General features: G+C 47.1%; 1 protein-coding gene across 1 annotated transcript; it reads right to left on the bottom strand.

Annotated features, from left to right (window-relative positions):
• Positions 1 to 60,551: 60,551 nt before the first annotated feature.
• Positions 60,552 to 118,318, bottom strand: C21H14orf132 (chromosome 21 C14orf132 homolog). The gene is made up of 4 exons (XM_061394172.1): positions 118,234 to 118,318; positions 116,058 to 116,132; positions 114,977 to 115,611; positions 60,552 to 68,958 (listed from the first exon to the last, which is right to left on the bottom strand). Exons 1-4 carry the CDS (start codon positions 118,316 to 118,318, stop codon positions 68,734 to 68,736), a joined length of 1,020 nt encoding a protein of 339 aa, XP_061250156.1. The 3' UTR covers positions 60,552 to 68,733.
• Between the last annotated feature and the right edge of the window lie 25,861 nt (positions 118,319 to 144,179).

Genomic DNA, 144,179 nt, shown 5'->3' with positions numbered 1-144,179 from the left:
GTAGCATCCCCTCCTATTTTTTAACCTTTAGGAGGTTTTCTGTGCATGTGTAGTCAGGGAGACCTCCTTGACCTTAAGAATGAGGAATATGTGGTCTCTTAGGAGGTTTTCTGTGTGTGTGTAGTCAGGGAGACCTCCTTGACCTTAAGAATGAGGAATATGTGGTCTCTTTATCTCTTTCCTGGGCAGAGCTCAGCTCCTCCTCACTCCTGTTCCCCTACCGGGGTCAAACTCCAGCTGCTCAGCACGGGGCCCATCCATCTCCTGCCTCACTCTAACAAAAAAGGCATTTAGATACGTGTATTTCTATCCATCTCTTTGGCACTCTGAGGTTTTTACAACCCAAGGGTCACCTGGAAAGAAAAGCACAATCTAAAGATTGAGCATTCTGCTTTATTTGGCAGACAAAACTGAGGATGTTAGCCTAGTTTTGTTAGCCCTCAGATAGCTCTGAGGGACCATTTGGAAGAGGTAAAGGAAGAGCTGGGATACACAGGAATTCTTGCAACAAAGACCAGGTGGTTGGAATCTCAAAAGATAATTGTTAATTAAAGAAAACCGGATATCTCAAATTAAGGAGTTTAGCACATTGCAGTATGAGGGAAGATGCAAGAATCTGAGCTCATTGAAATCATTCCTTTGACTGACTATGAGATGAGGAGGCATCCTGTTTCCACCCCGAGTTTCCTCTGGGCTCACTGTGAGGGCGACCATAAAGTGACCGCTTGATGGCTGCGACATCCTTTGTTTACGATACGGCAGGCAACGATTTTTCATTGACACAAGGAATTTACTGCAGAAAAAGGGCGAGAGGTCTGCCTGCCCTGTGAGGTGGGAGAAGGTGGGAGGAGAGAGGAGGACGCTGCCTGCTTCTTGGACTGCACGCTGGGTTCTGGGGCAGATGGGCTTCAGCAGAGTCAACCAGAAATGGAGGGTCTGCAGCATCATTCCCATAAATGAGACGTGTCTCAATATCCCTTGGGTGAGTCTTCCTGTGCCCCGAGGGGCGTGCATAGCCCTATTTGAAGACCATTGTCTAGACTGTCCTGGAGAAACGAGGAGAGGCGCCCTGGAGCTCCATAACCCCACCCACAGAAGTACCCTGTGGTGTCCTGGATCCAGTCTGTCAAATTCTAGACTACCATACTTTGGGCTACATTTTTTCAGTTTCCAAAACACTGCTTCTGGGTGCCTTGGGATGCTTACTGTGTTGGTATTCACATCCCATCTCTGAGTTTTACACAAATACTCAAATAAGGAGAACAACACCAATCCTCTCTAAGATAATAAGGTGCTTGAGTGGACTACACGATCTCGAAGGAGCAGAAAAGCTGAGGTCAGTTACAGGGGAATTTCAGGAAGCTGACTTATTCCAAGGTTCCATAGAGGTCTTCCTTACAATGGAGCTTTCAGAAACTGAGAACATCAACAGTGCAAGGTTTCCTAAATTAGAATGTCAAAGGGCTTCCATGAGGCTTTATCTTCAAGTCAATAGCTTCTGTTTCCTTTTCAGAGTTTCTCGGACAGAAATTCTTCTTGTGAAACCTAGAGGTGGGGAGAAAAGTACCAAGGGAAAAAAAACAGAAAATGGACACCCAAGAGGCAAAATGATTCGGAGTTTTTCCTGAAGAAGAAAATCAGGCTATCTTCAAGTTGAGTTTCATGATCCCTTTACTGAATTCCAGAAGGAGACGATATTCTTGGAGCTGCCAGGAAATCAGAAAATCTGCCCACACTGTAAGCAGTAGATGATGTGCCCCAGGCTGTATCCCCACTCCTCTGAACCCTCTTCCTGAGACCTGCTGTGTGCCCAAGCTGGGACACTCAGGAATGTGACCCAAAGAAAGGTTGACAGGGACTCTTCCACTTTGAATCATGCGAAGCTTGTATTTCTTTCTGATGCTCTTTCAGCATCTCTTAGAAGTTCATTTCCCTTGAACCTGGAACCAGATGGCATGGAGACTGATCAGAGATTCAAGGAGCCTGGATGCTGGGTAGGGAGCAGAGTGGGCAAAGAGAAAGAGAGATGGGTTCAGTTCTCTGGTGTCTGCAATAGGGTGACCTGGTGGCCTCATGCCCAGAGCATCGTGGAGAGACTCCTGTGCATTAAGGAGCTAGAGTCAGGTGAGCTGAACAGTGAAAGAGCTGTTCCTGACCCCTCACATTCACACCTCTGTGGATATGATGGGTTTCAAGATGGGACTCAAAGCCAAGATGAAGCCCATGGGCTCTGGACAGTCTTCTGGACTTTGCATGTGTGTGCTCTTGACTGCCCCCACACTAGAATGTTCAAAAACAAATGCCCCCCAACCACCCACAGAAGAAGTTTCGGTGCTAGGCTTCTTGGCAGAATTCCAGCTGTTCCCAGTGAGCTTGAAGAAGCTGCAGTATAAGAGGATCCAGTGGGGGGCGGGGGTGGTATAGCTAGGACATTGGAGGTTTTATCTCAAACCTGCTTTGAGAGGGGTCAAGGAATAGTACTAGGTCTCCAAATTGCACATTCACAAGCCCTGGGCTAGAACTGCAGGAATGGATTAGACTCATGGGAAAGCAAATCCAGAGCCAGGTTGACCATAGCCTCCAAATGCCATGTGTACATCCACAGACCAGGTGGCTCACACAGGAAGAGGCACAGTAGGAACAAGAAAGGCAGAAACACTTAACACATCCCAAATGGGGTTGCTCAGTTCAGTTCAGTCAGTTGCTCAGTCATGTCTGACTCTTTATGACCCCATGGACTGCAGCATGTCAGGCCTCCCTGTCCATCACCAGCTCCCAAAGCTTGCTCAAATTCATGTCCATTGAGTCGATGATGCCATCCAACCATCTCATCCTCTGTCGTCCCCTTCTCCTCCTGCCTTCAATCTTTCCCAGCTTCAGGGTATTTTCCAATGAGTCAGTTCTTCACATCAGGTGGCCAAAGTATTGGAGCTTAAGCTTCATCATCAGTTCTTCCAGTGAATATTCAGGGTTGATTTCCTTTAGGACAGACTGGTTGGATCTCCTTGCAGTCCAAGGGACTCTCAAGAGTCTTCTCCAACACCACAGTTCAAAAGCATCAATTCTTTGGCACTCAGCTTTCTTTATGGTCCAACTCTCACATCCATGCATGATTACTGGAAAAACCACAGCTTTGACTAGATGGACCTTTGTCACAAAATAATGTCTCTGCTTTTTAATATGTTGTCTAGGTTGGTCATACTTTTCTTCCAAGGGACAAGGGTCTTTTAGTTTCATGGTTGCAGTCACCATCTGCAGTGATTCTGGAGCCCAAGAAAATAAAATATTTCACTGTTTCCATTGTTTCCCCATCTACTTGCCATGAAGTGATGGGACTGGATGCCGTGATCTTAGTTTTTTTATGGTGAGTTTTAAGTCAAATTTTCACTCCTGTTTCATCAAGAAGCTTTTTAGTTCTTCACTTTCTGCCATAAGGGTGGTGTCATCTGCATATCTGAGGTTATTGATATTTCTCCTGACGATCTTGATCCCAACTTGTGCTTCATCCAGCCTGGCATTTCTGATGATGTACTCTGCATATAAGTTAAATAAGCAGGGTGACAATATACGGCCTTGAGGTACTCCTTTCCCAATTTGGAACCAGTAGATTGATCTATGTCCGGTTCTAACTTTGCTTCTGGGCCAGCATACAGATTTCTCAGGAGGCAGGTCAAGTGGTCTGGTATTCCCATCTCTTTCAGAATTTTCCACAGTTTGTTGTGATCCACAAAGTCAAAGGCCTTGGTGTAGTCAATAAGGCAGAAGTAGATGCTTTTTTGGAACTCTCTTGCTTTTCCTGTGATCCAACGGATGTTGGCAATTTGATCTCTGGTTCCTCTGCCTTTTCTAAATCCTGCTTGAACATCTGGAAGTTCACGGTTCATGTACTGTTGAAGCCTCACTTGGAGAATTTTGGCCATTACTTTGCTAGAGTGTGAGATGAGTGTAATTGTGTGGTAGTTTGAACATTCTTTGGCATTGCCTTTGGGACTGGAATGAAAATTGACTTTTTCCAGTCCCGTTTGCAGAGTTTTCCAAATTTGCTGCCATATTGAGTGTAGCACTTTCACAGCATCATATTTTAGGATTTGAATTAGCTCAACTTGAATTCCACCACCTCCATTAGCTTTGTTCATAGTGATGCTTCCTAAGGCCCACTTGACTTCTCATTCCAGGATGTCTGGCTCTAGGTGAGTGATCACACCATTGTGGTTTTCTGGGTCATGAAGATCTTTTTCGTATAGTTCTTCTGTGTATTCTTGCCACCTCTTCTTAATATCTTCAGCCTCTTTTAGGTCCATACCATTTCTGCCCTTAAGTGTGCCCATCTTTGCATGAAATGTTCCCTTGGTATCTCTAATTTTCTTGAAGAGATCTCTAGTCTTTCCCATTCTATTGTTTGGGGACCATTCTATGTTCTTTCTGGAAGCTTCATATACTTGGGGAGGGGAAGTAGTATGCTAGAGATGGCTTCCCCAGCTCACAACATCGGGTCTACCTCTCTTCCTAACTCTGCATTCGATGACACCAGGTGGAAAGTTTAAAAGTGGCCATGGTACGAATATTTACACCATGGCAATCAGCAATCACTACAGACAAGGACTTCTTTTTGCTCACAGAAATGGCTGGCAAGCATTTACCAGCACATCACTGGCAATGAGTAAGGGTGGTGGAAAGGCATGTAGGAAACAAGGAGATCCCTGAGCCAACTGAAAATGAATCGCAGCTCCGGCTTGAAAGAGAGATGGTTATTGTTTGAAAATGCAGCATCCAACTGTGGGAAGAGTAAGAGCATCTGAATCAGACAGGTCTGCCTGGGTTTGGACCCAAGCTTCACTACCTTCCAGCTTGTAACCTTAGGTACCTTGAGTTTCAATTTCATCTGTGTGAAGAGGAGATCCGAAAGCAGCTCTTCTGTCCCTTTCCTGTTTACCACTTTCTATTCCCTCTAACCTTGAAAGAACCTAATTATAGGGAAGAGATAACTGGGCAATTTAACCTAACTCCTGACTAGTGCTCCTTTGATGCACACCATGATTTGTCTAACCTCTTAATTCTTTTCCTAAATAAAAAAAAGGAAAAAGGAAAAATTAAGCAGTTAAAAAAATGACTAGGTCTCTACCCTCAAGAGCCTCCTTAGCAATCCTGCAGGCAGATCACGCAGGCAAGATAACATCTGGAGAGTCAGCCAGTCCACACGCAATGGGGAAAGAAACAAAACCCAACCTCCCACCTTGCTGAGTCACTGAGGTTCTTCCCTCTTTCTCCCCTTCAAACACTGTCATGGCTGGGCAGAATCTTTGGATTTAGTCTCTGGACATGAGTTCACCTTCCCCCAGATTGCCAGTTTTCTTGATTAAAGCATCTTTCCTTTCTACTGACGCTTGTCTCTTGAATTATTGGCTTTTGAGCTGTGAGCTGCCAGACTTGAGTTCATTAACACATAACGGTAAGCCAGGCAGTTTGTGTACATTCTAATTCTCACTTGCTTTTAATGAATGCAGAAAAGCATGTATGCCCTTGGTAAAAATTTCTTAGGAACCTGCTAGATCCAGTGTGCTGGTAATGTGATCTCCAACAGGCCAGTAGTCCACGGGAGGTGTGGACAGTCTATCAGAGTGTGCAGGACGGAGCGTGATTTTGTTATATGACATGAGACCCATCCCTCCACATGGAGGTCAACGAGCCTCCCATCCTGGGGTTCACACCCTTGGATGGTCCTCTCCCACACTGACTCAGAGATGCCCTGTGTGACCTATAACAAGTGGTGGAAGTGATGGCAGGTCCCTTCCAAGATCAGGCTGTAGAAAGCTGTGGTCTTGGTCTGGGGCTCTCTTTCCTTTGAGTCATTCCTGCTGATGGGAGCCAGTTGCCACGCTGTGAGCAGCTCTTGGAAGGCTCACGCAGTGAAGTGCCAGGTCATTTCTCCAACAACACAGAGTGAGCCTGGAAATGGATTCTCCAGCCCAGCTGAGCCTTTCAATGACTGCAGCCCCAGCCTGATTGCTGCCACATGAGAGACTCTGAACCAGATGCCCACCCTCCTCCCCTCCCCAGCTAAGCCTTTTGCTGATTCTGACTCTCAGAAACTGTGTGAGACAATAAATATTCATTATTTCAAGCTGCTAAATGTGGGGGTAATTTGTTATCCAGTAATAGATAAATAACACAAATGAGTCTAAAGATTTCTCACTAGAAATCTACTATATAATTTTATGGATGGGGAAATATAAGATGAAATAGAGATATACAGCCATAGAATGCTAGAGAGAGACGTCTAGACGTCTTAGAGATCAATGAATCAGATGGTAAAGAATCCGCCTGCAGTTCGGGAGACCCAGGTTCAAGGGGTCTTGGGAAGATCCCCTTCAGGAGGAAATAGCAACCCACTCCAGTATTCTTCCCTGGAGACTCCCATGGACAGAGGAGCCTGGCCAGCTACAGTCCAGGGGGTCACAAAGAATCAGACATGACTGAGTGAATACACTTTCTTTTTTTTTCTTTATGGTGGTCCAGGTGGTTAAGAATCCACCACCCAAAGCAAGGGATGCAGGTTCTAGCCCCACCAGGGGATTGCTGCAGGGCAGCTAGACAGCCGGAGCACTGAGTCCACAGTCAACAACTAGAGAAGCTCCAGCTTCAGCATCAGTCCTGCATTTCCTTTAGGATTGAGTGGTTTGATCTCCTTGCTGTCCAAGGAACTCTCGAGAGTTTCCTTCACTAATTCTTTGGCGCTCAGCCTTCTTTATGGTCCAGCTCTCACATCCATACACGACTACTGGAAAAACCATAGCTTTGACTACACAGATCTTGTCAGCAAAGTGATATCTCTGCTTTTTAATATGCTGTCTAGGTTTGTCATAGTTTTTCTTCCAAGGAGCAAGCATCTTTTAATTTCATGGCTTAAGAGAGAACTAATAAAAATTAATTTTTTTTAGCTCTTGGTATATGGAGAAAGGGTTGCAGTGCCTTAACTTTGTCCATCCTACAGCAAGACATACTTGGAGGTTCTGAGAGCGGTGTTCCCTCTGGGTGTCTGACATATAATTGGCCTCCAGGAAAAACCTTGACAGCTGGTGAGGGACCAAGCCAGAGGAATAACAGCCACTATTTATTAACAACCTACTGTGTTCTAGGCATGTTACAGTCACGATTTCTTATCTCTACAACAATTCTAATAGATATTTTGTGTGTGTGTGTGTGTGTGTGTGTGTACGCGCATGTCTTTGATACATATGTTTATACTCCATTTTATAGATGGAGAAAAGTAAGGCCACACAACTGGTAGGTGATCCAACCAGCAATTCAAACCCAGATCAACTGGACTCCAGTGTTTTATTTCACTTCCTTGTCTTGGGAGAAGGCAATGGCAACCCACTCCAGCACTCTTGCCTGAAAAATTCCATGGATGGAGGAGCCTGTTAGGCTATAGTCCATGGGGTCGCAAAGAGTTGGACACGACTGAGCGACTTCACTTTCTTTCTTTCTGTAGTTTCTTTTGGAGAAGGAAATGGCAACCCACTCCAGTGTTCTTGCCTGGAGAATCCCATGGACAGAGGGGCCTGATGGGCTGAAGTCTATGGGGTTGCAAAGAGTCAGACACGACTAAGCAACTAACACACACACACACAAACACACTCCTTGTCTTGAAATCAATTGCTCATTGGTGTTATATTTTATGACTACATTGACCCCAGCCCCCTCAGTTGATTCTACCTGGGAATACCCAGGTCACAAGTACGTTACCCTTCCCAAGGACCACATCAGTTTCAGCATCACGCATGGCTGCATCTACTGACCGCACACACTCATCTGATCTGGGGCCTAACAACTTCTTTCCTTTTCTCTGGTTTAAGGCAAACCTCTCAATTTAAATTTGCAGGGCCTTGCTCAGGGTCACCCAGTGAGTTACCTGTGCAATTCCAGTCGGCCCCTCTCCAGATAAATTCCCAGATACCAGCTTGCTGTCCCTCCAACCTTCCCCGCCATCCAGGCTACCATTTGTATTGCAAGGCGAGGTTGAAAATAACCCCCTCTTCATGGTTCTCCAGGAAAACTGGTTGAGAATCAATTTGTGGAAGACGTCCCTCTTTTGAACACCGAGCCAGAGTATGACTAATTCCACACATTCAGGTTCATTGGGGGAGACGAAGCCAGGAACACAGACTTCTGAGCCCCTCCACAAAGCCCAGGAAACCTGGACAAGAGCCCTCTAACCTTTGAAGTGCCGTTTCCGCAAAGCTGGGACTCCCGGCCGTTGGGCCCACCTCCCTCGGCTGGAGAACCGAACGCCTCCGCGGGAGAACGTCTCCGTATATGGTGGTTGTTTTCCTAACTTCTGGGCTGGTTCCCAAAATAGGTGTTTTACTCACTGAGGGAAAGGCGGCTTCCAGAAAGAAGGACGAGGACCTTCCAGAATAGAAGTAGGAAAAGGGAAGCAGAGGGACAATGAGGCCTTTGAGGTTGGTGATTAAGGAAGAGACTGTGGACTCGCAGCCCATTAATCAGATGTAGGGGAGGGCAGGGGAGAGCAGGGGCGGGGCCTGACCGCCATGACTAGTTCTGACAGAGTGGCTTGAAATAGTTGCCGAGGTTTTGTTTTTTTCACGAAAAGATCCTCCAATATTCCTTCTTCTGTTTTGAAATTAAGGTGGAACTCACAGTAATATAAAATCAGCCAATTAAAAGTGTGCCATAGGTGGCATTTAGTTCATTTCCCATGGTTGTTCCTACCTAGTTACAAACCATTTTCATAATCTCAAAAGAAAATCCTGTAGCCATTGAGGGGCTATTTTGCATTCCTCCCCCAGCCCCACCCCTAAACCCAGCCCCACCTTTTCTGATGCTTGCGACTTCAGTCAACTAAAGCTTGAACTCTGTTAACCACCCCAGGCTCCTTCATGAAAATGCATGTACCCCTAGCTTAAAACGTCCCGAATTTTGTTGTTCAGGGGAGCAGTCCCTGGTGTTCTCTTTACTTGCCACAAGTACTAAATGCTTCCTTCTCCCGCACTTTGGCTTGGTTGTAGGTCTTGGCTCAACACCCATCAAGAGGCAAACTCAGTTTCAGGTAGCAAGTCCCGGTTCCTTGTACCCTGTTCACTCATAGCGTTCTTACACTCATGAACCATGATGCGTGAGAGTCCAGTGAGACTCAGAGTACACGGTGAGTGTCCTATAGCTACAACTGGACAAGAGGGCACTCTGATACCCCCAAGAGCCACCCTTTCTTTTCCAATCAGAACTTGCTTCAAAAGCAGAAAGTCAGGTGATGGTGTTTCAAGAAAGAGGAACCAAGGAACCTTATCATATCCTATCTTATTTGTTTTATTCCTCTGTGTTAGCCAATCGGTTAAGGTGAAAATGGTGACAGAGAAGAAAAGGAAAAAATAGGGCACCTCATAACTCCTTTTCCTCTCAGTCCTTCTGATAGCTTATAGTGAAGGGTGTAAGATTCCGATCTCCGAAGAAGAAGATTTAGCTTCAGGACCAGGGACCAGGCTTGATCACTCAAGAGCTTTTGTGTAGCAGAATTTTATTAAAGTGAAAAGGGACAGAAAATGCTTCTAACACAGACATCAGAAAGGGGGTGGAGAGTGCCCCCCTTGTTAGTGTTAAGAAGAGAGTTATATACTTTTTTAATTGGTTATTACAATAAATCAAAAGAATGTCTCAAGGTTGTAAAGATCTTATGAGACCCACTCCCACGATTTACATTTTAAGATGACAGGATTAGAACTAACAATAGAAAGATCTTTCTAGACCCACTCCCATAATATACATTTTAAGATAACAGGATTACTCAGAATGTAGAGAAAAAAAGATGTTTGTCCTTTCCTCCTTCTCAAGAGCCCCAGACCTCTCTCTCCTCTTCAGGGACCCCGGGCTTCTTATCAACCTGCCTAGGAATTGACTCTCTCACTTCCTAAGCCATCAGAAAAGCCCAAAGTAAAGAGTTTAGCTAGAATGTGTGCATATGGAGAAATGAAGTGAAGGAAACCCTAATGCAAGCTATGAAGTTTAGTTCATAATAACGTATCAATACTGGCTAATCAATTCTAACAAATACGTAATAGGGGAGAACCTTTGTATTCTAAGTTAATCATTAAAGGGATGCTGCCTATAAACTTAAATTATACATAATGGCCCATCTCTGGGAACCCTGCCTCCTGGATAATAAATCTTAAGCTAAAATACTTTTGTTTAGCTCCACAGGAAACATTTTAACCATGCTCACCCTGTGAATGACTGCAGGAAGGAAGAAACTAACACATCCCTCCTGAAGACTGTCTAGAACCAGGAAATGTTTGACTTCACTTCCTCCCCTTTTAGTTTGAAAGAAGCAGAAATTCTAACTCAGGCAAGATGGTTCTTTGGGACATGAGTCCACCCTCTTTTGGTCTGCTGGCTTTCTGAATAAAGTTGCTGTTCTTTGCACCAACAAATCGTCTCTCAATTTATTGGCAAGCAGAATAAGCTTGGACTCAGTAACAAATACACTACATAATGTAAAATGTTAATAATAGAAAAAAACTAGGGAAGGCAGAGGAATTTTATGGGAACTCCCCATGTTTTCTGCTGAATATTCTGTAGACCTAAACACTGTTCTAAATAATCAGCTAATAATAATAATAAAAAGACAATGAATCATGGGGAGGAGAAGTGAAGTGAAAACAATTGAGTTAATTCTGTGCAGTGTTTCTCCTGTTCTGGTAAAGAATCAAGTACACATGTACCTCTGAGCTGTGAAATATGAATTGTGTCTTTTCAGAGATTCCACATGTGAGCTCAGTGTTCTTACATTTGCATTTAAGACTGAAAATGCACAGTGTAAACTTGAACAAAACTCACACCGATAATTTAACATTCTGATTTTTCTTTACTTAGAACAACATTAAATAGCAAGTAAAAACCATCATGACAAACTGAGATTGTGAAAGAAAGGAAACATTTTGTATTTTAGTACATTACAAAGGCATTTTTCTGCTGTGTTTTTTGTTTTGGGGGCAAAATTCCCACATTTTCATTTTGAACCAGATACCATAAATTATGAAGTCAGTCCTGAGAGCAGAACTTGACTGAAGAGGATTTCTGAATTCTCTGGGCTCCAGATGATAGAACAGGGGCCACTGAGCAGGGATAAAGGAGACAGATTTGGTGGCGATTCTGGAAGACCTTTGAAGAAAATAAGTGATTAACAGTGGAATGAGTATCCAGGACTTAAATAGTGGGGCCTCTGGTCCTGGAAGCTTCTAAGCAGAAATTAGAAAATCTCTATAGGGAATGTAGTAGAAGAGATTCTGGACATGAATGTGAGTGACTTTAGAGACTTTTTTAAAAACAACAATTATGCAAACTTTAAGATTTTTAATTGTAGAGGGAGAGGCTCACAGTCCCTTCTCTGAAACTCCTGTGTGACAGAATAGGAAATAGACAGTTTTTGACCCTGGCTCCTGACACTGAGCTTCTAAAACCTTTGGAATTTCCTGAGTGATAGGAATGCCTATTGTTATCCATAACCTTACCAGACTTCATGCTAATGAGGTGACTCTTGGTAGACCCTTTGTGATTTCAGGATGGGGCTGGTTGCCAGAGGAACTAACTATGTGACTTAGAGGGTTGAACATTCAGCCTCACCCTTGGACCGCTTGGTAGGAGAGTGGCTGGAAATTTAATTCAGTCACCAATGGCCAATAATGCTGACAAAATGGAATCCCCACAAAACCTTTAAATGACGGACTTGGGGGAGCTTCTGAGTTGGGGAGCACATCCACATGCTAGGAAGACTGTTGCTTTTATTGTTGTTCAGTCATTAAGTCATGTTTGACTCTTTGCGACTCCGTAGTCTGCGGCACATCAGGCCTCCCTATCCCTCACCATCTCCTGGAGTTTGTCCAAGTTCATTATTCATTGAATCAGTGATGCCATCCAACCATCTCACCCTCTGCCACTTCCTTCTGCCTTCAATCTTTCACAGCATCAGGGTCTTTTACAAATAGTCAGCTCTTCGCATCAGGTGGCCAAAGTATTGGAGCTTCAACTTCAGCATCAGTCCTTCCAATCGATATTCAGGGTTGATTTCCCTTAGGATTGACTGGTTTGCTCTCCTGGCAATCCAAAGGACTCTCAGGAGTCTTTTCCAACACCACAGTTCAAAAGCATCAGTTCTTCAGCATTCAGCCTTCTTTATGGTTCCAACTCACACAACCATACACGAGTACTGGAAAGACCATAGCTTTGACCTTTGTTGGCAAATCGATGTCTTTGCTTTTTAATATGCTGTCTAGGTTTTTCATTGGCTTCCTTCCAAGAAGCAAGCACCTTCTAATTTCATGGCTACGGTCACTGCCCACACTGATTTTGGAGCCCAAGAAGAGAAAATTTGTCACTGCTTGCATTTTGTCCCTTTCTATTTGTTATGAATGATAGGACCAGATTCTATGATCTTAGTTTTTTGAATGCTGAGTTTCATGCCAGCTTTTTCACTCTCCTCCTTCACCCTCATCAAGAGGCTCCTTTTAGTTCCTCTTCACTTTCTGCCATTAGAGTGGTATCATCTGCATATATGAGGTTGTGGATATTTCTCCCAGCAATCTTGATTCTAGCTCATAACTCAACTAGCCCAGCATTTCGCATGGTGTACTCTGCATGTAAATTAAATAAACAGGGTGACAATATACAACCTTGATGTACTCCTTTCCCAATTTAGAACCAGTCAGTTGTTCCATGTAAGGTTCTAATTGTTGCTTCTTGACTCTTATACAGGTTTCTCAGGAGATAGGTAAGATGGTCTGGTATTCCCATCTCTTTCAGAATTTTCCACAGTTTGTTGTGATCCATAGTCAAAGGCTTTCCTGTAGTCAATGAAATAGAAGTAGATGTTCTTCTGGAATCCCCTTGCTTTCTCTACAATCCAACGAAAGTTGGCAATTTGATCTCTGATTCCTCTGCCTTTTCCAAACTCAGACTGTACATCTGGAAGTTCTCAATTCAAGTACTGCTGAAGTCTAGCTTGAGGGATTTTGAGAATAGCCTTACTAGCATGGGAAATGAGTGTAATTGCCTGGTAGTTTGAACATTATTTAGCACTGCTCTTCTTTGGAATTGGGATGAGAACTGACCTTTTCCAGTCCTCTGGCTGCACATATTGAGTACAGCACTTTAACACTATCATCTTTTATATTTTAAATAACTCAGTTGGAGTTCCAACACTTCCACTAGCTTTATTGGTGGTAATGCTCCCAAGGCTGCCTTCACTTCACACTCCAGGATGTCTGGCTCTTATGTCCTAGAGTGACATAACCTCACACCATCGAGGTTATCTTGGTCATCAAGACCTTTTTTGTATAGTTCTTCTGTATATCCTTGGCAAATGATTCTGAAAGCTCAATTTCTCTACACCAGTGCTGAATCATATCTCAGAGACAGAGCTATGGGTCAAGTAGAGAAGTATAGTTTTATTTCTTTGTCCAGGGGGACACAGCATGTCAATGCCCTCAGAACCATCTGTCCCAATTTGAGGAAGATAGTGAGAAAGTTTTATAGTAATTGTTCAAACAGCTCATGGACACTCTTCTGATGGGTTAGTGGTGAGGTAAGTAGAAGTCAGCATCATCAACCTTCAGGTCTAACTGGTTTGGGGTCTGCATGCTTGTGGGGTTTACATGCTTAACTTCTCCCACCTGGAGGAGGTTTCAGTATCTGCAAAATATCTCAAAGATACTGTTGCATGTATCCATTGATGGGTAAGAAGGACCTTGCCCCACGGCTGCTCTGGACTGTTTGTTTCTCCTTGATCTCGCATCCCCTTCCCTCCCTAATTAACAACTGCTTGAATCTGCCCATTGACACTCAGGGAAGGTCATGGAGGCTGAATGAAGCCTGTTTCCTGTAATCAAGAAATGGGGGGCACAGGCTTTGTGCCCAGGAACCCCACCAGGCGTGCGCAGTATCCCAAACTCTACTGGAACAGAAACTCCTGTGCCCAAGATTATTTTAGATAGACCTTGTCCTGCATACATCTTCATGTGGTTTTTCATTTATATCCTTTAAGATAGACAAGTAATGGTAAGTAAGGTATTTTCTGAAGTTTTTGTGAGTTGTTTTAACAAACTATAAATCTAAAAGGGAGGGAAGTTGTGGGAAGCCTTAACTTGGTAGCCAAGATGGACAGAAGCACTGGCCAGTTGTGACTGGCAATTGAAGTGGGAGCAGTCTCGCGAGACTGAGCTCTTAAACCTGTTGGTCTGAGGCTGATTCTGAGCCATTGGTGTCAGAATGGAGCTGCATTACAGGATACCCTGTTGGTGTCTGGAAAGGTGGAGAATTGTTTGGTGTGGGGAAGAAAGCCCACATATTTTGTGTCAGAAGTTGTAGTAACTGATTGCTCCTTCCCCCTTTTCTGCCACTCCTTGTGGCTTGCAGGTTCTTAGTTCCCTTACTGGGGATGAAATCAGGGCCCCCTGCAATGAAAGCATGAAGTCTTAACAACTGGAGAACCAGAGAAGTCCTCAGAGGTGTTATAAATCGATACAGCTCATCCAGGGATCAGATTATTCCAGAATTCAGGACTTTCCAGATTTTTAGAAAAGAGACACTGTGCATATGACATACATTATGTAATACCTTTAGGCAAACTTGAGAAACTCCCGAAAATGAAACACTAGAATTTCTGGAGCCAACCATATGATGATAAGAAATAAACCATGAAGAGACTCACATCAAGGTTTGTTAAGAAAGGAACTCATGCAGGTCAAATCATCCCACCAAATATGGGATGTCTTTTAGAATTCAGAGCTGTCGGACTTGGGCTTTGCAAGTGAGGGACTGTGAATATGTGTACACTCTCGGAACATTTTATTTTTATTTAAATTAAAAATTTTTTATTGGAGTATGACCAATAAACAATGTTGTGATAGGTTCAGGTGAACAGAGAAGGGACTCAGCCATACAGATCCATGTATCCTTTCTTCCCCAAGCTCCCCTCTCATCCAGACAGCCACATAACGTTGAGCAGAGTACCCTGTGCTGTACAGTAGGTGCTTGTTGGTTATTCATTTTAAGTATAGTGTGCATGTCCATCCAAAACTCCCTACCTATCCCGTCCCCCTTCAGAACACTTTATTGGCTTGAAAACAAAACTGCCAAACAGCATTTAATTGGAGGCATCTGAGCCATTCTTAAATTTCATGATTGGAAGAGAGACATCAGCCCCTGTACAAAGGTTTAGACCTGAAGAAAGTACATACCAGAGGCTCTGCTGTGTGTTTGATCCTCATGACAACCTTCTGAGGGTGACCCAACATCCTCCTCCCTTAGCAGATGAGGAAACTGAGGCCAGCCTCACATAGCCAGTACATGTTGGTGCCTGCATGGGAGTCCAAATGCCAAACTCTCTCCATATTCTCAAAAAGTCCCCACTGGTGCCCTGTGAATGCAGGTCAGGCAGCAGTGCTATTCAGCCAGATGTCCCAGTACAGCTCTGATGGATGTTGGACTTCTTCCTTATATGGTGACAATTAACAAAGACTGTAAGCATCCCAAGGCCTCCTGCCTTACTCTGCTGCCCCAGCTCTTCCCCTGGAATCCTGCAGACTCCAACAGTGCAGCAACCAAAGGGCAGACATAGGCTGGAGCAGTGGTTCTCTGGCATCCTGCTCCAGTTCTAGAGGCCAGAGTCTGCCTTTGGCTAATCATATCTCTCAAAGGCGTGCTAAGGTTGATTATCCAACTGCCTCAGGGGGTCAGAGGCCCTGAGCATATTGCCTTCTTCCAAGAACAATGCTCCCTTCTCCAGAAAGTTTGGGGACTCCACACAATGCACCCTTGGACTAAACCCTAGTTTAGTCCTTGGTTTCCTGAACATCAAAAACCATCTAGTTCCTCAGTCGTGGCTGACTCTGCGACCCCATGGACTGCAGCACGCCAGCTTTCCCTGTTCTTCACAATCTTCAGGAGTTTGCTCAAACTCACGACCTTTGAGTCAATGATGTCATCCAACCATCTCATCCTCTGTCATCCCCTTCTCCTCCTGCCTTCAATCTTTCCCAGCATCAGGGTCTTTTCCAAGTGGTCAGCTCTTTGCATCAGGTGGTCAAAATATTGGAGCTTCAGCTTCAGCGTCGGTCTTTCCAATGAATATTCCGGACTGATTTCCTTTAGGATTGACTGGTTTGATCTCCTTGCTGTCCAATGAACTCTCAAGCATCTTCTCCAGCACCACAGTTTGAAAGCATGTTTTTCAACACTCAGCCTTCTTTATGGTCCAACTCTCACATCCATACATGACCACTGGAAAAACCATAGCTTTGACTATACAGCCCTTTGTTGGCAAAGTGACATCTCTTGTTTTTAATATGCTGTCTAGGTTTGTCATAGCTTTTCTTCCAAGCAGCAAGCGTCTTTTAATTTCATGGCTGCAGTCACCATCTGCAGTGATTTTGGAGCCCCAGAAAATGAAGCCTCTCACCATTTCCATTTTTTTCCCATCTATTTGCCATAAAGTGTTAGGTCCAAATGCCATGATCTTCATTTTTTGAATGGTGAGTTTTAAGCCAGCTTTTTCACTCTCTTCTTTCACCTTTATCAAGATGCTCTTTAGTTCCTCTTCACTTTCTGCCATTAGCTTGATGTCATCTGCATATCTGAGGTTATTGATATTTCTCCTGGCAATCTTGATTTCAGCCTGAGCTTCATCCAACCTGACATTTCGCATGATGTACTCTGCATATGAGTTAAATACTTCAGCATTCTCACCTTGAGAACCCCATGAACGGTATGAAAAGGCAAAAAGATTTGATACTGCAAAATGAACCCCCCAGGTCAGTAGGTGTCCATATGCTAGTGGAGAAGAGCAGAGAAATAGCTTCAGAAGGAATGAAGAGGCTAAGCCATATCAGAGACCATGCCCAGTTGTAGATGTGTCTGATGGTGACAGTAAAGTCCGATGCTGTAAAGAATAATATTGCATAGAAACCTGGAATGTTAGGTCCATGAATCAGGATAATTTAGACATGGTCAAACAGGACATGGCAAGAGGGAACATCCACATTTTAGAAATCAGTGAATTAAAATGGATGGGAATGAGTGAATTTAATTCAGATGACCATTATATCTACTACTGTGGGCAAGCATCCCTTAGAAGAAATGGAGTAGCCATCATAGTCAACAAAAGAGCCTGAAATGCAGTACTTGGGTGCAATCTCAAAAATGACAGAATGATCTCCGTTCGTTTCCAAGGCAAACCACCTGGAGCTCTTTGTAAATCACCAACTTCTAGGCCCACCATGACCCGCTATAGGCAGGGACCCAGGACAGTGTATCCTGCACAAACTCTTCAGCTAAGTCCCATGATTGAGAAAATTTGGGGATCACTGCACCATTCCATTGATTTTGGTAAGAAGGCCTGGCTCATTCAGATTTGAGAGTGTAACAGTTAGGTACTCTCTCTTGTTCTCACACATGAGCAAATTTATAAACAAAAATTCCCAACTCTAATGATTTCCACTTCTCTACAGCCACTTCCTCCCTTTGTCTATATATATGTGTACATTTCCAGACTTCCGGTCCTACCCCACTTCCTGCAGTGGCCTCTCTGCTCAGTCTCTACTGGATGGTCGCCGAGCATTCAACGGAAATCAGTTGAGTTCAGCAATTCATTCTCTCTTTTCTCTGCCTTTTCCTACCCCATTGTTGGGATCTTGGAAACAGCAGGCTGCCCTGCAGGCATGCAACCCCAAAAGTCTTCATTGTTGAGCTCAGTCCCAAAGTTGCTTGTTTTGGCAACGATCTGATAAAGTTTCTAAATGCAGGGAATTTTTCCTTCTGTTATCTTGCCTGGATTTAAAAAAAAATATTTATTTATTTAATTTATTTTTGACTGTGCTGGGTCTTCACTGCCTTGCACTGGTTTTCTTTAGATGCGGAGAGCAGGGGCGCCGCTTTGCTGTGGTTTGCAGGCTTGTCGTAGCTGTGGCTTCTCTTGTTGTGGAGCACAAGTCCTAGGGCATGGGGGCTCCGTAGCTGCCGCTCATAGGCTCTAGAGCTCAGGCTCAGTAGTTGTGGCACATGGGCTTAGTTGCCCCACGGTGTGTGGAATCTTCCCGGACCAGGGATTGAACCCGTTTTCCCTGCATTGGCAGGTGGATTCTTAACCACTGGACCACCAGAGAATCTTGCCTGACTCTTGAGATTGCTACTCAGGGATAGGTAGCATAGTTACAGAGACAAGGCAATTTTCCCTTCCCCCCAGAGGCTGTGACTACTCACAAACATTGTAGCTGCATCCATGGACACGCACGTGCTTGTGTGTCCCAAACAGCTCTTGTAAACAAACTGCTTGGATTTTTATGTTCTTCTTTTTCTGAAGGATGAGGAAACGTGGGGCCAAATGGAATATTTGGAGGGAAAATTCTCAGTTCGGATGCTGCCAGAGGAAGTGAAAGCTTCTGTTTAGGTCTCAGGAAATAATCTATCACATTTGAAATTGTTTCAGAAATATTTACTGCCCATAAACTTCCTGTTCCTTTTTCTTCCAATCGGTTGATCCTGTAACATTACAGAAAGAAGGAGAATGGTTTTGACAGCACGAAATACTGTCAGTTCAGTTCAGTCACTCAGTCGTGTCCGACTCTTTGTGACTCCATGAATCGCAGCACACCAGGCCTCCCTGTCCATCACCAACTCCTGGAGTTCACCCAGACTCACGTCCATCGAGTCAGTAATGCCATCCAGCCATCTCATCCTCTGTCGTCCCCTTCTCCTCCTGCCCCCAATCCCTCCCAGCATCAGAGTCTTTTCCAATGAGTCAACTCTTCGCATGAGGTGGCCAAAGTACTGGAGTTTCAGCTTCAGCATCATTCCTTCCAAAGAAATCCCAGGGCTGATCTCCTTCAGAATGGACTGGTTGGATCTCCTTGCAGTCCAAGGGACTCTCAAGAGTCTTCTCCAACACCACAGTTCAAAAGCATCAATTCTTCGGCGCTCAGCCTTCTTCACAGTCCAACTCTCACATCCATACATGACCACTGGAAAAACCATAGCCTTGACTAGACAGACCTTTGTTGACAAAGTAATGTCTCTGCTTTTGAATATGCTATCTAGGTTGGTCATAACTTTCCTTCCAAGGAGTAAGCGTCTTTTAATTTCATGGCTGCAGTCACCATCTGCAGTGATATTGGAGCCAAAAAAAATAAAGTCTGACACTGTTTTCACTGTTTCCGCATCTATTTCCCATGAAGTGATGGGACCAGATGCCATGATCTTCATTTTCTGAATGTTGAGTTTTAAGCCAACTTTTTCACTCTCCACTTTCACTTTCATCAAGAGGCTTTTGAGTTCCTCTTCACTTTCTGCCATAAGGGTGGTGTCATCTGCATATCTGAGGTTATTGATATTTCTCCCGGCAATCTTGATTCCAGCTTGTGCTTCTTCCAGCCCAGCATTTCTCATGATGTACTCTGCATAGAAGTTAAGTAAGCAGGGTGACAATATACAGCCTTGATGTACTCCTTTTCCTATTTGGAACCAGTCTGTTGTTCCATGTCCAGTTCTAACTGTTGCTTCCTGACCTGCATACAAATTTCTCAAGAAGCAGAAATACTGTAAGTTCCTTAAAATGACTGCCTACATTTTGTTGAGGCAAAGTTTGGAACTGGAGCCTGGCAGCTCTCTCTTTTACTGGCTGTGTGACCACAGAAGTTACTTAACTTCTCTGAAACTTGGTTTTCTTTTGCTATATAAAGGGAAGATAATGACCGTGGTAGATTAAAAAATGGTCACAGTCCTCCACCTCTCCCCAAATCTCACACTTTCCAGTGTGCTCTGTCAGTCCTCCCATCAATAAAGTATCCATTTCCCGCCCCTCTGAATCTGGTTTCACCTTTTAATTTGCTTTGGCTAAGAGAATGGTGAATGCTAGTTTCAAGGCTCAAGAAGCACTGCCCACTTCTGCTCCATCATGGAACCCTGCTCAAGTGACATGTGAGCAAATATATGATATCCTACTGGAAGATGAAAGGCACATGGGGCAGAAATGAGCTGCTTGGGTGGAGGCCATTCGAGATCAGTCAGTCTTTAGTGAGCAGAGAGGCATAAGTGAACCTGGTTTTGGTGGTAAGAGGACCTTGGTCTGTATCTTCTTTAAAGAAAGAATTCCACAAGCAGAGATTGTACCGCAGGCACAGCGTATGTTAGAAGCACAGTACATGTGCTCCTCACAATTTTCTTTAGGGCAGAAGCTGACATTACACACTTGGGGAAGAAGAGTGTGGGCATCCTTGCTAGTAAGGAGTGTATGATGAGGGCAAGCACCACTTTGAATCTTTCCTGTGAACATCTGAGCAAAACCCATGGGGGTGGCGGTGACGTGTCAAAACTTCAATGCTGCTGATATTATAAAGATATGATAATGTGGCTAAGGTTACTGGAGGGCACTCTGAGACCCCCTGAAAATATCCTTGACCACAAGAATGGGGAGGCCATGGTGGGCTGTTTTGTCTTTCCTTCAATTATCAGCAACGTGTGCATTTTTTTTTTTTTTTGCATGTGTTCCATGCTTCTCAGTGTTAGTTTCCTGCTCAGGTCCTACAAGTTTCCGTTTTCAGTGCCATTCCTCCCTGTGTCATGGCCTAATTAAGTGTTGATTCACTTTGTTTTACAGCAGAAATTAATACAACATTGTAAAGCAACTATTTTCCCAATAAAAATTAATAAAAAATTTTTATAAAGGGACACAGCTGAAGATGAGATTCCCCTTGACCACCCTTACCTCTGCTTCCTCTCTTTCATTCTAGAGGTAACCATGGTTAACGGCTTGATGAGTATCCTTCTAGAGCTCTGTCTCTCCATTTACACAAACTTATATGTGCTCACGAAAATAAAATAAATACATTTCCCTGAAAACGTCTGACAACAACATACATGCAACGTTTTAAAAAGAACTCATAAAACTTAACTATCATCCTACTGCCTCTAAAATCAGATGCAGTTCAGTGTGCACACTGCTGTATTTAAAATGGATAACAAACAAGGGCCTACTGTAGAGAACACAGAATTCTGCTCAATGTTACGTGGCAGCCAAGATGGGAGTGGAGTTTGGGGGAGAATGGATACGTGTAAACGTATGGTTGAGTCGCTTTGCTGTTCATCTGAAACTATCACAGCGTTGTTTGTTAATTGGCTATACTCTAATACAAGATAAAATGTTTAACAATAATAATATTTGGAAGTTTATGCTTGAAAGAAAAGTATTTAATTTTTACAAAATTTCCACATTTTTACATTTTATTGGTACTTATTTTGCTCTCACTAACCAAAAAAAAAAAAAAAAAAATCAGATGAAGTCCAAGTGCCTTAGCAGGACTTGCAGAATCTTTCAAGGTCATGAACTAGCTGCTGCCTTCCTTTCTGCCTTCCTGCTACTCCTTGTTATCTTCAGCAGGTCATAAGCAGGCGTATCTCTTTTTATTGAACTTCAGTTTCTTGTACGTCACAGACACTGCATGTTTTACAAACTGAAGGTTAGTGACACCCTGTATTGAGCAAGGCTACTAGTGCCATGTTTCCAACAGCATTTGCTCACTTCATGTCTTTGTGTCATATTCCGGTAATTCTTGAAATAGTTCAAACTTTTTCATTATTTTTATGTTTGCTATGGTGATCTGTGGTCAGTGGTCTTTGCTATTACTATTACCCGAAGCCTTTGACTCTCTGAAGGCTCAGATGATGGTTAGCATTTTTTAGCAGTAAACTATTTTTAAATTGGGCTTCCCAGGTGTCACGAGTGGTAAAGAACCTGCCTGCCAAGGCGGGAGACGTAAGAGATGTGGGTTAGATCTCTGGGTCAGGAAGATCTTCTGGAGGAGCGCATGGCAACCAACCCCAGTATTCTTGCCTGGAGAATCCCATGGGCAGAGGAGCCTGGTGGGCTACAGTCCATGGGATCACAGAGTCAGACACGACTGAAGCAACTTAGTGCATGCATTTTTAAATTAAGGTATGTACATAGTTTTTTTTTTTTTTTTTAAGACAAAGCGATATTGCACACTTAATCGACTTCAGTATGGTGTAAACATAACTTTTATATGTCCTTGGAAACCAAAAATTCATGTGACTCATTTTTATTGTGATAGTCATTTTATTGCAGTGGTCTGGAGCCAAACTCACGGTATCTCCGAGGTCTGCCTATAATTGACTCCAAGACATTCATTATGTAAAATGCCTGCTAGTTTGGCTCCTTAAGTAAACAAAAGTCTCACAATGAAATCTATTTTTAATCAACCTATCGGAGTATAATTTACATACCACAAATGTACAGTTGGAGGGATTCAACAATTGCATACACCCTACACCATGTCAGTCAAAATAAATGCATTTCCAGCTCCACATAAGTGTCCTTTGTATGTATTAAGATGATCACTTGGTTTTTCTTCCCATTCTATTGATCTGAATTATTTTGACTGATTTTTTTTAAAGTAGGTTTAAGTTACAAATAACTTTATACTTATATGGAATTCACGTCTTTCAAGTACACAACTCAATGATTTGTATTAACTTTACTGAATGGTGCGACCATCCCCACAAATTAGTTTTAGAGCATCTTTGTTCCCCTCATAAGACCCCTTCATGCCCATTTCAGTTGATCCTTGACCCCCTCTTTGTTTCTCGGAAACTACTAATCTACTTTCTCTATTCATACACTGGCCTTTTCTGGACATTTCATATATAAATGGGATTATACAATACATGGTGTCTTGCATCTGGCTTCTTTCACTTAGCATATTGTTTTTCATTTTTACCCATAATGTAGCATGTTTCAACAGTTCGTCCCCCTTTTAACTGCTGAATAATATTCCATTGCAGGGATATAGATAGATAGATAGATACACTCATCACTGATGGGCATTTAGGTTGCTTTCAGTTTTTGGCTTTTCTGAACAATGCTGTTATGAATATTTTTGTGCAGTTGTTTGTGTAAGCATATTAATTTCCCTTGGATAGATACCCACAAGTGGAATTGCTGGACTTTATAGTAGTTCTGTGTTTAACTTTTTGAAAAATTGTCAAACTGTTTCTCCAACTGGCTACATTGATGGATTTTCTGAATTTGAAATCAAACTTGATGCCCTAGGATAAACCTCCTTTGATCATGATATAGTATACTTTTCTTTTTTACTCATATTGTTAATTTGATCTGTTAGTTTTTTGAAAGATTTTTGCATCATGTTCATAAATAAAATTGATTTGTACTTTTCTGGAAATGTCTTTGCTTATTTTGGAATCAAGGTAATGCTAACCTTACAAAACAAGTGAAAAAAAGTTTCCTCTTGCTCTGTTTTCTGAAAGAATTAGTGCAATACTGGTATGATTTCTTTTTGAAGCATTTAATATAATTCGCCACTGAAGCAATTTGAACCTGGACTTTGTGTGTGTGTGTTTTATAACTAATTCAACTTCTTTAATAGATACGTAGGGTCGTTAGATGATCTATTTCTTCATGAATCAGTATTGGTAAACTGAGTGCTTTGAGTTATTGAATATATTGGCCCTACATTTTTCACAATGTATCTTAATTTTCTCTAAATGTTTGTGGCATCTGAGGCAATACTATGGCTCAGACTGCAACAAATCTGCCTGCAATTCTGCCTGGAGACTAGGTTCCATCCCTGGGTTGGGAAGATCCCCGGAGAAGGGAAGGCAACCCACTCCAGTATTCTTGCCAGGAGAATTCCATGGACAGAGGAGCCTGGTGAGCTACAGTCTATGGGGTCACAAAAAGTCGGATATGACTGAGTGACTAACATTTTTGGCATCTGGCGGGGATGAAACTCTAAGATCGCCAAGCACCACTCACCTGGGGTATCTTAATTCTGCTCTCAACCCCACAGCAGCTACTACTTGGAAAAATTGGGTAGTCTCAGCCTGCACATATGCAGCCAGAACTCATCAGAGGACTTGTGAGTGAAACTGCACAGCCCAGACTGGGACTTAAATCTATAGGCTGGGACTCAAACCCAGTCAAAACACAGATTGGGACTTGAACCAACTGTTCGTTAATTGAGATCACATACCTGGTCTCAGAAATTAATAAAGCTCAGATTCTTTGTATCTGATCACAGAAAGAATTATGTAAGATACAAAGTGATAGGTAAGAAATGGATCTATTTAAAGACAATATTTTGGCCACCTGATGCAAAGAGCTGACTCATTTGAAAAGACCCTGATGCTGGGAATGATTGAAGGCGGGAGGAGAAGGGGATGACAGAGGATGAGATGGTTGGATGGCACCACCGACTCAATGGACATGAGCTCCAGTAAGCTCCAGAAGTTGGATGGACAGGAAAGCCTGGTGTGCTGCAGTCCATGGGGTCACAAAGAGTCGGACACGACTGAGCGACTGAACTGAACTGAAACATTTCATCGGCAGAATGCAGTCTATCTCAAAAGATGAGAACGGCCCTGGAAGAAACATACTCCACAGAGTGTGGGCCGTCTCAGAAGGTGAGAGGTCCTGAAACGTGGGGTGGTGCGTTTTATGGGTTCATTTCATAGGCTAATGAGTGGGAGGATTATTCCAACTATTTGGGGGAAGGGGCAGAAATTTCCGAAAATTAGGCCACCGCCCGCTTTTTGACCTTTTATTCAGCCTTGGGACTGTCTAGGTACCTATAGGTATATCATTTGGATGCTAATGTGCTGCAACGATCGCATAATGTGGCTTAAGGTCCACTGGAAGTCGAATCTTGGACGTAGCTGGCTGTGACACATCTCTGTTATATCCTCAAGGGCTATGTCATTCTTCGAGAGGTTGTGCCCTGCCCCCTCCCCTCCTGTTTCACGAAGACCCCCAAAACAGGCTTAAACCCACCCCTCTGCACAGTCCTCTCCTCCGTGATGCTCTGTCCCACAGATTCCAACCACTTCAGCTTCTCTGAAGGCTGACTTCTGTTTCCTCAGATCAGAGGTCTGTTTAGTCTCCAACTTGCTGTGACCGTTGGGAAAATGTCCCCTTGGAGAAACTGTTATTATAAAAAGGCCCATCCTGGAAGTTCTCTTCTTTCAGAACCAGCATTCTCACACTGCTTGAGGACAAATGCTGACAAGCAGTTGCTTCATATCTCCTGTTCAGTCCTATGGTTGATTATGGGGTTGGCAGAGTTATTCCACTGTGGCCAGAAAGAAAAATAAGCTTTTAAATTTTAACTTTTTTTCTCATAAGTAAGTGAAAACATCTTCATGTGGTCATCATAATTGTTTAATGAATATATCTTCTTTCACTTGTTTGATGTACCATGTTTTAATGATTCATCTCATAATGCACATTGGGACTATTTTCAGGAATCAGCCTCTGGTAGACAACAAAAAATGTTTGTTCATGTAGCCTTTGGCTTTTGTTTGGTTATGTCTAAGGAAAAAATTCTTCAATGTGAAATTTTTGAGTCAACATTATGAACAGCTTCACAGCTCTTTATATATTTTTATATATTATTTTATGTATATATTTTATATATTGTCTTATATATATATTTTATGAATTGTTTTCTGGAACACTCTTAATGTCACCACTTTATTAACATTGAGTTGTTTTCATTTTTTCAAGTTTTGTCCATTTTATATTGATTTCTAGTGGAAATGAACACGTTTTTCCCCCTTTGCTATGTTGTTTGAGACTTTAAGTTTGGACGTAGCAGACACTACAATTTCATTTTTTCCTTTTCACATTATGAACTAAAATAATACCTGCAACATCAGTAAACAAAGGATGCTGCGGTTATCAAGTCTTCACATTACCGTCACCCAGACAGTGAGCCCTGAGGAAACTCAGGATGAGAAAACACAGGATACTGGCCCCAGATAGCAGAGGAGCACATCAAAGGAATGATTTCAGCGAGCCCAGACTCTTGCATCATCCCATGCAAAGAAAAAGTGCTTAATTCCTTAACTGTCTGGATTTCTTTTATTAATGGTAATCTTTTGATGTTCCGACAACCTGGTCTTCTGTTGCAAAAAAAAAACCCAAAACAACCTATATATCTTAATTCCTCCCTTGCCTCTTTGAAATGGTCTCTCAGAATTATCTGAGATGCTGTCCGGAACTTAAGTCCTCAGTTTTGTTTACTGAATGAAACACAAGTTCCAACTTTTAGACTGGGCTTTTTTTTTTCAGTTAACAATATCCACCTTGTTTAATTTCTGCCTGCTTTTGTTATATCCTCTCTTAGAAAATACACTTTTCTTTAACTCTATGACCATTCTAAACAAATTTAGTTTATAGTCTTATCATATGTGGTGTTTCATAAAACTTTTTTCATCTAGAATGAAGAGGCTTTTGCTCAGCATATTGATTTCTTTCTTTTGTTTTTCATGTATTTCTGATATTTGGTTTACAAACTCAAAGTAAATTTGAGTGTTTTTTGGATTTGCATCTTTTATGCTTCTCACTTTCCTTATCTATGTGCTTTTTTAAAAATTATTATTCTGTTGCTTCCACGTGGTCTATGGACTGTCAGAGTAAAACCTGGACCTACATTGGGTTTTGGAGCTCTTGACTCTTATTGATACCAAGGATACCACAATCCAATTACAGAGATAGTGAGATAAAAGATGTGATAAAGCTAGAGTCACAGGCAATGGGCCATTTTTTCCCCCAACTCCTTCTGAATTGAGCCCTCCATGTCTGTTTCCTCATCGCACCACCCTCAACCCCAAGCCCTGGCTTTAGCTTGTGAGTCTAGCTCTGAGCTTCTTTTTTATTACACTGAATGTCATTCAGTGCTTTGCATGTCTTGTTCTCTTTTTAGTAAAAATGTGCTTCTCTTTCTTTTGCATCTCATTATGTCTTCTTTTGGAGAAGGAAATGGCAACCCACTCTGTACTCTTGCCTGGAGAATCCCATGGAGGGAAAAGCCTGGTAGGCTACAGTCCATGGGGTCGCAGAGTCGGACATGACTGAGCAACTTCACTTCACTTATGTCTTCTTTGGGTGTCTCTTTCTTATATTTTCTTCTCTCGTTGCTACCCATCTGGGAGTGATGTTCAAGCATGAACTCCCCCATCTCCACTGAGGGCCCAATGCTTAACCTGACCCAGGTAGAACTCATTCTTTCGGAAGGTTTGCATGCCACACCCCACCCTAACTTGGTCCAAAACCCAAGCCCTTTCCCCCTGGGGTAGCTAGCACAGGAAATGGTGTTTGTTTGCACAATCTGGCAAACCCGATAATTCAAGTCTGCCCTTTTGTTTCCACATGGGATGACTTCAGTCAGTTGAAATCAAGAAATGTTTATTGTAGGCTACTATGTTTGGTTGGCAGGATTGAGGCCTAAAACACAACAAAAAGTTCTTTTAAAGCTTGTCGACAGCTCCTAATAAGGAAAGGTAACAGTTACACGATTTATCTTCCCCAAATATAAGCAGCTCTTTGCTGGAAATCGCCCTCAGCCAAAAGCCCCTTTCTTACAACTTTAGCAAAGCTATATTGTAACTAACTTTTAAACCAGACACCTCCGTGCTCTATTCATCTCCTGCCCAAGCACACCTTACAAATCTTTTAATCACACAATACCTTGCCTAACTTGTCGGTTCTTTCTATAAATCAAAATAGAAATGAAGAATAAGTAATTAAGAGATGACCAGATCGCTTCCTTAGCTTCCCTTTAAGTAATCTCATGAAAAAAACGGAGTGAGCAGACTGTGTGAACGAGATGGCATCTAGAGGAAGATTGTCAACAGGCGGCCAATGAGCCTCATAGAAGACTGCACATGGCAGGAGTGGTGATGATGATGACTCCCTATCTCAGTGATTAACTGAGATTAGTTAGTTCAGTTAGTTAGTTCAGTTAGTTAGTTCAGTTGCTCAGTCGTGTCCGACTCTTTGCAACCCCATGAATCGCAGCACACCAGGCCTCCCTGTCCATCACCAACTCCCAGAGTTCACACAAACTCACGTCCATCGAGTCAGTGACGCCATCCAGCCATTTCATCCTCTGTTGTCCCCTTCTCCTCCTGCCCGCAATCCCTCCCAGCATCAGAGTCTTTTCCAATGAGTCAGCTCTTCACATGAGGTGGCCAAAGTACTGGAGTTTCAGCTTCAGCATCATTCCTTCCAAAGAACACCCAGGACTGATCTCCTTTAGAATGGACTCGTTGGATCTCCTTGAAGTCCAAGGGACTCTCAAGAGTCTTCTCCAACACCACAGTTCAAAAGCATCAATTCTTCAGCGTTCAGCCTTCTTCACAGTCCAACTCTCACATCCATACATGACCACTGGAAAAACCATAGCCTTGACTAGATGGACCTTTGTTGACAAAGTAATGTCTCTGCTTTTGAATATGCTATCTAGGTTGTTCATAACTTTCCTTCCAAGGAGTAAGTGTCTTTTGATTTCATGGCTGTAGTTACCATCTGCAGTGATATTGGAGCCCCCCAAAATAAAGTCTGACACTGTTTCCACTGTTTCCCCATCTATTTCCCGTGGAGTGATGGGACCAGATGCCATGATCTTCGTTTTCTGAATGTTGAGCTTTAAGCCAACTTTTTCACTCTCCTCTTTCCTTTCCTTTAAAACTTTAATTGGCCAAACAGAATCTTTGGAGGCAGTTTAGGGGGCATTTGAGTCTACCATCTCCCCAGATTGACAACATTCTAATTAAAAGTACCTTTCCTTTCTATCAACATCTGTAAATATTAATTTTGTAAGCAGTGAACGGCAGGATCCAATTCATTCAGTCACTCAAATGGCACTTCATTTGAAGTCTTTGGTGGCCTCCAGAAAACCTGCTGCTCCTTGGCACTTCATAATCTCACTGCTTGTCCAGACTTCTTTCTCTTTACTCTCTAATCTAGCTACACCTATCTCCTTCTACCATAGTTAATTTCTGCCTTTGCTCCTTGGCTCCAGTCTGTGAGATTTTTGCCTGTGAACTGACAAGGCAGGCTGTTGGATATTCCAGTCTGCACTTAGGGCAGTCATGTGAGTTGGGGACATGTATTTGGGATCTTCGACATAGAAATCTGTGTGGGTTTGCTAAGGCTGCTGTAATGGAATATCATAGACTGGGTGACCTAAACAGCAGAAATCTGTTTGCTCACAGTCCTGAAGGTTGGGAGTCTGAGATCAAGGTGCCACCAGGGTTGGTTTCCTTTGAGGTCTCTCTCTTTGGCTTGCAGACCGCCACCCTCTCCCTGCTTCTTCACCTATTCTCTCTATGAACACAAACCCTTGTGAAACCAAGCAGGATCATGTGGGGCTCCTGGGCGTGGAAGCTTTTCTGTGTCCCCCATTTCTTATTTGCAGGGAATAGACTCCAGCCTCCATGACCTTCCTTGAGTTCCAAAGGGTAGGTTCAAACCATTGTTGATTAGGAAAGGGAGGGGACGCAGAGACAAGGGAGGAGCAGCCAAGAAACAATAGTGAAGCCTTGAGGCAGGGTCCTTGCTCTGCCTCAGGGATACACAGAACAATATCCTTGGGGTCATCTGCAGAAAGAAAACCCCCACCACGTGGAAGATGTTAACTTCTTGATGAAGCACTCTTCCTTCTAGAGAAGGTCACAGTTTGATAAACTTTACAAGCTCGTCAGGAGACCACCTGAAGCCAGAAGAAAGGATGCAGGCCCTGCACACACCCTGATCTTTATCAGCAACCTTGACCTTGGACTATTGCTAGAAGGTGGAGTGAAGTCGCTCAGTCATGTCCGACTCTTTGCGACCCCATGGACTGTAGCCTCCCAGGCTCCTCCATCCTTGGGATTTTCCAGGCAAGAATACTGGAGTGGGTTGCCATTTCCTTCTCCAGGAGATCTTCCCAACCCAGGGATTGAACCCGGGTCTCTGGCTTTGTAGGCAGATGCTTTACTGTCTGAGCCACCAGGGACACTCAGTGTTGAGGAGCACAAGCCTGCTGTATCCCCCTTTGCCTGAAAAAACAATAAAGCTATTCTGTTTTCCTTCACCCCAAACTCTGTCTCCAAGATTCAATTTAGCACCAGTGCGCAGAGCCGAGTTTTTAGCATCATTTGGTGTCTCTCTCTGTGTCCTGATCACCTCTCCCTATAAGGACACCAGTCATGCTGGATTAGAGCCTGCACATATGACCTCATTTTAATGTAATTGCCTCTTTAATGGCTCTATCTCCAAATACAGTCAAATTCTACACTAGGGTGGTATGGTTTCAACCTGAATTTGGGGGGAGCCCAATTCAGTCCATAACAAGGTGGTAGCTGAAGTCATGGGAATGGATGATCTTACTGAGATAAAGGTAAAGGGTAAACAGAGGTGCACACTCAATGGCCTAGAGATTAATGAACAAATCAGTACTAATAGTAACCCAATAGCATCTCAAATTATACTTTTTTAACATAGGGACATTTTAATTTGACTGCATTTTTTTAAAGTCATTTTCACAAGAAAATGTTCTCTTTGTTAGTTTTCTTGAAATCAGCTTCCCTTCTGGTATACCTTCTGGCTTACAACTTTTGATGGAGGCCTGAGAGAACAATTTCTCTATCATAAGGAAAACAACGCAGCAAGCAGATACAACTGAGGCATAATCTGAGCTTCCGGGACACAGGAGGGTGTGGCAAGGACGTGAAGAGCCAGCAGAACACGTGGCATCTAAAGCGTCGGCCACTTGTCAGATCCTGTAGACTGTCACCCTGTGGAAGGCCTGACCCAGCACAATACACTCACATTGAAATATTGGGTCAGGGCTTCCCTGGTGGCTCAGTGGTAGAAAATCTGTCTGCCAGTACAGGAGACACGGGTTCAATCCCTGATCTGGGAAGACCCCACATACTCTGGAGCAACTAAGCCTGTGCACCACGGCTATTGAGCCTGTGCTTTAGAGGCCATAAACCATAACTAGTGAGCTCCTGCCCTGTACTACTGAAGCCCACATGCTCTAGAGCCTGTGCTCAGCAGCAAGAGAAACCATCGCAATGAGAAGCCCACATACTTAAGCTCAAGAGCAGCCCCGGCTCACCACAACTGGAAGAAAGCCTTGGCAGCAGTGAGGACCCAGCACAGCCAAATACATTATTTTTTAAAAAATATTGGTTCAGCTGTTTAAAAAACAGCACTAATTTTAAATGCAATACATCTGCAGGCTATATTCAGAGAGTGAGACACCAATGTCTAACCTTACATATAAATGAGGCACAGAAACTCAGCTCAAGGCAATCCTGTCTTTTAAAAGTTCAGCTGGAATTTTGCAACCTCCCACGACCTAGTTAAGAGCCACCATTGGATGTCAGAAGCATCAAGGTTAATGAGGGATTTCGTATGGGGAGACATAACCCTACTCACCTTACGTGTTTCTGGTAAGTGATGCAATAGGAAATACCCAGGACCACGTGTGAACTCTGCAAAAATCATTCAACCTGAATATAATCATGTATCCAGACTAGAGGTCCAGCTCACAGGAAATCCAAAGATTAGAGGAAACCATTCAAGGAGATTACAAGGAGGTGGGAAATTCTACTGGACAGATGGCTTGATTTTCCCAGAGGGGAAAGGGGAGAAAGGGATTGGTATAGATTCAAAGAAGTTTAAGAGACACATCAACCAAATGCAATGTGTCAACTGTATTTGGATCCTGATTAGAACAATAATGAGACACTTGGAGGAATCTGGACCTTGGCTATGTATTAATGGCTATGCTTAGGAATTACTTTTAGTTTTATTACATATGACAATAATTTTTTGGTTATATATTTTTAAAAGCCTTATCAGTTGGTGATACAAAGAAGTATTTATGGATGAAACAACATGATATCTGGGATTTGCTTTAAAATACTCTGGGAAAAGAGACAAGGATGAAATTAGATGAGCTCAATGTGGATAATTATTGAAGCTGGTGATGGAGAGGTCATTATATAACTCACTCTACTTTTATGTTTATTCAAAAACTTATAAGATAAAAAGAAAACAGAAGCCCAGCATAGAGCCCAGGTAAGCAGGGAGCCCTTGTGACAGATGGCAGGAGCCCCGGGCAGCTGCCCAGCCTGTCTGCTCCCTTCTCTGGCATCTGTTCAACATCAGGCTTTGACTCTCTGCCTTGACATGCAACTGTGGGCTGCCTTATTCTATCTTTTCAGTTTTTCCTTTTGGCAAACTCATTGAGCTCTGCTATGTGGTAGGGCTGGGAAATAATTGAGTATATATATACATATTACATATAATTTTAGGATTCCAATTCCAATGTGTGACTTTTTCTCCCCACATCACCATACAAGTCTCTGACACCAGTTGGGTGTGTTGCAGTGAAAAGGACAAAAGGAGGAATGAGTTTTTTCTTTCCCTTTCCTGAGAACAAAGAAGATAAAGAGAACAGTGAGCAGGCCTGAACATTGCTAGCTTTTGTTTTTTTTAACTGCTGCCAACTCTGCATGTCTGTAACTAGGTTTGCTTTTCTGCCCCCTGACTCTGCAGGAGCTACACTTTGCACCTATTTCTCTTGGATTCTACGCTAGATACATCCCGCATCTGGTGTTTACCCTTAAACACGCTTCCCCTTGTAGTTCCATATCAGAAAGGAGGCCACGGAGCCACCCGACTGCCAGACTCAGTTACTGGGTCTGTGATTGTCTTTGAAACAATGCAAGAGAAGGAAATCAAGATCCGAACACCTTGGTTGCTCACCGCCAACTCCTGACTGTGAGTCCTCATCGCACGTAAGTCCCTAGACTCCTCGTGGAGGGGAGGCCCAGTTCCTGAGGCATGAGCTGACTCCGTGTCCCTCTCCGTCAGCTGAGAATTAAAGCCACCTTTCTATTTCCTCCAAGCTCAGTCTCCGTATTTTTCATTCGACTTCAGTGGCAGAGAAAGCCAAGATTTTGGCTGGCAACAGGTGTCCTCCATTTCATCTCGGTCCTGACCTTGGAGATAGCATCAGATCCCACGTGGTAAAGGCCCCACTCTAATTCCACCACCACCACCCTCCACTGATTCATACAGCAACTGCAAGTCCAGGCTTTCTCCTGTGCTTGTGGCCAACTGGCTACAGATCAGAGGTTTTAACTGTTACTGAATCAAACTTAGGCCCACTCCCTGCCTGCTATGCAGCAAAGCTGGCGCACTGACACTGTGTGTGGGGAAGGGAAGTACCGCTTTGACTGCAGGGCCAAGCCAGGAGTATGGGCAGCTAGTGTTCCAAAGGCCTGAACTCCCCCAAGGCTTCTAGGGAAGGGCTTTTAAAGGCAACATTTGGGGGTGAGGGCTGCAGGGTGCATGACTTTCCTCTGCTTGGTGGGTGATGAGATAACGGTGATGTTTCAGGAATCTTGATCATCAGCCTTCTGGTTTGATGGAAGTTTGGTTTCTGTGTGCCTGTATTTGGCATGCAGTTAACGATCCTCCACCTGGATTGGTGGGGGTCGGGGCTTAGTTTCTGCAGAACAACTCAAGGGTACATGTCATATTGTTAAGTATATCCCCTGAGGAGGAACTTGGAGCCTGTTTTATTGCTGAACTCTCATTTCTTGACTGCTGCTGCTATTGCTGCTGAGTCACTTCAGTCGTGTCTGACTCTGAGCGACCCCATAGATGGCAGCCCACCAGGCTTCCCCATCCCTGGGATTCTCCAGGCAAGAACACTGGAGTGGGTTGCCATTTCCTTCTCCAATGCATGAAAGTAAAAAGTGAAAGTGAAGTCGCTCAGGCGTGTCCGACTCTAGTGACCCCATGGACTGCAGCCTACCAGGCTCCTCCGTCCATGGGATTTTCTAGGCAAAAGTACTGGAGTGGGGTGCCATTGCCTTCTCCGATTTCTTGACTACTTTCCCTTTGTTCCTGCATCCTCTCACCTCCCTAATTAGCAACTGCTTCACTCTGGTCTTTGGAGCTCAGAAAAGGCCTAGGAGACTAAAGCCTTTATCTGCAAACAAGAGAAGAGATGGCACAGAGGGGCCTTTGTACCAGGGGGTCCCACGGGCTTCTGTTTGTTTTCAGTGACATTCTTTAGTTGGCACACCTTAGTAGTTTAATATGGAAGCCAAGTTGATTTGGGGCTTATTTATCCAAAAGCTGTAAAGACAAGCAAGAGATGCCCATGCAGCACAGTCTGAGTTTTGATGGGAGAGGGAGTGACTTTCTCCCCAAACTGAGGAAGAGGAGCAGAATATGCCACCCCTCAAATATGCCATTTTGCAACATTAATTATTTTGAATTGTAGGTACTTGAGAAACAGCAGTACAAAAGGATACCCTGACCTTCCTTAGTGTCCCAAAAGCAAGAGATAAATCTTCCTTGTGAAGGAACCCTTCCTATAGTAGGAGGGTTAGGGCTAAGTTTATCACCAGATACAGGGAATTTAAGGCCAAGAATCCTATATAAACAAGACTTGTCATTTATTCAGCAATTTACTACTTTGAGACCAAACTCCTTTGTCTTTTCAGTTCTTCTTAAATTTATTGTTTCTTTGTCTAAAAGGTATAAAAGCTTCTTGCTTTGATCATTTCTTTGAGTCTCATATTTTTATGGGGCTCCTATATATACATACAAAATTAAATTTGTTTTCTCCTTTTTAATCTATCTTATGTCAAATTAATTATTCGACCAGCCAAAGAAACCAAGAGAAAAATGGGGAAAATTTTCCATCCCTACACTGATACCCCTGACAAAGCGTGATTTCTCTAAGATGTTCTTGAATTAATAATGGCAATGGTTCTCCCAAGAGGAAGGTGGTTGTTACTAGTATTGAGTGTAAAGTGAGGCTCTGGAGAGCAGATGGTAGGAGTGAGCTTTCTGTCTTTGTTGTTTCTTGCTGTCTGCGTGTGGAACTGTGAAATCCTTCGGTGTCAGGGATGAGGAATTTCATCTTCATGTCCACTGTGTCTTGCACTTGAAAGTGTCTACGAAAAAGAAAAAAGATGCACAAGTGGGAGCTGCAAATTAAATTTTACTTGGGGCAAAATGAGGAGTGCAGTCTGGGAGACAGCACCTCAGATAGCTCTAAGAGACTCTCCAAAGAGGCAGTGGGGGAAGGTCAGTATATGTGATTTTGGTGAAGGGGAAGGTCATATAACCAAGCACTTATTTCACACAAGGTCTTCTGCTGGTCATGAGGAGCTGATGTCAGCATGAAGGGATTTAGTGCTTTTCTAGATACAAGGATGTGAAGAACTGACTCATCTGAGGAGACCCTGATGCTGGGAAAGATTGAAGGCAGGAGGAGAAGGGGATGACAGAGGATGAGATGGTTGGATGGCATCCCCGACTCAGAGGACTTGAGTTTGAGTAAACTCCGGGAGTTGGTGAGGGACAGGGAGGCCTGGCGTGCTGCAATTCATGGGGTCGCAAAGAGTCGGACACGACTGAGCGACTGAACTGAACTGAACTTAGAAACAAGGAGGTGCAAGGATTGGGATCATGAAATCAGTTTCTGAAAATATCTAACTATCCAAAACCTGTTCCACCAGTTTCCCTGGAGCACAAAGTGCCTCATTCTCCATCTTGAACTCCCTTTAGGCCTTGTTGATGTACAACAGCTGCAGTAACGCAGGATTCAATCAGAAAGAGATTGCAGAAAGTGAAAGTGTCAGTCCCTCAGTTGTGTCTGACTCTTTGCCACCCCACGGACTATAGCCTGCCAGGCTCCTCTGTCCAAGGGATTCTCCAGACAAGAATACTAGAATGGGTAGCCATTCCCTTCTCCAAGGGATCTTCCCAACCCAGGGATTGAACCCAGGTCCCCTGCATTGCAGGTAGATTCTTTACCATCTGAGCCACCAGGGAAGCCAGTCCCCACAGAGGCAGATGCAAATGCCCTTGGCAAGCACAAATTTGTAGTTGACAAAAGGTAGAAGAATATGCCATCCCAAAACATGACTCTCTGACATAAGGATTATTTTGAGAAATGGAAGATACAATAGAGGCTCTGAAAACAACACCCTTTTGTAAGGAACATTTACATTTAAAGGAAATCTCTACTTGTAAGCATGTCTGTCTCTTGCTCTGTGCCAGAAAGAGAATGGCTATAAATCCCTACAAACTTTTATCAGTGGAGAAAGCTTGACTTCAATCTGCATGACATACCCTTGACCTCTTTCTGATCACATTCTATGACTGTCCCCACTCACACTTTCCTTTGTCTTTTGTTGAAGATGATGGTATTCAAGCTGGTGGTTTAAGTCACCTTGAGAAATTTCTTATTTTTTCCCTATATATTTGCATGTACACATGAAGTATACATGTTAATAAACATCTGTTTATCTTTCTTTTATTGGGGGCTTCCCAGATGGTACAGTGGTAAAGAATCTGCCTGCCAATGCAAGAGACTCAAGAGACACAGGTTCGATTCCCAGGTCAGGAAGATCCTCTGGAAAAATAAAAGATTTCTTTCATTAATCAGTCTTTATTAAAAGAGGTCTCAGCCAGGAGCTCACAAGTGTAAAAGAAAAATTAATTTTTCCTCCCCTACACTCTTCACAGCACATAGTAGGCACTCAGGAAATGTCCTTTGAACAAATGAGAGAGAGAAGGTGCTCTTGCCTCTTTAGTGATTAGTATGGGGATCAGTGCACAGTAGGTGCTCAAGGAATGCTTATTCAATGGAAGGCCGAAAGAATGATTTTTCAGGAAATTGGAAATTGAGAAGCATTTGACTTGAAAAAGTACAGAAAGGGACTGATAAAGAGGCTTTCAAATACCTTCCATTAGACCCACTGCTAACAGACTTGCTTCCAAAATGTTAATTTCCCCTTTGATACAGGGCCTCTCAGAGCAGATTAAGATGTTTACCAGCAAATCCCTGGAGGAATACTGCAGCCAGCACCCAGGCCCTTGGGAGAGAGCCCAGGAGCTCTGAAGTGTTTGGCCTGGGGCAGGTGGCGGCCCCATGACTTTGGGTCTCTTCTCCCACTGCAGCCAAGTGGGATCCTGCAGAGCACTCCTGGCTACAAAAGCCCCTCCGAGCCCCCCATTTCTTGTTTGCAGAAAAAGACTTCGGTCTCCTAGGCCTTCCTCGAGTTTCAAATAACAGACTCATCAATCCTTAGGGAAGTGAGGGGAGGCAGAAACGAAAGAAAAGCAGTCAAGAAGAAATAGCTCAGCAATAAAACGGAGTCCTAGTTCTTCCCCAAAGAATACACTCAACAATCTAATGTGTGTCTTTGAGTCCATCTGCAGAAATGAAGGCTTCCAACCACGTGGGAGACGAGGACTACAAGTTGAACACCATCATGCAGATGATTGGAACCAGAAGGTTGATGATCCATATTCTTGAAATATCACCCTGTTACCTCACCACCCACCTATCAGAGGAGAGGCTTGCACTCTGTAGCCCTCATCCCAAATGTTGCCTTTAAACACTCTTCCCTGAAGAGCATCGGGCAGTTCAGCTCTTTTGATCAGGAACCGCCCATCATCCTTGCTGGGCCCTGCAGACAACGCTGTGCTTGGCTTCACCACAATGCAGTGTGAGTACACTGGTGGGCGAGTGGGCCCCAGTTTCGTTTGGCACCACTGTCTTCTGCATCTGTCAGCAGGGAAGAACATGAAATTCTGCTGACCATTTACTTTATAAGGATTATTCCCTGAAGTATCTAATTTAATGGGCTTCCCTAGTGGCTCAGTGGTAAGGAACTCACCTACCAATGCAGGAGACGTGGGTTTGATCTCTGGGTTGAGAAGATCCCTTGGAGAAAGAAATGGTATCCTACTCCAGTATTCTTGCCTGGAGAATCGTATGGACAGAGGGATTCTTGTAAAGAGTCAGACACGATTTAGCAACTAAAGAACAACAACATATCTAATTTAATCCATATAAACAGGTGGAGAAATGTTTCCTTTCTCCCATCTCTGTTCTTTGGCAGCTCTAATAATTAAACTGATATAAGGCAGATTAGCAGGAGAAAAATACATGAAAGTTTAATAACAGGTATACCTCGTATACCCAGAAGATCCTCGGAAGGACTGAGTGACCCTCCCAAATGGCCCAAGCCTTCACCATAAATACCATCTTCAGCTAAAGCCAGCGGAAGCTGTTGCAGTGGAGTCAGTTACGGAAGGCGACCAGGAAAGCACAGGAACCAAGAGCATGGCTGCGATGCAGACTGAGGTCCCTTGATGAGAATTTCCAGAGATTTAGAGTCATCCAGATTTTCCTGGTACAGGAAGGGAGACACCCTTACAAATGGAGATTTCCTTTATAAACGTCAGTGTTTCTTACAAAAGTGAAACTCCTTCAGAACCTCTCTCAAGTCTGCTGCTTCTTTCCCTCTGGGTACATAATTTTATTTTAGATTAGGAGAGAAGACTTACATTTTTTTTCCTAGCAGGCTCTGAATACCAGCTTCTAATCTGGCCAACTTTTGACTTTGCTGTTGTCAATAGTTGCTAAGTCGTGTCTGACTCTTTTGTGACCCCATGGACTGTAGCCCACCAGGTTTCTCTGTCCATGGGATTTCCCAGGCAAGAATCCTGGAGCAGGTTGCCACTTCCTTCTCCAGGGATCTTCCCAACCCAGAGACTGAACCTACGTCTCCTGCATTGGCAGGCAGGTTCTTCGCCACTGAGCCATGTGGGAAGCTCATAACTTTTGACTTACAGAGCTACGGAAAAAAAAAAAAAAAAAACTTTAAAATATATAGTCTGGTTAGCTTTCAGCTGGGACAAAGAGTAAATATTTCAAACAGTATTAAACAATTTCATAGACCAACAAGGCATCCTCAAAGAAGCTGTAAAAGTTATTAGCTTCCCAAGATCCAGAGTCACTCTCAAGCGGAGACAGAAGAAAGAAGCAACAGCCTGTATGTCCCAGGGAGGTGGAAAGCCAAGCCAAGCTGGACACAAAACAAGGAAAGCAAGAAGGCAGTAGCTGTCCCTGGGGAAGAAAGGATCAATGACCAATGGGTCTGGATTTGGAAAGGGAGGAACAACATGAAATTTTATTTTCCTTTCCCGACTGGGTGCTGAAGACAGAGATTTAGGGAAGCTGATTCTGGCTACAATTTTCACTCTTGGCCAGTTTCAGTCAGCTCTCCCCAGATCCCCTCTACAGGCTCCGGGTGGGGTTTAAGGCAGAGAACACAGCTTTGATATTTACCAGAGTTTGGCAAGATTTAAAAAATTTTTTAAATTTTAGTTTTTCCCTTGGGTGTTTAAGGGAATATTGTATCCACTTACTAGAGAATTTCTGAGTCATCGACTCTGGGAGGGCCCCAGATGAGGACCTTCCTTTGAAGCTAGACGTCGGGGTATCTGTGAGGCTCTTAGTTTGGTGGATTTTTGTTTCAGGTCTTGTAGTCTCTAAGCTTTTATTAACCTTTTGTAGCAATATTTTAAAATGAAGCTATTTGGGGACTTTGAAGCCTTTTAGAAGGTTCTGCTGATAAAATAGGTGTCCCGTTCTGTTTGTTTAATTGGGGAATTCTTACTTTCAAATGCACTTCTTATGACATAAACGAACTTATCTACAAAATAGAAACTGACTCACAGGCGTTACGAACAGACGTGTGGTTGCCAAGGGGACAGGGGGATGCAGAGAGATGCAGTTGGGATTAGCAGATGCAAACCATGACATACAGACTGCGTAAACAAGGTCCTATGGTATAGCACAGGGAGCTGTATTCAGTATCCTGTGATAAACCATCATGGAAAAGAGCATGAAGAATAATGTGTGTGTATATATATATGTATAACTGAGTCACTTTGCTGTACATAGAAATTAACATTGTAAATCAACTATTTTTTTATAAAAACATATTTTTAAATGCACTTCTCATATGATTTTATCTAATTGGAACATTGCTTTTAATGGCCATTGTACCTCTAGGTTGTTTTTAGTAAGATTTGGCCATTTTTGTAGATATTTACAGCTTCTGGGATTATAGTTCTTAGATATAAAATAAGCAGGTGTGCCAGAAAGCGGTGCACGTGACTGTTTTGAATGAAATATCTCATCTCTTTTGGTTAGACTTCATCTGCACAGAACAAAACAAACACACATGTGCACCTTAAGCAGCCAGCAGTGACCAGTCACTGCAGCCTGTCCAAGAAAAAGGGCGTCTGCACTCCACACACAAGTCCCTAGATCAGGGGAACCTGGGACTGGGGAAAGGATTGAACCAGTGGACCTCAAGCGAGGCACCACAGCTGCCTGCGAGGGTGCCCAGTGTGGAATCTGGGACCAGAATGAAGGGCTGGAATTTCCAATCCAATGGGGAATGTACTCTAAACTAGCAGAAGCTCCTAAAATGGAATTAGTGATTCCAGACAAACAGGGAACTGACTGGAAAGCCAATGGTATAAGGAGCTCGATGCAAAGACAGCAGAGCTCAGAACCAACAGGAACTTACCTACAGCCCTCAGGAACGGTGAGAAAGACAGAGAATTCAAAAAAGGCTTTGTGGGTACCACGCCTGCCCTCCTCATTGTCCCTGAACACCATCAGAAGTTTACACCAGCCACCTCTGTCACTGCCACCCATCTGTTAAAAAACAAAATTCAACTGAGTAAATTTTAAAGATCTAATTGTCTTTATTGAATGATTCATAAGTCAGCCAGCATCCCATCCAGTGAGTAGAAGGGAGCTCTCAAGGGCTACAGAAAGAGAAAGGCTTTTAAAGGCAATACAAGGACATCATAAACAAAACGGGTTTCAGGCTTGGGTAACCTACCCTTGGGGACCTAAGTGGCAGATGACCTCATCTTCCCTTGGGAGATGGAAAAGATGACCTCACTGGTGCTGACCAGAATATTCCACACTGACTGGTTAGGATTGCATTCCTGGGGATGGTTATAGCTGCAATAAGGTTAAGTATTAAGCCTTGGATTTAGCACAAGTGACTCCATCTTCGGGCTTCCTTGGTGGCTCAGACGGTAAAGTATCTGCCTGCAATGCAAGAGACATGGGTTCAGTCCCTGGGTGGGGAAGATGCCCTGCAGAAGGGAATGGCAACCCACTCCAGTATTCTTGCCTAGAGAATCCCATGAGAGGGGCCAGGTGGGCTACAGTCCATGGGGTTGCAAAGAGTTGGATATGACTTAGAGACTAAACAACAACAATCAACAACGATATGAATCTTGGGGGATGGGGGGACATAGTTCAGCCCAGAGCAGAAGAGAACTAAGAATGGTGGCATTTGAGACATCTGCAGGGGAGAGTTTGCGGGTGGGGTATCAGCTTCCTGAGATCCCTGGAGAGAGTCCCTTCTCTGAACCCTGATGCGTCTGATTCTTCATCTATAAAGTGAGATTATACACCTTCCTTGCAGGGTTGCTATAAGCAGACAAGAAAATATACCTAGAATGCTTAGTGCAGGGCCTGGCACACAGCAGCGGTTCCTATTATTAGAGAGGTGAAGTGGAGTCTATTTCCCGCCACTTGAACATGGGTTGGTCTCAGGGCTTTGGCTGATGGAATGTGGTGGAAGCGACACTGAATTTCAGGGCCTTGAGAGGCATGGCTGCTTCCACTGTGATTCTCTTGGACTTCAGACACCCCCACGAGAATAAGCCCGAGTTAGCCTCTTGGAGGATGAGGGCCAGGCAAAGGAGCTCAGAGTTGTCACACTCCAGACACACGAGTTCAATTATTCTGGACTATCTGGCTGCCCGCTTACCAGACTCGTGGGCAAACCCAGCAAACATGAGCCTGGCTGGCCTAGAGCAGAATCATCACTCAGCTGACCTACAGGTTTGTGAACTAAATGCAAAGATTGTGGTTTTAAGCATGACACTTTGCAGTTGTTTTTTAATCCAGTAAGATAAAAAATAAGTAGCAGTGCTATTATCTGCCCATCTGAGTGGAGCGTGGGGATATGTAGTCTCTATGTGGCAATCAGGGTGTTTGTCTCTATCGTCAAACTAGATAATGAAATGACATCTGAGCTGGTATTGAGGTGTGCAACTTGGGAATTGTTCTTTGACCTTGTTTTCCTTCCCTTCAAATGTTTAATTGACACAGATAATCCATGCAAAATTCTCTTTGTAAAAACTGGAACATTGGAGTCTGTGGGCTTTAACCACATCTTCCCTCTAGCTTTCTTTCCAGAGGTAACCGTGGTTACCACCTTTGTGCATTTGCATTTATATCGAGGGAGCCAAGAAGACTGGACTAATACTGTCATGTCACACTTGTTTTTCTACAGCTTGTTCTTTTATCCAACGCTCGCATCTTGGAGATTCTTCACTTTGGTGCAGCTAAATCCCCTTCCTTTTTAAAACTGTTCTTCTTATATCATGGATCAATAGACAGTGGTTCCAGTTTATTGGTATTTCAAGCCATGCTGTAATAAATGTTGTGTGTGAATCTGTGTGAATTCACACATGCTGTGTGAATCTTCTGTGCATACTTGGAGAGATTTCTCCAGAGTAGATACAGCTGGAGGTGGAATTTCTGGGGGACAGGGCTGTAAACACATTTAAAAGTTTCACAGCTCTTTCAAATCTGTCCTGATAGGTGACTCTAATTGTGTTCCCGTCTCCTTACCCATACCCTTCACAATGCATGATATTATCCTTAATCTTTGTGTGTGAGCTGTGTGTGCTCACTCAGTTGTGTCTGGTTCTTTGAGACCTCATGGACTGTAGCCCACCAGGCTTCTCTGTCCATGGGATTCTCCCAGCAAGAATACTGGAGTGGGTTGCCATTTCCTCCTCCAGGGGATCTTCTCCACCCAGGGATTGAACCTGAATCTCCTGTATTTCCTGCATTGGCAGGCAGATTCTTTACCACTAGCACCAACTGGGAAGTCCCAGTCTTTGATTTTTTGGCTCAAATTCCAGGCATGGGAGGAAGCTTTGCTATCTCACCGGTTCAGCCAGTGGCAAAATGGACCAGTCTTGCTTTTCTCTTCTTTGTCATATCCACAGCAAGATGAGCTTATTTCTTTCTGCCATGTCTGTCTCCCTGTCCAGGATCCAGTGCACAGCACATGCTCAGTAAGTCTCTGTGGCAGGAACTCCCACAGCATCACCATCCCTGCCTGAACCACACCTGTGCCTCCCAGGTACACACAGTCCTGTCTCCAAGGTTAACTGCTTCCCCACCACCCAAGAGCTTCTGAGAGGAGTCCCCTATGCACGGCCCTGGCATCTCTTGGGAGAAGGAGAAGAGGGATTTTGAAGCCCACGGTCATTGCCATGGTCACTAGGATGAATGTGCTTGCCGAGGGTGGGGGAGCAGAAGGGCAATATCAGCATTCAGGGGAGGGGAATCTGGGAAGGCAGGGAGCTCACCTTCAGAGGACCAGAGTTCTGTTCTGCCTTGTCCTGATCTGGGCTGGGGACAACTCAGGTGCTCTGGTTTAGGTCTACACGTAGGTGGTGCCCATTATAGCTTTGAGGAAAAGTTTCCTTTTCCTAAAGGAAATCAACCCTGAATATTCATTGGAAGGACTTATGCTGAAGCTGAAGCTCCAATACTCTGGCCACCTGATGCGAAGAGCTGACTCTGATGCTGGGAAAGATTGAGGGCGACAGAGGATGAGATAGTTGGATGGCATCGCCAACTCAATGGACATGAGTTTGAGCAAACTCTGGGAGATAGCAAAGGACAGGGAAGCCTGGCATGCTGCAATCCATGGGGTCGCCAAGGGTCGGACACAAATTAGCGACTGAACAACAACAGTAGTTCTGAGGATGTGATTGTGTCTACCTGACCTGAAAGCCAGGCACCCCAGACTCCTGTGAGTACATGGCGAGTCCCACCTCTTCTACTGTGGTCGTCAGCAGTTAGACTTATGCAGCAACCTGGTCACTGCATCCACACCCGTTAGATGCCACACAGCCCATCTTCTGCCTGGACTGTGTTTCCACGAATCGGTCACCTTGAGTCTTTGAATCTGAAGGACATGAACCCCTTGGGGATTCTTCCTCCTCTCCCCTTTTCCCCTCCTTCTCTTCTTCCCTCCATTCTTCAAAACAATATTTACTGAATGCCAAGTGTATATCAGGCACTGCAATGGGTACTGAGGATTCAGATGGATAAAGCAAAGATCTACTCTGGGACACAAACATCATATGTAGTTTTGGTTTGGGTCACAGCCTGTAACACAAGAGGGAAGGGAGCAGCGACACCTACAAATCAGCCTGTACAGACGAGGTGGTCAGGACGCCTGGACAGGGCCAGCCGTGGTACCCCAGAAGGAAGAAGGTTCTAGGCAGAGGGGCTGAGGCCAAGCAGAACCCTCTGCATTCTCAAGATGGCTCCCAACCCCAAATAAAGACACCTTTCCAGAGGAGAGGCTGGACCCTATGGGAGCCACAGTGGGGTGGGCTGTCTTGGGGCTGAGGGCTGAGTCAGGTGACCAGTTGTCCTGGTCTACCCAGACTCAGGGGCTTCCCTGGACATGGGGCCTTCAGCACTAAAACCAGAAGGGTCTCCAGCTAACCGGATGAGTCAGTCACCCTGGGGGCTGGGTACCATGCAAAGCCGCTGGGGGAGGGAGAGCTGTGGCTGGTCCAGGAAGGGGGTGGGGCTGAGCCAGCAGAGGGAAAGCATGCGTGGGTGACTCTGTTCCTGCATCCTGCATGGTTTGTTTTTGTAGGGACTGGCCCGGCCTGCCAGCCACCAATGACCAGTCTGAAAATAACTTTTGCTTTCCTCTGGCTTGCTGCACTTGGAACTTATTACACAGGCTGTTGCATTGGTCAACAAGGACTTTATTGCCATTCTGGCCCACCTTCCACGGTTTGGCACCTCTGGAAAGGGCTAGGGGATGTAGTTACTGTCATCTCCACCATCCGGCTGTCTGTGCCCTCCTGTCCTTCCTCACATGGGTCAGAGTTCACCCCTTATCTTCCCAGAAGCTTCCTGGGATGGCAGTCATCCCCAGGGTCAGGAGGAGCAGCAGGGAAGGGAGGGAAGGCGGAAGTGAGGAGGCCTGGTTATCACTACAGTGTCAGTAGCTCCCATTACTGAGTTCCACGGGGTATCCCCAGGTACTGTATGTTTAGGGTGCTGTCTCTTTCATCTTTAAAACCATCCCCTGAGAGAGGTGCTTGTGTGAGTCACCTCTGCTGCCTGTAAAAGATCAACATACCTTTAGCAGCTGAAAGCAACACAAATGTAAGATTTTACAGTTCTGAAACTAGAAGCCCAAAACCAGTTTCACTGGGCTAAAGTCAAGGTGTTGGCAGGGCTGCCTTTTTCTGGAGGCTCCAAGGAAGAGCCCTTTGCTTTGCCTTTTTCAGCTTCTCAAGGCGTCCACATTCCTTGGCTTGTGGCCCCTTCCTTTTATCCGTCCTTCCTCTTGCTTCCCTCTTCCCATCTCTTACTACTCACTCTGATCTGCCCTCCTTGTATAAGGACCCTGAGATTATATTAGGTCCCCTGGACAATCCAGGACCATCTCCCATCTCAAGATCTTTAATCACATCTATGCAAGGGCTTCCCTGGTGGCTCAGTTGATAAAGAATCTGCTTGGAGTGCAGGAGACCCAGGTTTGATCCCTGGCTCAGGAAGATCCCCTCGAGGAGGAAGTGACAGACCACTCCAGGATTCTTTCCTGGAAAATCCCATGGACAGAGGAGCCTGGTGGGCTACAGTCCAGGGGGTCACAAAGAGGCAAGGCACGACTTAATGACTAAACCACCACCACCACCACTCAAGGTAACACAGTTGTAAGTGTGAGGGGCCAGGATGAGCACATATTTGGGGGCCTTTATTCAGCCTATCATAGTGCTGCTCCTTTTGCCATTTATAGATGGGGAACCTGAGATTTGGACAATGTGTGTTCTCTTGCTCAAGGTCAGGCCTAAGACTGCAATCACAGCCCCAGCTGCCACCGAAGCCACCACTCTGGCTCATAATAAGAATTAAAAAGTGCCCTCTTCTCTGGACAGATGTAGCCCATGCCAGGTACACGGCTTGGTGAGTGGCCCAAGCTGGATATTAACACACCAGATGCCCCCTAGGTCAAATGCCTTCATTTCATGATAACCTGTGCAGCCTTATGTGGCCACCAGGGTTGCCTCCATGGATGTCCCCTCTTAACCCAAGGACTGGTGGGCAGGTTATTTGGGGGAAAGATGGAGGAGATGATGTGGGGTCACCTTCCCTGTGCCAGTTGAGCACAGATCTCCCAGTCCCAAGGTCCCAGGAGTAGCTGCCCCCAAAGATGGCCAAGAGGAGAGGCAGGAGCTACGGCTGTGCAGGCGTTTTGTAGCTGTTATTAACGTTTGCATAGTAGATGCCAAGGAAAGCAGATTGCCCTCCATAATATGGGTGGGCCTCACCCGATCAGTTGAAGGCCCTAAGAGCAAAGACTGAGGGAATCTTTTCCCAGGAGAAGAAGAAATCCTTCAGGCTGAAGCCTAGAGACCCTGCCTGAGTTTACAGCCTGCTGAGTTGCCCGATAGATTTTAGACCTGCCACATCCCACAACAGCATGAGTCGATGCCTTGAAATAAATCTATCTATATTCCCTTGCTTCTGTTTGTCTGGAGAATCCTGACTAATAGAGTCTACGTGGCTCTGTGCTAGAACACAGTCTCCAGGGAGAGTGGGCTCTGGCCTGAGGCTTGTACCCACTTCCTACCCTCCCTCAGATCCTGCACATCTGAGTTCCAACCAATGCCCCTCTGTTCATCTCACAGGCAATTGCCCTCAGCAACTGGGTCCTGAATCCTAAGGCTGCAGACCCAACCCTAGGTCCTAAGGGTGCAAACACCTCAGAAGGCAGTTGTCAGCAACACTCACCACCCAGACCTAGCAGAGAGCACAGAATCCTGGGGTCCCAAGCCAGGAGTGTGGTCTATGAGGAAGAGTGGGGGCTCTAAATGGACAGGTCTCTTTGGGCCCTTAATCCTACAGGGCATGCAAAGGAGAACAGGGAAGGGCTTTTTGTTTTACTTCATTTTATTTTTACCAAAGTATGGTTGGTATACAATAGTATATAAGTTACAGGAGTACAATATATTGATTCACAACTTTTAAAGTTTATACTCCATTTGTAATTATTCTAAAATATTGGCTATGATCCCTGTGTACCTTGTAGATTATTTAAAGCCTAATATTGTGTGCCTCTAACTCCCCTACCCCTATATTGGCTCCCTCCTCCCACCATCTCCCCACTGGTAACTAGCTAGTTAGTTTTCTATATCTGTGAGTCTGTTTCTTTTTTGTTATATTCATTAGTTTGTTGTATTTTTTGATTCTACTTATAAGTGATATCATATAGTATTAATATTTGTCCTTCCTCTGTCTCACCTGGGCTTCCCTGGTGGCTCAGAGGGTAAAGCGCCTGCCTGCAATGCAGGAGACCCAGGTTCTGTCCCTGGGTCAGGAAGATCCCCTGGAGAAGGAAATGGCAACTCACTCCAGTCTTCTTGCCTGAGAAATCCCATGGACAGAGGAGCTTGGTAGGCTACAGTCCACAGAGTTGCAAAGAGTCAGACACAACTGAGTGACTTCATTCACTCACTCACTCTGTCTCACTTATTTCACTTAGTATGCTGCTAACTGCTACTGCTAAGTCACTTCAGTCGTGTCTGACTCTGTGCGACCCCACAGACGGCAGCCCACCAGGCTCCCCCGTCCCTGGGATTCTCCAGGCAAGAATACTGGAGTGGGTTGCCATTTCCTTCTCCAATGCATGAAAGTGAAAACTGAAAGTGAAGTTGCTCAGTCATGCCCGACTCTTAGCAACCCCATGGACTACAGCCTACCAGGCTTCTCCATCCATGGGATTTTCCAGGCAAGAGTACTGGAGTGGGGTGCCATTGCCTTCTCCGACACACACTCACTTAGTATAACACCCTCCAACTCCATCTATGTTGTGGATGTATGCCCAGGAGTCTGAATATATGCCCAGTAACTGGATTATATGGTAACTCCATTTTTGGGGTTTTGAGAAGCCTCCTTGCTGTTTTACACAGTGGCTGCAACAACTTACATTCCCATCGACAATGTATGAGGGCTCCCTGTTCACATTCTCTCCAACATTGTTATTTGTGTTCCTTTGGGTGATGGCCATTCTGATATGTGTGAGTGATGTTTCATTGTGGTTTTAACTTAGGAATGGGGCCTTTAAAATGTGGGCTCAGGAACGGGTTCCCTCTTGCCTGGCCTAGCATGGGGGTACTGGCACGAACTGATATGTGCTCACCTCCTTTGAAGTCGGCAGCCAACCTCAGTTCCTCCACCTCTTTTTTTGTCAAGAAATTCAGATTTTTCTACTGCTGTTGTTGTTGGCAACTAATTACATTGAAGTTTACAGCATTGTGCAGGCTGAAGGGGTTCCTGGATGAGCTGAGACCATTTGGCTTACGGGACCTGAGTCTTTGATTTATGTGTATGACAACCTCAAAAATTCACTGAACTGTGTGCCTATGATATGTGCATTTTATATGTGTGTATCATACTCCAATATAAAACTTTGTCAAAACAGAGCCATGCCCGGGCACATCAGAAGAGGTCTGCTGGCTAAGATCATCTGAAGGTCCACCAGTTTGGACCCCGGCTTTAACATCTGCTTGGCATTTGCAGGGCAAGGTCTGGGCACAACAAGGTTTGATCAGTTTCCTCCCTGTGGGACAATAATCTGCTGAAAGGTACCAGAGTTCCTGCTGGCACTTCCTGCAGGCATGTTTTCTCACACCGGTCTTACCCACAAAGCAACAGACAGATACCTGGAACCCACTTGCCCAGCTGGCCAAGTCCACCTGCTCACATCCCTAGAGCTACACTGCCCCCTGCTGGTCCCAGCTCACCGCGTTTATCCATCTTTCCAGGCCCCACAAACCTTGGTGCCCTCTTGGGGCAAATTTGGAGAATGAATTCAGTTCACCGGAGTTTTCTGGGCAAGGCAAGATTTTGCATGGGTTTCCAGGGTGTGGAAAAGTAAGCATTAATACAGGTACGGACACACGTACATACTCCCCTCCCATAGGAGGGTCCCACAGGCAGGGGAAGGGAGAGGTACTTACGGCTCTTGCCAAATGCTCCTCTGAAGACAGCCAGAACTCCGCGGGATGCTCCTTGCTCCTCCAGGCCGAAGTGTGTGATTAAGAGCTCAGATGCCACCACCTCGGAGCCTAGTGGCCCGCAGGGCCCTCCATCGCTGTGCCTGATGCCCCAGTGCAATTAACAAGGGTCATCACAGGTTCATTCTGTGACCTCAGCTGAGCTAGTCACACTGCACTTTCATCCTCATACTTGACAAATAATGCCTCATCTCTCCTTTCCCTTGCCCCGCTCATAATAAAACAACCCTAAGGAGGGGAAGTCTTGAGTGGACATAAGGACAACTTTGCAAGTGACTTTGTTCAGTTCAGTTCAGTTCAGTTTAGTAGCTCAGTCGTGTCCGACTCTTTGTGACCCCATGAATCGCAGCACGCCAGGCCTCCCTGTCCATCACCAACTACCGGAGTTTACTCAAACTCATGTCCTTTGACTCGGTGATGCCATCCAACCATCTCATCCTCTGTCATCCCCCTTTCTTCCTGCCTTTGATCTTTCCCAGCATCAGGGTCTTTTCAAATGAGTCAGTTCTTTGCATTAGGTGGCCAAAGTATTAGAGTTTGAGCTTCAGCATCAGTCCTTCCAATGAATATTCAGGACTGATTTCCTTTAGGATGGACTGGTTAGATTTCCTTGCAGTCCAAGGGACTCTCAAGAGTCTTCTCCAATACCATAGTTCAAAAGCATCAGTTCTTCGGTGCTCAGCTTTCTTTATAGTCCAACTCTCACATCCATACATGACCACTGGAAAAACCATAGCCTTGACTAGACAGACCTTTGTTGGCAAAGTAATATCTCTGCCTTTTAAAATGCTGTCTAGGTTGGTCATAACTTTTCTCCCAAGGAAATTAAGTGACTTTGTACCCAGTATCTTTCCCCACCCCATGTGCTATGCTGTGCTTAGTCGTGTTCGACTCTCTGTGATTCCATGGACTGCAGGCCACCAGGTTCCTCTGTCCATGGGGATTCTCCAGGCAAGAACACTGGAGTGGGTTGCCATGCGCTCCTCCAGGGATCTTCCCAACCCAGGGATCAAACCCAGGTCTCTCTCATTGCAGGTGGATTCTTTACCCACTGAACCAGCAGGAAAGCCCAATGAAAGTAAGTCTTTATTAAGTAAATTTAACAAGAAAATGCAAGCTCATTACTATGAGACTTACTAGTCTCTCTACAGCAAATATATATTATCAGTGCTTTGGCCATTTTAAGTTAAAGGCCCTTTGTCTTAAAATTGCTGTTGTTGCTTAGTCACTAAGTCATATCTGACACTTTGTGACCCCTTGGACTCTAACCCACCAGGCTCTTCTGCCCGTGGGATGTCCAAGGCAAGAATACTGGAATGGGTTGTCATCTCCTTCTCCAAGGGATCTTCCCCACCCAGAGATCAAACCCAAGGCTCCTGCATTAGCAGGAGGATTCTTTACTCCTGAGACACCAGAGAAGCTTGTAAAATATATGGTTTTAAATTTTACTCCAATTTATAATCCCTTTGACTTCCCTTCCTATACACAACAAAAGAGAGTAAGAAAAGTAGCAAATTCCAAACTGTATTGATAATGTATTAATCTTGCTGCTAAGTCGCTTCAGTCATGTCCGACTCTGTGCGACCCCAGAGATGGCAGCCCACCAGGCTCCCCCGTCCCTGGGATTCTCCAGGCAAGAACACTGGAGTGGGTTGCCATTTCCATCTCCAATGCATGAAAGTGAAAAGTGAAAGTGAAGTCGCTCAGTCGTGTCCGACTCTTTGCGACCCCATGGACTGCAGCGTACCAGACTCCTCCGCCCATGGAATTCTCCAGGCAAGAATACTGGAGTGGGTTGCCATTTCCTCCTCCAGGGAATCTTCCCAACCCAGGCATTGAACCTGGGTCTCTTGTGTCTCCTGAATTGACTGGCAGATTCTCTACCACTGCGTCAAATGGGAAGCCCATACTTGGGGCCATCAGAAGCCATAAAAAGGCCAAAGGCAGAGGCTATGATTAAAGCCAGAAAAGTCAAACCTGTGGTTAGATTCAGAGTGCAAGATGCTGGAGGCAGGGGATGCTAGAGTGGGAGCAAGAATGGACTGAGGTAGCAGCAGGGTAAAGAACACAAGATGGTTGATGATGAATAAGACAGGGCCCCTGGAGCCCCCACAGGGCCAGCTCTCATGGGAGTTAAGGTCAGCATGCACGGAGGGAGTATCAATCAAGACTCTTTATGTTACCAGGGGAAGAAACCCAACTCAAACTGACTCGGACAAACAGAGAATGTATTAGCTCATGCAGCTGAGAATCCCAAGGGTAGGCCTTCAGGTGTGGCTTGATCCAGTCAGACCCATGAGGAGCCAATGTTTTCCTTTACATCCCTGGGCTCTGCTTCCTCTGTGGCTCCATTCTTAGACTATTCTTCCATTGCAAGATGGCAGCTCCACTGCAGGCTCACATCCCCATGACTGCCCATCCAGCAGAAATAGCCGCCTCTCAGTGTTCTCATGCAAGTCAGGGGATCGTCCTGCCTGCACCCACTGGGTTGTGTAACCTTGCCTGGCCCAGTCACTGGTGCCAGTGGGGTGGAAAGTCATAGGTGGCCAGGCTAGGACCACGTGCCTGCCCTTCACACTGTGGCCACTGAGCCTGGGAAGGACCAAGCACATAACTGAGGGGAGTGGGCCCCCAAAAGAAGATGGGTGCTCTAGCAAAAGGGGGGACAATAGGTGCTGAGAAGTTCTAAGACCAGCACAATCTGCCTCAGAGCCCGGAAGCAAAGCCTGAATTCTAGACATGCTAGATCCCAGGGGAACACCCGAAAGAGTCATATTGGGGTGCCTTTTTCACTTAGCAGAAGGGACCAACATACCACCACCCCCGCCAACCACTGCCATGCCCCAAGGACATCAGTTCCCTACCAGTGTTTCCCCAAATATAGACCCCTGCTGGGAAAAAATACCTTCAGAGGTTTCATCTCAGGGGACAGCTGGGTCATGTCACATGACCATCTCTGAGCAGGTCTTGAAAACTAGAGAGTAGGACTCTCAGGTCCAGGAACTGAGTCCTGCTCTTGTCTGTGCAACTCAGAGCGGTGCGTGCGTGCCAAGTCGCTTCAGTCGAAACTCAGTGAATGCTTCTGGTTGAATGAATTTCCAAAGGCAATTTTGGAACAAGACAATACTTTGTGAGAACTAGGTCCAAAACTCTCCTCCCCACCCAGCTCCTCAGGGTGGCTGGGTGCCTCGGATCTCCTCTTTGAACGGTCATCCTGGGCTGCACCAGCAACCCCCTCCTCCCCAACCTCCCCCGGGGAGCAGAAGTCTGAGAACTGCAACTGTCTCTCTCTGCACATGCCAACCCCATCCAAACCCCAACTCTCAGACACCTGACCAACAGCAGCAGGCTGCCAGCTGCCTGAGGCTGTGTCCCTGGCATGACCCAGCCCCCTCCGAGTGAGTTCCTGTCCGGAAAAGCTCCCGGCTAGCAGAAGAATTTGCCATTTTTTTCTAGCTAACACCTCCTGACTTTTCTTAGATTGCTGTCTTTCAAAAGGCTTAACAATTGTGAATCCTCCGTCTGTCCCTTTGAGAGGTCTGTGGCCCTCTTACAACACAGGAGGGTCTTTCTCAAGGCACTAAAAAGTGATCTTCAGGACAGAGGGGGCTTCTGTCCCCCATTCCCTGGGTTGAGGGGAGATTGCATAGAATTGCCAGCCAGCGGGCACCACTGGCCTCGGTGCATTTACCCTGATCCCGCCTTTGTGAATTTTCACTTCCATGAGCCGCCCCCCGCCAACACCCTGCTTGTCCCTTGCCTCTCTCCTCCCCCTCCCCCTCGCTTTAGAAGCTGTCACCTCTGGACAAGTCAGAGGGTCCCCGCGGCCCATCGTTACTAAAGAAGCTCTGTTCTCACAGCTTGAACTCCTGCTAACTCTGTTTGTCTTTGCCAGTTTTCTGACAACTCTCTCTCTAGACAGCCTGCCTTTTCATCCTAGCCCATCCCTAGCTTTATTTTTTTCCTATGACACTGAGTACCATTTGATCTTTTCTTTAATGTTTATTTAAAATATATTTCATCTTTTATTATTATTATTATTTTTGGCTGGGTAGAATGCCATGTGGGATCTTAGTCCCCTAACCACAGATCGAACCTGTGCCCCTCTGCAATGGAAGTGCGGAGTCTTAACCACTGGGCCATCAGGGAGGTCCCAGCACCATTTGACATTAAAGGGAAATTGTTCTTCCACTTAAAATACTTCTGACACCAAGTGTATGGGGCTATTTTCCCCATGCAAAATGACTCTTAGAACCTACTGGGTATCCAGTCTTGTAATTTAATTCAATTCTGACACTACCTAGGTTTAGTGTCAAATCCCAGATTTAATGGCTCAGTCCCAAATACTGCCCCCACTGCGGACACCAGTCACAAGTACTGGGTCCCCAGACCCTCCATACTTCTCTCTGACTGGCTGTAAATAGGGGGTTCCCACCACCCCCTTCCTCAGGTTTGATAGTTTGCTAAACTATCAAGGTCACAGAATAACATTTACTGGTTTATCATAAAGCACACTAAACTCCCCAGGTGGTTCCGTGGTAAAGGATCTGCCTGCCAACACAGGAGAGGCAGATTCCATCCCTGGGTCGGGAAGATTCCCTGGAAGAGGAAATGGCAACCTGCTCCAGTATTCTTGCCTGGGAAATCCCATGGACAGAGGAGCCTGGTGGGCTACAGTCCATGGGGTTGCAAAGAACTGGACATGACCGAGTGGCTGAAAGCACCCTCACACATAAAGAATGTTATAAAGGATCCAGATGAACAGTTGGATGAACAGGAGCACAGAGCAAGGCCTAGAAGAGTCCGAGGGAGGAGCTCTGTCCCTGTGGAGTTTGGGGTGCACCCCTCCTGGGACATGGATGTGTTTATCACCCAGGAAGTTTTCCCACCCCAGTTTGGGGGTGTTTACAGAGGCTTTACCGAGTAGGCAAGATCAATGATGAACTGAGGATGGGGGTGGGTTGGAAAGCTCCAAGCTTCTGATTATGGCTTGGCTTTTCTGGTGATCAGTCCCCATCCAGAAGCCCACCTAGAAACACCCCACTAGAACAAAGGATGCTTCCATCACCCAGGAAGTCCCCAGGGATTTAGGATCTCTGGGTGAGTTGCTCTTATCACTCAGGATGTGACAAGGGTCTTAGGAGTTCTATGTCAGAGACCAGGGACAGAGACCAAATATATATTTTCTTTTATTAAAAAAATATCGGGTTGGCCTAAATGTTCATTCAGGTTTTTCATATGCTATTCTGGATAAATACACATCCATGAAACCATCACCGCCATCAAGGCCATAGATAAATCCACCCCTCCCAATGTTTCCTTCATCCCTTTATTATTATTGTTGTTCTTCTTAGTGTTAGAACACTTAACATAAGATCTACCTTCTTAGCAAATTTTAAGTATACAATGCAGTGTTGTTACCGAAAGGGTGTTCTGTGGTCTGGCTGCAACAGCTCAAAAGCCACACAGGCCAGGCTGGTGGAAAGGAAAGCTTGGTTTTTTGCTTTATTTCAGATGCGGGCAACTGGTTGAAGGGGGTTGTCAGACATCTGTCCAGAGGCCGATTCCACCCCCACCCCTGGCTGACAAGCTGTGGTGAGAGCTTTTACAGAAAGATTGGGAAACAGCACAATCAACCCTGCTGGTCTGACCAGCATTGTCTTGGTCATTTTAAGTTGTTTGAAGTACGGTTAATCTTCAGTTCCAGGGTTTGTTTGTTGGTTCCCATTTCTTTGAGGCCTGTTCTCGGAATCGTGGCAGCTCAGGTCATGGGTACAGTCTGGTCATCACACAGTTAACTTCTCCAGAATACTGATGTTCTAGCGTCTGTAAGACAGCTCACAGGATATGGCTCAGAATATTATCTACAGCCCTTGAGAAAGAACTAAAGGTCCTTGACTATGCTTAATGACGACACTCTTATTTAGTCTCCTCTGACGGTTTTCCTTTCATTCTGTATTTTTCACTTCTGTGATTAAGCTTATTCTTTGACTAAAGTTTTCCACAGACCAAAGGCAGGCCCAGGACATGGTGAGGGGGCAAGGACCACAGGTCCTGCTCCGTTTCAGTATTGTTAGCTATAGACACAGATATATTTCTTATGATGTCACAGATCCATTATTTAACTATTCCCTTATTTGTTTCTTATCTCCCATCCCCATGAGAGGGCGCTAGACAGACCTTGGTTTGGTCACTTCTGCACCCTTTCTGTCTAGAATAGAGTCTGACCCACAGTAGGTGCTGGAGAAGGAAATGGCAACCCGCTCCAGGATTCTTGCCTGGAGAATCCCAAGGACTGAGGAGCCTGGCGGACCAGTCCATGAGGTTGCAAAGAGTCGGACACGACCGAGTGACTCGGCAACATAGTTGGTGCTCAGTCATTAATGATCGAATGAATAAGCACATGAACTTCAGGTTTCTTTTCTAAAAACTGGATCTCGGCCTCTCGTCTGGGCTGCCAGCCTGGTAAGGAGACCCTCCTCTGGCTGCCCCTACCCCACAGGCTTCCCACAGTCCACATTTCACACTTTTGTCTTCAGCTGATCCTTTGTACCCTCCCGTCCCCCCAAGACAGAGTAGGGGCCCGGCCTCATTCCAGCCCAGACGGAGCCAGGTAGGCGTTGGTTGGGAAAGGCCCATCCAGAATCGAGGCTGGACTGGAAAGTGCTTTGTCAACCTCCAGGGCAGCACCTCTGGAGTGCTGGTTGCCATGGTAGTTAATGTTATTTGTTCAGTTTGCAGAAAAGGCCCCAGCAGGCTGGCTTGTATAAATATTAATCATGGGGATATTTCTGCTGCCCGGGTCAGGCCAGCACCCAGCTGGAACCTGGGCTAACAGGGGCCTGGCAGGGCCAAAGGAAAGATACTCGCAGAGGGTGGGCTCCTGAGCTCCGTAAACAGGCCGCGCTCCCAGAATTACTAGAGGGCCCTTCTGCTTTCCTCGCTTTCCTCCACCCTCAAGCCTCTGATAGCTCCACAGGGGATGCGGGGTGTGGCCCTCCTGCCAGGCACCCAGGTCCCACGGTGTTTTTCACCCCAGCTCTTCTGTTCATCTATTCTCCCATGTATGTGGAGGCATGGCACTGTCCCCACTGGGCCCTGTGGGAGACACGGGGGAGCCCACAGGGGCCTTTGTCCTCCATGGAGACGGGAGCATGACAGCCCCCCTCCAAAGCGCGCGGCTCCTAGAGGAAATGGAGGAGCTGTGGTTGTTCAAAAGGTTATTTCTTTACAGGCTCAGTGTTGCATCTGGACATTCTGCCCCAGGAAACGCATTATCAGACCATTAAACTATCAAGGCTGATCGGTAGCAGGCAAATAGAATGTGAACAGATGTATTTATCAACCAAATTTGTAAAACCAGAAGTTTACTATGCATGCTGGTAGGGATGGTAGGCAGCGGGCAGTGGGGCGTTTTTTGGTAAAGGCTGGCCTGGCTGCAGGCTTCCCAGGTGGCTCAGTGGTAAAGAATCTGCCTGCCAGCACAGGAGATGCAGGAGACGTGGGTTCAATCCCTGGGGTGGGAAGATCCCTTGGAGAAGGGAATGGCTACCCACTCCAATACTCTTGCCTGGAGAATCCCATGGACAGAGGAGCCTGGCGGACTGCAGTCTATGGGGTCGCAGAGAGTCAGACACAACTGAGCAACGGACCATGCATATACGGCCTGGCTGCTCCCTTTTAAAATGGAAATATAGCAGCTTGGACTGTGGCTGCCTCCTTCACTTGAAAAATCTTGCTGTCTGCCTTCTTCCTTATTTCAAAGTGATGCTCATCCATCTTGAGAACACGGTGTGTTGGGCTGTGTGAAAACTGCTGCTGTCCTCACAGGCTGCACTGTGGGGAGGAAGGCCCCAGGCTACTGGCCCAAGCTGGGGGAGCAGGAGGTGCTGAGGAGATGGTGGGAGGTGCAAGTTTGAAAAGTCAATTCAGGAGTCACTTCCCAGCATCTTGGGAATCCCCTGGTGGCTCAGAGGTAAAGAGTCAGCCTGCACTTTGGGAGACCTGAGTTTGATCCCCGGGTCCAGAAGATCTGCTGGAGAAGGAAATGGCAACCCATTCCAGTATTCTTGCCTGGAAAACTCCCATGCACAGAGGAGCCTGGCGGGCTACAGTCCGTGGGGTTGCAAAGAGTCAGACACAACTGAGTGATTACACTTTCTTTCCTAGCATCCTTGTTCCCTCCTTGTTTCAGAGGCTGTGCTCTTCTCTCTGAGGACCAGACCTGCTTGGGTACAGCCGATGGCAGCCCACAGCCTACCATGACCCTCACCCTGACATTCTGGGCCCTTCAAGCTGGCTTGATGCCCATCACAGCCTTGACCTCCAGGCTCCAGCCTGAACTCTCACCCCCACCCCAGGATCCATGGACCCCTCTGCTATGGACCTGCTGCTCCAGACTTTAAGCTAGGTTGAATTTTGCCTCCTCCAGGCAGCCTTCTGTGATTTATTTGGCTTTGTCCCCTTAGAAGCCTGTGCAGACTTACATTTGGAACCCCTTCTTTCGCTTGGCTCACTCAGCTGTGGGGCAGTTGACAGGCTGTCAGCTGGGACAGAGGGGTGCCTGGGCTCTGGGCTCCCTTCCTCAGGCAGGCTAACCTCATTCTGCAGGGCTCCCAGGTCATCAGGAGAGAAAGCTGTAAACCTTCCCGAGGCCTATGCCCAGGACTGGCCCAGTGTCCATCCCATCAAACCCTCTTGGTGGACACAGGTCACAAGGCCAGTCCATAGAGTCACATGTTGGGAAGACAGGGCCCCCCACCCGAATAGGGCAGCTGTGAAGTCACACTGGGAAAGGAGCTGGCATGCAGGCATGGGAATATTTCCTGGCCCTTTCTGCATCTCCCACAAGCAGTCAACATGGGTTTCCCTGAAGAGCAGCCTGGGGGAGAGGATCGCAGTGTGGTGTGAAGCGAGTTAGTCTGCCCTTTCCTCCCCTGGCTGCGGGGTTCAGAGCAGCAGTGGCCAGGCCTGCCTGGTGGGCAGGTAACCCGTGTTGCCAAGTTCAGAAGGGCCCCACACTTGGTTTTATGCCCTGCAGTCGCCATCTTGAAATTCTTCATAACTCTGAACAAGAGCTCTGCATTTTCACTCTACAATGGGTTCTTCAAATGAGGTAACTGGACCTGAGCATGGCAGGTGTTGGTTATCTGCTCAGTGCTGAATGACCCTGCTCTGGGCGGGCTCTTCTTGCTGGACAGAGACTAGAAGAGCTGGAACCAGTCCAAGGTGATGGTTGAGGGAGGGGGATACTCTGCAGCCCAAGGCTTCCCAATCAAAAGAGCCTGAAACTCGAGCCATGAAGCTTTTGACTGGTCTGCCCTTCCTGTGACGGCCCCATGGGTAGCCCCTCCTGTATTTTAGGATGTCTGGATGACCTCAACGCATGCTCAGTCACTCATGTCTGACTCTTGGCAACCCCATGGACTGTAGCTCAGCTATCCATGGAATGGACTCTGTCCATGGAATTTTCCTGGCAAGAACACTGGAGTGGTTTGCCATTTCCTACTCCAGGAGATCTTCCTGACCCAGGGATTGAACCCTTGGCTCTTGCATCTCCTACGTTGGCAGGCAGATTCTTTACCACTAGCACCACCTGGGAAACCAAGAAGCCACTGGAACTGCTCCCAGCTGTGCACCCGGGAGACTCGGGATGGAAAAACCAGAATACTGACCCTAGACAGCTGACGTTCACATCAGATGCATGACTCAGTGCGCCTAGACCCTGGCATCTTCCAGTCCATACAAAAGTGCTGAATGTATTAACTTGAAATGTCTGGTTCTCTTTAATCAGCGTTAATCTTTTGATGTTCGACTACCTGGTTTTCACAGCAAAAATTCCTGTTTATCCTGGCTCTCCCCTCACCTCTTCAGAGAAGTCCCTCCGGGTATCTTAGAGGCTTTCTTCCAGGCTTGAGTCCTCACTTTTGTCTGCTAAATAACACATACTTCTCAACTTTTAGGTTGTACATTTTTTCCAATCGACAAGGTGACAACAGAACCTACTTTAAACAACTGCTGTGGAGATCGGATGAGCTAATATACACGGAAAGAGCTCAGAACTGCACAGAACACCTAGTCAGGGCCGCATGTTTGCTGTTACCAGTGAATGAATGAATAAAGCTGCTACATACCTGCACACTCACTGTGCCAGGTCGTGCTGAAATTTACTGGGCTGGGCCTTCACATACCATTCATTTATTACCTGCATGTCTGTTCCGTGTTTACCATGAGCCTGGCACTGTGCTAGGTGTGGGGGATAAAAAATTGAGTAAGATAAATTTTGCTCACAGATGACTCAGAGTGGGGAAACTGATGGGTGAGTGAATGTAGCTTCTGTGATTCGCTGCAGGTGATGTGATGAGGGGGAGGTGTGGGATAGGGGAGGAGGGACTCTGTTCTGCCTGGGAAGTGGCGGGAGGCAGAAATGCTTCTGGGATGGGGGGCTCCGAGTAGCTCCAGTCCTTTATGTCTCATCACAGAATGAATTCAGCGAGAGGCAAAATGATACATAAGAAGTGATTCATTAGAAAAGGATGCTCGTGCTTTCCAGGTGGTGCAGTGGTTAAAGAACCTGCCTGTCGATGCAGGAGATGCGAGAGACATGGATTTGATCCCTGGGGTCAGGAAGATCCGCTGGAGAAGGAAGTGGCAATCCACTCCAGTGTTTTTGCCTGGAGAATCCCATGGACAGAGGAGCCTGGTGGGCTACAGTCCATGGGGTCACGCAGAGTTGGACATGACTGAGCACACACACCCATGAGGTTTATAAGGGGGTGGGCAAGAGAGTGGGGCCCTGAGAACTTTGTGGGCTATGGTTTTATAATCAAAGGAAAAGTGGGGAGGAGGAGAAGACCACCTCTCCCTCCTTCTTGAGCAGACGTCACCCTTCCAGAGCTCACCCTTCCTCATCAGCTCCTCCTCCCTGTCCTCCTTGTTTCTTGTCTCTACAAGGTCAAACTGAGTCTGCCATGGCACAGTTCAGTTCAGTCGCTCAGTCATGTCCGACTCTTTGCGACCCCATGAATTGCAGCACGCCAGGCCTCCCTGTCCATCACCAACTCCCGGAGTTCGCTCGAACTCACGTCCATCGAGTCGGTGATGCCATCCAGCCATCTCATCCTCTGTCGTCCCCTTCTCCTCCTGCCTTCAATCTTTCTCAACATGGCACAGTGGAAATGAGCAAAAAGGCAGTGGGCTGGGCCCAAATCGTGAGTCATATGGTTTCAGTGTAATGTCACCTTTTGCTTACACTTTCGTTTTTAGTTTCTGCAGAGAAACCTGTCGCAGGAATCATTAACTTACTGGCCTCCTGGGCAGGAGGTGGGTCTCAGGCCACCATCGTTTTACTGTTCTGGGGGGCATGACTCCTGCTCCTGTTGCATAGTGTCGTGGTTAAGCAAACCTGCTTTCTTGAGTGATCATTAGTTTATGGGGGTCTCCCATACTTTTTCCTTTATCTATGATCCCTTAGTGGGGCTGACTATGTAATCACCTACCTTTCCCCTTTACTCTGTCCCTATGAGAAGGAGCACAAGAAGGGAGGCGACGCTGGTGGTGAAGCTCTCAAAGATGAGTCGACAGCATCCTTCAGACAAAACACAGGTTGGATTCAGACACAGAGGAATTAACTGTTTTCTTTTTTTAATTATCATAATAGAAAATGACAACAACAGCAACCGTGCCAATGGTCAAAGGGACACAATTCCACGTGGCCACATTGTTTACATCCATTAAGGTTATAGGTTTTGAGTCCAAAGAGCACATGGAAACCCTACATTAAGAAAGAGCCTTTTCACTGTAGTAAAAGTTAGTGATCCCATTGTGAAGCCCGGGGGGCTTCAGTAGCAAAGGACTAAAAGAATAGTTAAAATACCTTTTTATTAAGTAAACTACTTACATGTACAAGTTGAATATGAAAACATTAGTAAGACACAGAAATATTTCCGATTTTCTCGGCATGAAGAATTGGCATCTGGACAGTGGCTAGTTCCAAGAATAAGGTTTAAAACTTTAAATAGTAGAAACTTTAAATAGTAGAAAGAGTGTTAGTGTGGTTTCAACTGGGGGACACAGGGTGAGAAAAGATCAGAAACAAGCGAGGATGTAGATTTGTCCGAGTCTGTTAGCCAGCTCCCTCATCTCCACTCCTTCTAAGATTTTCCCCGAGAAGCATCTCTCAGATAGACTGATGAGGGGTCGGGTACCTCAGGGTCCGGAGACTCACAGTTACTGGCTAAGGGGGGGACACGGGACAAGCTCAGCCTCACTGTCACATCCACTTTGTAGAGTGCTCCATCCAGGGTGACTCCCCATGAAAGCCCAAGACAATGGAAAGCAAGAGGACGTGGATTTTCGAACAACTTGCTAGATTCCAATTCGTTGCCTTCCAACTGGAATTTTTTAACCTGAGGCAGCAACCCTGATCACTTCTGTAGCTCAGAAGACCTTTGATTTATTCAATGACTCACAGTCAGGGAAAGAGGCGCTTTGGAAGATTCCCATAGCTGGGAACTAGAGAAGGCGTGGTCCAGTGCTGGGTTTCCCAACCTCAGCATGATCGGCACTTGGGGGGATGGACACTTCCTTGTCCTGGGGGCTGGTCAGCGGCACCCCTGGCTTCCACCCACTAGGTGCTGTCAGAGCACACCCCCCCCCACCCCGCCATATCATGAAAATCAAAACTGTCTCCAGACATTGCCAATGGTCCTTTGGGAGATGAAACTGCTCCCAGATGAGAACCACAGTCCTAGTGGTTGAGAAACTTCATAGATAGAAGCCCTGGGCGCCAGACCCCACTCTCCTGCTCACCAGGGTGGCCTGGCAATGCTCCCAAGCCTCTGGGAGACTGTTTCCTCGAGAAAGTGTGAAAGTTCAGAAGCTGCCTTCCTGCCAGCTTACAGAGCCCGGGTCAGAACCATCTGGATTGCTGGGACAATACTTTAAACTACACTGATGTTGTTCAGTTGCTCAGTCGTGTCTTGACTCTTGGCGACACCACCGACGGTGGCACACCAGGCTCCCCTGTCCTTCACTATCTCCCGGAGTTTACTCAAATTCCTTCCATTGAGTCAGTGATGCTATCTAACCACCCCATCCTCTGCTGCCCTTTAACCTATACACGTGGTGATTCTCTGGTTCATAATGACACTGGGGGAAAGAGAGCTGATGAAACTGACACTGAGGCCCCTGGTGGCCACTCACCACGTGGAGGGGGCTCGGTGGTGGGGAGGGCTCTGGATTCCCCCAGCAGTCACAGATTCCCTGTGGATGTGCCTCATACATCTGTCAGGACTTCTTCCCAAGGCGGCAGCGGTCTCAAACCTCCTCCTGGGAAGGCGGGAAGTCAGCTTGCAAAAGGGCCCAGGAGCAGATGAAAGGCTTCACCCGACAGCTGGCTGGAGAGGTCTGCGCAGGCATGAGTGCGCACAGTGGTCAAAAAGCAGGGGCCCGCACATGCTGGGAACTGGGCAGCCCGACCAACCTCTCCAAGGGCTTTCTCTGCCTTTATTCTCTATCTTGACAAAAAATATACAACTTTTACCATGACTCAGAACAAGCCATGTGGACTTATATTCCAAAATTTACATAGTCAGTTTTAGGTACTCTTAACCATTCATTCCGGAGAAGGCAAGGGCACCCCACTCCAGTACTCTTGCCTGGAAAATCCCATGAATGGAGGAGCCTGGTAGGCTGCAGTCCATGGGGTCGCTAAGAGTCGGACACGACTGAGCGACTGACTTCACTTTCACTTTTCACTTTCATTCATTGGAGAAGGAAATGACAACCCACTCCAGTGTTCTTGCCTGGAGAATCCCAGGGATTGCGGAGCCTGGTGGGCTGCCGTCTATGGGGTCGCACAGAGTTGGACATGACTGAAGCGACTTAGCAGCAGCAGCAGCAACCATTCATTCCATTGCAGTCCCAAGAGCCGCTGTCTTCTCACTCTGGGAGGAACGTTCCTCCCTGTAGTCACTACGGTCTGCACTGTTTTGCCCCTGCCCACCTCCATCCTCCCATTCAAATAAAGGGCAAGAAAATGCTCAAGGTCTGATCTCCAGAAGCTACTTGCTGGGGATACCCAGCCACCACTGAATAACTCTGATTTCCTGGGTTTCTTGGAGGGGCTTCTTTTTCCACTTGGAGATTTTTGACTCCAGCCCCATGCACTCCCAGTGCTCCGTCCCCTGGCTCTCCTCCACCCTCTCACTGCTGACCAAGACCAGGGCCCCATGGAGCAGGCGGGGCAGGACGGGCGCACACGGGATGCTCCCTCGGGCCAGGGGCGCAGCTCCCAGGGCGTCTGCATTAGGACAACCCAGCACATCCGGGACTTGCTCTGTGTGTGTGTGTGTGTGGGGGTGTGTGTGTGTGTGTGTGTGTGTGTTAGCTGCTGTCACGTCCGACGCTTGTCAACCCCATGGACTATGGCACACCAAGCTCCTCTGTCTATGGGATCTTCCATATTTATTTTTTGGGCAGACCCAGATACAGAATCTCCCAGTCAACGGGTAGGGCTGTTTCAGAGCTTCTAGCGCTCAGGGACAGAATTCTCAGAAGGGTGATTAATTCCCCAGTCCTGCTTTACTGCCCAGGAAGATACCACATGTCTGCACTCCAGGGATCAGAGCTTTTCCTTCCATTTGTAAAGGCTTTTGCTCCTGAGACTCGGGGAGGGGACTGGGGGGAAGTGAGGAGGTGTTAGGGTGGTGGGTTGCTCCAAGGCAGGGCTTGGCCCTGGATATGGTCCAGAAGATCGATGTCCAGGCCATCCAGACCCTTCCAGACACGTTTACAGGCTGATATGCTTTAAGTGCCAGAGTTGGTTTTGGCAGCTATTGCTATTGTTTAGACTGTAGCCCACCAGGCTCCTCTGTCCATGGGATTTCTCAGGCAAGAACACTGGAGTGGAGTGCCATTTCCTTCTCCAGGTGATCTTCCTGACCCAGGGATCAAACCCGGGTCTCCCGCATTGCAGGCAGACTCTTTACCATCTGAGCCATGATGGAAGCCCCAGAGGACAGTCAAAGGGGCAACGGGGGCCAGATAACAGCTGGCTGAGAACACGATGGACACCCATCCCGAGGCTGGGGGCAGGGAATCTGGGTTCCCCCAGTGATCCCGGGCGAATGCACGAGACCCACAGCCTGGCATCCATCCAGGGGCCTGTCAGCTCTCCATTAACTTACAGCCTGGCCCCAGCTGACCTCCCGAGAGTCCTGATTAAACACTCTCTAAGGCCTCCAGCTGCTGCGAGATTCTGAGACTGACAAATACCTGTGCACGGCTGTCTGTCCCTTTCTAGGACTTCCATCGAAATCCATGCTCTAGGACCAGCAGAGCCCAGCCTCAGAGGCCTATGGAGGTTGCTCCATCCCAGAGGGCTCCTCACAGAGGGTGTGGATGCAGGGAGACGTGAGGTAACCAGCAAGCCTGATCACAGCTCCTCAGCCACACAGCCTGGCCTCAGCTTCCTCTACAAAAAAAATGACAGTGATCCCCGTGCACGTCTCTGCACCCTCACCCCTGCCGAGGGATGACTGGAGAAGTAAATGAGATATGGCTCACAGCACAAGGAAGGTGTGTAGGCTGACAGCAGGAAAAATAATCACGGTTAATGGTATCACTATTAATAAGGAGAGAAGGTCAGTTTCCTGCAGGAGGAGAGGACCGTTTGTCTGGAAGGAGTCAGGCTGCAGTGCAGACAGCGGCCAAGTCTCCCCAGTCTCCAAGGACAGCTTCCAAGGGATGCTAGTGGGCTGGCAGGCAGCCAGGCCTTCCATTTAGAACAAGCTGGGAAGTGGCCTGTGTCTCTCGAGCCCAGCGGTACTTACTAGCCAGTTCTCCCCTTGGATCCCGGGGGACTCCCTAAAGGAGAAACGAGCTTCTTGCTCTGGGGCATAGATGGGTAGATGGGGCCAAGGGAGCCTCATTTGCCTCTTGACCTTGGACCCAGAGAAAGGGCAGTGATGACAAAGCGGGAACCTGCAGAGCGATAGTCTCCCCCAGGGCCTACGAATCCCCTGAGGACACGCCCGGCTCCAGTGTCCTCTGGCTTGGCTGCTCCTCCAAAGCTCCAGGGACCGCAGCTCCTGCCCTCCTAAATCAAGGGTTGCTGTGCGCGGTGAGACGCAAGCACACACAGGTGTGGGATGTGGGACGCTCACAGCTTGCCGAGGGGAAGTGGAGGGGCACGGGGAGAAGCAAGTACAGAGAACATTCCAGAAAAGGTAGGACGCCTCCTCCGAGGAGCAGCCACTGAAGAGGCAAGTCCCTCCTTCCTCACCATGGGCCTGTCAAGCCAGGGTGGGCTCAGGAGCCAGCCTCACCCGGGAGAAGCCAGAACGGGAGCCCCAGAATAGGGTCCAAGGGAGCAGCATCCGTCCCCCTTGCTCAGGAGAGTCTTGGCGCTCAGCAGAAGGCCTGAGCCCAGGGTTGGGGCCCAACCTGCAGCGCCGACCGTCCCAGGATTGTCCTTATCGACTCTGGCTGTGTGAGCCCCTCCTCGTGTGGGCCCCCCTGTGGGGCTCTGAGTCAGGGCCCTTCTGTGTGTGTCCTGAGAACGCTGGTCTCTGGGCGCTTCTCTGGCCAAGGAAAGAGACTTGAGTTCAACTTAAAGAGGCGGGCAGGCAATAGGGACCCCCTTCCCAAGGAGGCTGAGCATGTCCCAGCCCAGGATGGTCAGACACTTCCACCTGCAGAGATCAAAGCCGGCCAGGCCATACCACAACGTGGGACCTCGGGAAATGGCCTCTAGAGACGGCCTGGTTTAAAGGTGCCTGGAGATGCCACACAGCCACTAAAGGCTGCATGGCGTTCCAGAAAGAGCCTGGCTTTGGGACCAGATAGTTCAGGTTCATCTCGATGGTCACTTTGCTGCTGTGGCCTCAGGCAAGTTATTCCACTCCTCTGAGCTTCTGGTCCCTTATCTGTATTTCGGGACAATGATGTGGAGTAATGCCTACATGCTCAGTCACTTCAGTCATGTCTGACTCTTTGCAACCCCAGGGACTGTAGCCCGCCAGGCTCCTCTGTCCATGGGATTCTCCAGGCAAGGATACCGGAGTGGCTTGCCATGCCGTCTTGCAGGGGTCTTCCTGACCCAGGAATTGAACCCACATCTCTTAGGTGTCCTGCATTGGCAGGTGGATTCTTTACCACTAGCGCCACCGAAGGTAATGGTGAAGATTACATCTGTGCCTGTTAACAGGGCACAAGGCTTGGACAGACTCAAGCAATACGGCCTTTACTTAACATCAAAGACAGAACCCCTTCTGTGGCCAGAGGGAGAAGACAGCGCACTCTGGCTGGAAATTAACAGGCACGTCAATCCCCAATGTTATCTGAGTAAAGTTGGAAAAAAATAAACAAAATCATAGGAGATGGAGTGGGCTGACCCTGGGTAAGACACTGCGATCCGTACGGATGTCAAGTTTGCGCGAGAAGGTCCCTGAAACTCCTGATCATCTCTGGCCCTGACATTAAGAAGAGAGAGAGACTTGAAAGTTGAATTTAACTAACATTCTCGTCAGGGGAAAGAAAACCTTCATAGGAGAGACTCCCATGCCCAGAAACACCCAGGGACCATGGGGCCCCCCAGGGCTGCCCTGGAAGGCTGGAGGCCTCCTTAGAGCTAAAGGTCAACCTTTCCACTCTTCCCCTCTCCTCCCCGTGTTACCAACATAGAACCTTCTCTCCCAGGGCCATCCCCACAGGCCCTTTGAGTACAGGGAGCCGCTACCTACCTCGGACAGGGCTGCAGGCTTCCAGGGAACGCGGGTTCAGAAGGCAAAGAATGGGGGTGTTTGGACGGGAGTGAGCCCCATGAAGACAGCTTGTCTCCCCAACCCTGGCTCTGGACTTCACTCCTTGGGTTTGCTCATGAAGACATGTGTCTATCTAATGAAGACCTTGCTCACGGGGCAGGCAGGGCCCAGGCCTTGACAGAGAGAAGGTTACTGGAGAAGCATCTGCGATGCTGTGCTCGAAACGGCCACCCCCGAGCCCTGCCTCTAAGCTGGTCCTACCTGCAGACGGCGAGGCCCGCTCTGCTCAGCGGTTCCACAAAGAGTCCAGAGAGGCGGTGCAACATCCCTTCTCCCAATCCCCAAAGGCCACGCTAATGCTCAGCGCTCATGACCGCCACTTGAGCTGCAGGTCAAGTGAAGGTCAAAGCCATCTGGAGGTCAGGCTGGTAACCCCATTAATGCAGCAGCTCGGGGCCAACCTCCCAGAGACGAGTGGCCGCCTCCGGACATTTAAGATGTCCCTTCACCTGTCATCAAGAACATTCTTTTCTCCTGACACCACAGCGACGAATTCAGCCTTCTTCTTTTTTTTTTTTTTTTATAATTGTCCCCAAATACGCATATGGGCTTCTTTACCAGTCTTTGAAGTTTCTCAGCCTCCAAGAGGGAGTTTATGCCATCTCTTTCCTTTTGTACAACTGCAGGCAGGAAGCAAAGAAAAAGCCACTCTGGGCTTGTGGGCAAGCCAGCCTGTGTCCTAGCTCCCCCTACTCTTGGGGGGACAGGGAGGGCTGTCTTGGGGAAGGGGGGTGCTTTGCCATGGACTTTCCTAAGGACGGAAGAAAAACGAGTCCTTTGCTGTGTGAATTTCCTCCAGCATATGGGTGCACTCAAAAGGCCGACAGGCCTGTGGTCTTAATGAGAGGGCTCCCAGGCTAGCCAGAATTCCCCAGCCACTGATTTTTAAGCATATCAGGAACTGACTCAGGCAGATCACAAGAGTGCATGGTAGCTAGCAGAGTCTAAAGTGTGGGTGTCTTAACGCACTGCCCACCCTGCACACAGCTTCAGAACCATCTGGATAGTCTCTCCCCACCCAGGGCAGCTGAGAAGGCAGGTATGTACTCAAGAAAGGGCTGAGGTGGGGCAGAGACAGCCTTGAATCACAGTCAGGAAATGTCTCTCCTGCTCTGACCCCTGCCATTCCATACTCTGGGACCTTAGGCAAGTCACGCCCCTCTCTCTCCCACCCACCAATTCACGAGATGCACAGACCTCATCTCTAGAGTTCCGTGACTTCTGAGAGAAGAAAGAGCCTCTTGAGCGGGTAGCCAGCATCCACCTGGCAAGTCTAATTTTTAAAGGCGCCTAATCTTTACAAAGGTGAGAAAGTCCATCCAGCAGATAAAAATCACCATCACTACCACCCCTGAGATCCACGTCACCAGGAATTCCCCCATCCTTGGGTTTCATAAGGGGTCAGGTGACTGGCATCAAAGACGCCATTTCCAAGTCAAAGGAGGAATGTTCTATGACATTTCCAGGGATCACCACGGATATTCCGAGGGGCCGAGTGAGAAACCAGATTGGGGTGGAAACACTCGGGTGCTGAAGGCCTCCCTTGCCCCAGCACCCCACAACCCGGGTGTGATATTAATACGTTTGCGTAAAAACGAGACACGTGAGTGATGATTCAGTGCCAGCAAGGGATCATCCAATCATGTCTGTATTTTAAACCAAACTTGACTGCTCCCTCCGGTCTCATGTTCGGGGAATGCAGTTTCAAGAATTTTCCAACCTGTTCCCCGAAGGTTTTGCCTTGTCGTGCCTCCAGGGGCTGGATGCCCAGGCTTCCACATTTTCTGGATCAGCAGAACCACAGCAGGGGGTTTTTGAAATCGGGGCTGCTTGGGGTAAATTCCGATGCATGGTCGCTCCGCTTGAGAGGCTGTGCTCCCGGTCAGAACTCCTGGTTCTAGAACATGGGTGCGGTCACAGGCCAGTGGGGACTGCGCCCGCGGTGAGCCCAGCGCAGGCGAGCCGGCCCGGAGCTCCCGTGTCTCAGAAGGTGAAGGCGTACACCACCCCCACCACCACGATGTTCCCCAGTGTCGCTATGATGGCGATCCAGAGCAGCACAGCGTCGTTGGAGGACCTGGGCGGCTCCTCCGGCTGCCCTTGGCCGTTGGAGGCCGCGTGCACGTTGGTGGAGGAGTTAAAGAGGGAGTACTCGGTGCTGAAGTCCTCATTGGGCGAGTCCATGAAGGCGCCTCCCATCATGGGGAGCTGGGAAGAAGGAGAGAGAGAGAATTAACCAGGGCCTGGGGCTGGAGGGCCGCCCGCAGAGGGGAGGGTGGCTGGTCCGGCAGCCCCGCGTGAAGATACAGCCCTAAACCGGGCTTTGCGTCTGGCCCTTAAATAAACGACAGCGCGTCTTTTCAGCTAGAAAAAGGAGCGCTCACAGCAACCTTTTGAGGCAGACGTTCACCGCAACCTTGCAGGTGACAATCCCATGGCTAGTTGGCAATTCACTGGGACGTACAGACCCTCCCTCTCTAAACACCAGCCCCCAGCCCCCGGACAGCACACATCCGCACATGTCTTTATTCTTCTCCTAACTGTAAAAATAATATGGGCTCAGCACAGAACATTAAGAAAATACAAAAGGAGAGGAAAAAAGAGAATCGCAATTTCACCACTTTGGGATAAACAATATTGTGAAATTTTCCTTTCCAATTTTGTGTGTGTGTGTATGAGAGAGAAAACATTTAAACATGTTGTTTTATACTCCTGTATTAAAAAGCCTATCAAAATGCGATTTTACAGTTGTATAATATTCTATCCTAAATACAAGCCATAATTTAATAATTTCCCCAGAACTGGAGATTTAGGAATTTGAATGTTTTCCTATTATAAATATGGCAAACCTAGACAGTGTGTTAAAAAGCAAAGATATTGCTTTGCCGACAAAGGTCAGGACAGTCAAGGCTATGATCTTTCCAGTAATCATGTAAGGACGTGAGAGTTGGACAATAAGGAAGGCAGAGCGCCGAAGAATTGATGCTTTTGAACTGTGGTGTTGGAGAAGACTCTTGAGTCCCTTGGATAGCAAGGAGATCTAACCAGTCAATCTTAAAGGAAATAAACCCTGAATACTCTCTGGAAGGACTGATGTTGAAGCTGAAGCTCTAATACTTTGGCCATCTGATCCCAATAGCTGGTCATTGGAAAAGACCCTGATGCTGGGAAAGACTGAAGGCAGGAGGAGACGGGGATGACAGAGGGTGAGATGGTTGGACGGCATCACTGATTCAATGGACAGGAACTTGGGCAAACTCTGGGAAATGGTAAAGGACAGGGAGGCCTGGCGTGCTGCAGTCCATGGGGTCAGGAAGAGTTGGACACGACTTGGTGACTGAACAGCAACAACATCCTTGTTCATACACTTGGGCATCCACACAGGCTTGCATGTGCATATTTATTTTTTGGAGCAGACCCAGATACAGAATTTCCCAGTCAATGACTGTTTCAGAGCTTCTAGTACTCAGGGACAAAATTCTCAGAAGGATGACTAATTCCCCTCAGAAGAATGACTAAAGTAAAGGATGCTTTACTGCCCAGGAAGATGCCACATGTTTGCACTCTAGGGATCAGAGCTTCTCCTTCCATTTGTAAAGGCTTTTGCTCCTGAGACTTGGTGACGGGGTGGCAGGGGAGGGGGGGTGTTGTGGAGGTGGGTTGCTCAAGGGGAGGGCTTGGCCCTGGATACGGTCCAGAAGATCAATGTCCAGGCCGTCCAGACCCTTCCAGACACATTTACAGGCTGATATGCCTTAAGTCCCAGAGTTGGCTTTGGCAGCTACTGTCATTGTTTAGACTGCAGTCTACCAGACTCCTCTGTCCATAGGATTTCTCAGGCAAGAATACTGGAGTGGGATGCCATTTCCTTCTCCAGGGGATATTCCCGACCCAGGGATCGAACCTGAGTCAGCCATATTGGCAGGTGGGTTCTATATCACTGAGCCACCAGGGAAACCCCTTGGCAACTTTTAGGCCCATAATAAACTTTTTTTAATGGCACATCAATGAATGAGCACTAGACAGTTAAGCCTTCCTTGGATAACATTTACCGAGCTATTACTACTACTGCCCATACAGAGACCCAGCTATGGTCAGGGAATGTGTTGGAGATCTTAAAACACTCTCATTTAATCATTTAGTCTCCAACTACAGGGTACCATGGTACCCCTATTTCACAGATGGGTAAGTAAGGGTCAAGACCACTGCACTCATCTGTGCTGGGGTCAAGTCGGAGACCAGTCAGACACACTGGTTGGGGGTCAGGGTGCTTCCTGTTATATCCACAGCCTTCCCCATTCCTGGATCAGACTCAGTACTGGGTCTTGGCACAGTCACTACCCCCTGGGACCATGGTCCAGCGGGGATGTGTGTACTGCCTGGGGGGATGATGGGAGCAGAGCAGGGACTGCCTCATTCAGCCATTCGTCTGACTTGTACTGCTGCTGCTGCTGCTGCTGCTAAGTCGCTTCAGTCGTGTCCGACTCTGTGCGACCCCATAGACGGCAGCCCACCAGGCTCCACTGTCCCTGGGATTCTCCAGGCAAGAATACTGGAGTGGGCTGCCATTTCCTAGGGACTATTAATTAGGGGCCACAGTTCTAGACTCTGCAGCAGTAAGCCAGATCAGGGAGGCCCCTGCTTCTGGGGGTCCACGTTCTGGGCTGGGGATGAGAGCAGGAAAGGGGAAGGAGCAAAAAAGAGGGGCAGGAGGGAGGGATGGAATAAAAAAGAAGGAATATCTGAGAGGAACCCGAACCATTAGCGAATTCACACTGAGAGGCTACTTGCAGGCAGTTCCGTGTGCCGCCTGCTCCGAATCTCAGTGGCCTCTTTTTAAAGGATGCCCCATGACTGGGGCAACGGGTGCTTTTGAGCATCTGCGTGGGCTGCAAAGAGCAGCCTTTGACTGGCTCACACTCAGAGGAGCTCGGCATTTCATCCACAGCACAGCTTGGTCCTTTATTTAGGTGGGGACCAGACAGGTGTCAATCTGGGAGCTGTAGTGACAAACACAGGCCACCAGGGGGCGACCAGGAGCGGCCTCCTGCTGATCCTTGAAAGGGGCGGGCGGCAGGGTGGCGCTGCAGGTCACAGCGGTGAGTTCACTTTGTGAGAATTTATCTGGGGCTGCATTTATACTCGGGTCCTCCTTTCTTAGACCTTGCAGTTCTATTTCTAGAACTTTATCCTAGGGAAACAATTATACCAAAGATACACAAAGATGTTGTCTAAATATTACACAAAATGTTCAGTGGAGGGAATTAAATAAATTCTGGTGTATCTATCCAGCAGATTACACAGTCTTAATGATACAGACCTATACACAGGTCAAGTAAAATACAGATAACACAATAACATTATACATGGTATTAACAGTATGATATTTTTGTAAAAATATTTATACATGTATATGTGTGTGTGTATTAGTTGCTCAGTCATGTCCGACTTTTTGCAACACCATAGACTGTAGCCCACCAGGCTCCTCTGTCCATGGGGATTCTCTAGGCAAGAATACTGGAATGGGTTGCCATTCCCTTCTCCAGGGGATGTTCCCAACCCAGGGATCAAACCCAGGTCTCCCACATTGCAGGCAGATTCTCTACCGTATGAGACACCAGGGAAGCCCTATATGTGTATATGTGCATCAGAAAAATCTGGAAAGACACTAGATGTGAACTGGTTAACTGAACAGTGGGATTAACTGACATGATCTTTTTACTTATGTATATTTCTTTCTGGGCTTCCCTGGTAACTCAGTGGTGTAGAATCCGCCTGCCAATGCAGGAGACGTGGGTTCAATCCCTGGGTCGGGAAGATCCCCTGGAGAAGTAAACAGCAATCCACTCCAGCATTCTTGTCTGGGAAATTTCATGGACAGAGGAGCCTGGTGGGCTACAGTCCATGGGGTTGCAAAGAGCCAGACACGACATAGAGATTAAACAGTCTAACAGTGTATTAAATTATTAAATTAGTGTATGTTATACTTAGTATATTTTAATAGATAGGATGACAAACACAAATGAGAATAATAATTAACGTATCTTCTATTAAAAATACAATCAAAAGTTTAAATAGAAGAGCTGTGACCTTGTTTTGCCCCTCAGCTGGTGATATAGATGAGACGGGTTACAGATGAATCACGCACATCCATTCTAGGGGGTCAGCAGAGGCAGTGATCGACTGTCCTGCAGGGAGGGGCCCAGACTTTCCCATGAAACCTACTCACCCTTTGGATCTTAGCTGATGGTCCTGTCCACTATAGCCTTCCATCCTGTGTACCCCCAAGACCACAGCCTCTCCTTGGGGGCTCCTGTCTCAAGATGCAGTTCTTATCTCGACCCCCCCAGAGGTCTGGAAGCTCTCAGCAAGGAGCAGACAAGTTACTTCTCATTGTGGAATTTCTAAAGCCTTGCCCAGATCATCAGCACAGTGGTGCCTGATAAATCCTGCTGATTGACAGATGAGTGACGACCACCCTCAACCAGACTGACAACACTGTTGGCCGATTCTACCCCTCCAGCATCTCCCCGCTGATCCCACCCCTACCTGGGGGAGTACCCTCTCCTCCAGCAGCCCTGACATGGCACCACCCTTCTCTAGGGTCTTCATCTGACCCGCCCACCCTTACATCAGGTGAACCCGAAGACACTGTTAGCTGGTGGCCTCTTAGAAGGTGGGGCTCAGGCCAGGCTGGAAGCTGAATTTCTCCCTCCCGAGCAAGCCTGGACTTCGAGGTTGGTTTAGCCCCCTTCCCTGACACCTCTGCTGCACGCCCCTCCCTGGAATTAATCACATACTCGTCGTCCTCTGCCCAGCGACCATCTCAGCCTCTCCTTCTCCCAACCCCCAGGGCCCTGGGTTCTTAGACAGACCACTCCCTGCCCCCTGACTCCACTTCTGTTGAGATCTCTGGACGTTAGCCTGATCCCCCCTCTCCTCTCTTCAGGGGATATGGAGGCACAGTGGGTATTTCCATCCAAATCGTTGGGGGAAAAGGTGGGGCACTGGCCAGAGCCTTTGGTTGGTGGGGGGAGGAGGGAGCAGCCCCCCAGGCTGACACAGCCCTGCCACCTACTTGCAAAGGGGCTGCTAACTTCTCCTCCCAGAGGCCTCACCTGTGCCCCTCCCTATCCAGTTCTGTGGGTAGTTAATGTCGTTTAAGTTTCCTATTGCCACAAACTCAGTGGCTTAAAACAACACACATTTGACTTCCCTGGTGCTCTAGTGGTTAAGACTCCATGCTCCCCCTGCAGAGGCCATGGGTTCAATCCCTGCCCTCCCTCCCCGCCCCACCCCCAGTCAGGGAAGTTCCACGGGGCACTCAGTATGGCAAAAATAAAAAATTAAAATGACACGCATTTATTATCTTACAGTTCTGGAGGTCCGAAGTCTGACTGCACTCATTATACTGGGCTCCCTTGGGCCATCTCCCATCTCAAGACCCTCAATCTTCCTCACGCCTGCAAGGTCTCTGGCCACATAAGGTACCCACCACAGGCCTGGCTGACTGGAGGTGGATCTCCCACCACACGGGGAACTCTTGAAGGCAAGGCCACGGCCCTCTCATCTCAGTCCCCCTCATAACACAGAGAAAGTGACAAGGACGACTGTGTGGAATTACTGAACTTGAAATCAGCAGACGGCCAATTTCCTACTCCTGATCCCAGAGCTCCCGGGCGATGGGACAGCTCGTTCTCCACAGTGAGCCCCTCTCTGCCCTAAACCTCAGGGTCACAGCCTGTGTCTGATTCTGCCACCTCAGGGTGTGGGGGAGGGGTGGGCTCTGGTGTCAGAAAGACTTGGGGGTGAACCCTGCTTTGTTACAGAGAGTATAGCCGAGCGAATCGTTTACCCAACTCGCCCCCATCTCCTTCCCTGTAAGTGACGCAGATAATACGGTAGAACCGCTGGATTCTCCCAAGGAGGGAATCAGGTCATCTAGGATAAATAAAATGTGGCACTGGTCACTCAGTCATTCCGAATATTCTTTTCTTCTCCTGTTTGTGTAGTAATTCAAAACCGAGAGTATTCTCGGTTATTCAGCTGCTTCAGCTAAAGTGAGGGAGTTGAGAACCTGGCCTTTCTGGGTGTGAGTTTTTGTGCGATCAGTTAATCAGATGCTCCTTTGTGACTGTACAGACCACCCTCCACGTCCCCACAGGTCTTGTTGAGACCACCTGCCAAGAGATGCTTTGAGTCCAGTCCGTGCTGTTGCTCAGTCCACCTCCTCGGCTTTGTTGGTTTTAACGGTTTTTTCCCTTTGTGAAACAGAGTCTACTTCAAAGTGCCAGGTAAGACATGAAAATAACTATAGACAGCAAAATCCCATGAATAGAAAACCAAAAAAGGTTGGCCTCAATTCCACCATCTGGGAGTTGGGACGATCTGACCAGAAACTGACTCCTGGTAAGAATGAGGGAATAACGGCTAAAGTCCCTTCAGAGTCAGGTGACCCCAGAAGCCTCTGGAAGGTCTTTCTGAAAGCCCCTCCAGCCAGCCAGGTCTAACTTTAAGCTGCTTCCGGAACTGACCCCTGGATGTCACAGTCTTGTGGAGATGAGTAACCGGGCCTTCTCATACCCGTGGGCAGGTGTCGTCACTGGAGCCCTGAGGAGGGGATGAGTGGCCTGGATGAGTTCACAGCTCAGATCTGGGGGTGATGATTCCTAACTTCAAACACCAGGAGGTCCCTCATGCAGAAAAGAGCATGGCTTGAGGAGAAAGAACAAGAGAAGAAGTCTTCTCTTGCTCAGTCATTTAATTTGCTAAGTCATGTTCAGCCCTCTTGTGACACCATGGACTGGAGCCCACCAAACTCCTCTGTCCATGGGATTTCCCAGGCAAGAATACTGAAGCAGCTTGCCATTTCCTTCTCCAGGGGTTCTTCCCAACCCAGGGATTGAACCTCTGTCTCCTGCTTGGCAGGTGGGTTCTTTACCACTGAGCCACCCAGGAAGCCCCTTGCTCAGTTAGATGCTAGCAATCAGAAGGACACTGCATGGGGTGAGGATGGGGCTGGGAGCAAGGAACTCATTTCCTCATCAGGGACGATCTTGTCAAGATCAGAAACAGTCTTGTTGGCTTATTGAAGCGGGGACAGCAGAAGAGAGTATTGAAGGTCAGTGTTACCTGCACAGATTTCCTGACCATAACTGCCAGGACAGTGGGGACCTTCCCTCCTTCCCACAGCATCTTGGAGCCTAGAACAGGGCAGACACTCCAAACTATAACACTTGGTGAGTGAATGAATTCCAGGGCCATCAGCCAAGAATCCCACAAGCATGCTGAGATTTGGGCCTGGAGCCAACGTTTCCCTTTTTGTGGGCTCCAGACCCATTTCTTAATCTGAGGTTCAGATTTTTCATTTAAAACTGGGGAGGGGCTTCCCTGGTGGCCGCATGGTTAAGAATCTGCCTACACTGCAGGGAACACGGACGGGTTCAATCCCTGGTCCGAGAAGATTCCACATGCTTCGGAGCAACTAGGCCCATGCACCCAACTACTAAGCCTGTGCTCTAGAGCCGGGAGTCACAGTTACTGAAGCCCGTGTGCCCTGGAGCCTGTGCTCCTCAACAGGAGGAGCCACCACAATAAGAAGCCACAATTGGAGGAAGCCCGCACACAGCAACGAAGAACCGGCACGGGCAAAAAGAAATCAATTAATTAAAAAAAAATTAAAACGGGGGAAGAAAAATGCAGACAGCCTCATAGAAGAAGGGAGATGCTGGGAGGGCCTTATACTATGTGAAAAACACTTTTTGGGAGGAAAAAGCGAGTCTCAAGATAAACTTAGTTATCATCCCTGAAATTAAAAACATGCCTTAAAAATAATCCTATATATTATGCATGGATCCACATATAGGTAAATGTACAGACAAGGACGGTAAACATATCAGCCAGATTTACAACAGCAGCAGCAGCTGTAATTTATCTGAGAAAGGAGGATATGGGGGGGAAGGAGACTGATTCTGTTTGTAATATGTTATTCTAAGAAAAGAAAGATGAGGAAGCATGATTAAATATTAAAAGGGGTCTGTTCTGGTTGGTGGGCATATGGATGCCTGTCGCCTTCTGGTGTTTTAAACTTCATCACATCAGTTCAATGCTTTCAACACAGGAGAGCACCACACACGGGATGCTTAGGACCAGACCCCTCGGAAGCCAGGGTGGTACCCCTGCCTTGGGGTGCCTGTCCTTCCATGTTGGGGTCACCGTGTGGCATGTGTGGCCCATTATGGTGTGGAAGGGCTCCAGGAGGGCTGTCATGGACACTGGGGCTCCGTCCTCCAGGGTCCACGCAGTGCCCACCCCACCCCCTACAGCAGGGCCGCTCCGTGGGGGCAAGGCCTCCAGGTCCCATCTATTTCCGTCGAGGAGTCAGAAGTGACATGAATCTCCCCTAAGCTGGGCCCCTCCAGGGGAAGGAGCAGAAGATGCTTTCAAAAGAAAATCTTCAAAGAGCAGTCACCAGAGACCAGCCAGACACTTTCCTGAATAATGAGCACCTGGCAGAGGAGGGGACGTTTGTTGGCGGTGGCTGATGAAGGGAGCTTGCTGGCTGTACCCCGGGCTCCACCGGACTCTGCCCCCTCGAAGGCCCTCCTCAGGGCCCTGGCACTGCAGGGTTCCGGCCCAGGCGCACGTAGATTCAACTAGACTCTGGAGGATGGGGCCCCAGTGCCCACGGCAGCCATGCCCCCCTGGAGCCAGTCCACACCACGCTTGGCCATGTGTGCCCCACGGTGACCCCAACAGTGTGGATGAAAAAGTTAAATTTGTACTAGAGTAAAAACATTCCTGGTAGCTCAGAGGGTAAAGAATCTGCCTGCAATGCAGGAGACCAGGGTTCGACCCCTGGGTCAGGAAGATCCCGTGGAGAAGGAAATGGCAACCCACTCCAGTACGCTTGCCGGGAGAATCCCATGGACAGAGGAGCCTGGTGGGCTACAGTCTATGGGGTTGCAAAGAGTCGGATATGACTGAGCAACTAACACACAAAAACATTCTTATTGTTCTACATCCCTTTGGGGCCAGGAGACTTGGGGTCTGGCCGCTGCAGCCCTGCCCCTCTTTCCAAGCCTCATTCACCAGGGAGGAAGCTCAGATGAGCCATCACCAAGGTTCAAGCCCAGTGCTCAGAAGCCTGCCAGACACTAAGAAGGCAAGAGTCAGTTATAAATGGCTGTAAAGTGAGACCTGAGTGGTGAGATCATCAGATAATCACTTAGATAAAGTCCTCAGAACTAATAAGGACCTCCTGCACAGCACAGGAACTTGACAATATACTCTGTAACAGCTTACATGGGAGAAGAATCTTAAAAAAAGAGCAGATATATATATATATATATATATATATATATATATATATATATATAACTGATTCATTTTGCTGTCCTCCTAAAATGAACACAATATAGTAAATCAACTAGACTCCAATAAAATTTTTAAAATATTCCTCAGACAAAATACAGGGCACCCAATTAAATGTGAATTTCAGATAAACAACAAAATAATTTTTTTGTGTGTAATAGTAGTAAAATACTCTGGGAGCTGATGATGGACAAGGAGGCCTGGCGTGCTGCAGTCCATGGGGTCGCAAAGAATCCGACACGACTAAGTGACTGAAGTGAACTGAGGAAAATAATTTTGTGTATGTGTCTCTGTGTGTGTGTGTGTGTGTGAAGTTGCTTCAGTAGAGTCTGACTCTGTGACCCTGTGGACTGTAGCCCACCAGGCTCCTCTGTCCATGGGATTCTGCAGGCAAGAACACTGGAGTGGGCTGTCATGCCCTCCTCCAGGGGATCTTCTGGACCTAGGGATCAAACCCATATCTCTTCTGTCTCCTGCATTGGCAGGCGGATTTTTTTACCATTAGCACCACCTGCTGCTGCTGCTGCTGCTAAGTTGCTTCAGTCGTGTCCGACTCTGTGCAACCCCATAGAGGGCAGCCCACCAGGCTCCGACATCCCTGGGACTCTCCAGGCAAGAACACTGGAGTGGGTTGCCATTTCCTTCTCCAATGCATGAAAGTGAAAAGTGAAAGTGCAGTCGCTCAGTCGTGTCTGACTCTTAGCAACCCCATGGACTGCAGCCTACCAGGCTCCTCCGTCCATGGGATTCTCCAGGCAAGAGTACTGGAGTGGGTTGCCATTGCCTTCTCTGCAGAAGGCCCCTAGGAAGCCCTAAATAATTTTAGTATATCTCAAATGTCATATTAGACATATTTTGAGCAAAAAAAATTATACATGTAGTAAAAAATTATCTGACATTCAAATGTAACTGGGCTAACAACCACGGCTGTGTTCTGCCCACCTTCTCTACCAGCCGTGGCAACCAGCAGATGCCCCACGTGACCCCAGACACGTGCTTGCTCTGATCCAGGCAGAAACTAAGAGCTCCAAACAGACCTGCTTTGGGCTCCCTGGAAAGTGGGAAATCCTTTTCTCCTCCCCCTGAGGCTATTAGCGGGAGGGCTCTGCCTCCTTCCACAGCAGCTCAGGGTCAGGATCAGCGCCAGGGCTAGTCTGCAGTGACCACCCCCAGCCCCAGGCTTTAGGCATCTTGTCTAAAACCACTAATGAGCATCACACACCCGGGACTGGCATCCAGGCCTCCAGACCACCAAGCCCACTGGCTGTCTCATGAAGTCACGTGACCCCTGGCGATGCTACCCCGGCAGAGAAGTGACGTCCACACTTGGCTCTTTTGTTCAAAGAGCACAAGGCAAAAGAGCCATCCTGCCCTTCCATCAAACTTGAGGATGCTCAGGCAGCCACCCACCTCCCTATGTGTTTTTCCGTGGAGGCTGAAATTAAAGGCAATATTTGACACTCCTGTTGGCTAGTGTTTACACACTGAAGAGGTTTAATTAAAGACAAAGTGGAGGAAATAAAAACAGTAGCTACCATTTATCGAGAGCCTGCTCTATGCCAGGTATGCCCTGGGCATCTTATGGGCATGGCTGCATTTTATCATGAACAACGAACCCCCTGGGTTGGGTACCATCATCATGTATGTGAGGGGTGAAGCATCGCCCCACAGCCAACTCCACAGCCACTGTACATGGATGCTGATGCTGTGCAGGGCCAAGAGGAGAGACGCTTTATTCCCTCAAAGAGAGAGGGGAGCCATGCGGCACCCCCAAATGTGACCAGGCAGAATGCCATCCAGGCCAGTGCTGAGTGCACACAGAGAACTTTTTTTTAAATGTCAGCGAGTTTTAAAGTCTTCATTGAATTTGCTATGCTACTTCTTCTGCTTTATGTTTTGGCTTTTTGGTTTCGAGGCACGGGGGATCTTAGCTCCCTAACCGGGGATCGAACCTGCGCCTCCTGCACTGGACGGTGAAAACTTAACCCCTGGGCCACTGGGGAAGTTCCGACACGCTGAGAACTTTTAGAGCAACCTCTGTGTTTATTTGGTGCCTCCCTCGCAGCATGGGACCATTGTGACATTAGTCTTGTGCAACGGTGACTCTCAAAAAGGTTCCTGACCAGGGATGGTGAGGGGTCAGATCCCACCAACTGCAGGGGCCACACCGTCCTTCTTACTTACCCCTGAGCTCTATGTTCCAGGCATTTTCATGAAGCTGCCTCATGGCTCAGGCTGCTCACCTGCCTACTTGTCCTCCACCTGGGCTCATGTCCTCTCCTGAGGCTCTCCTGAGCATCTAGGGGCCCAGCAGGGATGAGCAGGAAGTCCCAACGAAGAGCTATTTCACCCTCACACCAGCCCAGCAGCAGGGGGCTGGCTGGGGGCTCAGAGAGGGGCAGTCGTTTCCCTGAGCTTGCACAGCTATAAGTGATCAGAAACCAGCAACATCTGCCAACTGCTAACCCCTGTTGTCACTCTAGGCTGTGTGGCTTTCTCCACTGGGGCCCCACGCTAATTCATTCCTACAACTGATGAAATATTTATTATGTTACATTACATTTATCACACTATATTTTATTTATTGTATCATGTTGCATTACATTCTATTATAGTTAGCCATGTACTAACATTACATGAGGGCTTCCCAGGTGGCACTAGCGGTAAAGAACCTGCGGGCCAATGCAGGAGACGTAAGAGACGTGGGTTTGATCCCTGGGTCTTGAAGATCCCCTGGAGGAGGGCATGGCAATCCACTCCAGTATTCTTGCCTGGAGAATTCCCATGGACAGAAGAGCCTGGCAGGCTACAGTTCATGGGGTCAAAAGAGTTGACACGACTGAAGCGACTTAGCACACAAGACTTAGCACATTACATCATGTTATGTTACATTACATTACATTACATTATAGGTAGCTCTGTACTTGGGTTACATTATAGTATATAATGTCAAGTTCACTATACTATCAGCACACTGTATTAGGGCTAGCTGTGTGCTTGTATATCTTTCTTAAGGGCTGAGCTTTTTCAGGACACAAGCTGAGTTTAATTTCTCTTTGAATCCCTGGTGCCAAGCACATCAATTCACACAGACTAGATGCTAAAACTATTTTTTTATTAAAAAATATTTTCTCAATTACTTGCTGCACCTTGCACTCTTTGATACAATAGCTACCCGGTGGGCGCGGTGGTTCTACTTGTTGTGGCTGAATATTTCTAGACCCACAGAAGGCCTAGGAAAATAAGGATATTTTTGGAAAGCCTGGGAGCATTACAGAATTAAGAGGAAAAATCAAATTCACCATCTTTGAAACCGTTGCCATAGAAACTCAGCACAACGCAGCAGGAGCAAACACTGTCTCGTCAGAACCCATCATCTTTGATTACGAGGAATAAAGAGAACGCTTGCCTTGGAGACAGAAAAGCCAGACAGCAGTGTGGGGGTCCAGACTTCCAGGACCCTGTCCACAGTGAGAACGCAGAGGCCATCACTTGTTTTTAGAGGAAGCTGGCTAAGAACCTTAAGGAGAAACAGCCAAGACCAGTTCAAGTTGATGCCACCTTACTATTTGCTGAGCAAACACAAAACAATGGGGAGTTTTGAAATTCTCCCTGAGGGAACAGCAGGCAAAGGTTGTCATAAATTAGTACCTATTCTGCCCCAGTGAATTCAATAGCATCTTCTGAGTAATTCCATAGCATCTCAACAATGAACTGAGCATCCCCAGTGGCAGCCCACATCCTTTCCTGAGGGGGCCTTTATTGTATCAAATTCTCTTTATCCAGTAGAATAAAATCTCAGGGCCTGAGGGTGATGGCAAGAAATTTATGCCACTGTTCATTCATTCGTTCATTGGCTAAACAAGCATCTACTATTCACCAGGGGGCGGGGTGAAAGCCTGAGGTGCAAAGAGAAAAAACATGTGATCCCCATTTTGGAGGAAGAGAGAAGGAGAAAGGGAAAGAGAGAGAAGCCGGGAGAAAGAGAGGGAGGGAGACAGGAGGGGACAGAATTAACTAATGAAATAAAATTTGAATAGTGCATTCTGCATCAGTGGGTGTGTGCATACCAGAGAGAAGGGAAGATGGGGCGACAGTACACCAGCCTCTTTACCCCCCTAAGTGGGTCCTTTTGGATGATTTTTAAAACCTTCCCTCCTCTTTGTGACAAAATGACAAAATCATTTTCAGAGTACTCACAACAAGAAACAAATAACAACATCCTTGGCAGGAGAGACTGGCATCTCCATGGAATGTTTTTAATGTTTTAAGACACCAGAGTCTCCTTCAACCTATAAAGGTCCCGGTGCATCGCCACACCCCTCCTCCCCAGGGACACGTGTGTGTGCAGGAAAAAGGGGCAGACACAATACAAGACAAGGCATGACCAATGTCCTGGGAAGCTTCCAGAAGGTTTTCACGAGGAGCTGTCCCTCAATACGGGTCCTGATAGATGGACAGGGAGGAGTCTGTCAGGCAGAGAGAAGGGGTTGATCTGTCCAAATTCTTCTGATACTATGAGATAGTACCTAGTTCATAGCAATCTCACCCCACCCTTCATTGGCTGTGTCGGGTACCATCTTGGAAAGAAGCCACGATGACAGGTGTTCCTGTCTGAAGACAAAGACTCTTCTGGTCCATTGAGAAGCCATGTTGAAGCCCCCTGCCTGGGCACAGGAGAGAAGGACAGCCCAGTGTGTTGTGAAGAAAACAGGGCAGAGAAGATACAAGAAAGTGAATGTGAAGTCGCTCAGTCGTATCTGACTCTTTGCGACCCCATGGACTGTAGCCCACCAGGCTCCTCCATCCATGGAACTTTCCAGGCAAGAATACCGGAGTGGGTTGCTATTTCCTTCTCCAGGAGATATTCCCGACCCAGGGATTGAACCCAGGTCTCCCGCACTGCAGGCAGACTCTTTACCCTCTGAGCCACCTGGGAAGTCAAAGATATAAGAGGCTGAGGCCAAATGCCTAATTCCTTCCAGCAAGCATGGCAGTTCCAGAGGTGGCCTGAACAGAGTCCCAGAGTGCCAGGAAAGCAAGTCAAGACCCAGGCGTGACTTCTGTTATTCCCTCAAAGTCCCCACCATCCTGTTTTTGGATCAAGAGGACTTTTTAAGAAGTAATTGCTCACAAGGACGCTTAATCCCTGATCAACTGGCATGGCCAAGAGGCTACTCCATCGTGATCCTCTGTCCCCGAGGGTAACATCCACCATCCGCAGGCTTGCAGGGACGAGCAGGGCTGCGACCCTGTCCACAGCTGCAAATCAACAGGTGCTTAAGAACCTCTCTGGCCTCAACTTAACAAACAAGCATGTCTCACCTCCTGACCACTGCTTCATAACTGCCCAGAGTTTTGTTTTTTTTTTTTTCAAACAGTAGATTAAATTTTTTTTTCTATGCACTAACAGTCATGGTTTTACTGTGTACTGACACCCTCTTGTTTTGAGATTCAGAAGCACTTGTACTATCTTTGATCCTGAGTGCTTTGCACATAGTAGGCACTCAATAAATACTCACTGACTTGTTTGGGCAAAATCAAGTCTGTATTATGCGCCACAGGAAATCTCTCTGTTGGAGAGAAGTCATTTTAGAAATGAGGTTGTATTCTTCCCAAGAGTATTTAAGGATACTCCAAGGCTAACAAGGACCGGGGTGGCCCAAGAAAGCATTTCAGTCCTCTGTGGAAAAACCCTAGTTCAGTTTCAGCTGAAAAGCTTGCGAAAGGGATCTGGGCTTATTTCCTGCAGAATCTGACAAAGATGCCACTCTGAAGATTGGGGTTAAGAGAATCTGATTGTCACCAGCAGCTGGAGGCAAGGGAGGAGGGAAGGAGGAGGAATTTGCTCTAAGAAGAGGCAGAAAACACCTCCTTTTCAATCAGAAAAGACAGTCCTCTTGTTTCAAATGAGTAAAGTACAAACACACACAGGTTCACGTGCTCAGTCATGTCCGACTCTTTATAACCCCGTAGACTGTAGCCAGGCTCCTCTGTCCGTGGGATTTTCCAAGCAAGAATACTGGAGTGCGTTGCCATTTCCTTCTCTAGAGGATCTTCCTGACCCAGGGATCGAACCTGTGTCTCCTGCAGTCCCTGCATTGGCAGGTGGATTCTTTACCACTGAGCCACTTGAGAAACCTAAAGATACCCATGGGTGACTGTAATCTCCATGTCAGCTTTTGCAACATGCAAAAGAAAGAAGGGCAGATAAATGAAAGGGTGAGTAAGACAAAGAACCACTGGTCCTTTTGGCTTTCTGTCCTGATGAATTGGGAGCAAAGACCATGACACTCATCACATAAGTGAAGTGGGAAGAAGGGCTGGGGTTCCGGCCAGGGTGCAGATTCAGGCTCTGTCTCCCATGGAGTGTGTGGCCATAGGCATACCACCTCACCCCAAGCCCATTTTCTTCACCTGACATGTGTGTGGGGCAACCCCTGGACTGCCAGCTCATGGGGAAGTTCAGAGGTGATGTGCACACAGCAGGCACTTAGTAAGGGAAGCGACTTGTTGGAGAGAAGTAGTAAGCAAATAAGAAAGCTGCCTGCAAGGGCTTTTGACTTCAAAACGTGCCAGAGGTCCAAGGCAGATAGAGAGAGGATTTATCATCAGGAATTTTCCCTGATAGCTCAGTTGGTAAAAGAATTCTCCTGCAATGCAGGAGACCCTGGTTCAATTCCTGGGTCGGGAAGACCCGCTGGAGAAGGGACAGGCTGCTGCTGCTGCTGCTACTTAGCATGTCCGACTCTATGCAACCCCATAGACGGCAGCCCACCAGGCTTCCCCGTCCCTGGGATTCTCCAGGCAAGAACACTGGAGTGGGTTGCCATTTCCTTCTCCAATGCATGAAAGTGAAAAGTGAAAGTGAAGTCGCTCAGTTGTGTCCAACTCTCAGCAACCCCATGGACTTCAGCCCACCAGGCTCTTCCATCCATGGGATTTTTCCAGGCAAGAGTACTGCAGTGGGGTGCCATTGCTACCCACTCCACTATTCTTGGGCTTCCCTTGCAGCTCAGCTGGTAAAGAATCCACCTGCAAGGTGGGAGACCTGGGTTCCATCCCTGGGTTGGGAAGATCCCCTGGAGATTGGAAAGGCTACCCACTCCAGTATTCTAGCCTTGAGAATTCCATGGACTGTATAGTTTATGGGGTCCCAAAGAGTCGGACACAACTGAGCGACTTTCATTTTCACTTTTCTCATTAAGGAGATGTGTTGTTACCGAGATAGACGACTCAGTGGTGGAGGAATTACCTCTTTGAGAATGAGTGAGAAAGCTGGGGAATTGTGCGAGGCGTTTATTTCCTTAAATCTTCCTCACCCGCAGGCATCATCTGTTATACACTGGTTATACTGTGGCTAACACAGTATACTTAAAAGAAAACACAGTAAATTAAACACACACCCACAAGCATCACATTTGCCACTGCAGCTTGGCTAGTCCTCACACCAGCCTGAGCAGCTGCTCTCGGCAGTCCTGGTGGCCCCGTTTGCTGTCTGTCACTTAACCAAGAGCAGGCAGCTCTTTGAACTCACCAACTTAAACCTGGGGCAACAGCACACATGCCCAACGGCAACAGATTATACCAAACCCCAGCTACCCCAACAGAGAGAAAGGGCAGGACAAGGGGTCGGGCCGTCCGGATTTCAACACCTGACTTGGCTACCGCAGAGCTGTGTGACCAGAGAAGAGTCCCTCACCCTCTCTGAGCCCTATCCTTCTCAGCTGTAAGATGGGACCAATGAGAACACTTCCCTCCTTGGGATGCTGTGAGGACTTCACGAGCTTTCAGATGTAAAGACCTGAGCTCAATGCTTGGCCCAGGGTGTTAAGCACAGGGCCTGGCACCGCATGGTTAATAATATAATAAGCAACCGACTTTCTAGCAATGATTGTCATCACTACTATTATCAGCAGTAGTAGTTGATGGTTCTTGCCACTTTAGTTTTACTACTTTAAGATGGTGCATCTCTGAAAAGAATTTTTTCAAACTCTGGAATTAGGAGCTCAGTATTTTCCTTCCAACTCTAGAATCTGGAGCGAACAAGCAATGAGCTGGGGAAATGGGCTGCAGGGGTGTGCAGGGGCATCCGGGAACCCTTGGCTCACTCCCTCCCCCAGAGAGCATCTTGGATCCTCTGATGTTTGGGGGATGGATGGGATGGAGGGCTTATTCCTCTTTGGACAGATGTGTGTTGATGGGCTGGTAGTGGGCAGATTCCCTGGGGCTGGCGGTGAGGGGGAGGGAAGAGATGCCTGGCCGGGGAGGAAAGTAAGTGTGTGGGTGAGGCAGGAGGAGGGGAAGACAGAGGGTGAGCCCAGCCCTGAATTCCCAACTCACAGCAAGAGAGAATGCGGGGGATGCAAACCAGCTGCTGGAATAAACTCAACCTACGAGAAACATCAATAACCTCAGATATGCAGATGACACCACCCTTATGGCAGAAAGTGAAGAGGAACTAAAGAGCCTCTTGATAAAAATGAAAGAGGAGAGTGAAAAAGTTGGCTTAAAACTCAACATTCAGAAAACTAAGATCATGGCATCCAGTCCCATCATTTCACAGCAAATAGACGGGGAAACAGTGGAAACAGTGAGACACTTTATTTTCCTGGGCTCCAAAATCACTGCAGATGGTGACTGCAGACATGAAATTAAAATATGCTTGCTTCTTGGAAGAAAAGCTATGGCCAACCTAGACAGCAAATTAAAAAGCAGAGACATTACTTTGCCAACAAAGGTCCATCTAGTCAAAGCTGTGGTTTTTCCAGTAGTCATGTATGGATGTTAGAGTTGGACTATAAAGAAAGCTGAGCGCTGAAGAATTGATGCTTTTGAACTGTGGTGTTGGAGAACACTCTTGAGAGTCCTTTGGACTGCTAGGAGATCCAGCCAGTCCATTGTAAAGGAAATCAGTCCTGAATATTCATTGTAAGGACTGATGCTGAAGCTAAAACTCCAATACTTTGGCCACCTGATGTAAAGAACCAACTCACTGGAAAAGACCTTGATGCTGGGGAAGAATGAAGGCGTGAGGAGAAGGGGACGACAGAGGATGAGATGGTTGGATGGCATCACCGACACAATGGATGTGAGTTTGAGTAGGCTCCAGGAGTTGGTGAAGGACAGGGAAGCCTGGCGTGCTGCAGTCCATGGGGTTGCAAAGAGTTGGACATGACTGAGCGACTGAACTTACTTACTGTTTATCCATGAGACCAACAAACACGTACAGCACTGGAAGCTTCTACACCTTGCAAAGCGCATCTCCACTGGCTCTGCTCATTCAGGGCTCACGGTGTAACACGGCCACTCTCCGTCGGTACTGGCCAAAAGACTGCGGCTCTGGGGTACAAGGACTTGCCTGAGGGCCCCAGTGGGCGTGGTGGTGGGGGGCGCAGCTCAGAACCAGATCCGATACTTTCGCCTTCACACTATCCCCATACTCCGCCCTCGGGACAGGCTGGGAAGAATGACACAGTCTGGGCCACGGGGGCTGCCCCCAACGTCTGCCTGCACCGATGCCAGCCAGCGATGGGAAGGAGCAGTGCCGAGAGGCTGGAACAGGAGAGCACTGCCTTGGCCCCTGGGGTTCAGGGCACCTGGCTTCCCGGAGACGGGGTTTGAACCTGGCCTTGAAGCAGGGGGCATTCTGGGGAAAGCACAAAGGGTTTGGGCAGCATCTGGTTGAAGCAGGGACCAGGGAGATGCATATGAGGCCCCAAGTGAGAGAGGCCACCTGGGTCTGCTCTTAGGGACGGAGGGTCAGCCCAAGTATTGGGATGTTATCTCATGGGCCAGCATTTCCAACATCACATGGAAATCTCTGCAGCGTGCTTAAGTGCTGTGCTGTGTGGGAAAAACTAAAAGTTAACTTTGATTAAAACCTGTTCTGATAAATCCTGCTTTGCTTTAAAGTGTTCTCGGAGCAAGTAAAGTATTAGAGCCTTTTAAGAAGTCTCACGGAGAAGGCAATGGCAACCCACTCCAGTACTCTTGCCTGGAAAATCCCATGGATGGAGGGGCCTGGTGGGCTGCAGTCCATGGGGTCACTAGGAGTCTGACACGACTGAGCGACTTCACTTTATTTTTTCACTTTCATGCATTGCAGAAGGAAATGGAAACCCACTCCAGTGTTCTTGCCTGGAGAATCTCAGGAATGGGGGAGCCTGGTGGGCTGCCGTCTATGGGGTCGCACAGAGTTGGATACGACTGAAGCGACTTAGCAGCAGCAGCAGCAGCAGCAAGAAGTCTCAAGCAAGGAGACGGACATTTAAAACCCCTGGCAGCATTTTAATAAGTTTCATAGTTTTCAATAAACCAATATTCACGAGGCTTTTAAAAGTCAGAAGGGAGAGTTAAGGGTTGCGGGTCAGGGGAGAGGCAGGCAGCGACGATGTCATTACGGAACCCTCTTCCAGTGGATAAAGCATTACTGGAACAGGGCACAGCAATTTCCAGGAGACAAAAGATGTGAGTAAGCTGTGTGCAAACAAAGGGGGGCTGGCTCTTCTGTGTGAATCAGAGATATGGAAGAGTGGTCGATTGAGAAGGATGTACCCCCAAGAACTACTGGCAGAGACTGGGGGACAGTGAGAGCAGTGGGGGCACTAACTGGGAGAGGACATAAGGAAAAGTCCCGCTTCTTGATCTGGGGGGCAGTCACAGGGGTGTCTACGTATGTATGTTGCGACCCCCAAGAACACCCCGCATCTGTATGCTGGGGTCCCGAAGAGCAACCCACATTCAGTGATTCTCCGGAAGGAGGCATGGTCCCCACTTCCTGCAGCACAGGACACAACGCCAAGCCAGCGAAGGGAAAGGGCACGTGAAGAGGTCACGGGAACCAGGCACAAGCTGTGAAGCCTCCTTCCCAGTGGAGTCACACAGGACGATCCTAATTCCCCAGCAACAGGTTGTGATGAAACAGCTAAGATGTAGCCAGCTCAAGGTAGTGCCCAGGGTTTTTACTGGGGGCTGGCCAGTAGGCACCCTCTGCCAGGAGGTACCCAATCCCGGACTCTCAGGAGGAAGGCGGGTACTCCACACAAACCGTATTATTTGCACGAACAGCGCAGGCACAGAGAACCATTCTTATCAGTCAGAATCTTGGGAATCCCGGCCAAGGGCCAATCTGGTAAGCAAAGCTTTTCCAGGATGGCAATCAGGCTTGCTATGTAAATTATCTGCACGATATGTAGATACATCGGCCTGGACACTTGAGTTGTGTTCTGTATTGCCTGTAAGCTACCCTTCAATTAAAAAAATAAACAATAAAGTAGAAGCTGCAGCTATGTCTACATGCAATTTGAAAGATACTGGGTTTCTAATCGTGGTTTTAAAAGATAAAAGATTATCTAATATTTACCTAAGGTACCATAACATTTAAGTTAAAACTGTAGCGATCTTGTATCTTGTCCTCAAAAGGTCAAGCTTCTATTTACCAAGAAAAGCTACCAGCTTTGCTGTTATAATGACTCTTTTGCTTTCACAGTTCTAAGGACTGCTGACTTATAACCTTGAGTCTATGGATATTTGTTATCATTTGTTAGAATATTTGCTGTAGAAAACTCTGGGCACCTAAGGTTATGAACTGTTTGCTTCAGAAGGATTTTTTTTGCACCAACCTGGCTATATGGCTGCTGATGGCTAATTTCCTAAACTGCTAAGAATGAGCTCAGTGGGGATGGTGCTGTTTGAATTAAAATCAGGACCACAGCTAACAGCTTTGGCTGCCTGGCACACAATTATTTTGCAGGTAAAACAGTGTGGCTGACGGATGAGCTTTCAAATGCAATGTTGATCCTCACCCTTCCACCCAGCACCACCCGTGACCTCCAGAAGGAGCTGAAAAATGGAAACTGATCATGGTATTTAAGACGATGTTCTGGGAGGAGGGGCTGGCCTGAGCAGGGGGCAGCTGGGGTCAGGCTGGTCAGAGGGAGCACAGGGCAGTCAGCAGGTCCAAGCGTGGGTGACGGGTGAGCCCAATGCTATGGGTTTGTATCCTTGAAATAGTGATGGCACACTGCCCTTCCCATCCCTGGGCTTCCCTTCCTTTGTTTTTCCATTGTTCAAGTCGTGTCTGACTGTTCGTGACCCCATGGACTGTAGCTCGCCAGGTTTCCCTGTCCTTCACTCTCTCCTGGAGTTTGCTCAAACTCATGTCCATCGATTGAGTCAATGAGTCATCTCATCCTCTGTTGCCCCTTTCTAGATAATGCTCACTCCCAGGTCTATGCCAGGAGCTGGACCCTTGATCTTCCTCATCCGCACTCAACCCTTCCAGACCAAAGTCATTTGCTCAGCTATGCAGGCAAGGAAACAGGTGTGGAGCCTGAGGCGGCTCAAGGCACGTGCCAGCCTGGATGGTGGAACCAGAGTTTGAAGGCCGGCGTGTCTTCCTCCAAAGGCAGAAGCCCAGCTGGGGCAGGGAACGCAGGGGAGCAACATGTTCCCCCAAACCGGAGGCTTTTCAGGGGTCTGTGAGCATGGGACCACTGTTGAGGTTGACGACAGAAGTAGAGGAGGGGCAGGGGGTCTAAGGTGGCACCTCTTCTAGAGGCCAGTTCCCACCCAGGGTGCACACCCGGCCCTGGGCTTGTCCCTGCTACCCCAAAGCTGTCGCCTGCAGGACTCGCGTTGGCTCTGCGGACACAGCCCCCAGGCCAAGCTGCTCCTGGGGCAGCAGGATGCACACAAGTGTGTGATGCACGACCGAGCCCCCGTCTCACTCTCCCTCTTCGCATCTCCTGCCTGATTGGAGAACCAACGCTCCCAGGTGGCAAATGCCCCAGAGCAGACACCCAGAGTCTCAGGCAGGAGCTCAGGCTGAGTCCAGAGTGAACCTGGCGGGCATGGGGTCCCCCAAGCTCAGAGCTGGCCTCTGACAGTGGGCCTGGTGCATTACAGAGGAGGACGGTGAGGCGGACAAAGGAAGCGGTTCTGAGCCTCGCCGGATGGGAGGAGAAGATGGGAGGGACATCCCAGACTTCACCTCTGTCCTGGCTTCCCCTCCTTCCTTCCTTCCTTCCTTCCTTGCTGAGAAGCTCTCACTGCCCCAGTGTCAAATTTTGGATGCTCCAAACCACACTGAACCTAAACCAGCTGGAATCCAGAAATTACAGAACTCAGGGACCTGCCAGCGTGTTCCCTCCAGAGCCTGTGACCATGTCAGAGCTGTTGCCACCTATGAGGAGGGCTCAAGTGTGCAGAAGCAGAGCCGCAGGAGAGGAAGCCCCAAAATGGCAGGCTTGAGATGCCCCTCCTCCAGGAAGCCCTCCTAGGTCATGCTGCTCTGTGGCCCAGCCCACCCTTCTCTCTTGAGTACTGTCAGCTCGCTTGGCTCCTCTGCTATCCCTCCGAATGGCTGGCCTTGGTGGCAAAGACTGTCCTCATCACCTCTTCTCTCAATTCCCAGCAGGGAGCCAGCCAAGCCCGGGGGATGACCTTTGAATGAGTTAAGTGGATTAAGGAACGAAAACAAGGCTTGGCAGGAAGCCCTGAGTGGCATCTTCTGCTTATTCTGTGGTCTGAGTGCCTTTGCTCTGCAGGCCTGGGGACTCGTCCGAAGCACCCACACGTGCCCTGCCTTGGTCCTCGGTACCACTCTCGTCTGCCAGCCCCCTTCCTTCTCTGCACGCAGAGAGCACCCTTCAGATGTGGCTCAGGAACCTTCCCGGGGCACTCGCCAGACGTTTCCTCAGCTCCCACGGAGCAGCTTCCTGCGTGTCCCACCTGCTTCCATTATTATCACTGTCTACACCCTTCAGAATGTCCGGGATCCAGCCTGGCCTGGAGATTGCATCCTGTTTGTCTAGAGGGGGCCCAATTCCCCGCTCCGCACCTTGGTTTCTGCTTGGAAAACAAAGGTGGTAACCCTGTTGCCCTCTCTCTGGACCCCAAACTCCATGTTGCAAATCATGGTGGAAATGTGAGGTCACCTATTACTACCACGCTCTGATTCTCTGCAGACGCTGAGCTCAGATCAAAAAAGCCAAGCAGGCCAGCTGCAGAGCTGCTGAACCCAGGGAGGAAGCCAAGGGAAAGAGTCCGTGGCTGCCTGGTGGCCAGTTCAAACCCCAGTCTGCTACTTACTTCACCTCCCTAAGCCTCAGTTGCTTCATCTGAAAAATGGGCAGAATTGGAATTTCCACTTGAGACTTTGATGGTGAGGCTTGGCTGCGTTGATCCAGGTAAGGCTCTCAGCAAGAACCTGGCACCTGGCAAACAGCAGGGGTTATCATGGTCAGGACAGTCACAGTGACCCAAGAGACTACCAGATCCTGGATGGTCCATTCCTCCAGCCCAGGTCACGTGACTCAAGAGACAGAAAGAGCCTCCTCTGCGATGGACCCAGGATACGGAGGCCACATGCTCCCCCTCCCCCCAGAATATCCACTTAATTTTCCTGACCGGAAGTATGACAAATGGACTTCACTCCCCACAGACCCAGTAAACATCATTTGTCAGGAGACGAGCAGATTTTGCTTTTGCAGAAATGCTGCTCGTCCCCGTCTGCCCACGGGACAGTCCACCTTGCTTGCCACTGGGGTGCCATGAGCTACAGGGTCCAGCAGCCTGAGCTACTCTAGCGGCTCCGAGAACATCCCAAGGACTAATCCCTGGGTCAGGGACAGAACAGGCAGTTCCATTCATCAGAACTTGCCTGTAGTCCACTTTAACAACCCTGCGTGCTCCTCTGGCCCATCCAATATCCCGTGCGTGTCTCACCTTTACTTGCTACACTGTGCATGCGTGGGGCACTCTCTGAAGCCAGCAGCCTTGCTGGCTGACAAGCTGGGAGCTGGGAGGGCCCTTGAACACTGACCAGGGTCCTGGGCCAGGCATGGTGTTGAGTGCTTTCCCCGAACATGGTGGAGAGAGGTGTGATCGGTTGGTATCACTCGTGGTGCAGTGCAGAGAAGTAAAGTGACTTGTCCAGGTCACACACATCCAGGAAGGCTAAAGAGAATTTGGACCAGGATCCCTTGACCATGATTCCAGAGTCTTCCATCCCTCTACCTAGTAAGAGATTTTGTGGTCCTACCCTCCCACCCCATTTTCCTAGACCAATAAACAGAAAATAATGCAATGTCGTAAAAGGCACCATTTCCTGGCCAGGCTCCACATGGCCTTGTCTGATCCTCCCAAGGATCAGACTCCTCAAAGCAGGAAAGGCCATCATCATCCCACTTTAGAGATGAGGAAACTGAGGCTCAGGAAACTATATGACATGCTGGAATCTTCCAGCTGGTTTCAGGCTCAGGATTCAAACCTGGGTCTGCCTGACTCTGCATCTCAAACCCTTCACCATCAAGCTACACTGAGTTCCTCAATGGGGCCCAGAGAGGGGGTGTTAGTCACCCCGCCCCAGGGTCACACAGTAGGTGAACAGCCATCGCCAAGGCCAGAGAGCAGGTCTCCGCAGTTCCAAGCTCCTCAACTCTGGACCTACAGAAGGATGCCTTGGGGAGTTAGTTCTGTACTCCCTGCGGGAGGCAGAGCACAGAGGGTCCTGCCCCCGTGAATATGGCTACTGAGTGCTGCAGGCATGCTGAGCGATCTGCAAGGAGCCTGCAAAATAAGCTCGCAGGCCCCAGCCTTCTTTGTTTTGCTTTTCCTAATCAGGTCCTTCCAAGGAGCAGCTGCAGGGGCCGCTTTGCTCCCCAGGCAGCAAGCTCCTGTCTTCAGCCCCACACTGCGCTTGGCAGTCTCAGGCTACTGAAACAAAAGGGCATCCTAATGGCTCCGCTGAGCGCTTGACACATGTGTTCCATACACTCCGTTTATCATCTCCTTTCATTCTTCCTTCAGTCCCGCGAGGTGGGTTCTGTGCTACAGACGAGGAAGCTGAGGCTAGGACACTAACCCATTTGGGTCCCGGAGCCCTGATGTGATCCAGGCTCTGCTCTCTCTGTCCCAGACCCCCGCTCCCCAGCTTCCCAAGTCCTTGCCACTGGCCGATGGCCTCAGGGCCAGGACAGCGTACTCTATCCCATCTGACTGGAGCCCCTGAGGACTAGGTTGGCAGTGGAGGATGGTGAAGATGGAGGGGGAAGGAAGACCTCCAGATAATGGTGACTGCGGATTCAGTGACTTCCCTCTGTGGTCTGCTAAATACCAGGCACAGCAAGGGTGCTCCGAGGATACTACTACAAAGAATTCCTTAGAGCACTCTGGGAAAGTAGGAATTATGCCTTTTTCTGGCTATAGAAACTGAAGATCAGAGAGGCTAGGAATTCGCTCGAGGTGGCACAGCAGCTCTGGAATGGCCAAGGGAGATGCAAGCCCAGATCTGTGCAGTTTCTAGGGATAAGTATAAACACATTGCTGGGAGACAGTTCTTGAGTCTTCAAGTTCTGCCTGCTTTCTCAGTAAAGGCATGCCAGCTCTTGTTCCGGACTATTTTTTCAATGTCTGTACAGCAATGATGTTTGGACAGCAAGCTTAATCTCCTAAGAAACAGACAACAACAGCATCCCCTTGGGGGCAGAGAGAACATTTGTTACCCGACCAAGACGATTATCCCCCTCTGAGACAATAACATCTCCCTCTGAGACGAAGGACAAAGGTTAAGCAGGTTCGCTAATGGCTCCCTTTGAAAAAGCAGGGTTTCCTAAGCATGGGGTTGCTCACTGTTACACAAACCCACGGCACAGAATCCACCAGGGCTCTGCCCGGCTCCTGTGGGCCTCGCGGGGCACCGATGTGAACATGAAGGTCATGCTGCTGACTGTGCTGTGAGCAATTAAGCCCCCTGTCTGGAAGGCTCACATCTTGGGTCAGCATCTTTTACATTGTGGCAGGCTAGCTTGCAAACAAGGTAAAATTTCAGACCCTTCACAGCTCTTGACATATCTGTGCTGAAGTTCAAAAAAATCAGTTGCACAAATTCTGGGAGAACTGCTGAAGAGTAGCACTCAGGAAAGATGGACCTGTCATTCAGTGTTCAGTGGCCATATTAATGGGTATATCAGAGCTAGATCCAAGGAGGTGATAGATTCTTCTAGAGCATCATGTCTTGTTCTGAGAAGAAGACAGACTAGACTCTGACCTTGTGAAGATTCCAGAGAGATAAGTCATTTGGAAAAACAGTTGAAGGAAACGGCCACATTTAATTAAAAAAAAAAAAAGGATGATGCAGGAGGAGGATTACAGGATGATGGTTCAAACATAATAATTATTATCGGGACTTAAGTAATTCTGTACAGTTTTACATTAATCATCTCATTTCATTCTCCTGCCTATGCTGTGAGATAGGTGATACTATTCCCATTTAACAGACAGAAAAATCGAGGCTCTAAGAAGTTAAGCATCTCCCTGCAAGTCACGAGGGGCAGAGTCAGGCCTGGAACTTGGGCATTTGGCCTCCCCATCTCAGATGCTCTCTGTGGCCATAGACAGTCACAGAACAGGCTACCAAGTGCAGATAGGATGAGACTCTCTTTCGAGGACCAATGGGCAGAATTAAAGGGAAGATGATTTTTGACTCGAGAGGAAGTTCATAGTGAGGAAGGCCCATTTACTGACCCCTTACCATGTGCCACATTACCATACTGAAGGCTCAAAATCCTGACTGATCATAACACAGTGACCGTCATCCTGCTGCACAGCTGAGAATGCCGGGGCTTCGAAGAAATGGGGTGATTTTCCCAGATGCAAAGTGGCAGGGCCATGTTTGAGCCCAAGGCTACCTCCCTCCCATGGAAGTCACTGCCTTGTGAGGTGGTGTGAGCTCCCCGTGATGAAGATACACAGAGGGTGACTCAACCTTCCCAGGAATGCTGGGGAGGGAAGCTGGCATTTCGTGGCAGATCTGCCCAGGTTACCTGGCCAGGGTTCTGGAGTGATGCTAACACACGAGTGAGAACTCATACACACTCGGCTGAGGCAGGAGGCGCCCTGGGGTGGAGAAAGAAGGTGGCACATGTAATTGAAGATAAATTTGAGTACGTGCTGAGGGTCCTCGATGCTGCACAAGCCCTCTGTGAGGGCCCATCACACACGCATTTCAGAGAGGGTAGCGAGGCTCAGAGAGCCCGAGGGTCTGGCCCAAAGTCACCCAGGCAGGAAGGGCTAAGACAGGCTATCTTGAGCTGAATGAAAAACCCTAGTCCTGGGCCCCACAGGTGGCAGACACTCTGCAGGGGCCAAGGGAGGGTGCTGGGGCCTGGGAGTTTGAAGGACGAGGTGCAGGGTGCAGCGGCAAGATTGGGTGTTGTCACTAACCGGCACCTTCGGGGAAGGCGCGATGCAGCCAAGAAGCAAGGGCCCAGAGGCTGATGCAGCACATGGTTTTCTACCCAGCTCAGGCTTGTATTGATTCCTTGCTCTCTTTTGATTCATTTATTATTTATTAACCAGCTCTGGCCCTGGGACTAGGCAGCAGCAACCCTGGCATAAATGAAACACAAACGTTTGTCTTCAGGGAACCTCAGACACAGGGATGCTCTGATGGAGACCAGGATGGAGTCTCCGGGGCTCAGAAGAGGAAAGAGGGCTGATCCCTTCCAGAGGGAGCAAGCCTCCCCTCCCCAGCCCTTCGCAGGCTCTTTCAGCCTCCTGTGGGCTCTGCCTTTGCCTCTGGTGCCAGCCTGTTTGAGCTCTGGAAGAGCTTGCTTCAGCCACAATCCACTCTGCCCACACAGGCCCCAGGGAAGGAAGACCCAGGCTAATAGCAGGCTGGGCTGCAGAGGTTTGTGACACAGACTCACACCTGCTTGGGGCTCGGGTCCCTCCCCACTTTCCACTTCAACACTCTGCAATCCATCAGCTGCCACTCAGCATTGGCACCCAGGCCCTGGGCTCAGATCCAGCTTGTCTTAGTCCTTCCTGCCTAGTGACTTTGGGCCAGACCCTCGGGCTCTCTGAAACGGGCACGTGATAGCCCTGCTCTCATAGGGGCATCACACAGCACAGATCCTGGCCCTCAGCAGGTGCTCAAGTTCACCAACACCACCTGCCCCTTCTTCTTCCACCCGAGGGTGGATCCTGCCTCACCTGTGAGCCTGAGACTGAATGTGAAAGACTTGTGAAAGCAAAAGTATTAGTCGCTCAGTCGTGTCCATCTCTTTGCCGCCCCATGGACTGTAGCCCGCCAGGCTCCTCTGTCCATGGAATTCTCCAGGCAAGAATACTGGAGTGGTTGCCATGCCCTCCTCCAGGGGATCTTCCCTATCCAGGGATCAAACCCGGGTTCTCCTGCATTACAGGCAGATTCTTTACCATCTGAGCCACCAGGGAAGCCCATGTATTTAATTCATGCTCACATGATGTTGGTGAGGGTGACAGAGATGACAGAGGCTGGTGATAGCTTCTTTTTGGCTCCTTGACATCCCCCAACACAAGACGGGAGATGTTCCAGGCATGCTGCCTGCGTCCCACCCGCCCCCTCTACCTGATTGATGTGGTTGCTGGGATACGCAGCGGGGCCCAGGTGGAATCTCTGGTGGGAGTGAAGAAGGGCTGGCAGGATGTCAGGGAGCAGGCAGGAGATGCAGGCGGCAGAGCCTCAGCTCAGGGCAGAGAGGCGGGGGTGCAGGGGGCTGGGGAATGCATTAGTCACCTCCCTGAGGTCCCCCTCAAAGCTGCTGGAAGCCAAGCCTTAATACATTTCTAATCACCTCCGAGAGCTCTGTGTTGAGGAGATGGATAAGGAGCTGTAATGGGGTCTGGAGAGGACTAACAGTTTCGGCTGCTGGCTGCTACCCTGGGTGGGCCTGGGGCTGGAGCAACCTGCTCCCCACCCCCTCACTTTCATCCTCCCAGGGAAGGAGGCTCCTCCAAGTCTAGGTCCCTGGGATGGAGGCGAGAGGGAACTGGCCCTGCTCATTAGGCTGCCCACCTCCCAGCTGCAATACTCAAGCCCTGGATGACAACCTGGCTCTCTCAACATCCCGTGGAGTATTCTGTCACAGGACTTGCTGAAGGAACGCAAGCAGCAGAGTGGTGCAGAAAGGAACTAACTGGGGCAGTCCAGGCACGTTCTGGCGAAGTCTGGTATCAGAGACTCACCTGTGAGGTTACATTTTACAGCACTCACAAGAGAGATGTGCAGATCAAGGTTCCACAGCGGGGACCAGATTCAGACTTAGCACTATACTACTCTTCCCCCGATGGGAGGAAAGGAGTGGGGGTGAAACATACTTGTTAAAAACACAGGGGTAAGAAAATTCTGCTTTCAGCCAAGATGGAGTAACAGGGACTAGACTTACCCTCCCAAGGGAAACAATAAAAAAAAACAAAATGCAGGGAAATGTTTTCCAAGACACTGGATATCAGGCAGTGAGGGACAGTGACCTTGACAGATGGGAAGCAAGGCAAGAAAGCCCCGCCTTTGACTGTGTTTACCGCCTGGGAAGTTTCCAGGCAGCGGAGCAGGAAAGGGGAATCCAGGCGGTGGACTCTGGCACTGAAGAGATGGGACTGAGCGTCTGGGCAGCCTGGGGGCAGCTGGAGAACCAGGAGGCAGAGGGTGGAGAGGAGAGAGCTGGACAGAGATCTGTAAAAAGACCACTCAAACATTTAGCAGAGGACTGGTGAGCACAGGTGTGTGACGAAAACACCCAAGGCAGCAGAAAGAATCACCAGAAAAGATGACAGGGAATAATGCCTGGCATTCATACAGGCCAGAAATAGAATCTGTTTCCACCAGCCATTTTGAAAACTCTCATAATTCACAGGGTATTGAGAAGAACACTCAGAGCAGCCTCACCTCGGTAATGGGAAAATATTACTCTTGGACTAAAAATGGCTCTGGTCCTGCCTAACACATCTTAAAAGCAAGACCCAAAAGGATCAAACTGTTTCCAAGTAATGTAAGTGCATCTCAGAACAAAGCTTGAGAATATTTACAGGACTACGAAAACATCTAGCATCCAACATGGTGAAATTCACAATGTTTGGCATCCAATCAAAAATTATCAGGCATGAAAAGCAGCAGGAAGATGTGATTCATGAGAAGGAAAAGCTATCAATCAAAACCAGCCCAGAGCTGAAGCAAATTTAGAACCAGTATATGAGGACATTTGAACATTGTTATAATGGTATCCCATATGTTCAAAGGGCTGTGGGAAAAACTGAACATGTTCAGAAGAGGATGAAAATATTTTTAAAAAGACCCAAGTTAAACCTCTAGACATGAGAACTACAATGTCGGAGGTAAAAAATACACTGAATGGGATTAGCAAAGATTAGATATTAACAAAAAAAATGTTGGTGAACTTTAAAGACACATCAGTAACAATTATCCAAAATGAAACACGAACAGAAAAAAAGATTTTAAAAAAGTGAACAATCATCAGGGAGTTGTGAGACTATATTAGTTAGCATAATAAACGGTATGGACCTGACAGAAGCAGAAGATATTAAGCAGAGGTGGCGAGAATACACAGAAGAACTATATAAAAAAGATCTTCATGACCCAGATAATCACAGTGGTATGATCACTCACCTAGAGCCAGACATCCTGGAATGAGAAGTCAAGTGGGCTTTAGGAAGCATCACTATGAACAAAGCTAGTGGAGGTGATGGAATTCCAGTTGCGCTATTTCAAATCCTAAAAGATGATGCTGTGAAAGTGCTGCACTCAATATGCCAGCAAATTTGGAAAACTCAGCAGTGGCCATGGGACTGGAAAAGGGCAGTTTTCATTCCAATCCCAAAGAAAGGCAATGCCAAAGAATGCTCAAACTACCGCACAATTGCACTCATCTCACACGCTAGTAAAGTAATGCTCAAAATTCTCCAAGCCAGGCTTCAACAGTACATGAACCATGAACTAGCAGATGTTCAAGCTGGTTTTAGAAAAGGCAGAGGAACCAGAGATCAAATTGCCAACATTCGCTGGATCATGGAAAAAGCAAGAGAGTGCCAGAAAAACATTTATTTCTGCTTTATTGACTATGCCAAAGCCTTTGGCTGTGTGGATCACTTCAAACTGTGGAAAATTCTGAAAGAGATGGGAATACCAGACCACCTGACCTGCCTCTTGAGAAATCCGTATGCAGGTCTGGAAGCAACAGTTAGAACTGGACATGGAACAATAGACTGGTTCCAAATAGGAAAAGGAGTACGTCAAGGCTATATATTGTCACCTTGCTTATTTAACTTATATGCAGAGTACATCATGAGAAATGCTGGGCTGGATGAAGCACAAGCTGGAATCAAGATTGCTGGGAAAAATATAAATAACCCATAGGCAGATGACACCACCCTTATGGTAGAAAGTGAAGAAGAACTAAAGAGCCTCTTGATGAAAGTGAGAGAGGAGAGTGGATAACTTGGCTTAAAGCTCAACATTCAGAAAACGAAGATCATGGCATCTGGTCCCATCACTTCATGGGAAATAGATGGGGAAGCAGTGGAAACAGTGTCAGACTTTATTTTTGGGGCTCCAAAACCACTGCAGATGGTGACTGCAGCCATGAAATTAAAAGATGCTTGCTCCTTGGAAGAAAAGCTATGATCAACCTAGACAGCATATCAAAAAGCAGAGATATTACTTTGCCAACAAAGGTCCATCCAGTCAAGGCTATGGTTTTTTCAGTAGTCATGTATGGATGTGCGATATGGACTATAAAGAAAGCTGAGTGCCGAAGAATTGATGCTTTTGAACTGTGATGTTGGAGAAGACTTTTCAGAGTCCGTTGGACTGCAAGGAGATCCAACTGGTTCACCCTAAAGGAGATCCGTCCTGTTGTGTTCATTGGAAGGACTGATGTTGAAGCTGAAACTCTAATACTTTGGCCACCTGATGCCAAGAGCTGACTCATTTGAAAAGACCCTGATGCTGGGAAAGATTGAAGGCAGGAGGAGAAGGGAACAACAGAGGATGAGATGGGTGGATGGCATCACTGACTCAGTGGAGATGAGTTTGGGTAACTCCGGGAGTTGGTGATGGACAAGGAAGCCTAGCGTGCTGCAATTCACGGGGTTGCGAAGAGTCGGACACGACTGAGTGACTGAACTAAACTGAATATACATATAAATAGAACCACCAAAGGAGAAAAGAGAGAGGGAGGAACAGAAAAATGTGTAAAGAAATAATAGAAAACTCAGAACAGAGTAGTAAAAGAATAATAATCTAATTAAAAATGAGCAATGACCTGAATAGGCATTTTTCCAAAGAAGATATTCAAATGGCTAACAGGAACATGAAAAGGTGTTTAACATCACAGAGCATCAGGGAAATGAAAAGCAGACCACAGTGAGACATCACCTTGTGCTTATTAGAATGACTAGTACCAAAACAGAAATAACAAGTGTTGCTGAGGATGTGCAGAAAATAGGTTACTTGTGCACCTCTAATGGGAACGTAAATTGGTTCAGCCACTATGGAAAACAGCACAGGGATTCAAACATTAAATTAAAAATTTAATTAAATTAATTAATTTAATTAATAAAATTAAGTTGTATATTACTACTACTAAGTTGCTTCAGTCGTGTCCGACTCTGTGTGACCCCATAGACGGCAGCCCACCAGGCTCCCCCGTCCCTGGGATTCTCCAGGCAAGAACACTGGAGTGGGTTGCCATTTCCTTCTCCAATGCAGGAAAGTGAAATGTGAAACTGAAGTCACTCAGTCGTGTCCGACCCTCAGCGACCCCATGGACTGCAGGCTTCCAGGCTCCTCCGTCCATGGGATTTTCCAGGCAAGAGTACTGGAGTGGGTTGCCACTTCTTACTCCAGGGGATTTTCCCAACCCATGGATCAAACCCACATATCCTGCATCTCCTGCATTGGAAAGTCAATTCTTTGCCACTAGCACCATCTCAGAAGCCCCAAGTGTGTGTACATATATTATTAGTAATATGATTATATAATATATATATATAATTCAGACATTGAAAAAGAAGGAAATCTTGTCATTTGAGACACATTGGAAGGACTTTGAGGGCATCATGCTAAGTGAAACAAACCAGATAGAGAAAGACAAATACTGTATTATCTCTCTTATACATAGAATCTTGAAAAAAAAAAAAAACACAAACAAACATATAAACAGAGCAGACTGGTGCTTTCCAAAGGCAGGTGGCTGGGGAACTGGATGAAGTTAGTTAAAAAGTACAGACTTTCAGTTACAAGATAAATAAGATAAATAAGCTCTGGAGATGTAATGTCAAGGACAGTGACTATAGTTAGCAATACTGCATTGTATATACAAACGTTGCTAAGACAGTAGATCTTAGAAGTTCTCATCCCAAGAAAAACAGAACTGTAAATATGTGAATTGGCAGATGTTAACTAAACTCATTGTGGTAATCTTTTTTGCAATATATACATGTATGAAATCATTGTGTTGTACACCCTAAAAGTATGCAATGTCATATGCCAACTATATCTTAATAAAACTGGGAGGAGGGGAGATAAAGAATGGCAGAGAACTTTCTGAACTGTGATGAAAAGTATAAACTCACAGATACAAGAAGCTCCCAAACCCTAAAGATGAGCAGCATGAAGAAAACTACACTAAGGTACATTATAATGAAAGCGCCCAAAATCAATAAGGAGAAAACTGTGAACAGCTAAAGGGGTGGAAAAAAGCACATTATGCTGGAAGAAACAGGATAAGGATGGTAGCAGATTTCTCAGTGGAACGAGTGGAAGCAAGAAGATGGTGGAACAATATTTTTAAAACACTGAAAAACAGTCAACTTAGAATTCTATGCTCAGTAAAAACTAAGTATTCAAATAGGAAAGCCAGGGGACGTCCCTGGTGGCCCAGCAGCTAAGACACTGCACTTTCAGCGCAGGGAGCCCTGGTTCAGTCCCCGGTCAGGGAATGAGATCCCGTCTGCTGCAACTAACAAGTTCACAAACTGCAGCTACAGATCCTGCGTGAGGCAGCAAGCATCAAAGATCCCACACGCTGCAGCCAACACAGGCTCAGCCAAATACACAAATGCATTCAAACAAATATGAAAGCCAAAAAAAGACATGTTTCCCCAGACACACAAAAGCTGAAAGAATCCATCACCAGCGTTTTGCACTACTAGAAATGCGAAAGTCTTTTAGGCAGAAAGAAAATGATAACGCATGGAAATACGGATCTACACAAAGCAATAAAGAGCACTGGAAATAGTACCCATATGGGAAAATATTTAAGTTTTTTCCTTACTATTTAAATCCCTTTAAAAGGTAACTGACTTAAAAAAAATAATAACAATGTAACATGAGGTTTAAAACATATGTAGAAATGAAATGTGCAAAGTTAATTTAATACCACAAAAGCTGAGAGGGGAGAAATAGAAGTGTATTGTTATAGGGTTCTTACACTGCATGTTAAGTGGCATAATACCACTTGTAGATAGACTGTGATAAGCTAAAGATAAATCCTATAAAAGCAACCACCAAAATAACAAAACAGTTACAGCTAATAGGCCAAGAGAGGAGATAACATGGGGAGAATTAAATTCTCATTGAATCCAAAAGAAGGCAGAAAGAGAGGGAAAGGGAAACAAAGAACAGATGGGACCAATAGGAAACAGTGAGATAGATAGGAAATTTAAACCCAACTATGAAGACAATCGGGCTTCCCTGGTGGCTCAGATGGTAAAGAATATGATGGCACCCTACTCCAGTACTCTTGCCTGGAAAGTCCATGAACAGAGGATTGCAGTCCACGAGGTCGCTAAGAGTTGGACACAACTGAGCGACTTCACTTTGACTTTTCACTTTCATGCACTGGAGAAGGAAATGGCAACCCACTCCAGTATTCTTGCCTGGAGAATCCCAGGGACAGGAAAGCCTGGTGAGCTGCCGTCTATGGGGTCGCACAGAGTCAGACACGACTGAAGCAACTTAGCAGCAGCAGCAGCAGCAGTGCAGGAGACCTGGGTTCAATCCCTGGGTCCAGAAGATCCCCTAGAGAAGGGAATGGCTACCCACTACAGTATCCTTGCCCAGAAAATTCCATGGACAGAGGAGCCTGGTGGACTACAGTCCATGGGGTCACAAAGAGTCAGACAGGTCTGAGTGACTAACACTTTCACTTTTCATATAGACGATTACATTAAATATAAGTGGTTTACACACACTCCAGTCAGAAGGCAGAGATTATGAGACTGGATTTAAAAAAATAAGCTGAAGAGGCACAGAGATCTGAGTCTGAATTCTTCCAGTGGCCCTGGGCATGTGACTTTGCCTCACTAAGCCTCAGTTTCTTCACCTATAAAATGGACCTTAAAATGGCCTATTCCTTGGGGCTGTCATAGGATTAGGAAGTAAGATTCTACGTCTTATTCAACCCAGGGTCTGCCTGGTACTTCCTGACCATTTGATAAAGGGCAGCAATGTAAAGCAACTGAGCACAAGTTGAGAAGGTACTGTGACATCTTGAGAGAAGAGAATCAGAGTGGAGTAAACAGAGATGGGTTTCCATCATCTCAGAGTAGAAAGAGCTGGGTTCAGACCCCCCAAAGCTGGGCGGAGCAGACAGCAGGTGCTCCACAAACACTCAAGTGTTCAGTTGGAAATGTGCAATCCATCTCCAAATGTCCTGGCTCTCTCAGCTCTGGGAACTGCAATTGTTTCAAGTCAGATGGAATATCCTGACTCTTAGCACACTATCCAGAAATTTGGTCTACAAAACTTATTACAGATTTTTACATCTTCCTTAACTTCTCATTACACTGCTGCAAAACTGTAGCACTATATGCTCTCCTGAGGCAAGTCTAATTAAAATGATAAAATATTTAAATCTTTTAAATGACAATTCAAAGCACACGAAGACAAGCCCTTTGGTTAAAAACATCTGAGATGATAGACAATTTGTATTTTAATGATAATTCTTGCTTAAAGAAAAAGGAGCAGTCACTGGCTGTGGAAAACATTTTCTAAGCAGCAGACTTCCAGACTCCCTAGAATTCTCTGGGCAGCGCGTGCCTCCTCTGGGGAGGGGAAACTTCTGCTGGCTTCCTGCAGATCTTTCAGAATGCTCCCTCAGGCCTTTGAGTATAGCTATGACCATTTCAAGAGATAACAGACTCATCTCTTCAGCTTGACCAGAAGCCTTTTGTGGGGTTTTTTTTTTTCCCCTTCTGTGAAAAATGATTAAAATACAAACTAACTGTGAGCATCTCCAGGTCCCAGGGGAGGCAGGGTGGGAGAAGAGGGGATGGAAGTGGATGTATCAGCATCTCAGCTACGATTAGATCATGCATCTGTCTTCTAGAAAGACCCACCCAAGGGAAGATCCATCCAGATGTGACTGTGTCTTCCCACCAGCAAGGACAAGCTTCTAACAGCTGGGCTACGGAGGGAGACAGCGGTGGGGAGGCCCATGGTCCTCAAACCCAGGAAGCCCCCTCAAGTCTCCCCAGCAGGCAGTGACCCTCCTTTCCTAGGTTTCACAGCCCTTTGCCCTCCATAAAGCAAAAAACTGACTGTCACTTGCAGCGATGTGGATGGACCTAGAGGTTGTCACACTGAGTGAAATTAAGTCAGACAGAGAAGGAAAAACAGTGGACAAGGTCTCTTATACGTGGAAGCAAAAAAAAAAGTGATCACGAACTTAGAAAACAGAAAGAGACTCACAGACTTAGAGAACAAACTTATGGTTGACTGGGGGAAGGATGGGGATAAGGTATTGTTAGGGAGTTTGGGAAGGTCATGTACACACTGCTATGTTTAAAATGCATAACCAACAAGGACCTACTGTATAGCACACGGAACTCTGCCCAGTGTTATGTGGCAGCCGGGATGGGAGGGGGTTTAGGGGAGAACGGATACCTGTACATGTAGGGCTGAGTTCTTTCACCGCGTACCTGAAACTGGCACAGCATTGTTAGTCGCTATACCCCAGTGCAAAATAGAAAGTTAAACCATTAATTTTAAAAATTAAAACAAATATAAAAAATAAACTTAGCATGTAATTAATATCAAAACAAACCAAAATAACTTACTGTCTTTCTAGTTAGTACCTAATAGGCTGAACGATAAGAAATTGTCACTTTGTAGGTCAAAATGGTCAAATATCAGCAACTTCATACGGTTCAGCCTGATAAAGTTTTGGTCTAGTTACTTAGCAATAATCTACTTCTCTCCTGGGCTTGGAAATGTACAAGGTGTTGCCAAGCTCTACACACATCTGTCTAGTCTAGAGATCCTTACTGCACTGGCAGTCCCAGGATGAATCCAGTTCACAAACCTATTCTGTTTGGTCCGGGTGTAGCCTGCCTCCAAAGATGTCTGCCATCCATCCTTTCCCCCCGGGTGTGTGTGCTACTTTCTACATGAGAGGTGGATTCTGATTCTCCTGTCCTTCAATCTGGGCTGCACTCAGGATTTTCTTGACCAAATGAATGTGCAGTTTGTGACATTCTGGGACTTCCAAATCTGGAACATAAGAAACTTCGTAGGGTCCCCCTGGGAATGCTGATTGGAGAGGGAAGGCAGTACCAGGCAATGACCCCGAGACCACCATGTGGGGAGGGGTGGGAGGAGCCCCACCTGCCTAAAGAAACATTTGCAGGATGAAAGTCCAAGTGCAGAGAAGGGTCAGGCTGCACAACGGTGTTAGACACACAAGGAAAGCTGTGATGCACGTCTAGACTTCAGCCCCGCGGCCACAGATGACACCATCAGAGCACAAACTGCCCAGCCCACTTCTTTCCAAATTCTGGTCCCATGAATGAAATGATTGCTTTAAGCCACGAACTAGCTGAAATTATATTGAAGTGAAAGTCGCTCAGTCATGTCTGACTCTTTGCGACCCCATGGACTATACAGTCTATGGAATTCTCTAGGCCAGAATACTGGAGTGAGTGGCCTTTCCTTTCACCAGGGGATATTCCCAACCCAGGGATCGAACCCAGGTCTTCTGCATTGCAGGCAGATTCTTTACCAGCTGAACCACCAGGGAAAGCAATAAGTAATTAAAACAGATCACTTCATGGTTGGTCGGTTGAATTGGGGGATTAGGCCTGACATAAGCAAGAGTATTGGAGTGGGTTGCCATTTCCTTCTCCAGGGGATCTTCCTGACCCAGGGATCAAACCCAGGTCTCCCGCATTGCAGGCAGATACTTTACCCTCTGAGCCACCAGGGAAGCCCAATAAATACACCACCATGTGTAAAATAGACAACGAGTGGGAACCTGCTGCCTAGCAAGTAGTACCAGTCCGCAGCCTGTTAGGAATCAGGCTGTATAGCAGGAGGTGGGGTGAGCGAGCGAACCTTCACACCTTCATCCGCTGCGCCCCACCGCCGGCAGCCTCCCCCACTCCCACCCCATCCATGGAAACACGGTCTTCCACGAAGCCAGTCCCTGGCGCTGCTGTGTGCAGCACAGGGAGTTCAGCTCGGTGCTCTGTGATGATCTAGAGGGGTGGGGCGGGGAGGGGAAGGAGGGGATATATGTACATATGTAGGTGATTCACTTCGCTGTACAGCAGAAACTAACACAACATTGTAAAGCAATTATATTCCAATTAAGAGAAAGATTTTAATTAGCTGTCGACATTGGAAAATCCAGACTGCTTGGAAGCATCGGCGTTTTCGGTTTTCTTAAAACACCCACAAGCACCTGCAGCCCCCGGCCTGTGTGTCTGCACAGCACGAGCACACTCCGGGAGCTCAGGGCTGCTACCTGTCCAGGCCAGGACCCTGCCCCGGGTCACCGCAGTCCCCCACCCCATCTTGCTCCACTCCATGAGTCCACCCACCTGGCTCCAGTCCCCCCTTCCCTGCCCGCTGGCTTTATCTCCACTGCCCCACGACCTGCTGCTCGGCCCAAAGGAATAAGTGCTTGCACCCCTCATTCCCAACAAGAGACACCGTTCAAGTCCCATCCGTGTCACGTCATTGCCCCAGCCTGGAGGGTCCTCACTCCTTTGTCTACATAACCCGCTATGCATCCTTCAAACTCAGCTCAATTGGGACCTCCGGAAGCCTCCCTGAACCCCTAAGCTGGAGGAGATGCCTCTTCTGGGGTACAGGGCAACTGCGTTTACTCCAGCCTGTCACATTATCACACGGCAGGGCCTGTGACCCTCTGCCCCTCAGTGCTCCAGGGGGAGGGCCTGCCACACAGGAGATGTTTGCTGAATGACTAGATGAACAGTTCCACGAGGAAGGCATTGTGTCCCCATTTCACAGGGGAGAAAACTGAGGTTTAGAGAAGTGATCTTTCCACTGCCTCTCAAAGACCAGGGCTCACTAACACAGGAACCAAGACTGCACTCTTTAGGGATCTTAAGACCCTATTTTAGGGCTTCCCTAGTGGCACAGAGGATACAAATCCTCCTGCCAATGCAGGGGACATGGACTCAATCCCTGGTCCAGGAAGATCCCACATGCCGGGGAGCAACTCAGACCACGGGCCACAACTACTGAGCCTGCGCTCCAGAGCCTGCAGGCCACAGCCACTGAAGCCCATGTGCCTAGAGCCTTCTCAACAAGAGGAGCCACCACAATGAGAAGCCCGAGCACTACAAGGAAAAGTAGCCCCGCTCGTCGCAACTAGAGAAAGCCCATGCAGCAACGAAGACCCAGTGCAACCAAAACATAATAAAATAAATAAAAATTTTAAAAATATGCTATTATAGGTTAAATTATGCCTCCCCCAAAGATATAGTGAAGTCCTAACTCCCAGGACCTGTGAATTTGAACTTACTTGAAACCTAGACAGCATATTCAAAAGCAGAGACATTGCTCTGCCAACAAAGGTCCGTCTAGTCAAGGCTATGGTTTTTCCAGTAGTCATGTATGGACGTGAGAGTTGGACTATAAAGAAAGCTGAGCACAGAAGAATTGATGCTTTTGAACTGTGGTGTTGGAGAAGACTCTTGAGAGTCCCTTGGACTGCAAGGAGATCCAACCAGTCCATCCTAAAGGAGATCAGTCCTGGGTGTTCATTGGAAGGACTGATGTTAAAACTGAAAATCCAATACTTTGGCCACCTGATGCGAAGAGCTGACTCATTTGAAAAGACCCTGATGCTGGGAAAAATTGAAGGCTGGAGGAGAAGGGGGTGACAGAGGATGAGATGGTTGGATGGCATCATCGACTCAATGGACATGAGTTTAGGTAAACTCCGGGAGTTGGTGATGGACAGGGAGGCCTGGCGTGCTGCAGTCCATGGGGTCACAAAGAGTTGGACAGGACTGAGCGACTGAACTGAACTGAAAATAAGATCTATGCAGATGCTCTCAAGTGAGGGTGACATTAGTAGGGTGGGCCTAGTCCAATATGACTAGTGTGCTGAGAAGAGGAAGAGAAGAGACGCAGAGACATGGGGAGAGGGCCAGGTAACCACGGAGGTAGAGACCAGTGTGTGGCTGCCAGCCATGGACACAGTGATTGCAGACCATGAAGCTAAGAGACAGGCTTGGGATTGTCCTCCTGGGAGCCTTCGAAGAGACCACAGCCCTGTCAACACCTTGACTTTGGACTTGGAGCCTCCGGAACTGGGAGAGATTACATTTCTGTTGTTTTAAGTTACCCGGATTATGGTCATTTGTTACGGCAGCCATAGGAATGAATACAGATTTAAGAATTTGTTTCAAAATGTATCTGATCATGATACTTCATGTTCCTTGGAGGCTTGATGATTCCCTGAAGCTGATCCATGGAGGGTCTTGGGTCCCCCCTGTCCCCCAGCATCTGGACTGCTCTGGGACGGGAAGGACAGGTCTGTGGTCAGCAGACGAGGCTCCCTTCCTGGCTCCCCTGCCTGTCAGCCGAACCACTCTTTCTCTCCATCTCCTCCCTGCCTGTACCTTGAGAATAATAAAGGCACCCACTCCGGCTCCAAATGTCCCACCTGCGGCAGTGGTGGTCTGGAAGAAGGGAGAACCTCAATTTTAATTTTTCTTCTTTTAAATTTTATTTACAATACTGTGTTAGTTTCTGCTGTACATCAAAATGATTGAGATATAGATACACAGATAGATAGACAGATAGATATCCTTCTTCATATTCTTTTCCATTAAGGTTCATAACAGTATTGAATATACTTCCCTGTATTATAACAGTAGGACCTCATTGTTAACCCATTCTCTGCATAATAGTTTGTATCTGCTAATCGCAAATAAGGATCTCTATTTTGGAGCAAGTTCCCATTATTCTGGGCCTCAACATTTGAATTTGCTGAACTGATACTGAAGTGACTTCCAGGGACAACATGGCTTTTTATGACCTAACAGGGACCAGAGAGCCAAAGATTTGCTCCATCCAGAGAGGTGGGAGGGGAACAGCCCTACAGTGTGGGTTTCAGGCCCAGGTCTCAACCTTGACTGCACACTGGGAGCAGCTAGGGGATGACAATAAAATACTGATGCTGGGTCCCAGCTCCAGACTTGGATGGGAGTGTCTAGGGAGGGATCTGGGCAGCAGGACTCTTAAAAGTTTCCAGGTGATTCTAACGGTCGCAACATTTGGGAACTCCAGGGTTTAGATTCGTCACTGTAGGGACAACAGAAGACAAAAATAAAAGCGAGTTCTTATGCCCTAGGCCTGTTTTTTTCTATAGGGGGTCACAACCTAGAAACATGTGAACAGGGCTCCTTGTACCTCTAGTTCATTCCATGTGTTGGCCCAGCACACAGTAGGTCCCTTAAGTGTTCCTTCCCTTTCCTCAGTCTGGCTGTCTCAGTATCTCCACATTTCATGCATGACGGAAGCTCAAGGACTTACTCCAGAGCAAGCGCTCCAAGAGTCCCAGGTAGAAGCTGCAGGTTCCTTACAAGCTCATCTCAGAATGTCACTCACACTACTTGTCTTGGTCAGAAAAGTCACTAAGCCGGGCTCAGATCAAAGGGAGGGACTCAGATCTCCCACCCCCTAATGGGTAGCCAGCAGGCGCCTCCAGGAGGTAGGGAAGGAATGGTTGGGGCCGTTTTTGGAGACAGGCTACCCATTGCCAACACAGGGCTCTGAGGATAGGTCTTCAAGATCTGTGCTTCTCCCCTCCTCCCGGCTACCAGGGGTCTGGGTAGCCTTCCTCTTCTGGCCATCTCTGGCCATAGAAAAACATACACCCCTGTTCACCGTTCAACCTTCTAGAATCTCCAGGGACCCAGGGACTGTGTAGAGAGGGGCTGGGGTGTTTTCAGGGTTGGGGAAAAGGACAGCAGAGTGCTTCCAAGGTTCAGGAGCGAGCTGAGTCTTTATGTCTTCAGAACCCACAGCATCTTCTAAACCCAGACCCACAGCCCCATGTACACGCACTAGGGAGGGTGCCTCTGCATAAGAGGATCTGCTGGATAACTGACGTCCACTCTTGTACATCCAACAACAGTGTCTTCTTGATGCTTAACTTCTGAGAGGGGTGTTAATCTAAAATGGTGTGTATCCTCCAGATATTTTTTAAGCCACAAAGAGAAATCATATTTCACAACTTGGCGAAGGGAGACAGACTTGGGGTTTGGAGTCACAAGGATGTGGTTTCTTCTACTCCATCAGTGACTCAAACAGGTGTGCGCTTTCTACTCCATCCATCCCTCCAGCTCTGGGCTCTGCTGAGGCTGAGGTCTTCCCAGGGCGCTGTTCAGTTAGAGACCATTCGTGCTCAGTCACCTACCATGGCTCCCACTGTCTCCTGCTTCAGTGTGAACTTCTCATCCCAGGCAGTCAGTACCTTCTGCCACCAGGTCCTGGCCTCTCTCTCCCAATTCTACGATACCCGCTACCCTCCAGCTTCCTGAAGGATTCTGTGAATACGTTCTGGGCTTTCCTGTCTCCATGCCTCTCTGCCTTTTTTTTTTTTTTTTGGTCGCACCGCATGGCTTTCAGGATCTTAGCTCCCTGACCAGGGACTGAACCTCAGCCCATGGCAGTGAAAGCACCAGCTCCTAACCACTGGACCACCAGGGAAGTTCCGTGCCTCTCTGTTTAGAATACCTTTATTCCCAGGCCCACTGGGGGGAATCTGCCTCTAGTTCTCATCCATCAGAACCCCCAGGCTCAAGAACTGATGAGCAGGTGTTCAGGGGCGGGGGCATGTGGCCCCTCCAATTCACTGTCTTTTCCTGTGATCGTCTTTTCGAGTACATACATCTTGTCTTACCCTCTTCCAATCATCTCACAGATGCTTATGGAGGGTCTATTATATGACAGGCATTTTGGCCGCTGTATCTGGGAATGGCCTGGTCTGGCATTCTCCACTGCTCTCCAAGGGTCCAGAAAGAAAATGTACATCCTATTCAAGTGCTCCCCCAGAATCCCCGTCCCAGTGCCTGACACGGAGCTTGGCATCCATCAGGCCAGCACTCAGCATTAGCCGAACAAGTGGATGGAGGCATTCTCGTGTCTCTGTCCAACTGCCCCCTGCTGATGTGTGGGGACAGCAGCTTGGTCACACACGCACCCACCTGGTGGTCACTGCACACCCACAGCTTGCGCTGAGCACACACTGTGACCAAGCATAAGTGCTGCGGCTGTTGTTGTTCAGTCGCTAAGCTATGTCCAACTCTTTTGAGACCCCATGGACTATAGCTTCCCAGGCTTCCTCTGTCCATGGGATTTTCCAGGCAAGAATACTGGAGCGGGTGGTCATGCCCTCCTCGAGGGGATCTTCCTGACCCAGGGATCGAACCCATGTCTCTTGTGCTTCCTGCATTGGCAGGTGAGTTCTTTACCACTGAGCTACCTGGGAAGCTTGGAGAAGAGAAGAGCCATCTGTAAATATGTCTGCCTAGTCCCTTATTTTGTGTCTTTCTCAGGGGGAGGGAAGCAATAAGGTGGACAATCTAGCAGCTTTGCAAATCCTCAGAGCCAGGTTTGAAACCCATGTTCCTCCTTGCTAATGATGTGTCCTGGGTTACTGCTAACCCAATGAAATTTTTTTTTTTTTTGAAATTGTTTTTTAAATGAAGTTGCTTCATTTCACTTAAGTGTGGTATCCCGATCTATAAAATGCAGACAACAATACCAACGTCATAGACTTGTCAGACGTGTTAGAATTTACTATAATCAAGTATGCAAGTGTCCATGTCTGGCACAGAGCAGGTGCTCAGTAAATGTCTTTCCACATTTGATGGCACTTCATGTTTCTGTCCTTGCAGCTAGCTCAGGACTGAGCAGTAACAATGCCCAAACATCCGTCCTCAGAAATAAACTGACCACATTAAACATGAATTGTAAACAAAAAAGAAAAAAACAGAGCTCAACCTCTGAGCAGGCTCTGCCTGTAGGTGTTGAAAAGCCCAGTTTATTTTGTCAAGTTACCATAGCAACTCCTAAAGCTTCAGCCAGTCCTAGGGTTAGCAGTAATCAATTTATCCTGTAACCATGGCAATGTCAGCTGTTTGGTGGGCTCTAGAGGGGATCAGTCGGTAAAGAATCTGCCTGCAGTGCAGGAGACTGGGGTTCAATCCCAGGGTTTGATCCCGGGATCGGGAAGATCCCCTAGAGGAGGAAATGGCAACCCACTCCAGTATTCTTGCCTGGAAAATCCCATGGACAGAGGAGCCTGGGGGGCTATAGTCCATGAGGTTGCAAGAGTCGAACACGACTTAGCAACTAAACCACGAGAGGGGGAGGCAGAGGTACATTGTGTGAGCCCCTCTCCCCTGCAGAAATAAACGTGGTGAAGTCTCATCAGTCACCACACAGCTACCATCACCACTGCCTAAAATGATGTCCATGAGACAATATTTCTAAACATGCATTTAGAAATAAGAGATAGAAAATTAGGCAAAAAAAGACAAGCATGGCTCATGAAAGCAACTGGCATTATGGAAAACCTGTAAAGAGGCTGCCAAGAGCTGGAATCTGGGTTCCCTTTAGCCAACCTGGGGAATTCTGCACCCATTATCACCTGCATTGGGGACTCACTGTCCCCATAGCCTAGGTTGTGCTGTTACTTTTTAAAGAGGCCTCCACCAGGGTGAAGTTTGGGGGGAAAGGGAGATATCCTCTGAAACGCCATTCCCTGGCAAAGTAAACAGCAGCCAGCGGGGCTCCTGCCACATACCCAGGGGACAAAGGGAACCTGGGGGTCCTTCTTGCCACTGGACTCTCAACATAACCAACCTGGCAGAAGGTGCAACGTCTGAACTCGGTACATGGGGACTTACTCCCCAACCCAAACGCGGTGAACCTTCCCGAGAACCAGACTGCAACTCCGAAAGGCCACAGACAGCTCTGGAAAGCAGGCGTTTGCCTTTGTTCTGGCTTCACAGTTAAGGCACCAAACGACACTCCACGATCAAGGCTCCGGGGGATTCTCCTGGAGCAAAACCAAGCGATGAGAGGTCATCTGTTTTGTCTGCCACTGGGAACCTGTTCTGTGCCGAGGAAAGAACAATCGCGCCCGGCACTCAAGGCTACAGACTCAGCACGAAGCAAAACAAGGATAGAGCCGCTGCTGTACTCTAAGCTCTGGCTCTTGGCGGGTCACATAGCGGGTCTCGCCGCCTTCTTCGGGCTACAGTCTGTGGTCTCCATCAAAGGCGAGAAAAGTGAGGTGGGAGGCGCCGGAGGTCAGAGCAAGTGGCAGGTTACCCGGCGCCTCGGAAAGAAACAGAATGGGGAAGAGCCAGGTTGCCTGCCCAACCCGGGCTCGCACGGATCTGGGGCTGCCTCGCCTTGAAGGGCTCTGGGGCAACGGAAGGGGGACCCCGCGGGTTGGGGATGGGCCGGGAGAGGACTGCTGCCCAGGCCCCGAGCTCAGGTCGACGCGGGGAGCTCAGGCCGGCCCCACCCCTGGGAGCCGCGCTCGCAGCCCCAGACGCGCGCACCAGGTGGCGATGCCAGCTCCGGACAAAGGACCGGGACTCGGATCGCCGGCGGGCGCCACCTCCTGGCCTGACCCCTCCCGGCGCGCCCAGCCCCGGAGGGGAGGGCGAGACCGTGGCCCCGAACCTGCTCAAACTTGGCTGCCCGAGGCGCGCGTGGAAGGCGACCCCTTACCTGTGCGGCCATAAAGGACAGATCCATGGTGTCGCTGCTGCCGCCCGCGCTCGAGTCCTCGCTGTCGCTGCCGCTGCTGTCCAGCCGCCCGCACAGCTGGCCAGAGAAGGCCACGCAGCGAGCAGGGGTTCTTGAAACCGCGAGGCACCCTCGGCAGCTGGGTGGTGGCGGCCGGTCCCGAGCCCGCGCGGTGCCCTGCTCTGGCTCTGAGCTCTCGGCTGGTGGAGGGCGGGTGGGGGGCTTGGAGCCTGGGGGCGGGGCGGGGCTCGGGCTGGGCGGGGGAACTGGACGCCCCTCCACGTGACCGCTCCCAGCCCCGCCCCCGAGGGCGGGACTCGGCGGAACCCCTGGAGCGCTCCCACTCGCTTCCCTGCGGGGAGGGGTGCGAAGTAGTGGGCACAGGGGCCTGCTGAGGCCCGAGGTCCCGTGTCTGGTCCTTGCAAGAGCCAGCGCTGAATCCGAGTCCAGCGCCCTGGGCACCCTGCCCCGTGCTGTGGCGCCCAAGCCCCAGGGGCGGCCAGCAGGGCTTTTATGGGGCTGGCTCGCCAGGGTCAGGGTTAACAGATTTTTGTGCCAACCCTGTGCCCAGAGTCCAGTGTCCTGGGGACTCTGAAGCTGGTCAGAAGGAGGTTTAAATCATAGCTCTGCTTTTGCCGTTTGGGCAAGGGAGTGGCTTTCTGAGCCTGGGTTTCATCGTCTGTAAAAGGAAGAAAACAAGCAGAGAATTTAATGAGATCATGTATCTGGGACATAGTGTCTTCAATAAATGTGAGCTTCAACGTGGCTAATAGCATAACGGAGACTCAGCTGTGAATGATGCCTTCTAGAATTGCACAGTGTGCACCTCGCACAACTGATACCTTACAGCTCTGTTTCTATCTTTCCTTACCTTCAACAATATCCCAAGCTGAGCCCATGCCATAGCTCAGATGAGGATGGTAGCAGAGATGCCAGAAGGGGCTTATCCCTTGTGTGTGCATGTCTGTGTGATACCCTGACCTGGTGGCTGGAACACAGACGAGAAGGTGGGAGTTTTGTCCTTCTCAAAGGGCTCCCTGGTAGGGAATAGGCTGTGTGTTACCTGTGCTGACACCTGTGCCGAGTCCTTGCTGCTGCTGCTGCTGCTGGTTCTGGTCCAGCTGCCTGCACAGCTGTCCTGGAGAAGGTCATGCAAGGAACAAGCCTCCTCCCCGCAACACACACACACCCTGCCAACCCCCGACCCCCGACCCCATGGCGGCAGCACAGACCACAGTTTAGCAAGGGAATGGGACCAGCGCCTTACTGACAATGTTTCTGTGCCACCAAAATTCACCCTAATCCCCAATCTGATAGTATTTGGAAGTGAGGGAGAAGCAATTAGGTCACTTGGACATGAGCGTGGAGCTCTCATAATGGGATTAGTGCCCTTATAAGAAGAGACATTAACACAGTTCTTCATTTTAATTGAGTTTATTAATACTTAACTTTAGAGTTGACCCTTGTGGAAGAAATGCCTTCCCAACTTGAAATCATAGAGATACTCTAGTTTTTAACTTTAATTTTGTGTTTTCATATTTCAGCCCTTTTCTTACTGATTATTTTTTGGTCTGGGTTAAGGCAGCAATTTCACCTTTCCCATGTTAATACCCTATTATCCCATCCCTTTTATGAACCAGTCCAGCCTGTTTTGATTGGTGATGATCGGTGACACCAAGTTTGTCAAGTTTTCGGTCCAGGTGTGGGCTCATTTATGGCTTGTCTGTCCTAGTTCTTTTGTTGCTGTTCAGTCTGACTCTTTGCAACCCCATGGACTGTAGCACGCTGGCTTCCCTGTCTATCCCTACAGTATCGCTATTCTGACCACAGCCGTCAACTTCACTGGGCCATAGGATGCTCAGATAGCTGATTAAACATTATTCTGTATCAGATTTTGGGGAAATTACACCTTTAGTATGTTAGGTTTCCAGTCCATGAAGACAGTATGTGTCTCCATTTATTTAGACCTTCTTTGATTTTTTTTCATCAGTGTTGTAGAGTTTACAGTATACAAAGCCTGGATATGTTTGCTAAATGCACATCTAAACATTTCTTCCTTTTCTTTCCTTTTTTTAGTGATTGTAAATTTTTATGTATTGTACTTTTCATTTTATTGTTCATGTGTTCATTGCTAATATGATATTATTGGTTTTTTTTTTGTTTGTCTGGTATCCTAGAACCTAGAACTTATTAGTTCTTGGAATTTTTTTCTGTATAAATTTCTTGGGATTTTCTGTGTAGACAATTATGTCATCTGCAAATAGGAACCATTTTACTTATTCCTTTCTGATCTGTTTGTTATTTCCTTGCTTTGTGCTTTATAGCCCTGACCAGACATCTAGGTTCAGTAAGACTGTTGAGAGCAGACATCCACGTTTCCATGTTCTCATGAGGACCCCAGGAGGTGAGCAAAGCAATGATGAAGGTGGGGAGACCAGCACGAGGTGGTGCCAGCTGGAAAGCGGGGCTCACTCTCCTGTACCGTCACTGCTCTGTGATGACGGCATACTTGTGAAGCAGAACAGGGCCCTGTGGTCCTTGGCCCTCCATACCATATTCTCTGCCTGCCTTTTCTCTGTGGAAAACTTTGGTCAAAGAATAAATTTGATCAAGAGAAGTGAGAAATGGGAAAACAAAGGAAAATCTTCAAAGGAGACTAAATAATAATAACATACTCATTAAGCATAGTCAAGGAACTTTAGTTCTTTCCAAGGGCTATAGATAATATTCTAAGCCATATCCTGTGAGCTGTCTTATAGATACTAAAACTCCAGGTGGAGAAATTAAGTACATGATGACCAAACTGTACACAGGACATGAACTGCCACAGTTCTCAGAATTGGCTTCAGAGAAATGGGGAAAAAATAGACCCTAGAACTGATGATTAACTGCACCTAGAACAACCAAGTTGACGCTGGTCAGACCACTGGTGACCAATTTGAAGATGACTGTCAGAGATGACTGTGCTATTTCTGCATATAGCCCGCCCCCCCACACTCTGTCTATAAGAGCTCTTACCCTGCTGGTTGCCAGGTGGAGGGGAGTCGGCCTTTGGACAGATGTCTGCCACCCTCCCCCTCCCCCAGCTGCCGGCATTTGAAATAAACTTTCCTTTCCACCAGCCTGGCCTGTTTATTGGCTTCTGAGCAGTGAGCAGCCAGATCCACACACTCTAGGTAACACTTGGACCAGCGGCTCATCTAGAAGATGCTCTACAGACAAAAGGTTTGTGCAGTTACCTGTAGGCGTGGCCTTGCTCAGGGGAACACAGACCTCTCCCAGGACTGGGCTCTGAAGAAAGAGAAGGGACACCCTGTAGGCCATACCTACGTCAAGTGTGTCTTCTTGGATGAGTCTTTCCTGCTCTCTGGGCCCTAGTCCCTTCATCTCTAATCAAAAGAACAGGCACGGGCCCACCAATCGTAAGTCGGTTTTTGACTGTATTTATTAATTATGATTTGTGGCTGTGCCTGGTCTTCGTTGCTGCGTGTGGTCTTTCTCTAGCTGCGGTGTGCAGGCTTCTCACTGTGGTGGCTTCTCCTGTTGGGGAGCACGGCTCTAGAGCACGGGGCTTCAGTGGTTGTGGGGGGCAGACTCAGTAGATGTGGTTTTTAGGCTCTAGAGCACAGGCACCGTAGGTGTGGCACACGGGCTCAGCTGCCTCAAGGCATGTGGGATCCTCCCAGACCAGGGATCAAATCCATGTCCCCCGCATCGGCAGGTGGATTCTTAACCAGTGGACCGCCAAGGAAGCCCCTCTTGCGTCCATTTTTAACACCCACCATGCCCTGGAGGTGAACAGAACTATTTAATCACCCTGTCCTTTAACAAAACATTCTTCTGTTACCACACTCATAGTGACAAGGATGACCAGAGGATGGGTTGTCAGCAAAAGCCCGAACTTTTAAGTCAGGCTTTTTAAAGTGTTTTTAAGACACTCTATTGAGGTGTAACTTACATAAATGTACCCGATTTATATACACAGGTTGATGAATCTTGATACACACCCGTGGAACCAGAACTATGATCAAGATATAGAACGTTCCACTCTCCCCCAAAAATTCCCTCTTGTCTTTTTTGCGGTCAATCCCTAGCCCCCAGCTCCAGCCTCAGGCAAACACTGATCACGTTTCCATAATTGCAGATCAGATTTGTCTTTTCTAGATTTTTCTACAGATGGTATCTTATCGATTGTACCCTTTTCTTTGTTGGACTTCCTTCGTTAAGCGTAATGTTTCTGAGACTGATTCATAGTGTTGCATGTATGGGTAGTTCCATTTTTTTTCTGAAAAGCATCTTATGTATGGATGTATCCCGGCTTGTTTGTCCATTCTTCTTGGCTGAGCTGTGAGCTGTTATGAATAAAGCACCTGTGAACTTCTGTGCACAAGTCGCTGTATAAGCATTTTGTTTTCATTTTCTTGGGTAAAAACCTGAGAAAGGAACTGCTTACTTGTATGTTTATCATTAGCTGCCAAACTGTTTTCCAAGTGTTTCACACATTTTGTGTTCCCACCAATAGTGTATGAGAATCCCAGTTGCTTCATATTGTCACCATCACTTGATATTTTCTTTTCTAAAGAGATATTTATTTTTATTTCTTTATTTATTTGGCAGCACTGGGTCTTAGTTGAGACACACAGGGTCTTTGATCTTTGTTGTGGCACGCAGGATCTCTAGCTGTGGCCTGGGAACACTTAGGTGTGGCATGTGGGATCTCGTTCCCTGACCAGGGATCGAACCTTGGGCCCCCTGCATTGGGAGTCTTAGCCACTGGACCACCAGGGAAGTCACAATACTTGATATTTTCATCATTTTTAACTTAAACTGTTCTGTCAGTTATAAGGTGGTACTTTTTTACAGTCTAAATTTGAATTTCCTCAATAATGTTGAACCTCTCTTTTACTTGCTAGTTATTGGCCATTTGTATATTTTCTTTTATGAAGGGTCTATTCTAATCTCTGTTTTAAAAAATTGAATCAGTTGTCTTTTTACTGTTGTCATTGTTCAGTCGCTGAGTCGTGTCTGACTCTTTGTGACCCCATGGACTGCATTGCACCAGGCTTCCCTGTCCTTCACCGTCTCTGGGAGTTTGCTCACACTCATGTCCACTGAGTCTTTTTACTACTGAATTGTAAGAGTTCCTTATGTGTTTCGGGTACAAGTCCTTTGTCAGATATATGTGCTACACGTGATTTCTCCCAGCCTGTGATTTGTTAAATTTTCTTAATGATGTATTTCAAAGAAAAGTTCTGAGTTTTGATAAAATCCACCTGGTCTTTTTTTTTTCTCAATTATGGTTCATGCTTTTTGTGTTCTATTTAAGAAATCTTTGCCTATCTCAAGGTCATGAAGATTTTCCCCATTTCCCCCACCCCCCTACCCCTCCCCGCAAAGGTTTTATAGTTAAAGCTTTTGTGTTTAGGTCTATGATCTAGTTTTTTGTTTTTACATATGGTGTAAAATAAAGGTTGAGGTTCCTTTTTATTTCATTCCCAAATGAATTTTCATTTGTGTCAGCACCACCAACTATCCTTTCTCTGTTGAATTACCCCAGACCAGGATTAGATGAAAGAAGACACAAAATTTAAGGTGGCACGTACTCTCAGGTACCAGCTTTGTACTTGTGGGACTTTGAGTGGATCTCCTTAAATTTTAATTCCTAGGCAGCTTGCTGGCCTCACCCACTGATTAATCATCTCACAGGTATGTCTGCACATTAGAAATATCACTCTATAGCTCTCCCTGGGCGACTGCATCCAGGCATGTAATGATCCAGTGAGGACTCCCAGACTTCTGTCCTGAGCTCCAGATGGGCCCATCCAACTGTCTATTCAGCAACCTCTGAAAGTTGAAAGTTAGTCGCACAGTTGTGTCCAATTCTGCAATCCCATGGACTGTAGCCTGCCCGGTCCTCTATCCATGGAATTCTCCAAGCCAGAATACTGGAGTGGGTAGCCTCTTCCTTCTCCAGGGGATCTTCCCAACACAGGGATTGAACCCAGGTTTCCCACATTGCAGGTGGATTCTTTACCAGCTGAGCCACAAGGGAAGCCCAAGAATACTGGACTGGGTAGCCTATCCCTTCTCCAGCGGATCTTCCTGACCCAGGAATTGAACCAGGGTCTCCTGCATTGCAGGCAGATTCTTTACCAACTGAGCCATCAGGGAAGACCCTGGATGGCTAATGGCATCTCAGATTTAACCTGGCCAGCACTGAACTCTGATTTCCACTGGGCTCCATCACAAGCAGGTAATGGCTCTACCCAGGTCCTCCATGTACAGTTCTGCATGTTGCACACTGCACAAGAGTGCCAAGCAGAGAGGCAGGTGGGGTTAAAATCCAGCCATGTTCCTCTTGTGGAATCCTGTGCTTGGGTCAGAGGCCACATCTGTCCCAAGGAAGGAGTGCCTTTGCTAATTCCCCCGAAGGCCTCCTAGTACACGCAGGAGTTGTCCTTCAGTCCTCTCTTCCTTGCACTTCACTCTCAACCCACCAACCCTCTTTTTCACTGTGCTCTGGCCCACACAGTCCTTTTTTTATTATTATTATTTCTGTCTTAGCAACAAACCAAGCACATTTCCCAGAAGGGCATAGTCTTTGCTATTCCTTCTACTTCAAACTCTTTTTCTCCAAATCTTTCTTTTGATCGTTCAGGTTTCATTTCAAAAGTCACCTCCTCTGGGAAGTCTTTCCAACCTTAAGTAACCCATCCTTAAAATAAAAACAGCTTTTATTTTTTTCTATAGCACCTCTCCCTTTTTGAGTGCATTTATTTGCATCACTTCATGGCAGATAGATGGGGGAAAAGTGGAAACAGTGATAGATTTTATTTTCTTGGGCCCCCAAATCACTGCAGATGGTGACTGCAGTCACAAAATTAAAAGACACTTGCTCCTTGGAAGAAATGCTATGACAAACCTATACAGCATACTGAAAGCTGAGACATCACTTTGCCAACAAAGGTCAGTATAGTCAAAGCTATGGTTTTTCCACTAGTCATGTACAGATGAGAAAGTTGGACCTTAAAGAAGGCTGAGCACTGAAGAATTGATCCTTTCTATCTGTGGTGTTGGAGAAGACTCTTGAGAGTCTTAAGAGTCCTTTCCAATCCTAAAGGAAATCAACCCTAAATATTCATTGGAAGGACTGATGCTGAAGCAGAAACTCCAATACTTTGGCCACCTGATGAGAAGAGCTGACTCATTGGAAAAGACCCTGATGCTGGGAAAGATTGAGAGCAGAAGGAGAAAGGAGTCGTCAGAAGATGAGATGGTTGGATGGCATCAGCAACTCAATGGACATAAGTCTGAGCAAGCTCCGGAGATGGTGAAGGACAGGGGAGCCTGGCGTGCTGCAGTACATGTTGCAAAGAGTTGGAGATGATTTAGCAGCTGAACAAGAACAACTTGCTGGGAGAGGCAGTCTACCATGGGCTCTGAGAGTCCTGAGCCTCAGGCCACCTGCCGGCTCTTGGTCCTGGCAGCTTGGCATGGGAACAAGGGTAGGGGATGAGTTTTTGCACAGAACTCTTAGAGGATTTGGGTTCCAGGGATAGTCTCCTGACTGCTGTTCTGCCAAGTACTGAATGCATAATTCATGAGCACAGAGAACTTGGGATCCTGTGGGGGAGGAACATTCCGTTCCTTAGAAGACTCTCGACTTGAAGGCCACACCAGGGAAACTGACCCTGGAGAGGGTAGGGGCCAGGAGACCCAGATGCCGTTTTTCCTGGGAGGCCGTTACAAACGGTTTAAGAATTCATGAGCTTCTCACTAAGCCACCTGATAAATTATTTACAGCACATCACAGGGGTGAAGATGGCCCGGGACCCACCTCTTTATTTATTTTTATTATTTAAAAAATGTTTATTAGAGTTATCGATGCTTTACAATGCTGTGTTAGTTTCTGCTATACTGCAAAGTGATTCAGCTACATGTTTACATGTATCTCCTCTTTTTTTGGATTTCTTTCCCATTTAATTCACCACAGAGCATCGAGTCGAGCTCCCTGTGCTAGACAGTAGGTTCTCATTAGTTACCTATTTCATGTGCGTGAAGTTACTTCAGTCGTGTCCCACTCTTTGCGACCCTATGGAATGTAGCCCAGCAGGCTCCTTAGTCCATGGGATTCTCCAGGCAAGAATGCTGGAGCGGGTTGCCTTGCCCTCCTCCAGGGGATCTTCCCGACCCAGGGGTTGAAACCATGTCTCTTAAGTCTCCTGCATTAGCAGACAGGCTCTTTACCACTGGCACCTCCTGATGGCGGTGGCATAGTCACTAAGTGGGGTCCGACTCTTGTGACCCCATGGACTATAGCCTGCCAGGTTCCTCTGAGCCAGTTTTTTCCTCTCTAGAAGTGGAGTACTGACTGAGACCACGGAAGGAGCCCCTAGCACTGAACCTGCAGATAGTAGGTGTGCTGTCCATGGAAGGAGGGAAGGAAAGTTAATTCAAGTCCACAGGGAGAGGGGAGCGTGTTGGTTTGGTACAGAGATTGCGCGTTTGTTTATGTTTATTCTAGTTAAACACAGGTTCTGCTAGAACAAGTACTCCAGGGAATTACAGAGAAGGAGAGAGAGGAAGAATGGTTTCTTACTTATCCACGAAATGCACCAGCACCTAGCAATTGCCTGGCTTAAATAAAGTGCTTTGGGAATGTTTCCCAGATGAACAAACTAATGCGCTAATAAGCGCTTATGTTTGAATAAATGAATGGATGGAATTTAGGAGGAGGAAGTAGGAAGTAAAATGTCTCCCCATGTCCCCTTACCTGCTTTCCTTTGCCCAGGCATATACATCAGGGCTGATATATACAATGAGTGATGGCCAGATGCTAGAAGCTCAGCTGCCAGGGGCTCCTACAGCACGGAAGAAAAACCTGGAGCTGGATTCCTGGGCCATTGCTGCTTCCAGAGAGCTAGAGACTCACTAGCAGCACTCTCCTAGCATCACTTCTGGTTTTGTTTTTGATTATTTATTTTTTGCCTTGCCCTGTGGCTTGCAGAATTTTTGTTCCCCATCAGAGATTAAACCAGGGGTCACAGCTGTGAAAGTGCCAAGTTGTAACCACTGGACAGCCGGGGCATTCCCCTGGTATCACTTCTTAATACAAAGGCAGAGAGACCTTCCTAAATTCATTCACTCACTCCAAAACAATTCCTAAATTCCTACCAAGGGCCAGGTCTATGCAAGGCTCCCTGGAGGGGTGAACCACAGCCTCACTGGGCCATAGTTCCATGGGAGGAAAGTGTACCAAGTCCGTAAATGGAGACAAGACCATCACCCAGTGGGACACAGTACAGATTTGCACTATCTAATACGGTATCTACTGACCACATGTGGCTGCTAAACATTTAAAATATGGTCAATATGAATTGAGCTATAAGTATAAAATACAGGATTTGGGGGACTTAGTATTTAAAAAAAGTAATGATTTTTATATTGGTTATATGTTGAAATGACAATATTGTGGCTGTTTTATGCTGTACTGGGGCTTCCCAGCTGGTGCTAGTGGTGAAGAACTCACCTGGCAATGCAGGAGACATAAGAGACACGGGTTCGATCCCTGGGTTGGGAAGATCCTGTGGAGGAGAGCATGGCCATCCACTCCAGTATTCTTGCCTGGAGAATCCCCAGAGGAGCCTGGTGGGCCACACAGTCCATAGGGTCACAAAGAGTCGGAAATGACTGAAGCGGCCTTGCGCACAGATACATTGGGCTATATTATTAAAATCGATTTCACCTGTTTCTTGTGGACTGTGTGTGTGCTACTAGAAATATTTAAGTTGCTTGCATTGTGGCCTTTTAAATGTTAAGTTGTTTGTGGGTTGTGTTCTATTTCTCTTAAATGTCACTGGCAGAGAGTTCAGAGCAAAAAGCTCGCCTGTGATGCTGGGGTGGAGTGTAGGAGGCTGGAGGGATCTGGGCCAGCTGTGTGGCCTTCGGGGATGGGCTGGTTTGAGGAAGGCAGGCAGAAAAGAGGGCTTCCCTAGTGGCTCAGTAAAGAATCTGTCTGCAGTACGGGAAACCCAGGTTCCATCCTTGGGTTGGGAAGATCCCCTGGAGGAGGGCATGGCATCCCACTCCAGTATTCTTGCCTGGAAAATCCCATGGACAGAGGAGCCTGGGGGGGGCTACAGTTCATCGGGTCACAAAGAGTTGGACACGACTGAGCGACTAACACACACACAGGCAGAAAAGGAGACAAAGTGTGCCAGCCAGGGGACAGTTTTAAATCATTCTTCTGTTTCCCAAGCAGAAAAGCAGAGAGGCGTTTCATGATCTGGAGAAGATAACAGCCTGCTCCACCCTGGTCAGACCAGGGACCTTGACAGGGAGCTGGGGTGTGGATGGCTTAGCCTCAGAACTCCCATGTTCCCCACTGCCCCCAGAAATCCACGCATACCTGCCTGCATCCCCCATACACAGAGAGGAAAGTACATCCCTTTCCCCAAACATCCAGCTGAATTCTTCCACCACCACCCACACTCACTTCTCTTCATAGGAAACTTCCAAGGGTCCAGGCACAGTCCCCAGAAGGTAATTGCTGTTTTTGGTTCTTTTGTTGGCTGCTCCTCCAGAGTCTGATGAACTCATTTTAATTAAAGGGCTGATTGCATCAGGAGGAAACAGTTGGGGGTGTTTCCTGTGCAGGTCTGCTGGGGAGGGCGGCAGGGCTGTGACGCAGGGAGAGCCTTCCTCCTCCAGCTCTGCCTGCCCAGGTCAGCCATGCCCACTGATCTGCCTGTAACAACTGCAGTAATGATGACGCTGATGATAGTCATCCTGTGGTCGCCAGGTGGCTCTGGTCGTCCTGCACGCTGATTTCCCAAGTCCTTTTGTACCCACCTCTTGGCCACTTTCAATAGCAGCCCTGCCAGGGCCATGCTTCTGCATGTTAGAGTCACTGTTCAGAGACATGCAACTTCCCTCAAGTCACGAGCTAATGAGCGGAAGGGCAGGACTTGAACTGAGCATCTTGCCTGGTGATCTGTCCCCTGTCACTGCCTCATATCCCAAGTCCCAGGAGTACAAGGGTCCCTAGGGGACTTCCTAGGGACAAAGGTTCATATAGTCAAAGTTCTGTGATACTGGGTATCACAGGAAAATCAGTATCACATCCAAAATCACAGATGTGAAAACTGGACCATAAAGAAGGCTGAGCACTGAAGAATTGTTGCTTTCAGCATGGTGCTGGAGAAGACTCTTGAGAGTTCCTTGGACTGCAAGGAGATCAAATCAGTCAATCCTAGAGGAAATCAACCCTGAATATTTATTGGAAGGACTGATGCTGAAGCTGAAGCTCCAATACTTTGGCCACCTGATGTGAAGAGCAGACCCACTGGAAAAGACCCTGATGCTGGGAAAGATTGAGGGCAGAGGGAGAAGGGGGCAACTGAGGATGAGATGGTTGGATGACATCACCAACTTGATGGACATGAGTTTGAGCAAACTCCAGGAGATGGTGATGGACAGGGAAGCCTGGTGTGCTGCAGTCCATGGAGTCATAAAGAGTTGGACACGACTGAGTGACTGAACTGAACTGAACTGTTTATCCATGAGACCAACCAACACGTACAACTCTTGGTTCTTTGTCTTTTTTTAATTTAAGATTTCTTTTTTGATATGGACTATTTTTAAAGTCTTTATTGACTTTGTCATAATACTGCTTCTGTTTTATGTTTTGGTTTTTTAGCCTAGAGGCACGTGGCATCTTATCTCCCGACCAGGGATAGAACCCGGGTGCCCTGTACTGGAAGGTGAAATCTTACTATCACCGACTTCACTGGACAGTGAAGAGTCAATCAATTTTGGCCACTCTATTGGGACCCCACCCTTGTGTTCTCACGGCTCCTGGTGATGCTGGAGATAAGAGTGTGGGCTGCTCACCCTGGCTCCCTGACCCTCCCACTTCTGCCCCCACAAGCTTCTTTAGCTTCCTCTTCCAACTTCCCGCCTTGACACCTCTGCCCTGGCCAGGCTGAACTCTTCCGCCAGATCCAAACAAGCCGCATTCCCTCTCTCTCCCCTCTCTACCCAGCATCTCCTTCTGCATGAAACACACTCCTCCCTTCCTGTCCCTGCCCTCCTGCCTGCGTCCTCATGATCCCTCATGGCCCCATGCTCTCATCTGCTCCCTCAGGAACCTGCCCTGGCCAGAGTAGTGCTGACTTTCGGTGATCAACCTCATCAGCACCTTCACTGATCACCACACTGACCATGTATCCCTATGCTGCAAAGCCCCTGGGAGGTACGCACCAGGCTTCCCCACCGCTGTGACCCCAGGAGCTGAGACTAGAGAGAGCAGGGACTCAGGACCCAGGCCTGGCTTGGAGGCTCCCTTTCAAAGGTAGGCTGAAGTTTAACCCCCAGTACCTGTGATGTGACTTCACTTGAAAGTAGAGTCTTGAAGATGTTTTACATTAAAATAAGGTCATTGGGCCCTAATTCAATGGGACTGGTGTCTTTATAAGACGAGGAGAAGAGACACAGAGAAACACATGGGAAGAGGATGGTCACGTGGTGATGCTGGCAGAGACTGGAGCGGGGCAACTACAAGCCAAGGAAGGACAAGGATTGGCAACCACACCACGAGCCAGGAGGAGACAAGGAAGTGCTCTCTCCAGAGTGTCAAGGCAGCAGGGCCCTCCTGACGCCTTGATGTCAGACTTTCAGCTTCTAGAACTCACAGAACAAAGTTCTGCTGTTTTAAGCCACCCAGTTTGGGGTTCTTTGTAACAGCACCCTTAGGAAATTAATCCAGATACTGGAGCTTTATAACTAACTAAATCATTAGCTCTCTGCTTCAGTTTCATAAAATGGTGATATAATTATAGTACTTACCTTCTAGAATTGTGAGATTTTAATGATTTAAGGGTGAATCCTGGAAAACAACAGATGTTATACAAGAATTAGATGTTAGAGGGGTGGGATGAGGGGGTGGGAGGGAGGCTCAAAAGGGAGGGGAAATATGTATACATACAGCTGATTCACTTTGTGGTACAGCAGAAATTAACACAGCCTTGTAAAGCAATTACACTTCAATAAAAAATAATAAATTCAAATAATAAAGATTCATAACAAGGATTAGCTATTATTATTTATAATAACAGGTGCTCAAAATCTATGTAGGAAAAATAAGCAGATGAAAGACACACAGTAGGTGTCTCAGAACTGTCCATTCCTTTTTTCTTTGTTTTTTTCTGGAATAGCTGCTTTTAAGTCTGGAAACGTACAGTGCGTGTTCGTTCTCTGTCCCTTGCCATCATCCCTTCTCCTTCCTCTGGTGACAGTGTCCAGGTGTCCTTGGACAACCCCTAGTCTCAGCTCTCTATCCATGTGACTCAGCTGGAGCTGTTGCTACTTCCCACTATGAAGGAATTTGATTCAGAGGAGGACATGGAATCCCAAGTTGGCTCAGGGAGCGTTATTCTTGGAATTGTAACTGGAAAGAATAGCTGTCTTTCGGTGAGGTCACCAAACTGGTAGAATGTGACTCTGCAGTTGCTAGTAGCCATCTTCCTACAGAAGCCAACCCATAGGGAAAGCAGAGCTGAAAGATGAAGAGAGAAAGTTCCCAATATCATCATTTGAGCACCTGGATCCAGTGGTGCCTGAAGGTGCATCTACCTCTGGACTTTTCAGTCCCTGGAGAAAATAAACTGGAGTTCTATCCCCTGAAACTGAAATATCTGACTCAATATTGAAATTGGCACCGGAAGTGGGATGTTGTGATGGAGCCAAAAACGAGGGATCAACTAAATGGGGAATGGCGTGGAATAAGGAGGGAAGCTGGCAGCCCCATGACCGACGGGCTGAGAGCCACTTACCTGTCTTGGGGCTGGGGCCATGTGCCTGCAGGTGCTGGATTTTAGGAGAAAAGAACACTAGAGCATACTGACTGCTTCTTGTGGATTTCAGTGAGTTGTTACAACAAAGAGATGAGCTCTGATGAACTAGCACATTCACATGATCAGTGAGAATAAAGTCTGTTTTCCCTAAAAGAGCTTGCGGCTTCCCAGGTGGCGCTAGTGGTAAAGAACACGCCTGCCAACATAAGAGACGTAAGAGGTGTGGGTTTGGTCCCTGGGTTGGGAAGATCCCCTGGAGGAGGGCCTAGCAACCCACTCCAGTATTCTTGCCTGCAGAATCCCTAGGATAGAGGAACCTGGCAGGCTACAGTCTGTAGGGTCACAAAGAGGCGGACACAACTGAAGTGACTTAGCACACAAAAGAGGTTTATTCTGCCTGTGGTCATTAATCCAAGTGGACTGAGTCAGGTGAGAGCTCCCCTCTCTTTGTTGTTATTGTTCAGTAACTCAGTTGTGTCCAACTTTTTGTGACGCCATGGACTGCAGCAAGTCAGGCTTCCCTGTCCTTCACTATCTCCTGGAGTTTGCTCAAACTCATGTCCATTGAGTCAGTGATGCCATCCAACCATCTCATCCTCTGTTGCCCCCTTCTCCTCCTGGCTTCAATCTTTCCCAGCATCAGGGTCTTTTCCAAGGAATCGGTTCTTCTTATCAGGTGGTCAAAGTATTGGAGCTTCCACTTCAGAATCAGTCCTGATGAATATTCAGGGTTGATTTCCTTTAGGATTGACTGGTTGGATCTCCTTGCAGTCCAAGGGACTCTCAAGAGTTTTCTCCAGCACCACAGTTCAAAAGCATGAATTCTTCAGTGCTCAACCTTCTTTATGGTCCAACTCTCACATCCATACATGGCTACTAGAGAATTAGAGTAGGCTGCAGTCCACGGGGTCGCTAAGAGTCGGACACGACTGAGCGACTTCACTTTCACTTTTCACTTTCATGCATTGGAGGAGGAAATGGCAACCCACTCCAGTGTTCTTGCCTGGAGAATCCCAGGGACGGCGGGGCCTGGTGGGCTGCCGTCTATGGGATCGCACAGAGTCGGACACGACTGAAGCGACTTAGCAGCAGCAGCAGCAGCAGAGAATTAGAAAAGCCAGATCTGCCTCCAGAGGAAGTTCCTTTGGGGGAAAGAAACAGAGCAAGCCATGTAGGAATCCTAAAAAAGCACGACATCTCCCCTCCTCTCCTGATCCCGCTGAAGTACCATCTTTGTGTCCTGCGCGTGCCACCGACAAGGATGAGCCTTGTCCTGGGGTAAGAAGATAGCCCTGGGATTCAGCCATTGTACAGAGCTAGTGAGCACACCTATCTGCCTAGGCTTTGTTGGCAAGGTTACCTGGCTAAAATGGGGTATACTGAGAATGGAGGGAGGCTTGTTTCTAATCAGCAGAATTTCTCCAAGCCTCCATATAAGGACCTCTCCACTCCTACTCGGCTTCAAGCAGAGTTCTGACTCTGGATGCTGGTCCAAAAAGTTGTCCTGAAACAAATAGGATATTTTTAAATTATGATATAATTGACTATATAATTTTCAGGTATACAGTATAATGATTTGATATTTATATATATATTGCAAAAGGATTGACACAGTACAACTAGTTAACATCAATCACCACATATTGCTATGGAATTGTTTTTCTTGTGATGAGAACATTTAAGCTCTAGTCTCTTAACAACTTTCAAGTATAAAATACAGTATTATTAACCATAGTCACATGCTGTACATTACATTATCATGACTTGTTTATTTTATAAGTTTGTACCTATTGAGCCCCTTCACTCCTGCCAACCACCACTTTGTTCTTCAAATTGAGTTTGGGTTTTGTTTTGTTTTGTTTTTTAGATTTCACATATAAGTGAGATCATATGGTATTTGTCTTTCTCAGTCTGACTTATGTCACTTAACATAGTGACCTCAAGGTCCATTATGTTATTGAAAAAAACAAATTTTCCTTTTTTTAATAGATGAAAAGTATTCATATGTATACCACTCCACCGATGGACATTTAGGTTGCTTCCATGCCTCAGCTGTTGTAAATAATGATGCAATAAGCATATGGATGCATATATTTTTTCGAGTAAGGATTCTCATTTTCATCACTGCAGATGATGACTGCAGCCATGAAATTAAAAGATGCTTACTCCTTGGAAGAAAAGTTATGACCTACCTAGATAGCATATTGAAAAGCAGAGACATTACTTTACCAACAAAGGTCCGTCTAGTCAAGGCTATGGTTTTTCCAGTGGTCATGTATGGATGGGAGAGTTGGACTGTGAAGAAGGCTGAGCGCCGAAGAATTGATGCTTTTGAACTGTGGTGTTGGAGAAGACTCTTGAGGGTCCCTTGGACTGCAAGGAGATCCAACCAGTCCATTCTGAAGGAGATCAGCCCTGGGATTTCTTTGGAAGGAATGATGCTAAAGCTGAAAGTCCAGTACTTTGGCCACCTCATGTGAAGTTGACTCATTGGAAAAGACTCTGATGCTGGGAGGGATTGGGGGCAAGAGGAGAAGAGGACGACAGAGGATGAGATGGCTGGATGGCATCACTGACTCAATGGACGTGAGTCTGAGTGAACTCCAGGAGTTGGTGATGGACAGGGAGGCCTGGCGTGCTGCGATTCATGGGGTCGCAAAGAGTCGGACACAACTGAGCGACTGAACTGAACTGATTCTCATTTTCTTTAGATAAATACCCAAAGTGGAATTGCAGGGCCACATGGGGTCGCAAAGAGTCGGACACGACTGAGCGACTGATCTGATCTGATCTGATAATTGTTCTATTTTTAATTTTTTGAAGAACCTCCTTAAACGGTTTTCCATAGTAGCTGTACCAATTTACATTCCCACCAATAATGCACAAGGATTCCTTCTTCTCTCCACTCTTGCCAATGCTTGTTATTTCTTGTCTTTGTTTATAACGACCACACTAACAAGTGTGACGTGATATCGCATGGTGGTTTTGGTTTGCACTTCCCTGGTGATTAGTGAGCACCTTTCCAGGTACCTGTTGGCCATCTATATACCTTCTTTGGAAAAATGTCTATTCAGATCCTCTGATCATTTAAAAATCAGATTGTTTTGTTGTTGTTTTGGGTGTTTTTTTGCTATTGAGTTGACTAGAATCTTAATGAGATTGTAATGTCATTGAATTCCTAGAGAAACTCCAATCTTGGGAAAATAAAAGCCTGAGCTGCTCAACTCTCAAGGCAATCATGAAGCCTCATACCTACACCAACAGAAATTAGATTGCCAAGGACATATAGCTTCCCAAGGAGCATCCTTCATGATCCAGCAGGGGAGGTAAGATATGAGGGGGATCTTCTCAGGTAGGCTCCCTGATAGCTCAGTTGGTAAAGAATCTGCCTGCAATGCAGGAGACTCTGGTTTGATTCCTGGGTCAGGAAGATCTGCTGAAGAAGGGATAGCCTACCCAGTCCAGTATTCTTGGGCTTCCCTTGTGGCTCAGCTGGTAAAGAATCTGCCTGCAATGCCAGAGACCCAGGCTCCATCCATGGGTTGGGAAGTTCCCCTGGAGGAAAGAAAGGCTACCCACTCTGGCCTACTCACTATTCTGGCCTAGAGAATTCCCTGGACTGTATATAGTCCATGGGGTCGCAAAGAGTCGGACACAACTGAGTGACTTTCACTTTCACTTTTTCTTAGGTGCTAGAAGCAGGGCAACCCCAAATGACTGACCAAGGAGCTCATCTATCAACAGAAATTAGTTCTTGCTATTATCCAAAAGTTGAATACCATGACAGTGAGAGTATTATTTTGTTTCTCCTTACCTTCTTTTCTTAAAGTGATTTTTGTTGTTGCTTTTCTTCTTCTCTCTCCAATGTTGAATAAGTGATGTGTTATGTGAGGGTAATTTATCCTTCAGCCACTGGCTGCTGCACCTCTAGAAACTATACCCAGATCCAGTCCAGATGAATGGAATTCACCCAGGGATCATGGATTTGGATTTGGATACAGACATGCCTTTGAGTTGTCTCTGTTTTGAGGGGTTGGAAGTGGGGGGAAGGCAGTGTTTGGTTTTACTTGATCTTGTTGCATTTTATTAGATAGAGGCATTTTTGAAGGGATGCTACATGGAACTGAGTAGTCCAAGAGCAGGATGCAGTCGACATCTATTATTTTATTTGCCCAACATCCACTCTTGCCTTTCTTGCTCTCAACACCCTGTTTTTACCTTGTGGAACAGACCTTCTCAACTGCTGCCCAGAAGGATTAGAACAAGTTAACACCTCCTTCACCTCCCATTTTTTTACCTTAATGATTACTTTCCAATGACGCAAACCTGGATGATCAGTGATTACAGTCCACACTCCATTAGGGATAGACATGCTTTTTGAAGGGACTTCCCTTTAGCTCAAACATTAAAGAATCTACCTGCAACGCAGGAGACAAAGGTTTGATTCCTGGGTTGGGAAGATCCTCTGGAGAAGGGAATGGCAATTCATTCCAGTATGCTGTGCTAAGTTGCTTCAGTCGTGTCCAACTCTTTGAAACTCCATGGACTGTAGCCCACCAGGGTCCTCTGTACATAGGAATTTACAGGTAAGAATACTGGAGTGGGTTGCCATTTCGTCCTTTAGGGGATCTTCCCAACCCAGGGATCTAATCCAAGCCTCTTATGTCTCCTGCTCTGGCAGGTTGGTTCTTTACCACTATTTTAATGAGAATCAAGCAAACACATTCTCTGGAACTACCAGGGAAAAAGAGATGCCCTCTCCCTTGAGACTATGAAAGTGGCAGAAGGCAAGCCTGGATTTGCTGGTAGCATCTTGCTCCTATGAAAGGAGAGCCTTTCTGGAAGCAGAAGTATCAGTATTGACAGCCTGACTACAACAGACTTATGGCAACACCTCCTGGACTCCTTCCAGGGCACTCTGGAGCCCTAGAACTCGCAGCTAAGTGAGCCAATAAACCTTTTCTGCTAAGCCAGTTTGCACTGAGATTCTGCTATTTGCAGTTGAAAGAGCCTTGACATAGAGGAACTCAGGGTGTGATTCTTGGACTGAAGGTGGTTGGCAATAAGAGCACTGGGAATTTTGGCTCAGATGGTAAAGAATCCACCTGTAATGCAAGAGACCCTGGTTCAATCCCTGGGTCAGGAAGTTCCGTGGGAGAAGGGAATGGCTACCCACTCCAGTGTTCTTGCCTGGAAAATTCCATGAACAGAGGAGCCTGGTGGGCTACAGCCCATGGGATTGCAAAGAGTCAGACACGACTGAATGACTAACACTTTCATCTTCAGCATTTGCCTCCAACCACAAGTAAACGACTTGGGGAAACTCCCCATCACCAAATGCAGGATTCCCATAGCTGTGTGGATCCAATAGAAGAGTGGACCTAGTTAGCTACTGAGGTGTGGAAATCTTACTGTTTGAATTTTGCTTTTTTATACTTTTTTATACTTTGTTTTTTTATACTCATGTAAATGAGTATAGTTAACTTTGGACTTTATTTTGATATGTAATTTCAAATACATATTTTGATATGTAATTTCAAAGTCACAATAAAGCTCCCCATATGCACTTCACCTAGATTCACCAATTACTAATACTTTGCTGCATTTGCTCTATCATTCTCTTTCTATACACAAATATTCAAATTAATAATTTTTTTCTGAACGATTTGAGAATAAAGTTGCAGGTTCCATGCATTTTTACTTATAGTTATTGTGTATTTTTTAAGAACAAGAATATTCATCTTACAATACAATGACCAAACTCAGATAATTTGCCATTCTTGCCTTGAGAACCCCATGAACAGTATGAAAAGGCAAAATGATAGGATACTGAAAGAGAAACTCCCCAGGTCAGTAGGTGCCCAATATGCTACTGGAGATCAGTGGAGAAATAACTCCAGAAAGAATGAAGGGATGGAGCCAAAGCAAAAACAATACCCAGCTGTGGATGTGACTGGTGATAGAAGCAAGGTCCGATGCGGTAAAGAGCAATATTGCATAGGAACCTGGAATGTTAGGTCCATGAATCAAGGCAAATTGGAAGTCAAACAAGAGATGGCAAGAGTGAATGTCGACATTCTAGGAGTCAGCGAACTGAAATGGACTGGAATGGGTGAATTTAACTCAGATGACCATTATATCTACTACTGCTGGCAAGAATCCCTCAGAAGAAATGGAGTGGCCATCATGGTCAACAAAAGAGTCCGAAATGCAGTACTTGGATGCAATCTCAAAAATGACAGAATGATCTCTGTTCGTTTCCAAGGCAAACCATTCAATATCACAGTAATCCAAGTCTATGCCCCAACCAGTAACGCTGAAGAAGCTGAAGTTGAACGGTTCTATGAAGACCTACAAGACCTTTTAGAACTAACACCCAAAAAAGATGTCCTTTTCATTGTAGGGGACTGGAATGCAAAAGTAGGAAGTCAAGAAACACCTGGAGTAACAGGCAAATTTGGCCTTGGAATACAGAATGAAGCAGGGCAAAGACTAATAGAGTTTTGCCAAGAAAATGCACTGGTCATAACAAACACCCTCTTCCAACAACACAAGAGAAGACTCTATACATGGACATCACCAGATGGTCAACACCGAAATCAGATTGATTATATTCTTTGCAGCCAAAGATGGAGAAGCTCTATACAGTCAGCAAAAACAAGACCAGGAGCTGACTGTGGCTCAGACCATGAACTCCTTATTGCCAAATTCAGACTTAAATTGAAGAAAGTAGGGAAAACCACTAGACCATTCAGGTATGACCTAAATCAAATCCCTTATGATTATACAGTGGAAGTGAGAAATAGATTTAAGGGCCTAGATCTGATAGATAGAGTGCCTGATGAACTATGGAATGAGGTTCGTGACATTGTACAGGAGACAGGGATCAAGACCATCCCCATGGAAAAGAAATGCAAAAAAGCAAAATGGCTGTCTGGGGAGGACTTACAAATAGCTATGAAAAGAAGAAAAGCGAAAAGCAAAGGAGAAAAGGAAAGATATAAACATCTGAATGCAGAGTTCCAAAGAATAGCAAGAAAAGATAAGAAAGCCTTCTTCAGCAATCAATGTGAAGAAATAGAGGAAAACAACAGAATGGGAAAGACTAGGGATCTCTTCAAGAAAATCAGAGATACCAAAGGAACATTTCATGCAAAGATGAGCTCGATAAAGGACGGAAATGGTATGGACCTAACAGAAGCAGAAGATATTAAGAAGAGATGGCAAGAATACACAGAAGAACTGTACAAAAAAGAGCTTCATGACCCAGATAATCATGATGGTGTGATCACTGACCTAGAGCCAGACATCCTGGAATGTGAAGTCAAGTGGGCCTTAGAAAGCATCACTACGAACAAAGCTAGGAGGTGATGGAATTCCAGTTGAGCTATTCCAAATCCTGAAAGATGATGCTGTGAAAGTGCTGCACTCAATATGCCAACAAATTTGGAAAACTCAGCAGTGGCCACAGGACTGGAAAAGGTCAGTTTTCATTCCAATCCCAAAGAAAGGCAATGCCAAAGAATGCTCAAACTACCACACAATTGCACTCATCTCACATGCTAGTAAAGTAATGCTCAAAATTCTCCAAGCCAGGCTTCAGCAATATGTGAACCGTGAACTTCCTGATGTTCAAGCTGTTTTAGAAAGGGCAGAGGAACCAGAGATCAAATTGCCAACATCCGCTGGATCATAGAAAAAGCAAGAGAGTTCCAGAAAAACATCTATTTCTGCTTTATTGACTATGCCAAAGCCTTTGACTGTGTGGATCACAACAAACTGTGGAAAATTCTGAAAGAGATGGGAATACCAGACCACATGATCTGCCTCTTGAGAAATCTGTATGCAAGTCAGGAAGCAACAGTTAGAACTGGACATGGAACAACAGACTGGTTCAAAATAGGAAAAGGAGTTCGTCAAGGCCGTATATTGTCACCTGCTTATTTAACTTCTATGCAGAGTACATCATGAGAAACGCTGGACTGGAAGAAACACAAGCTGGAATCAAGATTGCCGGGAGAAATATCAATAACCTCAGATATGCAGATGACACCACCCTTATGGCAGAAAGTGAAGAGGAACTCAAAAGCCTCTTGATGAAAGTGAAAGTGGAGAGTGAAAAAGTTGGCTTAAAGCTCCATATTCAGAAAACGAAGATCATGGCATCTGGTCCCACCACTTCATGGGAAATAGATGGGGAAACAGTGGAAATAGTGTCAGACTTTATTTTTCTGGGCTCCAAAATCACTACAGATGGTGACTGCAGCCATGAAATTAAAGACGCTTACTCCTTGAAGGAAAGTTATGACCAACCTAGCTAGCATATTCAAAGCAGAGACATTACTTTGCCAACAAGGTCCGTCTAGTCAAGGCTATGGTTTTTCCTGTGGTCATGTATGGATGTGAGAGTTGATGTGAAGAAGGCTGAGCGCCGAAGAATTGATGCTTTTGAACTGTGGTGTTGAGAAGACTCTGAGAGTCCTTGGACTGCAAGGAGATCCAACCAGTCCATTCTGAAGGAGATCAGCCTGGATTTCTTGAAGGAATGATGCTAAAGCTGAAAGTCAGTACTTTGGCCACCTCATGTGAAGAGTTGACTCATTGGAAAGACTTGATGCTGGGAGGGATTGGGGACAAGAGGAGAAGGGGACGACAGAGGATGAGATGGCTGGATGGCATCACTGACTCGATGGACGTGAGTCTGAGTGAACTCCGGGAGTTGGTGATGGACAGGGAGGCCTGGCGTGCTGTGATTCATGGGGTCTCGGCCACGACTGAGCAACTGATCTGATCTGATCTGATAATACTATTATTTAATCTCTTTGACTTATTCAAATTTTACCAGTTGTCCCATAATGCCTATTATGGTCATGTTTAGTATAATCCAAGACGCAATTTGGGGATTAAGCATTGCATTTAATCTTTGTTACTTTTTAGTCTCCTTTAGTCTGGAGTGGTTCATTAGTTCCTCTTTGTTTTTCTAGATATTGGCTTTTTTTGTTTTGTTTTTGTAGAACACTCGTTAGTTGGTATCTGAGTTATTTTGGGCTGCTATAACAAAATGCCATGCACTGCATGGCTTATAAACAACAGGTCTTTTTTCTCACAACTCTGAAGGTCCAAGATTAAGGTGCCAACGTATTCTGTGTCTGGAAGGGGCCCACTTTCTGGTTCATAGATGGCTGCTGTCTTCTGTGAAAGAGAGAGCAAGTTCTTTCCTGTATCCTTCTTACAAGGACATGAATCCCACAGGAAGATCTCACCCTCACAACCTCATCTCACCCTAATTACTTTCCAAAGGATTTTTCTCCAAATACCATTACACTGGGGTTTTGAGTGAGTGAGTGCTCAGTCATGTCTGACTCTTGCGACCCCACGGACTGCAGCCCTCCAGGCTTCTCTGTCCATGGAGTTCTCCAGGTAAGAATAGTGGACGGGGTTTGCCATTTCCTTCTCCAGGGGATCTTCCTGACCCAGGGACCACAGGGTCACAAAGAGTCAGATACAACTGACAACTAACGCGTTCACCGCCACCACTGCTCGCTTTTAAGACACAATTTGAGTTTATAGACCTGTCTCATACTTTTTCTGTCCCAGCCTGGGGACTAGACATTTTTCAAAGAGGCCTTGATTTCCTTCACTGGGACTGATGTTTAAATCAAGATCCCCCATTTGTTGGGCTTTTGAACTTACAGAGGGTCAACACTGGAAACTCTGATGAGCTTCTCTGAAAGCTCAGAGATCTTGAGAAAAAATGCAGACAATTTATGTAAAATGCAGACAATTTCCAGTTGTTTTAACCATTCTATTTCTAGGTACGATATGTTGCTCACACACACACACACACACAAAACTTCATATATGTGGCAAAGTGCCCCTTTGAGAAATCAGTTGGTATCTGGCTTCTCTGGTTGTTCAGGACACTTAAGGAAGAGTGAAAAGGGATTGGTCCCCTCCCCTGTCCCAACAGGGTGAGCAGCCAGGCTTTGAGTTCCAAGTTGGGTGCTCTCTTGCCTCAAAGAGGATTGAATTTCTTTTGCATCTCAAGATTCAGTTTGTTCTTATCATGGAGGGAGGGGAGTTCATTTCTGTGATTTGAAAGGGAGTATGGAGTGGCCTGGAGCTTGGAAGGTACCTGATTTTGCATGTTCCTGGTGTGGAAATGATACTGACCTGGACCCTGGTCCTCCCTCAATAGAAATTGACTAGAGGCCAGGTAAGAAATTCAGGCAAGGCTTTCTTGGGCTACAAAATCACTGCAGGTGGTGACTGCAGCCATGAAATTGAGAGGTGCTTGCTCCTTGGAAGAAAAGCTATGACAAACCTAGACAGCGTATTAAAAAGCAGAGACATCACTTTGGCAACAAAAGTCCGTCTAGCCAAAGCTATGACCCATTAGTCATGTATGGATGTGAGAGCTGGACCATGAATAAGGTTGAGTGCCAAAGAATTGATGCTTTCGAACTGTGGTGCTAGAGAAGATTCTTGAGAGTCCCTTGGACTACAAGGAGATCAAACCAGTCAATCCTAAATAAAATCAACCCTGAATATTCATTGGAAGGGCTGATGCTGAAGCTGAAGCTCCAATACATTGGCCACCTCATGTGAAGAGCTGGCTTACTGGAAAAGACCCTGATGTTGGGAAAGATTGAGGGCAGGAGAAGAAGGGGGAGACAGAGGATGAGGTGATTGGATGGCATCACCAATTCAATGGACATGAGTTTGAGCAAACTTAGGGAGATAGTGAAGGACCGGGAAACCCAGCGTGCTGCAGTCCACGGAGTCACAAAGAGTAGGACACAACTGAGCTACTGAAAACAACAACAGGAACTGAAATCCAAAGAATTCCCTCATTTGTATAGTGGAAACATTGTAGTGTGTCACAGGTTGTCATGAAAGTTAAATGAGATGATCCATGCCAAGTACTCAGCTCAGTACCTGCCCAGAGGACATACTCAGCAAAATAGGCTGTCATTCTTAGCTCACTGGTCAATTGACTTAATCTTGAATTCATTCATTCCTTGTTCTTTTCAGTGTGTCCTTAAAGTATCAATCTGCTTGACTTACTTCCTGGCCTTTTACTTGAAATATCCCAAGGACAAAAGTCTCAAGTCAATATTGGCCCAGGTCACCATAAATCATTATCACCTTGAAATGCTCCATAGGGTCCTCTGTCTCACACTCCACACATGACAATCAACCTTGGCATCAACCAGGTGAGAGGGGTGGCCTTCGGCATGTATGTCTGGGTCACTGGCATTGCCAGAAAGGCTCCTGCTTGTATTATTTTGGGAGGAGTTCCCTGCAGCCCAATGGGGCATAGCTGTGTATTATAGGCATCCTGCCTTCCCTCAGCATTGTATACCCCAGGAGGTCTGGCAGCAGGAGAAGAGAACTCCAGGTCAATGAACTTAGATTCCGGTAATGGATATTACACTAATTAGGCAGTTGTTTTCCAAGCTAAAAACCATCACTTTGGGGATATAGTGATGTGTTCATTTCGAGCGAGTCTGTGTTATCATCATGATGCCTTCCTGGGCCTGCCAACCAGGCAGCACATCTGTGCATTCCACCCTGGGGGGAACTCAGAAGGCATTAGAAAGAGACCCTAGCAGATGTTTTGAAGCTAATGAGGCCAAAGATAGCTATGCTGAGGGCCCCTGTCCACATCACACTATTTAGACTCAATTGAAAACCGTTTCTGAATTGCCCCAGTGGTGACAGAAGGCTCAGAGGCAGTGCATGGGGTGAGAACGGCAGTTGAGACCTTCCCTGGTGGTCCAGTTGTTAAGACTCTATGCTTCCAATGCAGGGGCCATGGGTTCAACCCCTGCTCGGGGAACAAAGTTCCCACATGCCAGATGGTACAGCCAAAAAAAGAAAAGAGAAGAAGAGAGGCAATTTAAGTTAAAACACTTTCCCAGATGTTTCCTCCAGACACCCTCTGGGGAGCCTGATGTGGGAGAAGGATCACCACCTGGATGTCAGCAGGTTTAGGCTGTGGTGTTGCTGTACAGCAGCTGGTGGAGGGACTTCCCCTCTCTGGTTGGCCTTGATGAGAGGTCTTCAAGCCTTTCAGAGTTGAGGTAGGGTTGTCGTTAAGAACCACACCAGTTCTAGGGTTGTGTAGAAGAACTACAACATCAGGCATGATGTTGTCCCTTGGTTTTACCTCTTACTATCTGGGCACGTTGGTCTGCCTCTCCGAGCTATACTTTTCTTTCTTATAAATGGGGATGATCATAGTGCCTGTGTCACTGATGGTAGTGAGGACTAAATGAGATGATAGATGGAGGTGAGTTGCTCACACTTAACTCTCAGGAAGTTTATCTGCTTTGTCTTTTATGCTGGTCACGTGGGCTCCACACACGGTCCACACTGTTCTACGGAGAAGATCAGGGACTGTGTTCTTTGGCTCTCCTGGAGTTGCTAATCTTGTCCTTCCTTTCCACATTCCTTTCCTGGAGATCTTGCTTCATCCTCAGTCCTGAAAAAAAGGCAGCTCTGACACCAGGCGTCCTTGAAATCCTGCTGGTTGCGTACTGGATGTCTGGCTAGAAGTGGGCATCCACTTCCTAGTCTTAGGAACTCAGCACTGAGATGTGAAGCCTGGGTGATCAGTCATGGGAAGCTGAGCTGTATTTGCACCAATAGAGAATACAGGAGGCAAGCAGGGAGCAAGATATAGGAAACCACACAGCCCAGGAGACAGAAATACAGAGACGAGGTTCAGGTAGAGATTGAAAGGATGGGGAGTATAGTATTTAGGATCTAAGTTTAGCTGCTGTGGTAGAAAATCAAGACTAATGTGCATTCTCTATCACAAAACAGTCCAGGCTGGTTTACTGGGCTTCTATTCTTGTTACTACGCCATGCCTTGGTGTTTCCCTTGGCCCCGTGGTCCATGAAGCCCCCCTTCCTCCCCAAATCTGCACACTGGCCAGTTCCCAGGAGGAGGCTGGCATACTTCCAATTTCCAGGGACTCCTAACACTTGATAGCTATAGGCTTCTCTCTGACATTTCCATAAGCCCATGTGTATTTGAGCTCATATAAGTAGATTTCCTTGCAATCAGTATGTCTCAGTCACATTCTAATTCTCAAGGAAAAAAAATAAGCCAGTGGATCAAATTTTATTACATTTAAATTTTCCTCCCATAATTGAAACCAGAATCAGAAATGTACATGCTGTTGCTAGACACTCATCACAATTGAGCATCTTAGCTCAGACATCAGGCTCACACTATCCATTACAGAGTTGTGGGAAATTGACACTATTTTTCCTTATTTTGCCAGATAGAATGGCAGGATAACATATTCATTGTAGGTAATTCCTTTTTACCCTACAGACTTTCCACCACCAAGAGTAGACGAGGTAGCTGAGGCTTATGGTCTCTGGAAAATGACCCATCTCTGAGAGAACAAAGTTATGAATTGAGTTTTTTTTTTAATTTTATTTTATTTTTAAACTTTACATAATTGTATTAGTTTTGCCAAATATCGAAATGAATCCGCCACAGGTATACATGTGTTCCCCATCCTGAACCCTCCTCCCTCCTCCCTCCCCATACCATCCCTCTGGGTCGTCCCAGTGCACTAGCCCCAAGCATCCAGTATTGTGCATCGAACCTGGACTGGCAACTCGTTTCTTACATGATATTTTACATGTTTCAATGTCCTTCTCCCAAATCTTCCCACCGTCTCCCTCTCCCACAGAGTCCATAAGACTGTTCTATACATCAGTGTCTCTTTTGCTGTCTCGTACACCGGGTTATTGTTACCATCTTTCTAAATTCCATATATATGCGTTAGTATACTGTATTTATGTTTTTCCTTCTGGCTTACTTCACTCTGTATAATAGGCTCCAGTTTCATCCACCTCATTAGAACTGATTCAAATGTATTCTTTTTAATGGCTGAGTAATACTCCATTGTGTATATGTACCACAGCTTTCTTATCCATTCATCTGCTGATGGACATCTAGGTTGCTTCCATGTCCTGGCTATTATAAACAGTGCTGCGATGAACATTGGGGTACACGTGTCTCTTTCCCTTCTGGTTTCCGCAGTGTGAATTGAGTTTTTAAGTACATTATTTTTATACACATAGTCAAGACCACAGTCATGAAAGTCAAAGTTTCAATCAACTGTAAAAGCGAGAATCTTGTTTAGGTTTCAGAAGTTCGTCATTGAACTTTATGAGCCAAACCCCAAAGGACTTGAGACTAAAAGTTTCTCATAAGCAACAGAGTTTGGAAGGATGTAGAATGATTTAAGAGCTAGCTTCTAGAAAAAAGCAGACAAAAAATTAATTGGTGAGGAAAAGAGAAGAGAATCAGGGAGGTCGTAACCAGATATTGACTGAGGCCTGGGAGTAGAATGTCAAAACTTCAGGCAGGTTTTTGAGGGTCCTAGGGCTGAAGGTATTAAGCCTGGCTTCCCAAGAGGTGGCCCAGGGAAGTGCCAAGTCTTGAAGAGACGGTTTTGGAGGCAAAGCAGCAGCGGCCTTGGGTATGCACCATGTAGAATTGTCTTATTCGGTCCTTACGGCAGAATGAAAGTGAAAGTCGCTCAGTCATGACTGACTCTTTGTGACCCCATGGACTACACAGTCCTTGGAATTCTCCAGGCTGGAATACTGGAGTGGGTCGCCTTTCCCTTCTCCTGGGATCTTCCCAACCCAGGGATCAACCCAGGTCTCCCACATTGCAGGCAGATTCTTTATCAGCTGAGCCACAAGGGAAGCCCAAGAATACTGGAGTGGGTAGCCTCTCCCTTCTCCAGCAGATCTTCCTGACCCAGGAATCGAACCAGGGTCTCCTCCATTGCAGGTGGATTCTTTACCAACTGAGCTATCAGGGAAGCCCTATGGCAGTATAGTTAGTCTCATTTTTCTCAAAGAAAATTGAGACTCATAAAGGACTTCCCAGATGGCACTAGTGGTAAAGAACCTGCCTGCCAGTGCAGGAGACATAAGAGATGATGGTTTAATCCCAGGGTGGGGAAGATCCCCTGGAGGAGGGAATAGCAACCCTCTCCAGTATTCTTGCCTGGAGAATCCCATGGACAAAGGAACCTGATGGGCCACGGTCCATAGCGTCACAAAGAGCCAAACATGACCGAAGCAACTTATCGTGCACACATGCACACACTCACACACACACACACACACAAAGGTTAACTACCTCACCAGAGTCTCTGTATCAATCAGGATAGGCTAGGTTATGCTGCAGTAACAGTTTCAGTGGCTTAAAACAAGTATTGTTTCCCATTCATGCTGGGTACTCACAGCAAGTTGGAAGGGGTGCTGTGCTTATCACAGAGAAAGACTCA

Source organism: Bos javanicus, chromosome 21 (assembly GCF_032452875.1).
Source record: "Bos javanicus breed banteng chromosome 21, ARS-OSU_banteng_1.0, whole genome shotgun sequence".
In the NCBI taxonomy this organism is placed as follows: Eukaryota; Metazoa; Chordata; class Mammalia; order Artiodactyla; family Bovidae; genus Bos; species Bos javanicus.
The sequence above is the reverse complement of the archived record's forward strand: the minus strand, read 5'-3'. Positions and strand labels throughout refer to the sequence as shown.

Bases quoted from the DNA above. Each gene is read 5' to 3' on its own strand.
- C21H14orf132 (XM_061394172.1), bottom strand. From the start codon at position 118,318: ATGGCCTACAGGGTGTCCCTTCTCTTTCTTCAGAGCCCAGTCCTGGGA. The intron at 116,133-118,233 runs GTAACTGCACAA...GACCTTCTCCAG, and splicing joins GAGCAAGGCCACGCCTACAG to GACAGCTGTGCAGGCAGCTG. The intron at 115,612-116,057 runs GTAACACACAGC...CAGAGCTATGAT, and splicing joins CGGCACAGGTGTCAGCACAG to TTAAACCTCCTTCTGACCAG.